The sequence below is a fragment of the Callithrix jacchus genome, chromosome 7, assembly GCF_049354715.1.
Source record: "Callithrix jacchus isolate 240 chromosome 7, calJac240_pri, whole genome shotgun sequence".
NCBI lineage: Eukaryota > Metazoa > Chordata > Mammalia > Primates > Cebidae > Callithrix > Callithrix jacchus.
In genome coordinates, this window is record NC_133508.1 from 27,802,266 (window position 1) to 27,946,444 (window position 144,179).

Here is a 144,179-nt window from a genome sequence, read left to right on the forward strand (position 1 = left end):
TCCACCTCCTGGGTTCAGGCAATTCTCCTGCCTCAGCCTCCTGAGTTGCTGGGATTACAGGCACGTGCCACCATGCCCAGCTAATTTTTTGTATTTTTTTAGTAGAGACGGGGTTTCACCATGTTGACCAGGAGGGTCTCGATCTCTTGACCTCGTGATCCACCCACCTTGGCCTCCCAAAGTGCTGGGATTACAGGTGTGAGCCACCGCACCCGGCCCCAATGATAGCTTATTATATGTAGCAGTTTAGTTTCAGAGTTATTTACCTTATCTACGTTGAAGATATTTTCCCTGAACTTTTAGCATTCATTTTTGCTTATTTTTGTATGTGCTCTGCTACCCATGTGATAGCCATTTCTTTATAGTTAATCTGTCATTTTAATATTTTAATTTATTTTTTTGAGACAGAGTCTCTGTCATTCAGGCTGGAGTGCAGTGGCATGATCTCAGCTCACTGCAACCTCTATCTCCCAGGTTCAAGCAATTCTCTTGCCTCAGCCTCCTGAGTAGCTAGGCTTACAGGCATGTGTCACCACGCCTGGCCAATTTTTGAATTTTAGTAGAAACAGGGTTTCACCATGTTGGCCAGGCTGGCCCCAAATCCCTGACCTCAGGTGATCTGCCCGTCTTGGCTTCTCAAAAATGCTGGGATTACAGGTGTAAGCCACCACACCTGGTCTTAATATTTTAATTTTTGTAGATACATTGTATGTATACGTATTTATGGAGTACACGAGATTTTTTTTTACAGGCATACAATGTGCAATAGTCATATTAGGGTAAATGTGGTATCCATCACCTCAAGCATTTATCCTTTCTTGCTATTACAAACAATACAATTGTACTCTTTTAGGTATTTTTAAATGTACAATAAATTATTGTTGACTGTAGGCACCCTGCTTTGCTGTCAGATAGTAGATATTTTTTATTCTACCTAACATACTTTTGAACCTGTGAACCATCCCCACTCCCAGCCTGCCACACTACCCTTTCTAGCCTCAGATAATTATTATTTTACCCTCTCTCTCCATGAGTTCAGCTGTTTTAACTTTGAGCTCTCACAAATAAGTGAGAACATGTGAAGTTTGTCTTTCTGTATCTGGCTTATTTCACTTAATGTAATGTCCTACAGTTCCGTCCATGTTGTTGCAAGTGACAGGAGCTCATTCTTTTTTATGGCTGAATAGTACTCCATTTTGTGTATGTACCGTGTTTATCCATTTACCTGTTGATGGACACTTAGGCTAATTCCAAATCTTGGCTATTGTGAATAGTGCTTTAATAAACATGAGAGTGCAGATATCTCTTTGAAATACTGATTTCCTTTCTTTTGGGTGTATACCCAGCAGTGGGATTACTTAATCATACGGTAGCTCTATTTTTAGTTTTTTGAGGAACTTCCAATCTAGTGATTGCACTAATTTACATTCCTGTCAACAGTGTACATAGGTCTCCCTACCCCGCATCCTTCCAGCATTTGTTACTGCCTGTCTTTTGGATATAAGCCGTTTTATTTTATTTTATTTCATTTTTTTTTTAGATGAAGTCTCACTCTGTTGCCCAGGCTGGAGTGCAGTGGCATGATCTTGGCTCACTGCAACCTCTGCTTCCCAGGTTCAAGCAATTCTCTTACCTCAGTCTCCTGAGTAGCTGGGACTACAGACACACACCACTACACCCAGCTAAATTTTTTGTAATTTAGTATAGATGCGGTTTCGCCATGTTGGCCAGGCTGGTCTTGAACTCCTGACCTCAAGTGATCTGACCACCTCAATCTTCCAAAGTGCTGGGATTACAGGCGTGAACCACCACACCTGGCCTTGGATATGAGCCATTTTAACTGAGGCGGGATGATATCTCATTGTAGTTTTAATTTGCATTTCTCTGATGATTGACGATACTGAGCACTTTTTCATCTACCTGTTTGCCATTTATTCGTATGTCTTCTTTTAAGAAATATCTATTGAGATCTTTTGCACATTTTCTAATTGGATTATTAAATTTTTTTTTCTACTGAGTTGAGCTCCTTATCTATTCTTGTAATTAATCCCTCGTCAGATGGGTAGTTTGCAAATATTTTCTCCTATTTTTTGGGTTGTGTCTTCACTTCATTGATTGGTTCCTTTGCTGTGCAGAAGGTTTTTAACTTGATGTGATCCCATTTGTTAGTTTTTTTCTTTAGTTGCTTATGATTTCAGGGCATTACTCAAGAAATTTTTGCTGAGTCCAATGTCCTGGAGTTTCCTCAAAGATTTTTTTTTTAGTGGTTTCATAGTTTGAGGACTTAGTTTTTTTTTTTTTAATTTTTTATTGGATTATAGGTTTTGGGGTACATGAGCAGAGCATGCAAGACAGTTGCGTAGGTACACACATGGCAGTGTGCTTTGCTTTTCTTCTCCCCTTCACCCACATTTGGCATTTCTCCCCAGGCTATCCCTCCCCACCTCCCCCTCCCACTGGCCCTCCCCTTTTCCCCCCAATAGACCCCAGTGTTTAGTACTCCCCTTTCTGTGTCCATGTGTTCTCATTTTTCATCACCCACCTATGAGTGAGAATATGCGGTGTTTCATTTTCTGTTCTTGTGTCAGTTTGCTGAGGATGATGTTTTCCAGATTCATCCATGTCCCTACAAACGACACAAACTCATCATTTCTGATTGCTGCATAATATTCCATGGTGTATATGTGCCACATTTTTCCAATCCAGTCTATTATCAATGGGCATTTGGGTTGATTCCAGGTCTTTGCTATTGTAAACAGTGCTGCAATGAACATTCGTGTACATGTGTCCTTATAGTAGAACGATTTATAGTCTTTTGGATATATACCCAGTAATGGGATTGCTGGGTCAAATGGAATTTCTATTTCTAAGGCCTTGAGGAATCGCCACACTGTCTTCCACAATGGTTGAACTAATTTACACTCCCACCAACAGTGTAAAAGTGTTCCTTTTTCTCCACATCCTCTCCAGCATCTGTTGTCTCCAGATTTTTTAATGATCGCCATTCTAACTGGCGTGAGATGGTATCTCAATGTGGTTTTGATTTGCATCTCTCTGATGACCAGTGACGATGAGCATTTTTTCATATGATTGTTGGCCTCATATATGTCTTCTTTCGTAAAGTGTCTGTTCATATCCTTTGCCCACTTTTGAATGGGCTTGTTTGTTTTTTTCCTGTAAATCTGTTTGAGTTCTTTGTAAATTCTGGATATCAGCCCTTTGTCAGACGGGTAGACTGCAAAAATTTTTTCCCATTCTGTTGGTTGCCGATCCACTCTAGTGACTGTTTCTTTTGCCATGCAGAAGCTGTGGAGTTTCATTAGGTCCCATTTGTCTATTTTGGCTTTTGTTGCCAATGCTTTTGGTGTTTTGTTCATGAAGTCCTTGCCTACTCCTATGTCCTGGATGGTTTTGCCTAGATTTCCTTCTAGGGTTTTTATGGTGCCAGGTCTTATGTTTAAATCTTTAATCCATCTGGAGTTAATTTTAGTGTAAGATGTCAGGAAGGGGTCCAGTTTCTGCTTTCTGCACATGGCTAGCCAGTTTTCCCAACACCATTTGTTAAACATGGAATCCTTTCCCCATTGCTTGTTTTTGTCGGGTTTATCAAAGATTGTATAGTTGTAGATATGTTGTGTTGCCTCCGGTGCCTCTGTTTTGTTCCATTGGTCTATATCTCTGTTTTGGTACCAGTACCATGCTGTTTTGATTACTGTAGCCTTGTAGTATAGTTTGAAATCCGGTAGTGTGATGCCCCCTGCTGTGTTCTTTTTGCTTAGAATTGACTTGGCTATGCGGGCTCTCTTTTGGTTCCATATGAAGTTCATGGTGGTTTTTTCCAGTTCTGTGAAGAAAGTCAATGGTAGTTTGATGGGGATAGCGTTGATTCTGTAAATTACTTTGGGCAGTATAGCCATTTTCACGATGTTAATTCTTCCTAACCATGAACATGGAATGTTTCTCCATCTGTTTGTGTCCTCTCTGATTTCGTTGAGCAGTGGTTTGTAGTTCTCCTTGAAGAGGTCCCTTACGTTCCTTGTGAGTTGTATTCCAAGGTATTTTATTCTTTTTGTAGCAATTGCGAATGGCAGTTCGCTCTTGATTTGGCTTTCTTTAAGTCTGTTATTGGTGTAGATGAATGCTTGTGATTTTTGCACATTGATTTTATATCCTGAGACTTTGCTGAAGTTGCTTATCAGTTTCAGGAGTTTTTGGGCTGAGGCAATGGGGTCTTCTAGGTATACTATCATGTCATCTGCAAATAGAGACAATTTGGCTTCCACCTTTCCTATTTGAATACCCTTTATTTCTTTTTCTTGCCTGATTGCTCTGGCTAGAACTTCCAGTACTATATTGAATAGGAGTGGTGAGAAAGGGCATCCTTGTCTAGTGCCAGATTTTAAAGGGAATGCTTCCAGTTTTTGCCCATTCAGTATGATATTGGCTGTTGGTTTGTCATAAATAGCTTTTATTACTTTGAGATACGTTCCATCGATACCGAGTTTATTGAGGGTTTTTAGCATAAAGGGCTGTTGAATTTTGTCAAATGCCTTCTCTGCGTCAATTGAGATAATCATGTGGTTTTTGTTTTTGGTTCTGTTTATGTGGTGAATTACGTTGATAGACTTGCGTATGTTGAACCAGCCTTGCATCCCCGGGATGAATCCTACTTGATCATGATGAATAAGTTTTTTGATTTGCTGTTGCAATCGGCTTGCCAATATTTTATTGAAGATTTTTGCATCTATGTTCATCATGGATATTGGCCTGAAGTTTTCTTTTCTCGTTGGGTCTCTGCCGGGTTTTGGTATCAGGATGATGTTGGTCTCATAAAATGATTTGGGAAGGATTCCCTCTTTTTGGATTGTTTGAAATAGTTTTAGAAGGAATGGTACCAGCTCCTCCTTGTGTGTCTGGTAGAATTCGGCTGTGAACCCGTCTGGACCTGGGCTTTTTTTGTGTGGTAGGCTCTTAATTGCTGCCTCAACTTCAGACCTTGTTATTGGTCTATTCATAGTTTCAGCTTCCTCCTGGTTTAGGCTTGGGAGGACACAGGAGTCCAGGAATTTATCCATTTCTTCCAGGTTTACTAGTTTATGCGCATAGAGTTGTTTGTAATATTCTCTGATGATGGTTTGAATTTCTGTGGAATCTGTGGTGATTTCCCCTTTATCATTTTTTATTGCATCTATTTGGTTGTTCTCTCTTTTCTTTTTAATCAATCTGGCTAGTGGTCTGTCTATTTTGTTGATCTTTTCCAAAAACCAGCTCTTGGATTTATTGATTTTTTGAAGGGTTTTTCGTGTCTCAATCTCCTTCAGTTCAGCTCTGATCTTAGTTATTTCTTGTCTTCTGCTGGGTTTTGAGTTTTGTTGATCTTGCTCCTCTAGCTCTTTCAATTTTGACGATAGGGTGTCAGTTTTGGATTTCTCCATTCTCCTTATATGGGCACTTATTGCTATATACTTTCCTCTAGAGACTGCTTTAAATGTGTCCCAGAGGTTCTGGCACGTTGTGTCTTCGTTCTCGTTGGTTTCGAGGAACTTCTTTATTTCTGCCTTCATTTCGTTGTTTACCCAGTCAACATTCAAGAGCCAGTTGTTCAGTTTCCATGAAACTGTGCGGTTCTGGGTCGGTTTCTGAATTCTGAGTTCTAGCTTGATTGCACTATGGTCTGAGAGGCTGTTTGTTATGATTTCAGTTGTTTTGCATTTGTTGAGCAGTGCTTTACTTCCAATTATGTGGTCAATTTTAGAGTAGGTGTGATGTGGTGCTGAGAAGAATGTGTATTCTGTGGATTTGGGGTGGAGAGTTCTGTAAATGTCTATCAGGTTTGCTTGCTCCAGGTCTGAGTTCAAGCCCTGGATATCCTTGTTGATTTTCTGTCTGGTTGATCTGTCTAGTATTGACAGTGGAGTGTTAAAGTCTCCCACTATTATTGTGTGGGAGTCTAAGTCCTTTTGTAAGTCATTAAGAGCTTGCCTTATGTATCTGGGTGCTCCTGCATTGGGTCCATATATGTTTAGGATTGTTAGCTCTTCTTGTTGTATCAATCCTTTTACCATTATGTAATGGCCTTCTTTGTCTCTTTTGATCTTTGTTGCTTTAAAGTCTATTTTATCAGAGATGAGAATTGCAACTCCTGCTTTTTTTTGCTTTCCATTAGCTTGGTATATCTTCCTCCATCCCTTTATTTTGAGCCTTTGTGTATCCTTGCATGTGAGATGGGTTTCCTGGATACAGCACACTGATGGGTTTTGGATTTTTATCCAATTTGCCAGTCTGTGTCTTTTGATTGGTGCATTTAGTCCATTTACATTTAGGGTTAATATTGTTATGTGTGAATTTGATACTGCCATTTTGATGCTAAGTGGCTGTTTTGCCTGTTAGTTGTTGTAGATTCTTCATTATGTTGAAGCTCTTTAGCATTCAGTGTGATTTTGGAATGGCTGGTACTGGTTGATCCTTTCTATGTGTAGTGCCTCTTTTAGGAGCTCTTGTAAAGCAGGCCTGGTGGTGACAAAATCTCTGAGTACTTGCTTGTTCGCAAAGGATTTTATTCTTCCTTCACTTCTGAAGCTCAGTTTGGCTGGATATGAAATTCTGGGTTGAAAGTTATTTTCTTTAAGAATGTTGAATATCGGCCCCCACTCTCTTCTGGCTTGTAGTGTTTCTGCCGAGAGATCTGCTGTGAGTCTGATGGGCTTCCCTTTGTGGGTGACCCGAACTTTCTCTCTGGCTGCCCTTAGTATTCTCTCCTTTATTTCAACCCTGTTGAATCTGACGATTATGTGCCTTGGGGTTGCTCTTCTTGCGGAATATCTTTGTGGTGTTCTCTGTATTTCCTGCAATTGAGTGTTGGCCTGTCTTGCTAGGTGGGGGAAATTTTCCTCGATGATGTCCTGAAGAGTATTTTCCAGCTTGGATTCATTCTCTTCGTCCCCTTCTGGTACACCTATCAAACGTAGGTTAGGTCTTTTCACATAGTCCCACATTTCTTAGAGACTTTGTTCATTCCTTTTTGCGCTTTTTTCTCTGATCTTGGTTTCTCGTTTTGTTTCATTGAGTTGGTCTTTGACTTCAGATATTCTTTCTTCTGCTTGGTCCATTCGGCTATTGAAACTTGTGTTTGCTTCACGAAGTTCTCGTATTGTGTTTTTCAGCTCCTTTAATTCATTCATATTCCTCTCTAAGTTATCCATTCTTGTTATCATTTCCTTGAATTTTTTTTCAAATCTTTTTTCAAGGTTCTTAGTTTCTTTGCATTGATTTAATACATGATCTTTTAGCTCACAAAAGTTTCTCATTATCCATCTTCTGAAGTCTAATTCCGTCATTTCTTCACAGTCATTCTCTGTCCAGCTTTGTTCCCTTGCTGGTGAGGAGTTTTGGTCCTTTCTAGGAGGCGAGGTGTTCCGGTTTCGGGTGTTTTCCTCCTTTTTGCGCTGGTTTCTTCCCATCTTTGTGGATTTGTCTGCTGGTCGTTTGCGTAGTTGCTGACTTTTCAATTGGGTCTCTGAGTGGACACCCGGAGTGTTGATGATGAAATATTTCTGTTGCTTGGTTTTCCTTTTACCAGTCTAGCCCCTTCGCTGTACGACTGCTGAGGTCCGCTCCATACCCTGCTTGTCTGGGGTGCACCTCTAGCAGCTGTGGCACAGCGAGGGATGCTACCAGTTTCTTTTTCTTCTATCTTTGTCCCAGGATGATGCCTGCCTAATGTCAGTCTTTTGGATATAGAGGGGTCAGGGAGCAGCTTGAGGAGACAGTTTGTACTTTATACGGGCTTAATTGCTGAGCTGTGCGCTCTGTTGTTCATTCAGGGCTGTTAGGCTGCTATGTTTGATTCTGCTGCAACAGAGCTCATTAAAAAAACCTGTTTTTTTTTTCTCAAATGCTCTGTGTTGAGGGGTTTGGGCTTTATTTTTGGATGTTCGATGAGGTGTCCTGCCCAGCTAGAAGGCAGACTAGCCACTGTTTGGCTGCCAAGGCTCCGCCCTACTGTTGTGTGATTCACCCTGTTCCTGCAGGCTTTGCTGTGGTCTCCGCCACGCCCTGCGGCGGAGTCTCTTCGTTGTAGCGTGTTGCCTCAGCAACGGCAGGCTGCGTCAGCAGTGGGCGTGTATCTCAGTTGGGGCGGGTTGCCTTGGCAACGGCTGGCTGCGTCAGTAGTGGGCGTGTATCTCAGTTGGGGCAGGTTGCCTCGGTAGTGGTGGACGCCCCTCCCCCACAGAGCATCTCGGACCGTCTGCTTGGGATAGTTTGAAATCGCAGTTTTGTTCGTCCCACTGGGTATCCCAAACGATCTGTCCCTGCAATCCCCTGGGCTGGGCTACTGTCTAAGTCTCATTCAGTCTCAAGTCCAGCGCTCTCAAGTCTCAGGTTGCCGGTTCAACAGGGCACCTGGACACGCGCGCCCTGTGGGGATTGCTGGGTAGGGCCGGCCGCCGCCACCCCGGTTGCTGGCTTCGCCAGGCAGACCTATTGCCTGGCGTCCCATGTCTTTTTATACTTGGGAGTTTCCCCGTTCTGTGGGCAACAAAGATCAGTCTGTAAATGCAGCTCAGACTCACCGTTTGCGGATTCAACGCGAGCTCCAATCCTGGGTTGTTCTCACAGCGCCATCTTGAGTCCTCCCGAGGACTTAGTTTTATGCCTTTAATTCATTTTGATTTGATTTTTGTATATGGCGAGAGATAGGGGTCTAGTTTCATTCTTCTGCTTATGGATATCCAGTTTTTCCAGCACCATTTATTGAAGAGACTGTCCCTTTAATGTATGTTCTTGGTACCTTTGTCAAAAATGAGTTCCTTGTAGATGTATGGGTTTGTTTCTGGGTTCTCTATTCTGTTCCATTGGTTTTTGTGTTTGTTTTTTGCCAGTACTGTGCTGTTTCAGCTATTGTAGCTCTGTAATACAATTTGAAGTCAGGTAATATGATTCCACCAGTTTCATTTTTTCCCCCTCAGAATAGCCTTGGCTATTCTGGGTCTTTTCTGGTTCCATATAAATTTTAGGACTGTTCTTCCTATTTCTGTGAAGAATGTCATTGGTATTTTAATAGGGATTGCATTGTATCTGTAGATTATTTTGGGTAATATGGATATTTTAATATTATTGATTCTTCCAATCAGTGAACATGGACTATCTTTCCATTTTTTGTGTCCTCTTCGATTTTTCTCATTAATATTTTACAGTTTTTATTGTAGAGCTCTATCTGGTTTTTGGTTAATTCCTAGGCATTTTATTTTATTTATATCTATTATAAATAAAATTAATTTTTAATTTTTTTTGATTGTTATTGGCATGTAGAAATGCTACTGATTTTTGTCTGGGCATGGTGGCTCTTGCCTGTTATACCAGCACTTTGGGAGGCTGAGGCAGGTGGATCACCAGAGGCCAGGAGTTCAAGACCAGCCTGGCCAACACGCTGAAAGCTTGTCTATACTAAAAATACAAAAATTAGCCAGGTGTGGTGGTGGGCGCCTGTGATCCCAGCTACTCAGGAGGCTGAGGCAGGAGAATCACACGAACCTGGCAGGTGGGGGTTGCAGTGAGCAGGGATCGCACCATTGCACTCCAGCCTGGGCAACAGAGTGAGACTCTGTCTCAAATAACAATAATAATAATAATAATAATAAATATAAAAGAGAAATAAATGAAGTCTGAATAAGCTCTATTTTGATGTTTCTATCTATGCACTGATTCATTTCTACTGTTTTCTTAGCCTCCTCCTGCCTTGCTTTTGTTTGACACTCTAAGCACAAAGGGTACACTTGGAGAAGCATTTGGATGAAAACTGTTAAGCAACCAGTTGAAATATATCGAGCAGCCCAATCCCAGGCCACCCATATAAATCTAGAATATAACCTTCAGAAAACTCTGCCCTTGTAAATTAACCAGAAACATCCAAGAAGGAGATTATATTGTGTACATTCAGAATGCAAAAGAAAGAGCCATCTTTTGTTTTGAAACAATGACCTTTGTTCATCAGCGTCTGTGTTATGGTGAATTCTTGGGTCTGATGACATGAGACTCTGTAGTTCTGAGTACAGCGTGTTGGGTCCTAATGAACTGGGTTTCCCATATTGCCTAATTCATTTTGTCCATAGCTAGGTGCTTAGAGATACCACTAGAAGTTTATTAGATTGGAATGCTAAAAAAAAACAGGTCTCCTGTGACCTAAGACAGATAATATATCTCACTTGTAAGGGTACAACTAGGTTCCTGGCTTGGTGGAAAAAAAAGATACTTACTATTTATGTTTTTATTTAATTTTGAAATTGAACTTTAGGTGTCTTTATTAAAACTGAAAATGATATCCATATAAATAAAATGACAGCTCTGTAAAAAAAAAATCAGATGGCATTGAAATTGGTGGATTACACTCATTCTTTACCTACAGACATATTACTAATATTTTTATCTCATTGTAAATGACCTACAGGCATGTTACTAATGTTTTTATCTCATTATAAACTGCTTGTTGGCAAGAGGTATACATACATTTTTATAGATGCTAAAAATATAGGGTTGGGCACAGAGGTGCATCCCTGTAATCCAAGTATTTTGGGAAGTCAAGGCTGGAGGATCACTTGAGGCCAGCAGTTACAGACCAGCCTGAGCAATATAGCAAGAACTTGTCTCCACTAAAAAAATTTAAAAAGTTTAACTGGGTATTGTGGTGTGTGTCTTTAATCCTAGGTACTTGGGAAGCTGAGGCTGGAGTTAGAGGCTGCAGTGAGCTATGATTGTGCCACTGTACTCCAGCCTAGGTGTGATCCTCTCTGTTAAAAAAATAGACCCCCACACACACACACACAATTCATTATATGATCTGGTGGTAAAAAGGTTTAAAAATCGGAACTATAAAGAGCAGAAAATGAGTCTTCTCGTTGCCCTAAACCATTTCTCTTTTCAATTTCCACAGTGTCTCTGAACTTTCCTTTCCAGTTTCACTCTGTTTCTGAATAGTAACCATTGTCAGCTATTTTGTGTGAATCTTTCCTAAAGTCTATCTACACACATACACATACAGTGCATCTGGATCATGATCAGTGCATCTGGATCTCATATATATATATATACATACGAGACTGAGTTTGTCAGTTTATGTGTCAACTTGGCTAAGGTATAGTTTCCACTTATTTATTCAACAATCAACCCTAACCTAGGTGTGTTGCTGTAAAAGCATTTGTGTAGATGTGATTAAATCCATATTCTGTTGATTCTGAGTAAGGGAGATTATCCTAGATAATCTGGATGGGCCTGATTTAGTCATTTGAAAGTTCTTAAGAGCAGAGTTGAGTCTTCCCTGAAGAAAAAGGAATTCTGCCTGTGGATAGCAGCTTCAGTTCACGCCTGACAGCTCCAGACTTCTCCTTCTGATGGCCTGCCATATGGTTCTCAGACTGCTTCGCCAGTCTGACAATTGCATACCCATATTCCTTGCAGTAAATCTTTTAATATGTATTTCCTACTGATTTCGTTTCTTTAGTTGAACCATGATGGATATATATGTTTCTATAACTTGTTTTTTCACTAGCAATGTATCTTAGAGATGGCTTGAACCATGTCTGGCATATTATTTCTGTAGCTTGCTTTTTCACTAACAATGTGTCTCAGAAATGGCATATTTAACTGCTGCATAATGTCACAAAAAATGTCACACAATAAGAATACAGCATAGCCCATCTAATTATTCTGTTACAGTGGATATTTGAGTTGTTTACATTCAAATTTAAATTAAATTTAAATTTATTTTCACTTGCTACTTTGAAAATTTGCTCTCTTTTTGCATCCAGCATTGCTATGATAAAATCTATTATCAATCTGATTCTTCCTCTTTTGCAGATAATTATTTTCCTTCTTTGAAGGATTTGAAGATGTTTTTCTTACCCTTTAATGTTTCACTAGAACATAATTATGATTGTTTTCATCTGGATCAACTTCTAGTAGATTTTACAGAAGGAGTAGCATTGAAAAAAATAAAAACATTTCAGTAGTCCCTTCCAATCTGAAGACTCATGTCTTTTGATATTCTGGGAAATATTCTTCTGTCATTACTTCTATTATTATTTTTTCGAACTTTGTGTTCTCTCTTGGAACTCCAGTTAGATGGATGCAAGGCCTTCTGGAACTCTCGCTCAAGCCTTAGTTTTCATTTTGTATTTACCAACCATTCATTCCATTGTACTGCATTTAGGGCAAGGTAATCAGTTTGGTCTTTCAGCTTTGTGAACATGCTCTTCAGTCATGTTCATCCTATCATTCAGCCCATGTATTGAATTTCATTTTAATAATGGTATTTTCATATTTTTGGGATCTCAAATTGTTTTTATAGTTGTATTTTTATCGTTATGACATCCTCCTGAGGATATTAATTTTACTTCTGTTAAAGGCTCATTTTGTTTGCGCTAGTAACCTTTTTCCCTAGGGAGTTACTTCTGTTGATTCAGTTGAGTATGTCTCTTTTATGAGACTGGTTTTCCTTACATATGTAGTAGTTGTTGGCTTGGGTCTTGTGTTTGTGTGAGGTCCGCCTCCAACGATGTGGAGGAGGAACCGGACGTGTTAATGGATGACGAATGCCAGGTCCACACCCTTAGGGGGTGCTCTTTGCACTGCTTCGATGCCGTTCACAAAGGCTCTGTCCTGCCTCTCCAGCTTAAAAGCCCACGCTTTCCTCCAACCTGGAGCAGATGCCTCAGCTACCTGCTACTGACAAGAGAAAAGATCTGTGGGGCAGGAGGAAGGGGATCAATCCATCTAGCTAATCATTATAGATAACAGCTTTGTCTTGGGGTTTCTCTTTTCTTTTTAATTTAATTTTTTTCCCAATTGAAAAAATGGTGGTAAAATACATGTAACATAAAATGTACATGTGTACTGTATCTCTAAGTGTACTGTCCAGTGGCATAATGTGCAGCCATCACCACCATCCATCTCAGGACCACTCATCTTGCAAAATGGAAACCTTGTATCTCTTAAACCACTCCCTATTCCTCCCTGCCCGCAGCCCCCATCTAACCATCATCATTCTCCTGTCTCTTTCTATGGTTTTGACTACTCTAAATAAATACCTCAGACAAGTGGAATCATACGGTGGTTGTCTTTTTGTGATTGGCATATTTCACTTAGCATGATATCCTCAAGGTTCATCGTGTGTTAGCCTGTGTGAGCATTTCCTTCCTATTAAAGGCGGAATAATATTCTACTGTGTGTATATACCACATTTTGCATACCCCTCAAACATTGACAGACACTTGAGTTGCTTCCATATTTTAGTGGTTGTGATTAATCCTGTTGTAAACTTGAGCGTACAAAACTCATGGCTCTTGAGTCCCTGTTGCCCATTCTTGATTTGAGGGTTTGGTCAGGGGAAGGCGAGGAGATTCTTTGGTGCCTATTTTGCTGGTGCTATAAAAGGGAGAGTTACATGACATAAGCCCTGTTTTTTCTTAAAATTTTCATAATGTGGAATCTGCATATACAATAATAATTGGAGGGTGTGTAAACTTTAATAAAACTAAAAGAATCTCAGGCCAAAAAGGGTGCTTACTTACATCCTGATAATGTAGCCTGGGACAAGAACACAGGGAATTCTGTTTATGTCATTTGTATCTAGCACTTTCGATCATTTCAGGAGTAGCATTGTGCACTGTCAGGGCCACAGGCTCCATAGTCAGGCACCTGTGTTCACATCTCAGGTTGGCAACACCTTAGGTGTGTAATCTTGGGGTAATTAGAGTATCTGCTCCTGAGAAGCTTAGGTAGTGCTGGTACTTTGTAAGAAGTCAATAAATTCTAAGTATTGTTTTCTAAACAATATTATTATTAAAAATTATAATAATTGTAATAAATATAATTATAATATTAATATTTTTTAATTAAAAATATTATAATGTTTGGAACAATTGTTTTAGTTGTAGGAAGGCTTTCTGATCTTTACTTTTATGCCATGCCAGTGAAATGGACTCATCTAGAAAGAATTTCTGAGGTTTTTGTGCTTTGTCCTGGCTGAGCTCTCTCCTCCCAGCACAATCCCTGGGAAAGCTGGGATGGGGTAGAACAGATGGCTTATGCTATGGCAGCCTCCTAGAATATGGACCATCTGCAATACTTTCTGAGCTTGAAGATTCAAGTTGTGAAGCATTCTGTATTTCCTTTCAGCAATGTGTAGTCTGAATTTGAGGTCATTAGATATATTTCTCTGTTTTGACTCTTTAGCATACATGTCTACCAAAGGAACAAAATACTCATAAAAGAAAGGGACTTCAGAACTTTAAATTTAATTTTAAAAGTTAGATATCTAGAAATAGTCTTTTAGGCAAGGCAGTAGTTATATTTTTCTTCCCCAATGATGGTACATTGCACACAGATACATTGAAATAATTAGAATTTTTAAAACTTTTCAGAGTGAAGCTCTGACAGTGACAACTTTGGGCACTAACTTTGATAATGGGCAATTTAAACAACATATGGCAGCATTTACAAAACTCTGTAAGTCAATGATCAAAATTAACTCAATAGATATTTAGATTTCTGTCATGTACTTGCATAGGTGTTGCCTTATTCTGTGGGGCCAGTGGTTCTTTTGGTGACATACCATGTAGCAGCTGGAAAACATTACTATTTTCTGTACTTGTCAAAAATATTTTGTAATTATTACCCTAGTTATATGCATGTGTGTGTGTGCATGTATATATGTGTGTATATGTATACATATATATATATATATTACTGAATCACAGTAAAGAAAACATTCATAATGAAGTGAACTAGTATGTAAAATGAACTGGATTTTAAAACAGAAATAAATATGAGTCGGATCTTGAGCTGAGTAGCAATTTTACATGAAAAGCCATACAGAAACAAATGACAGCAATTTGATTTTGCTTTCTTGAATTGTCACACAACAGTTTTATATATTTTTAGTATCTAAAAAGCATAGGTTATATCTTAGACTTCACAGGTCACTTCTAAGAGCTGGTAATAATTTATCATCAACATAAACTAATTAACCAATAAAAGTATTCTGAAGTGTTCAGTCTAATTATATTATTGTAGCTAAGTCAGTTGTAAGACCTCCATTTTTGGCAGTTGTGTTTAGTGTGAAAAATACTTTCAGGACTTAAAAATCGTTGTGAGTAACTGTTGACATTTTTTAACATCAGACCTAAAGAATTTTACAGATAGTAGGGAGCTAGGCAGTTATCTGGGCTACCTCCTTTATTTTACATAAAACTTTGGAGGTTTCAGAAAAGAGCGTAAATGGTTTATTCCTGGTGATTGGGATCTGTTATTCCTACTTTACTTCTCTATATTTTTCCCTCTTTATTTTTAGCAATGAAAGTTCTGCAACACTAGTGGCTTTATTTTTGTCTATTTTTATGCCATGGCTAATAGCGTATGCTTCTTGGTTTGCTAAATGTACTTTCTTTTGGCTATTCAGTAGAAATACTTGTCTTGAGTCTGTAACTTGTAGATGGAAATAAACTTCAAACTCTGCAAAGTATTTTAAAGAGGTTTATTCTAAGCCAATATGAGTGACTGTGGCCCAGGGAACAGTCTTGTTAGCTTCTGAGAAAGAATGCCCTAGGCAATTGGGTTACAGTTTGGTTTTATACATTTTAGGGAAACGGGAATTGCAGGTAAAATGCTAAATTAATATATGAGGGTAAACATTGCTTGGCCTAAAGAGGTGGGATATCTTGAAGCTGGCAGTGAGATGAGGGGTGGAGTGGGGAGGATTACAAGTCATAGTCAGATTCAGAGATTTTCTGGTTGGCAATTGGTTGAAAGAGTTAAGCTTTGTCTAAAGACTTGAAGTCAGTAGGAAAAAATGTTTGAGTTAAGATAAGGGGGCTTATGGAAACCAAAGTTGTTGTTATGTAGAAGAAGTCTCACAGGTAGTAGCCTTCAGTGAGAATTTGGTAAACGTACCTTTTGTATCTTTAAAGGTATCAGATGCTTGGTTAACCTCTCCTAGATCCAGGAAAGGACTGGAAAGGGAAGCCTTCTCTGCACTAACTGAAATTCTCTACAGGTGTCAATTTCCTCCACAAAGACAACTTTGTGGGGAAATTTCATAATATGTCAAATAAATATATTTAGGGTTAAAATATCTTGATTTCTCTCAGGATCTGCTATGTGTCACACAGTCCTATACCAGAGTCAGGTTGGAATTTGTAGCTTATTGCCACAAAGAGTCTGTATTTTCAGTCTTGTAATCTCTGTTTTAATTTAATTTTAAATTTATTTTAATTGAATTTTATTAATAAAAGTTATTACTTTTATTTTATTAATTTTATTTTACTTAATTTTAAATGTATTTTAATGCTTGTCAGCTGTGTCTGAACTCCAAAAGGGGGAGGTACATGAGGCATGTCCAACCTTCCTTCATGTCATGGCTGGGAATGCAGTTTTTCAGATTTCTCTGGGGTCCCCTTGGCCAAGAAGAGATCCATTTAGTCGGTTGGGGGGCTTAGAAAGTTATTTTAATAGGTCTACAAACCTATTAAACTTTCAGTGGCCGTCAGAGAAACAGTACTTATCCTGATGGCTATCTTCTTATAATGTTGACAGTACCACCGGCTGATTAATTTACTTAAAGTAATTAGAGCTCTCTCACGTAGAGTGAAGAAAAATCTTTTTAAAATAAAATCACTTTAAATAATTGTATTAGTAACTGTATTAGTCAATTATCATGTTGCTGTAATGAACTGCTCAAGACTGGGTAATTTATAAAGGAGAGAGTTTTAGGGACTCACAGTTCTGCATTGCTAGGGAGGCCTCAAGAAACTTACAATTACTGCAGAAGGCAAAGGAGAAACAGGTACCCCCTTCTCAGGATGGCAGGACTGGTTGAGTGGAAGCAGGGGAAATGCTAGAAGCTTCTAAAACCATCAGCTCTTGTGAGACGCATTGTCATGAGAGCAGCGTGGGGAAACCACCCCCATGATCCAATTATCTCCACCTGGTCCTGCCATTGATGTGTGGGGATTATGAAGATCACAATTCAAGGAGAGATTTGGGTGGAGACACAGAGTCAAACCATATTAGTAATTTATTAAATATATGCTGTGGACTCTGATTAAACAACTTAACTTCTGGAAGATCTAGGGGATAGCTGGGCCTCAAGGACACCTGGAACCAAGCCTTGTTTGCCCACAAGATCTTCATGGTTTATCCATTTTTTTTCTGCCTGGCTTGGCTTCCTTCTTTTTGAAAACAGGTGAATTTTTCTCCAAATGCCTGCTAATAGACTGGAGTTTGAATTGTAACAGTTTCACAAGTCCAGTTCTAAAATTCTAGGAAAAAGACACTGTTTGGCTTAGCATGGGCTACTTGCCTGCTTATAGACCAGTCAGCTGGTACAAGGAAATGAATTACTACAGCAACAACATCTTGGCTCGTGTGACCACTCTTGGAGGTCAGTAAGTTGTATCCAGGAAGTGGGGTCATAGCAGCTTCCATCACAACCATGTGTGAGATTAACCAAATTATTTAAACATTTATGTGCTTCCATTCCTTCATCTGTAAAATGGGATTGAATTGTTTCCCTGTCATAGAGTTCTCTGAGAACATGCAGCATTCTTTGTAATAGTGCAAAACTGGAACCTAGAGACAACATAATATAGACATTCATTAATATATTAGGCTGGTTTGTACATTGCTTTAAAGAAATACCTGAGACTGGATAATTTATAAAGAAAAGAGGTTTAATTGGCTCATGATTCTACAGGCTGTACAGGAAGCATCTGGAGGGGCCTCAGGAAGCTTACAATCATGGTAGAAGGTGAAGAGGTGGCATCCCACATGGTGGTAACAGGAGGGAGAGAGAGAGAGAGAGAGAGAGAGACAGAGAGAGAGAGAGAGAGACAGAGGTGCAGGAAAGCACCAAGAGAATGATGCTAAGCCATTCATGAGAAATCCATCCCACCATGATCCAATCATCTGTTACCAGACCCCACCTCCAATACTGGGGATTACAATTCAACATGAGGTTTGATTACAATTCAAATCTCATGTTGAATTGTAATCCCCTGTATTGGAGGTGGGGTCTGGTAAGAAAGAGGTGGAGGCAGGGACATACAGTCAGACCACATCAATTACCAAGGGACAAGTTAAAGCAGTTGGTGTACTCAAGCAGTTAACTGCTATGCAGCCAAAATATATATCCCCAACAGAAGATGGGCTTCCTCCTACAACACATGTGACCATTTTCCCTGGTCATAGTTTGCAAAGGTGAGGGCAGAGCTCAACCTAGAGTGTAAAGCCTGAGACAGAGAGGGACCATGAACCCTGTGTCCTAATGGGAAAGGGTTCTTCTTGAGTAGAAAGGTTAGTGCATAGCTCAACCTGCAGTGTGGAGGCTGAGACAGAGAGACCATGCTACCTGTGTCCTAACGGGAAAGCATTCTCCTTGAGTTGAAAGGTGGTTATTGAGTTTTGTTTTCTCCTATAGAGGAAAGATGAGCAAACAGAAAGATAGGGACCTGGAAAAGAGAGGGTGCAGAAGTGGCCAGGTGGGGACACTGTGTGATGGTGGCCTACAACCTGTAGGCCAAATCCAGCCCACCACCTGATTTTGCATGGCTCAGGAGAAAAGAATGGTTTTTTTACATAAAATGGTTGAGAAAGTTTTTAAAAAGAGTATTGTGTGACTTGCGAACATTATATAAAATTCAAATGTCAGTGTGCATAAATAAAACTTTATTGGAACATGCCAGACCCATGCACTTATGTATTGTCTAGGGCTGCTTCCCCCTGTGGCCGTATGGTTCCCAAAGCCTAAAATATTTACTATGTGATCCTTTACTGAAAAAGTTTGCTGGCCCCTGCTTTATAGTATAATGCATGGATTTTTGGAAGAGTAAAACAAATTTAACATTTGCTGAGCTCTCATTCTTGCCCAGCATGGCTATAAGTTCTTCTCGTGTATGTAATATAATTCTGTGGACAATCCTATAAGGCAGGTATTATTATTATCTTCATTTCACAAATGAGAAAATTGAGACAGCTTGGTAATTTTCTCAAAGTCAGGCCATTAGTGAGCAGAAAAGCTGGGATACGAGCATAGGCTGTCCAATTCCAGGGAAATAATCTAGTTTCATTTTCTGTCCTGTTATGTGGTGTAATTCCTGCCAGTTATCCCTGAAAAATATCAGTATCATTATGCAAACCATCACTTACTTGATCAGTCTTGCTGTGGAGAAGAGGACTGGCCAGTGAATATACTTGGGGTGCAATGGGAAGGGACAAAATGGGAGGGGACAGCAGCCTGGAGGAGTGACACCAATTCACTCCCAGGCTTTACATTGGATGTCATAGAATGGAGGAAATCACTGCACACACATGTATGTGTGGGGGGGTGTATACATAGAAAATGTCTAGAAAGTTTTACCCCAAACTGCAAATAGTATTTGCCCTTGAGGAGTAAAATGAATAATGCAGAATTGGGAGATGTCTACATTTTAATTCTATGCTGTTTGAAATTTTAAATGACGTTGTAGTCTTTGTAATACTATTTTCAGAAACTCATATAATCTGGTGAAAAGAACTCTGTGGCCTGTTTTTCCCTTTTGTGAGGTAAAGTGGCTTAACCCTCTTTTAAGTGTCTTAGGCATTGAGAAGAGATAGATTATTTAATAATACATTTTCCCAAGATGGTGCCTAGAGGGAAAGAAGATTATCCAGCCACCAAAAAAAAAAAAATGCCCAGCTCCTCTGTTTAGAATGAACCCGACTTAATCAGGAGTGGAAAGCACATTTCTTCTTTTCAGAGTTACACAAGGGCTCTGGGTTTCCCTTTGACAGAAAGATATTCATCCCCTTCAGAGGGTAAAACCCTTCACAAACAGCTTATTATCTGTTCCACTTTCTGCTCTTAGAGATGAAATAGGAAGTTTCTCCTCTGATGAAAAGATTAAGGAAACCAGCATTTCCCTTTTGAGATGGGGAAACACATGCTGTCCTGCCATCTTTATGCCCTCAGAAGGATTATATCCATTTTCTCTCGTCTTCCCTGCAAGTGATTGAGGCAAAGAACAGCCCCAGGGGTTTGGCTACTGAAAGCTGGAAAGGGATGGCAGGGCCCATTCACACTCAGCCATCACTCATGCATGAGGGCAGCTCCCAGACCTCAGCTCTGGAGGGGTGGGGAGGGCTGGTCTTCCTGGTTTCTGCTAGGAATCTACTTGGTACTTTGGGGGTCTACCTCAAGCTGATTAGAAGAGCAGTGAGTGTTGCTTCCATTTTTGGTATAGTATTAAAAATTGAGTACTTGAATGAACAAGCTGGACATTTGAGTTCCATTTCTCTTGCAATGTTGAATAAAGACTTCTAATTTAGAAACATAGATCTATGGGACAAATGATCACACAACTCACAACATAATAGCATACAATAGTTTTTTGCCCAGCAATCACAATTAAAATAAAATCAGTATACATTTGCTAATTTTTCTTTCTTAGAAAAAACTGTCACTTTTATTCTTACATCATATTCTTTCTCTTTTGTGGGGAGGAATGTCCTTCTTATGAAATTAATTTCATAAGAAACATGAAATTTGCAAGAACTGTTCTGGTCCTAAGGAGTTGGCAGTGAACAAAACACAGAACATCTCTAAACATGTAGAGCAAATTCTTTTTTTTTTCTCCAGAATAAGATGTAGCTTTATTATGACATAGTTTCAGAAAACTACAACCCATTAGGGGAGGAGAAGGAGGAGTCAAATACCTTCTCAAAATGACAGGGAAAAGGAAGATGTTAACACCTTGGTAGTAAAGTCTGCAACCAGAGTATAGTCATTGGAATATTTTCTCACAATTTTTTGTTTTCAAAGGTATAGTTAATGAAATAGTTACTCAAATTGTCAAAAGAACAGACATTTTATGCAATAAAAAGCATAGGCACCAAGCCAAAATACAATAGACTTGTTTATATAGTTCAGGGATCCTTCTAGTGCCAGATGGGGGAACATAGGCCCTCAGTGAGGGGTTGGAGGGGCTGAGGCTGGAGGGAGGCTGCCCATGCTTCTAGCATATGACTTAGCTCAAAGCACAAGAGCAAATTCCAGAATACAAAAAAAAGGCAAATATATAATGCCATACCAATAGTAGTAAGTGCTATGCAGAGACATGAAGCAGAACCAGGAGCTTAAGCAGACTCAACCTTGGCCCAATGCTGTCAACGCTCAAGAGCTTTAACACATCCTGACACCTTGTTTCTACTTGGAGGGATTCTATTCCAGTTGGTTTTGAAAACAACTTGGGAATGTGGATTCTTAAGAACTTTGGGTCATTTGAATGTACAGCCAGCACTGAGAACCACTAGGTTATAGAATACAAAACATGCTATTTTAGGTGGGAAGGTAGAGAATGCCTCTTTGACTGACTAAATGAAGAGAGGCATGAATGAAGATAGAGAATGAGCCAAGAGCATATCTGAAGTGCATTCAGCTAGGTGCACCACACAGACAAGTCCTGGAGTGAGTGGATGCTTGGCTTGCCCTGGAAAGAGGAGGGAGGTAAGTTTGGGTGGTACAGAATGAGTGAGGGTAAGAATGACTTAGCATTAGATTGGAGAGGGAGACAAGAGCCAGGTCATTTGGAACCCCATAAGGCATGGAAAGAACTCAGGTTTATTCTCATGTGATAAGAAACCATAGGGAGATTTTGAGCTGGGAGGTGAAATAATCTAATCTATATTTTCAAGGATTACTCTAAATACTCAGATGTATGGAATATAGACCAAATATGAGGTGCAAGAGACGTAGGGGATTTTAGGAGATTAGCCAGGGTGGTGGGGAAAATTATAAGAAAGATGCAAACCTTCTTGGAAGGCTGAGAGGTTTTGCAAAGCTTTGGGAGGTTTTGCAAAGCTTCAGAAAGGAATGAGCTGAAGGTGGCTGTCCTTACTCAGGGGCAATTAGGTGAGGAGTAGGTCCAAAGGAATATAACGTAGTTTATCTAAATAGCTTGTTTACTCATGTTGTCCTAAGATGGACCTTTGATGATCTGTACACAGAACTGCTCTCTACTGGGGGGGCGGGGGAGGGGTCGGCAATGTTAATTACCCATTAATGGTGTTTATTCGAGACTTTTTCATTTAATCTGTCCTAAATAAATGTAGAGTGTCTCTGGCATATTGGGGATCCCCAGCCAGACTCCAGTTTCTTTGGGGCCTGTGAGCTGTGGGGTCCCCTAGCTGCACTCACATAGACAGAACATCTGTGTCTGCATAATTCTGTCATCCATTGCTCAGACAGAGTCTGCCAGTCAGATTTGGCAAGGGATCAGTTAGAAACCTACTGCTCTAAACAGGCTAGAAAGAATGGTGGTTTAGACTAAAAGTATTAGCAGATCCAGGTGGTGGGAAGTAGTTGCATTGTAGCTAATTAGAGGAAGCAAAGCCAAAGGAATTTGCTTTTAAATTGGATGGTGGATTAGGGAGAAATAAAGGAGTAGGGCTGTCTCCTAAGGATTTGTCTTAAGCAAATATTTCTGGGTAAATGGTGGGTGCCATTAAGTTGAATGACATCAGAGAAAAGGTTTGTGTTGGCAGGAGGGGATCGAGTATTTAGTTCTTGGACATGTTGATGTTTGAGGTGAAATGATGTTGGGGTAGTAAATAGTAGATTTTTGTTGTTATTTTAAATATCCTCAATTAACAAACAGTTGGTAAGGTTGGTCCCTTAATTTTAAAAGTTTTAGTATTCTGTAAATATTTTAAGAGTACATTTGTGCTGTAGAGCATGATTAGGAAACGTATTCATGTTTATAGACATCTCCTGGTAAAACTTGTCTAAAATATATTGGAGCATTTCCAGCTTTAAGAAATAAATGATCTTTCTTTGACTAGACTGTTGAAGTCAAGTGTTCCTGGTTTTATTATTTCCCTGAAGTATCTACATTACAGCAGAATCAAAACATTACTCTAATATTAGATTTGGGGGATTTACATAGAAATAAATTTATGAGAGTAGCTGGACCCAAATCCTTTTAGTTTCATGCCACTGTCTGACTATGACATTATAAGACATCTGTGTCCACTGCAAGGTCTCAGAAGATGAAAATCAAGAATTTATGTAAACTAGAAAAGAAACCCTTCTCTTTCAGCATCTTAAGTGATACCAGAATATAATACATTATAAATACTCAGAGATGTTGTTAATATTTAGTAAAGTCATATTGAATGTCTGAGATTTCTCCTATTATTTGGCCAAAGGAACAATAAAATAATTGCCTATGATGTCAGCGGGCACGTTGTGAATTTGAAAGTTTGTGAGCTGGGTTCCCCTGTGGCTCAGAATGTCTGCACAAATATCAGAATCCAAAGTGTGGATTACATCATCTTCCAAATGGCAGTGAAATGAAGACTTCTTCCATGTTTCTCTGGTGACAGAAGCAAGGAACTAATTACATTCTTTTTCAGAAAAAAAAACCCAGAAAAAGCAAAAATTAAAATTTCCAAGGATCTTGATATCCTTCACTGAACCTAATTTCCTAATGTCAAATTATCTTGTTTACTGTCACTGGGTACACAGGTCTCTATCTTGCAAATGTACTTGGCAAAATTGTAAAAGCAATAAAAACCACCACTTGGGTACAGAAACCACATTTTGTAATTTCATTTATTGCTAATTTATTTGAAATGAAATTGCAGCTCGGTATCATATGGACAACAGTGAGATTACAAGCATCTTTAAGTTGTGCCTATTTGAGTCAATATTTTGGGTAATTTCAAGGGTCTTTTCATAAACATAAATACTGTGTAAGTAGCTGTGCATTAGTGAAGTCCCTACAATGTTTTTTATGTCCATGATACAGTTTTTGACAGATTCCTTTTTCTGGATTTATGGCATGTGTTACCAAAGCAGAGCCTGGTATATTTGTTGAGGAATGTTAGTAAAACACACAAAGCCTGCTTCATAGAGGCCTCCCAAAAGTGCTTTCTCCTCCTCTGATAAAGCCACTGGTGATGGGATCTGAAAAAGACATTGGGAGTGGCAATTCCCAGGGATTCCTGTTCTTCCTCTGCCTTAGTTAACAGTTTGCTGCTTCTTTTGTTGTTGGTTTTTGAGATGAGGTCTCACTTTGTCACCCAGGCTGGAGTGCAGTGATGTGATCTTGACTCACTGCAACTTCCACCTCCTGGGTTCAAGCAGTTCTCCTGCCTCAGTTTCCAGAGCAGCTGAGACTACAGGTGCCCGCCATCTGCCTGGCTTAGTTTTGTATTTTTAGTAGAGACAGAGTTTCACCTTGTTGCCCAGGCTGGTCTCGAACTCCTGACCTCAAGTGATCTGCCTGTCTCAGTCTCACACAGTGCTAGGATTACAGACGTGAACCACCAAGCCTGGCCAGTTTGCTGCTTCTTTTTTGTGATCTTTTCACAATCATGAGAGAAGTTTAAAAACATAATATTCCTGACTCAAGCAGACAATGAAATCCTGCTGGCAAAAAGAAAAATGAGTCTTAATGGAGTTACTTGAGTCATACACAGACACACAGACGTGCACACACACACATCTGATAAAAATGGCTAACATATGTTTAGCATTTACTTTGCACTCTGTATTTTTAACACTTAATCCTAAAAATGGTTCAATGATGTAGGCACTACTATGAGCCCCATTTTACAGATGAGGAAATGGGCCTTAGAGATTAGGTAACTTGTCCCAATCTACCCAGCCACTAAGTGCAGCAGATGGAAACTCTATCATGGTTCTGCAAACAGTCACATCTATAAAACCCCCAAGAGCGGCCAATATAGTCTCCCAGGCTTCTGGGTTCATGAGTCAACCCAGAAGGTGTACAACACCAGCAACTTCTCTTCACCAACTTTAGGAGACCCACCACATTGCTAGGTCTGTGGGTGGAGAATAATTAATACCTGCTCTTAATGAATAGTATCCTAGAGACTTGAGAGTTCAAGATATTTAAAGCTAGAAAGACTCAGCCAACTAACACCATTTACTTACCTGGCAAAATCTGGTTGATGGGAAAAATGAAAGAACAATAATTGTCTAATAAAACTAACGTTGCTTTTACTGAAAATTAATTTGGAAAAGGATAGTATATAAAAACTAGATTTGAAAGGGATCTCTGGCATCAACAACAGATCAATTCTGGTTTCTTTTTGTTTTAAGCAAATTTTTGAACCTGAGTCTATGTTTTAACATTCTACATATTGTGAAGTTTCATCATAGCAAAATATGGCTCGCTTTCAGGTCTTAAGCTTCTCCAGTAGGAAAAGGCTTGTCTTGAAAGCATTTCTAGCTAAAAAGGCTTCAGCAAGTTCTGGCAACAGTTTGGAGTCATGAACAACCTTGTTCTTTCTCAAACTGTTCCACTCAAAAGTCATTTCTGCTTACTCCTTGCCAAATGGCTGGGCTACTCTAAATGCTGCTGCCTCCCAGAATTCATCTCCAGTCAAATTTGCCTTGTCACCTCTCCTGATTAATTTTGGTTCTCTACACCTGTGAAGGGGACAGACCAGAGGCTGGTAATACACTTAGGCAATATTTTCCCTTTGGACTGCCAGCCTGAGGCAGGCCCAGGTGGGTGGTGATTCAAATTGAAACTCACTTTGGCTCAGTCCAAACTTTTGGCTTTGATTTGCAGGAAAACTTTTGTAAAGTGTGCCAGGGACATGCATTTTTGTTTTTTATATAACAATATGTGGGGAATTGTCATATAGGAGTAAGATTGCTTTGTGGTCCCTTGGCTGGGATGTTTCAAATGCTATATTACAAGGGAAATCATGTAAAGTATAGGAACATTACATCCAAGGTTTTGCTAACACATACCCTTCTTAAGAAAATTGGGATTTAAGCACTCCTTTTAAAGAATTTTGAAGCCATCCTTGGGCTTCACAAGAAGTAAATCCACTTGCTGCTGCTACTGTTGTTTTCTCTCAAGTCATAAAGGACTGGAAAATGATGAATCACAAACCAAGAAGAATCTTCTCATTGTTGTCTTCATCATCTGCCATGAGACTATGTGACTATATAATATCCTTAAAAATTATTGGCTGGGTGCAGTGGCTCATGCCTGTAATTCTAGCACTTTGGGAGGCTGAGGCAGGCAGGTGGATTGTCTGAGCTCAGGAGTTCGAGATCAGCCTGGGCAACACTGTGAAACCCCATCTGTAATAAAATACCAAAAAAAAAAAAAAAAAAGCAGAGCATGGCGGCATGTGCCTGTAATCCCAGCTACTTGGGAGGCTGAGACAGGAGAATAGCTTTAACCTGGAAGACAGAAGTTGCAGTGAGCTGAGATTGTACCTTTGCACTCCAGTCTGGGTGACAGAGCGAGACTCCATCTGAAAAAAAAATCTACCAAAGGAGATCCCATGAATTTCAAGATTGATTTATATTTTATTTGTTTATTTTTTTGAGACAGGGTCTTATTCTGTCACCCAGGCTGGAGTGCACCGGCATGATCATAGCTCACTGCAGCCTTGACCTCCTGGGGTCAATCAATCCTTTCACCTAAGACTACTGAGAAGCTGGGATCACAGGTGCACGCCACTATGGCCAACTATTTGTATTTTTTGTAGAGACAAGGTTTTGCCATGTTGCCGAGGCTGGTCTCGTCTCAAACTCTTGGGCTCAAACAGTCCTCCCACCTTGGCCTCCCAAAGTGCTGGGATTACAGGTATGAGCCACTATAGCTGGCTGATTTTTTTTTTTGAGACGGAGTTTCACTCTTGTTACCCAGGCTGGAGTGCAATGTCGCGATCTCGGCTCACCGCAATCTCCGCCTCCTGGGTTCAGGCAATTCTCCTCCCTCAGCCTCCTGAGTAGCTGGGATTACAGGCACGCACTACCGTGCCCAGCTAATTTTTTGTATTTTTAGTAGAGACGGGGTTTCACCATGTTGACCAGGATGGTCTCGATCTCTTGACCTCGTGATCCACCTGCCTCGGCCTCCCAAAGTGCTGGGATTATAGGCATGAGCCACCGTGCCTGGCCTGATTTTTAGGTAAATTTTTACATGGAAAAATATGGGCCCAAACTGATGTCAGGATCACTTTATTTCTCTTTTCAACTCGTATCACCAGTTTTTAATCTATGGAATGAAGTGGACAGTTGTAAAAAATTATTAAGCAAACCATCAGAAAAAATTTTAAAACAGGAGTTATTAAAATGATTGCTTCAATTCTCTATATATTAATATAAAGCAGACATATCATTTATAGTCCAATGACCTATAGTCCAGTTCTGTTTCTCTAGTTAATTTTTTTATGATTAATATTTTAAAGTCTATCTAAGGCTTATAGGTCCTGAGAATGTGCATGATAAGAATCTGCTTGAATTAAACTAAAATTTATTATAAAGCATGTATACAAGTTAAAATTTATTGTTAATAAGTTAAAATAATACTTCAGGTAGAATTATTTGGTGGGTATATGAATGTTCCCTGTAAAATTCTTCCCACATCCCTGTCTAAATGAAAATTTAAATAATAAAAAGTTGTGAAGAAAAGCAGGCTAGATGTGCCTGATGGGACCTCTCCAACTTTCCCATTAGATTACCCAAGAAGATATACAAAAGGACAAAAACTGGAAACAAAACTGGAAACTAAGGGGGAGAAACGTCTGCAAAATTGAAGACAGTTCCCACAATTTCCACTATGCTATCATTGGAAGGGGGCAAAGGGAATGTTCTGGGACTATATGTGCTGTGAATTATAAACGAGAGCAGCAAGAATAACAGGGATAAAGAAAGAAAAAGGCTTTGACTCACCTAGCCTGGCTGCAGAACAGAACAAGGAGCTCTCTTGACCTACAGCCTCAAAGAGGCATTCAGCCTTCTTTTTGCTATATACAGCTCCCTTATAAGCTGGCCAAAGTCAAGCCCTTCTCCACTGACCCAACGCTGGCCCCTCTGTAACTGCTCTTCTCTGTGTCTATTCTGATTCTAAAACTCCTGATACGGCTGGGTGCAGTGGCTCATGCCTGTAATCCCAGTACTTAGGAAGGCTTAGGCGGGCAGATCACTTGAGGTCAGAAGTTTGAGACCAGTCTGGCCACATGTGAAACCCTATCTCTACTAAAAATACAAAAATAGGCTGGATGTCGTGGCACATGCCTATAATCCCTGCTACTTGGGAGGCTGAGGCAGGAGAATTGCTTGAACCCAGGAGGCGGAGGTTGCAGTGAGCTGAGATCACATTACTGCACTTTAGCCTGGCCAATGGAGTGAGACTCTGTCTCAAAAAAAAAAAAAAAAAAAAAGAAAAGAAAAAAGAAAAGAAATTTCTTAATCATTACTGCTTCCAATTTTTCCCATGTTCCACTCTCTCACTTTTCCTTCTGAAGCTCTAAAGACATGTACAATGTTAGGCCACTATTGTTATTGTCCCACAGAATACAGACTGTTTTTCTTTTACCTTCTTCCCCACCCCCACCTCTGTTTAGGTTAATTTAGATAATTTCAGTTGACTTGTCTATAAGCTCACCAACTGTTTTTACTTCTGTTATGGCCAGTCTGCTAAGTCCACTGAATGATTCTCATGGCTATTACTGTACTTATTATTTCTACATTTCAATTTTTTGAAATCATTTCCAACTCTCTGTGGATATTGCCCACCTGTTTTATTCTGGGTGTCCATTTTTACCAACTAGATCCTTTGACTTATTTATTATAGTTATTATTTATTCATTTTTATTTTTATTTTTATGGAGATGGGGTTTCACCAACTTGGCCAGGTTGGTCTTGAACTCCTGATCTTGTGATCTGCCCACCTTGGCCTCCCAAAGTGCTGGGATTACAGGTGTGAGCCATTGTGCCTGGCCTAGTACAGTAATTTTAAAGTCCCTGTCTGATAAATTCAATATCTGAGCCATCTCTGGGTTTGCTTTTATAGACCGTTTCTTTGTTCAATCATAGGCCACATTTCATTACTTTTTACATTGAAATGAAAAATTTCTAAATACATCATAAAATAGGTGAAAATATGGGAAAAGTATTGGAGAAGACATCTTTGACTGTATAACTGACAAGAGGAGTGGTATTTCAAACATTTAGAGAACATCTATGATGGAAAAAACATAGAGAATGCTAAAAATGGGCAAAAGACCCTTGAACAGACACTTCACAAAAGGGGAAACCTAAATGGCCACTAGGCAGGAAAGGGGCTCAATAGTGATCTCATTAGTGATCAGAGAAACACAAATTAAAATCGCAGTGAGATACTCTTACAATATCATCATATAGGTGACTTTTGAATTTCCCTGTTTATTGGCTTGGAATACCTTTTAAATATCTAAACATTTGGTATGTGGAGCTTACTTGTTGAAAATGGTAGTCGAGACTGACCATCAAAGACATTTTGGTAAATAATTTTGTATTGACAGAAAAGTTGCATGGCACCTTTCTTTAAACCATTTGATTGAAAAAAAATGTGAGACCTCACCATACCAAGAGTTGGCCAGAATGTGGGACTGCAAGAACTCAAATGTACAATGGTAAGAGTTTAAACTGGTATCACTGCTTTGGGAGATGGTTTAATGCTATATGGGTAATGTTTAAAGTATGCCCACCCTATGGCTCAGAAGCTTTTCTTCAAGGAATACCCTAGATACATGTACAAGCATGTTCACAGTAGTGCTGATAAAATTGCCCCAAACTGCAAACAATGCACGTGGTTATTATCAGCAGAAAGGACAAATTGTGGTATTTTTATAAAGTAGAATCTAATACAGCAATGAATTTGGATGCATTAAAGTTGCACAAAATATGGATGTATCTTATTAAAATTTTTAGAAAACAAAGTATGTATGGTAAAACTATATATTAAAAAAAGCAGGAAATGATTCGTATAAGTTGGGATAGCAACTTGACCTTAAATGGGTAGATGGGTTGGGAGTAGGGAAGGACTGCACTGGTCAGTTGCTGCAGTGCTAGAAAATGTCCATTATGTGACCTACATGATGGTTGCACCAAATTTATGTTTCTTCAACTAATTGTTAAACTATACATGTACATTTTATATGTGAATAATATTTCACAATAAAAAATGTATGTTTGCACGTGATCCAGAGAGACTGATTTTTGGTTTGGCATGTGTGGTCCCAGTAAACTTGCTCACTGAAGCAGGAATTACCAGTAACAATAAAGTTTTTACTGCTTAAAGAAAAGGAATTGAAGATGAGAAACTCAACATTTAGTTACAAGAAGAGAAGTCAGGATGGTATAGTTCAAAGTAGACCTGGATGGACATACAAAAGGGCTAGTGAGCTCAAGCACTACCTGTCTTTTCCGGTGACATCCTCACCCTTCTTTATCTGTGCTGAATTTTCCTACATTCATAATGACTTCAAAATAATTTTAAAGTTTTCGCCTAGAGATGGAAGATACCAGAACAGAATATTTCTGTTTTCCCAGCTGAAGCCTCCCTTGTTATGGAGAAGTGAATGAGTCACATCTGCTCACTCAGAGTTTTACTATGCCTTTGAAGTTATGAATTTTCAAAGTACAGTAGCAAAAAGGAATAACAATATAATTTTGGGTTTTGTTTACAGAAGTTACAAGGTACATATTCTGAACTCAGGGCCCATCCTCTGCTATATGAATACTTCATTCTTGGTTTTGTCCTTCACAGTTCTAGAGACAAGCTACAATTTTGTAGCTATATATGTATGTTTGTGTGTGATTGACAGAGACTGATTTTTAAAAAGATGTCTAAGTTTTAGTAATACTAAGAGTTGGCTGTCAAATTTTAACTCCTCTAAGAATAAAAAATAAAAATAAAATTAACTCTCTACATACACACACTAAAACCCTCATTAAAACTTCTTATAACTGGAAAAAGGATGGTGCTACCTTCTCAGAAAGGGAAAAAAGGTCCTTATGTTCTGTATGAACACAATTACGGTGAATATTCAAATAAGAGGAAGTTGAGGGAACTGAAAGATCCTTTCAAGGAAGAATGAATAGCTAAGAGGAAATAAGTACATTCATTCAGGTCATGACATTGCTAATTTGGAACAGGCTGACTTCAAATGTTTAAAATAATAATCTTGAAGAAAAGCACATTAAATCACAGTAATATGATTTAAATTAGAGTAATAGGTGAAATTAGGCAAGAACAAATAATGACTAATTTTGAAAAATCTGTCCAGGATGATTAATTATGTTATGAAAATGCATTTTTAGGAAATGAATGATTTCCCATAGGCATTTCTGTAGGGCAGATACTCTTTGATTTGGAGAATACCAGCAGGATAAGTCAAGGATTTCTGCACCTTTTCTGGAGTCTGCAGGTCGGGTTATAACAGGGCAGTATCTCCAGTTTTCTTTTGCATTCCTGCAACAGAGAAAAGGGAAGCAAATGGAGAGAACTGGAAGGAAAGGACCACAAACTATATTTTCATGTACTCTAAGTGTAAAGAACTCTTAGGATTTGGAAGGTGTATTAGTGTTCTCTAGAGGGAGAGAACTAATAGGATATACATATGAAAGGGAGTTTATTCAGATTTGACTCACATGATCGCATGGTAAAGTCCTACGATAGGCCATCTGCAAGTTGAAAAGCAAGGAGGCCAGTGGTGGATCAGTCTGAGTGCAAAAACCTCAAAAGTAGGGACACTAACAGTGCAGCCTTCAGTCTGTGGCCAAAGGCCCAAGAGTCCCTGGTAAACCACTGGTGTAGGTCCAAGAGTCGAAAAGCTGAAGAACTTGGAGTTGGTGTTTGAGAGCAGGAAATATTCAGCATGGGAAAAAGATGAAGGCCGTAAGACTTACAAAGTCTGCTCTTCCATCTTCTCCTGCCTGCTTTATTCTAGCCATGCTGGCAGCTGATTAGATGGTGCCCACTAAGACTGAGGGTGGGTCTGCCTCTCCCAGTCCACTGACTCAAATGTTAATTTCCTTTGGCAACACCCTCAAAGATACACTGAGGAACAATACTTTTTATCCTTCAATATAATCAAGTTGACACTCGGTATTTACCATCACAGAAGGCTTGGGTGCTAGATACTTTTTTTTTTTTTTGCGGGGGGGACAGGGTCTTGTTCTATTGCCCAAGCTGGAGAGCAGAGGTGTAATCATATAGCTCATGGCAGTCTCAAACTCCAGGGTTCAAGCGATATTTCTATCTCAGCCTCTTGAGTAGCTGGAACCAGGCTCACCTAATTAAAGTTTTTTTTTTTTTTTTGGAAAGACAGGATCTTCCTATGCTGCTCAGGCTGGCTTTGAACTCCTGGGCTCAAGTGATCCTCCCACCTCAGCCTCCCAAAAAGTTGGGATTACAGGTATGAGCCACCGCATCTGGCTCTCTAGATACTTAATAGTTGTAGGATTTAATGTAAGACATTTAACCTTTATAGGGTTTGTTTTCTTTTAATTTGTAAACTAGGGATAAAGATATGTATTTTATTTACATTGTTGGGTTGTTGGAAAGACCAAATAAGTTATGTGTTGGGCTGAGTGCATTGGCTCAAGCCTGTAATCCCAGCAATTTGGGAGACCAAGGCAGGCGGATCACCTGAGGTCAAGAGTTTGAGACCAGCCTGGTCAACATGGTGAAACTTTGTCTCTATGAAAAATACAAAAATCAGCCAGATGTGGTGGTGCATCTCTGTAGTCCCAGCTACTAGGGAGGCTGAGGCAGGAGAATTGCTTGAACCCAGGAGGCAGAGGTTGCCCTGCACCTAGATCATGTCATTACACTCATGCCTGGGCCATGAAGTGAGACTTTTTCTCCAAAACACACACACACACACACACACACACACACACACACACACTCCAAAAGAAATGTGTTGTGAAAATAAATTATAGAATAATTATCACCTCATTCTAGAACAACTCTGCTGCTTGTTACACACAGCTTTCCCAGCATCCTTTGCCCTTGACCCAGCACTGACTTTGTTGTAGGACCTCTGGGTTCTATCACGGAGCCAAGGATAAGACGGCAGCAGGAGTAGCCTGGATGGTGGGAGACGAAGAAGCTGAACAGCACAATACCAATAGTTTCATTGCCCCAGGTTCCTAGCTCCACCCTCTGTTAGATTCATAGCCGGGAAGAACATTTACTAAGCAATAACAGAAATGATTCTGAACAATCTTTTCACTAGCTCTGAATCATCTCATTCTGATTTCTAAAATTAAGATTCAGGACTGCTGTGAAGGCAGGTTCTTATTCTGAAGCAATTACCTTCTCTACCGGAAAGAGCTCCATCCACATTGTTGAATCATAAAATGAGCTTAGTACTGTGGAATTTGGTTTACTGCTTAAGACAGGCAGGACTGTACAGGTTTTAAAGGTGCTAACACTGTACAAAATATAATGCACCTTTTAATGGGGTGTGGAGGAGAGTTCTAGTGAGAGAGATCTCTCAACTTTCCTGGGGAAGTACACAAGCTTTGCATTGATATTACAGGCTCATGGTTGATATTCCTGAACATCTAAGAACAGGGTCACCTTAGAAGTGAATTTTCTCATTCTTTTTGAGGGTTCACAGGCTAAGGAAGGGAACTTTAAGGTTAAGAGATGTTGATGTGTGTGTAAGCACTCAACAATATTGATAATCAAGACTAACTGGATTATCTTGTCTTGTCACCAAAACTGTTTCTCAACAGTGGGGCCATTCACATTTTGAGCTGGATAATTCTTTGTTGTGGGAGCCTGTCCTGTGTATTGTACGATATTTAACAGCGTCTCTCTCCTGTCCTTATTAGAGGACAGAAGAATTCCCCAAGCTGTGATTACTGGAATGTCCCCAGACATTGCTAAATGACCCCTGGGAGGCCAAATTGCTCCCAGTTAAAAATCACTGCACTAAAACCATTAATTTAACTTATGGTACGAAAATACTTTCTACTTCTTGAAATTAATTGTTAGGAAGGAATCTGCTTTGCAAATAATTAGTCAACAAATTTTAGTTATCACTAATTTTTTAAAACAATCATTTGTATGCCACTTTGTAATTTATAAAAGATTTCTATATACCTTAATATGGATGAGAAAAAAGAAAAAGAGTTAATATTTGTTGAGTATTTACTATATACTGTCTGATAAAGGACTGGCTTCAAATACATCCTTTCATTTAGGTCTCACAGAATCTCCGTGTGAAAGTTATTTTCCCAAATTTTACACAAGAGAAAACAAACTTAGAAATGTTAAGTAGTTGAGCACGGTGGCTCATGCCTGTCATCCCAACATATTGGGAGGCCAAGGTGGGCTGATCACTTGAGGTCAGGAGTTCAAGACCAGCCTGGCAAACACGGTGAAATCCTGTCTCTACTAAAAATATATTTTTTAAATTAGCCAGATGTGGTGATGGGCACCTGTAATCGCAGCTCCTTGGAAGGCTGAGGCAAGAGAATCACTTCAACCTGGGAGGTGGAGGTTGTAATAAGCTAAGATAGAGCCACTGCACTCCAACCTGGGCAACAGAGTAAGACTCTGTCTCAAAAAAAAAAAAAAAAAAAAAAAGTTAAGTAGCTTTCCCAAGAATACAGCCTATCATCTGACTTCAAGTTTTACTACTCTTTAACCCACATCACAGCTGGGACAAGTAGCAATTATGAACTATGTGTCAGAATTAGCCATATCAGGAGAGCCATGGTCATTTTTTACAAGGGTGTCACATTTTTCCATTTTACAGTTTCAGTGTCTGGCCCAGATCAGCACAGCATGTATCATCATTAAAAGAAAATTGAAGCTAAAATAACCGAATCAACTTAGTTTTCTCTGGCTAACTAAGCTATGGTATCCTTCCATCTCTGTCTGGTTTGTACCTAGGCATATTGTAAAGCAGGTGGGGGCCAGGTGCAGTGGCTCACGCCTATATTCCCAGCACTTTGGGAGGCCAGGGTAGGTGGATCACCTGCGGTGAGAAGTCCAAGACCAGCCTGAGCAACATGGTGAAGCCCCATCTCTACTAAAAATTCAAAAATTAGTTGGGCATGGTGGTGCCTGCCTGTAATCCCAGCTACTTAGGAGGCTAAGGCAGAAGTGTTGCTTGAACCCAGGAGGCAGAGGCTTCAGTGAGCCGAGATCACACCACTGCATTCCAGCTTGGGTGACAGAGTGAGACCCTGTCTCAAAATAAATCAATAAGATAAATAAATAAATAAATAAATAAAACAGGTGGGTAGCAGGGTAGCTAAGATAGTAGATGTTACCAAGGGTCTGAATCAATGAATGGGGTTTTCATTGCAGCCACGTAAACAAATTTGAAATTACATATTAGATTCCTCTTTTCTTAAAAGTTCTCTAGCTATCACATCTTCAGAACGTGTTTCCAATCTGTATGGCCATCTTTTCCCAAGCTGCAATCTGCCATCACATAGCCTAAGCAATCCTTTCTCTCAGTATCCCCTCTTATTCCCTGATTGTCCAGGCCCCTTACCTTTAGCTCTCTCCTAAATTAGAATCTATTTAATTATAGGGTAGAGTTGTCTGCTCCTTCCTCATGCTGAGGTCTGTCCACCTGCATGTTTGAAAACACATTCATCACTTTGCCAGACCACCTGTTTACCCCTGGGTAGTACTGAAGAACTGGCAAACACTTTGCAATTTCCTTCTTTCTTCTGTAATCCTTTCCTTGTGTAACTCCTCCCAAGCTCTGTAAGTAAAAGAATTTAATATGGACATTTATTTTTCCCATTGATAAGAATCATCTAGCCGTCCTCCATATACATACTGAAAGGAAGCAGTGGTTACTCAGTTTTTAATGTTTGTCATACTCTGTACTAAAGTGTAAAATACATATTGAAAAGTACACAATCCATAAGTATACACACGTATTTTAATAAACTGAACATACCCGTGTCACCAGCATCCAGAACAAGGAATTCTCTACCCATTGGATCTCATCTTTGGCAGCATATTAGAATTATCTAAATATTTTTTTTAAAACTCATGCTTTAAAAAAGGCATGGGACTTTCTTGAGGGATGGCATCCAACATCAACAGCTTTAAGTTCCAGGTGTTACTAAAGTGTGACTCAGGTTGAAAAACATTAAAACTTCTCACCCTCTCCTTGAAGCTCCCTTCCATCTCAGTTTTAGACATGTCAGCAACTCTGAGAGAACTACATTTTCAAGAAGATCAAATTTATTTCGAGCTTGATTCTCTACCTCTTAAACATTGGATAGGGCACCATTTTTTTTTCACAATAAGACTATCCTTTAGTTGTTAGAAACTGGCAGAACACTTCTATTATATCCCAATTTACTTCTGTTCAGCACTGGGCAAGAATGATCAGATCACCTTGGATGGAGATCTGATCATTAGCATCCACTCCCAGGATAAGCTTAGTCTTCTCTAGCACTAAATTGTGCCTTCTTTGGGTCACCTTTGCTAGAAGAAAAACTAAACTTTCTGATAAACTTCTTACCTTTTAGCACCGGCTTTGAACCCAGGTTCTCAAGTCAGCCCTTCATAGTGCAACCCTGTCATTGAATCCCTGTAATTGATTTAACTATCTTTGATGGGACTGGCTAAATTAATGATAATGATAATAATCATTATCTATTGAAGAGGTGCTAGTTTCTAGAAATTATATATTAATTGTGTTAAATAATGCAATCAACCCTTAAATGTAGGTATAATTCATTCCATTTTACAAATAAATAAATTGAGGCTCAAAAACTTGAATGACTTGCCTCATCATTCAGATAGTAAATGACTGAATGAAGATTTGAAATTGTCCAATTAGATGCTGCTACCTTTAATAAGCAATGCTGATACTTCATGTCTCCTTTCTAAGGTAAAGACATTAACTCTTCTTAAATGCTTGGTGCTCTTATCCCAACCTTGGATTCCCCAAGTCTTCCCCAGTTATCATGCAGCTCAGGCCTGTCCTCCTCCTTCAAAGTCTCATATGAAAGTAGTTATCTATTGTTCTCCATCCAGAGCCCTGTCTTCTTTTTGGAGATAGCTGCCTATCTCCTAATTAGCAACAGTTCTATGCTCTGTGTAAAATATGATGAGTTCATCTTTGGTTCTTCCTGGATAATACCTTCAATTTGTGAGAGTTTTACAAATACAATGCCATAGCTAGGACTGACGGTAATGTCAAGGATTTTAGGCTCCTTGAAGGGCGAGTAATATTGGGAGTTTTTAGAGATTTTCTGAATGGACCAATAAGGACTCTTTGGTTGGCAAGTAAGGGGAACCCAAATTTAATCTGGCTTAAAGGAAAAGAGAGTATACTGGCAAAATATTGGAAATGTAGGAGAGGAAGAAACTCTTAATTTTCTTTACCTTCCTACATTCTCTAACTGGGGACCTGTGAATTAGACTGATAAAATACAGATTAACGAGAAGAAAACATAGTTTATTAACATGTACAGCATGCATACATGCAAGAGAAACCCAGTGATAAGTAACTCAAAGGGGTGGTTAGAATCTGGGCTTATATAACATCTTAACAAAGGACAATAAATTTATGGAGAAAAGAAAGGAAGAGGCTTTAGGCTTTCAAGGTCTGAAAATTATGGGAAGGTAAATATATGGGGAAGCAAATGGAACAGGATTTGTTTGTGAAGGTTCATCTTGACACCCATTTTTCATCTTCTTCAAGGCCATAAAACTTCTCCAGGAAAGGGGACTTACAGCAATCTTCATTTCTGGGAAGCTTCTGGTTTTAGCTATGGGAAGGATTCTTTGTGCAGCTGTTAGATCTCAAATGTTTTTGGCTCAAAATAATCCATATGCCAAAGTGGTATATTTTGGGGTTGCATATTTTGATCACCTACAGAAATACCAGAGAGTGAAAGAACTGATGAACACACAGCTTTGTGGAATATAGAAAGCTTTGTTATTTTTAGTTTTATTTTTAATTTTTTTATGTCCATTGGTAATTGGGGATCAGGTGGTGTTTGGTTACATAAGTTCTTTAGGGGTGATTTGTGAGATTTTGGTGCACCCCTCACCCAGGCAGTATATATTGCGCACTCTTTGTAGTCTTTTATTCCTTACCCCCTTCCCACTCTTCCTCCCTGAGTCCCCAAAGTCATTCTTATGCCTTTGCATCCTCATAGCTTATGAGAACATACGATGTTTGATTATCATACAAGTTACTTTACTTAGAATAATAGTTTCCAATCTCATCTAGGTTGCTGCAAATGCCATTAATTCATTCCTTTTTATGACTGAGTAGTATTTCATCACATATATACACCACAGTTTCTTTATCCACTCATTGATTGATGGGCACCTGGGTTGGTTCCACGTTTTTACAATTGCAAATTGTCCTGCTATAAACATGTGCATGCAAGTATCTTTTTTGTATGATGATTTCTTTTCCTCTGGGTGGAAACCCAGTAATGGGATTGCTGGATCAAATGGTAGTTCTACTTTTAGTTTTTAAAGGAATCTCCACACTGTTTTCCATAGTGGTCGTACTAGTTTACATTCCCACCAGCAGTGTAGAAATGTTCCCTGTTCACTGCATCCATGCCAACATCTACCATTTTTTGATTATGGCCATAGAATACAGCACTTTAAATTAACTACAGCACATATCTCAACATAGTTAAACATCCAAAACATAGTTAAACCCCCTGGATGAAAAAGGCAAGTTGTAGAAGTAATTGTATGTTTGGATAAAATAATAAAGTTTAAAATTATGTAAGTTTGAGGATGCATAAATAGGCAGGTAAAAATATAACATCATGTATGGGCATGGCAAGTACTGAATTTATGACAATAATTATTGTATTAGTCCATTTCACACTGCTGGTAAAGACATACCTGAGACTGAGAAGAAATCAAGGTTTAATTGTACTTACAGTTCCACATGGCTGGGAGTCCTCAGAATCATGGTGGGAGGTGAAAGGCACTTCTTATATCATGGCAGCAAGAGAAAATGAGGGAGAAGCAAAAGCAGAAACCCCTGATAAACCCATCAGATCTCGTGAGACTTATTCACTATCATTAGAATAAAATGGGAAAGACTTGCCCACATGATTCAGTTACCTCCCACTGAGTCCCTCCATATAACATGTGGGAATCCTGGGAAATACAATTCAAGTTGAGGTTTGAATGGGGACAAAGCCAAACCACACCAACTGTGTCTGGGTGAGAGGAAAATAATAGATTGGATCAGGGAGAAGCACACAGGGGGGGTCTTGATCCTGTCTTTAATGTTTAGTGCTTCACATTAACAACACATAATATTTGATGCTTAATAAATTTGATAAAACTCGTTATTCACATTATTCTCCACAGATGTATATGTTTAAAATATTTCATAATTTTCTTTAAAAAGGGAATCCACTGGCTCATCTCACAGAAAGATCTATGTGTATCTGGCTGTGAGTCTGACTCAATCCAGGGAATCCAGTGGTGGTATCAGGAGCTGTCTCCAGCTTTTGGAGCTACTTTTTTCTTTCTAGATGTGATTCTTATTTAGGTTCTTTGTTCTCAATAGCTAGAGGTCTCCTAATACCTCCAGGGCCCTATCTTAACCTGTTGGCATCTCTTGCAAACTGGGTTTCTCTCTTCTCAAAGTTTCTGTAAGAGTCCTAGAATTTCACCCCATTGAATAATGTACCCATCCTTGAATTACATCATTTTTATGCAGGGAGTGAGCTGATTAGCTGGACCTTTTTGATGGGCACCCTCTGGAATTGGTGAGATAGGAGATTAGCTTCTTTCAACAGACATTAAGAGAGATGTCTCCCAAGGAAAACGGGAGTGTGTTAACTGAACCAGGATAAATAGATTTGGGGTAATAGGAAACAATAGCTATTTAGCCTTCCATAAAGAATTGTGTGTACACTATATCAATGATTATCTTAAAACAATGCCTGCTGTGCTCTCCTGTATCTAAGTGACAGTGACTTAAAGGGAAATATAAATTGGTATCACCTTGGGAATATGTCTACATATGAAAACTCATAAGTAAAATGTCAGAAAATATAATTTAACAGTATATAAAGGAAAGAATTACCAAGATGCATCAAGATGAATCTTAGGATAGAATAGGATAATATAACAAATCCATTTCAAAATCCAACACAATACATTGGATTAATAACTTATCAGAAATGACAAACCATAGGTGAAGCTCTACAGATATTCTCATTAAAATTAGGGGGAAAAAGTGATGCATGTTATTGTCACTGTTATTTTATTTTTTCTAATATGCTAGTCAATGCATTAAGGAAAAGGGCAGATACAAAAGTATCATAAACAGAAAGTGGGAGAATTGTCCTATCAACAAAAGACCAAAACTAACAGACGTGAACAGATTCAGTTCAGTTTATCAGCAAGGAGAACCTAATCTAAAAGACAAGGATACAAGCATGCTTTGAAACAGGAGCAGTGAGAATGTTAGAAACAGAGCCAGGTTGTTCTAAGAATTATCCCAAAACTAGAGAAAAAGAACAGGACACAGCCCCTAGGCAATGGGGCTGGCAGGAGTGAAGCTGGAAGCAGATTCTAGCCAACTGGCCTGATCTATAATTCACTGAGAAACCCTGGCACTGTGAGTAGAGAAGCCCTGACTCTCCAAGTGCTGTAAATAAGAGAGTTAGGTAGGGGCCTAGACTTCCCATGGTATGTATTTGCCAACACCTCCTTGTGCACTGGAGTTATAGGCATGCTTGCCATGAGTACCCTTACATGAGAACAGCAGGGCAAGAGATTTTGATATGGTGCTGGGTTGGCTCATTGTTGGTTTGGGGGAGGGAGAGGTAGCCTATTCCTAAATAGATACTCCTTTGAAAATATAATTGAGTTGATGGTGGAGGGCAGAGGGCCACAGTATTATAGCCTTCTTTGTACCTCTATTTGTTGGGTCCTGAGTTCTTTTCCCACATCCAAGAAGAATGAGGTTACTCTGACAATTGAAGGGTGAGAAGGGTGGAGAATAATTTTACTGAGCAATGAAACAGCTCTCAGCAGATAGGGAATGTAAGAGTGATCCTTCATCCAAAGTTGGGTGGTATTTCTCTCAGTGTTGCTGGGTCTGGGGCTTTTATGGGCTCAGAATGGGGAGGTTTGTGAGTATGCAAAAAAAAAAAAACTAAAACAAAGGCACCACTCAAAGGTGGGCACAGCAGTGTAGAAAACCAATTAGGAAAGGGTAGGTTTATCTAAAACAGGTGAAGGATGGAAATCAATCAGAGGAAAGTATGCCAAATGGGAAGAGAGGTTCTCAATATGGTCTGAGGATTTACCCGAGACTGTCTTTGGCTTGAAGGTTGGGTTTCCACTGGGAACTGCCCCTGTCTGTCTTGGATTTGTCTGCCTCCTGACTCTATCATGACTGAACCCATGGACATGGGCTCAGTTATAAACATTCATGGCAGAGCAGGGGTAACTATCAAGGATTAATTACCAAGATCACACAATTGGGTCTGATCCTATTCAGCATACCAAAGATGACTGCTCTTATGCCAAATTGGCCACTGGGTAGTGTACACATTGGATAGATCCAATAGCCCTGCAAAACTGTTGGAAATTGAAAAGGTAGGTTGAAATTTGTTTCCTGAACCCAGTCAGGTATGCTCCATGCTTAAACAAAATGTCAACATTCTGCATAGGGTTTAAATAAGATTCAAAGTCTCATAACACAATATGTAAACTGTTCAGAATATAATCCAAAATTATTCAGTTTACTCAGGGACAACTTAAAAAGACAATAAGCAGATTCCAGTGCTGAGATGATGCAGATTTTGAAATATCAAAGATTAAAATTACGACAACTTTAAAGATTTCAATTAGCTTCACTGCAATTCTAGATTAGGGTAATACTTCCTTCCATAAAACAGAATAAATGTTCTGATGAGCTGAGAAGAAGAGGTTGGCTTTACAGACAGAGAAGAGCTACAGAAAACAGAAGCAAAGAACAAAGAGCACATTAGTCATTTCAGAGCTATTTTTTTGTTGTTGTTAGCCTGGGACAGGGAGAGAGAACAACAGAGAAATAACTGATTAGTTAATATCAGGATACTTCAGGCTACTTTGAATATGTTTTAAATTTTTTTAATTATATATAACATTTGTATGTATTTATTGGGTATACGTGATATTTTGTTACATGCACAGAATGTGTAATAATTAAGTCAAGACATTTCAGGTCTTCATTATTTTGAGTAGTTATTTCCATATTTTGAGAACATTTCAAATTGTCTCTTCTAGCTATTTTGCAATATATGATACATAGCTGTTAACTATAGTCACCCTACTCCATTATCGATCATTAGACCTTATTCCTTTTATCTAAATATATGTTTGTTCCATTAACTAATCTCTAGTTATTCCCTTACTCCTAGCACATAGCCTTCCTTGCCTCTGGTATCTATCATTATACTCTACATCCTTGGGATCAACTGTTTTAGCTCCCATATATGAGTGAGAACATTTGATACTTGTCTTTTTGAGCCTGGTGTATTTCACTTAACGTAATTAGCTCCAGTTCCATCCATGTTGCTGCAAATGACAGAATTTCATTATTTTTTATGGCTGGTAATAGTCTATTGTGTACATGTAACATGTTTTCTTTATCCATTTATCTGTTGATAGACATGTAGGTTGATTCTGTGTCTTTGCTATTGTGAATAGTACTGCAATAAATACAAAAGCAAAGGCATCCCTTTGATATATTGACTTCTTTTCCTTTGAATAAATACCCAGTAGTGGGATTGCAGGAGCATAAAGAAGTTCAAGTTTCAGTTTTTCCACCCCAAAAACTCTGAGATCTGATAAAAAAAAAATTCACTAAAATTACAGGTTAAAAAATCAACATATACAAATCAGTAGTATTTTTACACACTAATTATGAACTAGCTAAGAAAGCAATCAAGAAAACAATCTCATTTCCAGTAACTACAGAATAAAATAAATACCTAGGAATAAATTTAACCAAGGAAGTGAAAGAGTTCTATAAGAAAACCTGCTAAATACTGATGAAAGAAATTGAAAAGGACACAAACAAGACATCTGATGCACATGGATTGGAAGAATTAATATTGTTTAAATCATCATACTGACCAAAGCAATCTATAGATTCAATGCATTTCCTATCAAAATACCAGTATTATTTTTTCACAGAAATAAAAATCTTAACGTTTATGTGCAATCAAAAAAGTACCTGAATAGCCAAAGCTATCCTGAGAAAAAGAATAAAGCTAGAAGCACACTACCAGACTTCAAAACATATTACAAGATTATAGTAACCAAAATAGCATGGTATTGGTATAAAAACAGACACTTACGTCAATGGAACAAAATAGAGAACCCAGAAATAAATCCATGTATTTAGAACCAACTGAATTTTAACCAAAGTGCCAAGAACATATATTATGGAAAAGACACCCTCTTCAATAAATGGTGCTAGGGAAATTGTATATCCATGTGCAGAGGAATGAAACTGGAACCGTCTCTCACCATATATAAATATCAACTCAAGATGGATTACAGATTAATTCAAGACCTGAAACTATGAAACTACTATAAGAAAACATGGGAGAAATACTGCAGGACATTGGTGTAGGGAAAGATTTTATGGTTAAGACCCTGAAAGCACAGGCATAAAACCAAAAATAAATAAATAGGATAATATTAAATAAAAATGTTTCTGCACAGCAAAGGAAACAATCAAGAGAACCTGTTGAATGAAAGAAAATATTTACAAACTATTTATCCAACAAGGGACTAATATCCAGAATGTACAAGGAACTCAAACAACTCAGTAGTAAAAAAACCAAATAATCTCCTTAAGAAGTGCGAAAAAGACATGAATGATATTTCTCAAAAGAAGGCATACAAATGACTAACAGGTACATGGAAAAATGCTAAACATCACAAATCATCAGGGAAATGCAAATCAAAACCACAAGGAGATATTATCTTACCCCACTTAAATGGCTATTAAGACATAAACAAAACAAAACAAAACCCAGACACTTGCAAGGATGTGGAGAAAAGGGAAACTGGCAAGGATGTGGAGAAAAGGGAACTCTTATTGCTGGTGGACACATAAATTAGCACAACCACTATGGAAAACAGTGTAAGATATCTTAGGCTACTTGTTTTGTGTAAGGATTTAAGCAGAGGAACTTCATTATTATATGGATTGAAGGTTGCTGTTATGTCTCTTGTGATTTCCCTGAAGGTCAAATAACAATTTAGTTTGGGTTTGGTGACATGGAACTGTAGCACGGATGACTCCATTTTGATTTTTAGTCTGGTCTTTTGGGTCCTAGAGCAAGAGCTTAGTTCAAAAAAGTGACCTCCTATCATTTTTATTTAACAGAAATTATTGCCAGGTATGGTGGCAGATGCCTGTAGTCTCAGCTACCCTGGAGGCTGAGACAGTAGGATTGCTTGGACTCAGGAGCAGCCAGCTCTGCATGAATGACTCTTTCTGCATTGCAATTCCCCTGTCTTGGTAAACTGGCTCTGTCTAGGCAGCAGGCAAGGTGAATCCATTGGATGATTACAATGTCTGGTGGGGATTTCAATGAATGTAGATGTAATGTATAAAACAGCCATAATGGAAGAGGGAGAAGTTACAGGAATCTATGAAATAAATAAAAATATATCATATTTAAATTTGTAGGATGCAGCTAAATCAGTGCTTAGTGGAAATTTTGTCATTAAATACTTTTATTTGAAGAAAGATGCCAAATCAACCGAACTTCCTTATGTAAAACTGGAAGAACAAAAAGCAAGCAGTGAGAAGGAAATAAAAAACATAAGAATAGATATCAATAAAATTGAAATAGAAAAATGAGAAAAGTAAGTAAAACTAAAAGTTGGTTCTTTGAAAAGATCGATAAATTTGATAAATCGCTGTCTAGCAAGAGTGACACACAAAAAAAGTGTGAAGTCCAAATTATCAACATCAGGGAAGAAATAGGGGAAATCACTACATACTCTGCATACATTAAAAGGGTAATAAACAACTTCACTCACATAAACTTGACAGCTTAGTTGAACAAGAATAATTTCTAAAAAACACAAACTACCAAAACTGACCAAGTTAAAATAGATAATCCAATAGTCCTGCGACTATTGTAAATTATTAATTCTCAGTTGAAAATTTTCTGAGAAAGAAATCTCCAGGCTCAAATAGTTTTGGCAGTAAACTCTACCAAACATACAAAGAAGGAATAAGGCCAATTCCATGCAACTTCTAAAGAAATTAAATCAATAACAAGTTTCCAAAAAATAAAGCACCAGATCCAGAAGCTTTCACTGGTAAATTTTACAAACATTTAAGGAAGAGTTAAGTTTGAGTTTAGGTCAATTCTCCAAAATCTCTTTTAGAAAATAGAAAAGAAAAGACTCTCTGACTAACTTTATGAGGTCAGCATTGCAATGATACCAAAACTAGACAAAGACAATGGACAGTAGGCTGGGTGTGGTGACTTATGCCTGTAATCCCAGCACTTTGGGAGGTGAGAGGATCACTTCCGGCCAGGAGCAAGAGACCAGTCTGGGCAACATAATGAGACCCTGTCTCTACAAAAACAAACAAACAAACAAATTAGCTAGGTGTGGTGGTGCATGCCTGTGGTCTTAGCTACTAGAAAGGCTGAAGTGGGAGGATCGCTTGAGCTCAGGAGTTCAAGACTGCAGTGAACTGAGACTGCGCCACCGCACTCTAGCGTGGGCAGCAGAGCCAGACCCTATCTAAAAAAAAAGAAAAAGAAAATACAGACAAAGAAAAGTACAGATCAATAACTCCTATAAACATAGACATAAAAATCTTTTTTTTGTTGTTGTTGAGATGGAGTTTCGCTCTTGTTACCCAGGCTAGAGTGCAATAGCACGATCTCGGCTCACCGCAACCTCGGCCTCCTGGGTTCAGGTAATTCTCCTGCTTCAGCCTCCTGAGTAGCTGGGATTACAGGCACGTGCCACCATGCCCAGCTAATTTTTTGTATTTTTAGTAGAGACGGGGTTTCACCATGTTCACCAGGATGGTCTCGATCTCTTGACCTTGTGATCCAGCCGCCTTGGCCTCCCAAAGTGCTGGGATTACAGAGACATAAAAATCTTTAAGAAAATATTAGCAAGTTGAATCCTATAATATGTATAAAGAATAGTACACAAAACTAACTAGGGTTTATCTAGGAATGTAATGCTGGTTCAATAGTCAAAAATCAATACAGTAAAATTCACCATATTAACAGGCCACATGTTCATATCAATCGATACAGAAAAAGCCTTTGAACAAATTCAACAACTACTCATAATAAGCCTCAGAAACATGGAATATAGAGAAATTTCCAAAACCTGATAAAAAACACATCACTTTGACTTATGTGCTATCAATGAGGTACAACACATTGACCATGTTAAGTTTTGTAAATGCAGGTTGCAGGTTTTTACTACATCTTATAGAGCAACAGTGCAACCTTACAGAGTATTATCTCCCTGCTGGAACCTTAACTGAGTGGGCATTGGGCCACCCCACACTGTCTATCAGACAGCTACTTCCTGTGCTGTGGTCTGGTGATAACACCAGTGAAGTCCAAAAGCATGCATGAACCCACGGCCACACTTCTGCGGTAAAATAAGTTCCTTGGTAGAAGGTGATATTGTGTGGATTATAATAGAGAAGGTGAGAAAATGGGTCTGAAATCAAATGGAAATAACAGAACAATGACCTTCTTCAAAGCCCGGCTATACCGTCCCATGGGACCTCAGACAGCACTGCTTGTGTCAAGCTGCAAAGCCTAAAGTGGCTACTCCAGCTCTTGACCCTGAGCCCTCTAATCGTAGGGCTAAAACCCCACCCAAGTGGTCAAAATGACATTTCAGCTACCTCTCCCACAGACTTTACTTCTAACCCTTCTCTCTCAAATCCCTAAGTTTTCACCCAAATAAATAATGAAATGAACTCCTCTCTAAACCAGGCATGGTGGAATGTGACTGTAGTCCCAGCCACTTGGGAAGCTAAGGCAAGAGGATCCCTTGAGCCCAGGAGTTTGAGTCCAGTCTGGGAAACATAGCAATATCCCAACTCTTTAAAAAAAAAAAAAAAAAAAAAAAAAAAAAAGAGAGGAAATGGCCGAGAGATGGAAGATATCCAAGAGAAAATGATATTGCTAAAGTTCATCAACAGTGTCACAGGTTGCAAGAGATAGCCCTGGATTTATTGATGAAGTTTTTGTTTTTGTATTTATCTTGGTGTGACTAGTACAGGGTGATGGTTCTCAAACTTTTTGGTTGTACAAATTATTGTATACTCTTACAAATTATTGAGGACCAGGAAGAGCTTTTGATTATAAGAACCCCAAAGAGATAAAGGTTATATCTCTTATTTATCCTATGAGAAATTAAAACTGAGAAAATTTTAAACATGTTAGTTTGCTTAAAAACACTAGTAAACCTATTACCAGTTAATAGAAATGTTTATGAAAATAACTAGTTTTTAAAAATTGAGAACAGTGGCAATGTTTTACATTTTAGGAAATCCCTTTAATATCTGGCTTAATATAATAGAAAACCAATAAATTCACATAACTCATTCTTCCATCAATCTGTTTTGCTAGTACATGTTATTAATGTATATCCTCTGGAAAACTCCATTATATTATCATGAGAGAAGTGCATGAAAAAAATAACATATTATGAAAATAGTTTGATCTTGCAACCCCCTGAAAGGTTTTCAGGGATTTCTAGGGATCTGGGAACCCCACAGCAGGAGAGCTTGACGGTACTGTAAACCTAATAAATAAGGTCTTGCTGTCATAATGAAAAGTAAGCTAGATAGACTTGACTGAAGTTTCTAGCGCTATTTGATGAGAAGTGGAGGTTGTTTCATTGACTTTACTCTCTAAGGTTAGGAATGAACTCTACAACATTCATTCAATTAATTCATTCAGCATATCTTTTCTTAGCACATATTATGTTCCAGGAAGTACTCTAGATACTGAGGGCACACCAGTAGACAAAACAAAAATTCCTTGCATTCGTGAGACTTCTAACAAAGTAGTAAAATATATAGTGTATCAGAGGGTGGTTAAGTCCTATGCTGGGAGGCCGAGGCGGGTGGATCACGAGGTCAGCAGATCGAGACCATCCTGGTCAACATGGTGAAACCCCGTCTCTACTAAAAATTACAAAAAATTAGCTGGGCACGGTGGCGTGTGCCTGTAATCCCAGCTACTCAGGAGGCTGAGGCAGGAGAATTGCCTGAACCCAGGGGGCAGAGGTTGCGGTGAGCCGAGATCGTGCCATTGCACTCCAGCCTGGGTAACAAGAGCGAAACTCCGTCTCAAAAAAAAAAAAAGAAAGAAAAACAATGTAAAGACATCTAGAGATGCTGGAGGGATTTGCATATTTCAGTAGAATGGACAGGGAAGACCTCGTTAAGAGTGCAACATTTGAACAAAGACCTGAAGGAAGTGAGGCCATTTGGATAACTTTTGAAAGAGCTTTTCCAGCTATTTAACAAATTAATTTCCTAACATTCAAAATTTAATTTATATGTATTATTTAATCAAATATCTATTGTATATGACATTAGCTGCAGGTATAAGGAAATAAGAGAACTGATGTTTATTGAGTGCCTGGCATGTACCAGGTACTGTGCTAAGTACTGTGAATGAGGTTTGGGACCTTCACTAAGATTTACAAGTTAATGTAGAAGGCAAGGTGTAGACATACACTTCCTGCACTCTGGGTGTAGCAGTTCCTACGAGGAGGAAGAGTCGGCTTGAAGTTGTACTACCAGAAGTTTATACGCACCTGACCTACCTGAAGTCTACACCTTCCTTTCAAGATAATTAGTATGTGGAAGGTGCTCTCCACTCTAACAGAGGGGAAGCCAGCAAATTAATACCTGATCACACCTTTTATAGAGCACTTTGGTTAACAATCTGTCTTCACAAATTAACTCATTTAATCTTCGTAACAATAAGAAGCAGATGTTCTAAGAAGCGTTACTGCGTCTTTCTGAGATTAAGAAAGGCTCAGACGGCTGGATAGTATGACAAGGCAGTTATAAGGTAGAGTTGGACCTAAATGTAGGATAATCTGCTTCAAGCACACTGCTTTCCCCACCGCAGTGCAGCTGTTATGAGCAGCTGCTGAAATAAAACAGCTTGATACTTTCCTGACAGTCCTACTACTGACTCGACAGGAGGGTTGGGTTGAGGTTGGGGCGGAGCTAGATCCCATGAAGAAGTCAACGAAGTCACACGCGGCTTTCCACACCAGAGCTTGCGCAGGGGAGGAACACGCAGTCCGGAAAAACGCCGGAAATTCTGGGTTGCGCAGCCGTGGAGCTACCTCAAGGCGGAACTGGGGCGTCCAGGGCTTCGGCAGCTTGAACACCCGGTGTGAAAGGAAGGTGGCAGCCGTGGAGCGGCGCGCATGCGCAGCAGCTCCCCCTGCTGAAGGGCTGAGAGGCGCACCGGGGTCGCCAGCTGGGCTAGGAGCGGAGTGGGGTCAGGATGGACGAGGACGTGTTGACCACTCTGAAAATCCTCATCATCGGCGAGAGTGGGGTGGGCAAATCCAGGTGAGGCGGGCGTGCGGGCCGTGACGAGGGTGGCTGGGCTCTTTCTGCCTCGGTGGCCGCTGTCTTTTGGGCCGCGACGGGAACTATAAACAGCGGTGGCAGGCGCCGGCTGGGCTCGGGCCGGCTCAGCTCGCGCCCTCCTGGGCCTCTGGGCCGCGCTCTCCTGCGGCGTCTACGCCCCTCGCCCCACCCGCGCCTGCCTGGTTCCCGGCCTCTGCCAGGCCTAAGTTCTCAGCGTCGCTCTCCCTCCTGTGGCGCCGAGAAAACACGATTCCAAGGGCCGCTCTCGGCCGGCGGGTTTGCTGCGCGGAGCTCAGGGCGTGGTGGGCAGGTTTGGTCCCGAATTCGGCCGGGGGGCACCTCACCTCGAGCCCCTCGGGGTTCAGGATGCCTGTCACCCCGAGACCCGGGACACATAACTTTCCCACTTGAGGGTTTCAGTGGGGCCTTCTCTAAATCCATAATGTCCTCGGGAAGTTTCGTGACGCCTTAGGTCCCATTCCTGGCCTGTTTGGGTGCAGCTTCATGTCGCTTTTGATTAGTTGGCTGTGAAAGAACGCCTGGATCTTGTGACTGCTGGAAAATTTCACTTTAGTGTAAGGTCCGAGTGTTTCCGCTATGGACCACCTTTGAAAATGAAGTGTAATTGATATTTCTCATTTTGCCACGTCCTATGAAGACAAAAAATTAGTATTTTTTTTTCATTTTTGACTTTTTCCTTGGGGAAAATAATGTTGACAGTGGAGTTGAGTATAAGGTAAGATATGGATCTAGGTGGATGTTTCTAGAGGGTTGTGATTTCCTCTAGGTCTTGGAACAAAGTTCTCCAGGTGAAGTCATTCTTGCCATCTGATTATGAGTAGGTTATGTTCAAGGCCGTCCTAATCCTTAAACCACATAAACAGTCCAAGAGCTGTAGTCCGTTTCATATTTTAGCTATACCTTCTGATACACAGATCTTTCAAATAATATTTTATATTTTATAAGCTGAAGTTATTTTGTAGAATGAAGGCTCTCCTCAAATAACTTTTAAAAATTACTTCATAAAGCCTTAATTTTTAAAAAGTTACTTCAGAATTTGAAAGCTTATGTAATATATTCTGAAATTTTGTGTATTTTTGAAGTTTGACAATACATTTTCATAGTGTTCCTCATTTAATGTACTATGTGTCTACTGGAATGAAGGATTTGCACATAACAAGGAATAGAATAGTGAAATACTATGGGTTAGCAAACAAGTATAATTTGTGTGCAAGTGTGTGTGTGTGTAAAAGGGATGAATAAAATTATTTACAATGATCATCTATTATTGCACATACATATTTAAGGGTTAAAAAGTAATCTAGTAGACATTGTCTTCATAGGAATTTCATAGCCTTGTGATCTTTCTTTTTCTTTTCTCCTTTTTTCCTTGAGATATGGTTCTCATTTAAGTTCACACTTATGAAATTAGTGTCTTTGAAGTCTGAATGGCTGTCATTTCGTGTAGTTCAACCCAATACATGGTCCGTTAGCCCTTTTTCTAAATGTATTGCATGAGTGACAAGTTAGGGTGTGTTAAAATTTTCTGGAAGGTTAACTGGAGTATATAAACAAAATTCCTCTGCTTTTTTTTTTTTTTTTTGAGACAGGGTCTTGTTCTGTCACCCATACTGGAGTGCAGTGGCATGATCATATAGTTCATTGCAGTCTCAATCTCCTGGGTTCAAGCAATCCTCCCACTTCAGCCTTATGAGTAGCTGGGACTATAGGCACGAGTCACCATGCTTGGCTAGTGTTTTTTATTTTTTATAGAGAGGAGGTCTCACTGTTTTGCCCAGGCTGGTCTCAAACTTCTGAGTTCATCAGCTCCTCCTGCCTTAACCTCCCAAAGTGCTAGGAACATAGGCATGAGCCACCATGACTAGCCCTACTTCTAAAATTTTTTTCCTAGATGGGATTTTCTTATGTTGCCCAGGCTGGTCTCAAACTCATGGGCTCAAGCCAACCTCCTGCCTCATCCTCCTAAAGTCGGGATTACAGACACGAGCCATGATACCGAACGGAGATTCTCCTTGAAGAGTGAGGTCTGTTAAGTGGATTTATCAGTCTCCCTAGTTCATGCCCCCAAAACAAATTTATGTGGGCCTAATCTGTTTTAAACTTTTTCCTCGATACATAGCGATGGATTATCAACTGCTTCTGCAAAATTTTGATACTTTACCTCTTTCTGGAAAGGACTGCATTTAGTGAGAAAGTTGTCTTATTTGTCTAGCTAGATATACATTATTGGCCTATGTGATATGCTGTGGAAAACAACCTTAAACACTTAACGTTTCTGGATAAGATGAGAATAAATGACTCTACTAAAATAGAAATCTATGCCTTTAAAATTGAATTAGTACAAAAATATTTGTCATTGTTATGATCTTAAAGTCTTGTTTTAACCAAGTTTCTTTCTATTTCATTACAGAGCTGAAGCTAGTGGAAGTGAGATAGCACTTGTGTTGTTGGGGGAAAACAAAGGATATCTTTAATCCGAATTAGTGGATTACTTTCTAGTGTATTTCATAGTGTTAAAGTCTAAAGGGTATGTGATAGTAGTCAGGAGATCAGGATTATGAAACTGGGGCTGCCATTTGTGTGACCTTGTGTGTGATACTTGAATGCTGTAGGCCTTCATTTCAAAAGTGAGGGAGTTGGAGTAGAAACCTCTCAGACCCTAAATGTATAAGACTCCGATTCTATGGCTAGGCCTGGTGAGCTAAAGAGTAGCTGAGAGTATCAGGAACTGGAAGGGATTAGAGAGACCTATTATCTAAATTGCTGTCCCTCTTATGCCCCTTGGCTTCCCGTTCTTTTTGGTGATTTTCATTTGTAAATTAAAAAAATGCAGATTAGTCATAATCACACTCTGTTTATTATAAATTTGGTGTATCTAAGTGCCATGGTGGTAGTTACTCCTTCCATCTCTACTTCTGCATGGAAAACATTTTGCTCCTTTAATTTTGATATGAGGGTGTAAATATACAATACTATAAGAATGGTGCTTGGCTAATGCCCTTTTTGTCCTTAGCCCACCTGCACCCAGGTGAAAAAAAAAAAACGTTGCTTTTACCAAGTGCAATGCCTCATCCTGTAATACTAGCTACTCAGGAGGTTGAGACAGGAGGATCACTTGAAGCCAGGAGTTCCAGACCAGCTTGGGCAACATAACAAGACCATGCTTCTAAAAAAAAATAAAAGTAAAAAAATTAGCCGGCCGTGGTGATGCACACCTGTCATGCCAGTTACTTGGGAGGCTAAGGTGGGAGGATTAATGAGCTATGATTGTGCCACTGCATTCAGTGGGTATGCATTCAGTGGCACAATCATAGCTCATTAATCCTCCCACCTTAGCCTCCCAAGTAACTGGCATGACAGGTATTAGACCCTGTCTCTTGAAAAGAAAAGTGTACTGCTTAATTATTTTGACACTGTCAGTTCCCTTCAAAATCTAATAGAGAAATGGACTCTCTGCCCCTTTCAAAGTCTAATAGAGAAGTGGATTCTCTGCTTAGAAAAATGCATGCATAGAATTTAGAATAACATTTTGGGATACCAGAGTACCCCTGGTTAAGATCTGATGTGTACCCAGAGCTTGCATTAAAATTTGTTGCTTCACACCATCCCACCAATTCCTTGCCTCTCCTGACAAGTACTATTAATAACAAGGGCCATTTAAGGATGAGCAATTATGGAAGAAAAACTTCTGGCTTTGTGTCTGCACATTGTCATATGTTCAATAAATAATACCCAATATCATCATTGTTATATTATTATTATATTATTACAACTAGTCTACAAGGTTATGTTAACTTATGTTTTTGTAATAATATTTTCTGTGGTGACCACATATAGATATGTATCTTTTCTATTCTCAAATTATGGGTAACTGAGTATGTTGGGAGAGAAGAACATTTTTATAGATAGTCTTTAAAAGTCTTATGTGTATCGTTACCTATATTCGAAGTAAGTAAATATAGTCAAGATGTTAACTAGTGAAATGTAGAATTGGCTGTTTTACTTTGATTCTGTGGTTCTGGTTTTATGGTAAACACAAAAAAACAAAACCAAGTAAGGGAGAGTTAATCCTTCAAATATAATTAATGACACTGGGGTTGAAAACTACCAGGAGACCATTATGTTTTGCAGAAACTCTGTGGACAAAACATACTTCGACCAGCAATAATCACAATCTATAAAAACAGTCCTAAGATTTTTCTATAATTTAGACATTTGATGCTGTTTCTTTGATTTTATTTATGCAAACAAGTCAATTAGGACAGTCTTATACTTGAGAAGTTAATATGAGGGAAGATTGAATGACTTTAAAACCAAGGGGTCTAACAAAAGCTTAGAGTTTACTTTTGAAGAGCTTCTAATAAATGACACTTCTCCTTCATAGTAAGTAAAATAATTCTGGAAGATGCAAAATCTTAGAGTACCCTTCTAATCTGGTGTCTTTTGCTTTTCTCCTTCCTTTATAGTTTCTTACCATTTCCTAGGTTCAGTCCTTTGTTCTCTCTCGCCAACTGTGGCAGTTGTCTTCCATTGATTTTCTTCCATTTTTTTGTTGGCATTAACTTTTCCAAACAAAGAGCAGTTCTTGTCATAACTTTCTTTAAAAGCCTTCAATAGCTCCAGTTGCCTACTTGGTTTTATACACCCTACCTAGCATTTGCCCAGTCTTCCTACTCTGTCCTGTGATCTTTCTTTTTACCTCTCTTTTTACTGCATCTTTTCTTCTCACTTATGTAGTAGCCATACTGCATGTTACAGAATGCTAGGCTTTGATGTATTTCTGTTTTTGCTTGAATTCAGAGTGGGTTACACAATCAGATTTCTTAAAGTTAGTTTCTTGCATTCTAAGAGACTATATTTTCCCTTTTTATCTATGTCAGTTAAAGCATGACATGCTGCTAATATCATTTTCTCAAAAGGACATACCAGAACAGTTAAAAAAAACCAACAACCCCCACCTTTTGTACTTGGAGGATTGTGTAGGAGAGCATGGGGAATATATTTAATCGTAAACTACTCTTGGGATTTTTAAATTGCCTTTCTAGTAATTTAATTCTTCTGTGTGTACCTGCTCTGAGGTAGTATTTCTAGGAGCAGGCCTATTTTTATCTGCATCTAATAATTTGTGACCAAATATTCGTGAACACATTTATCATATGATTAGAAAATTCAGAATCCTAACCTGTCTTTTTAATATTTCTTTCAGCCTGCTCTTGAGATTCACAGATGATACGTTTGATCCAGAACTTGCAGCAACAATAGGTAAGTGTATATTTAAAAATCCTATAAAAATGGCCAGTATTTTCTTGCCTTCGGCCTTTTAAATCTAAACCCTTCCACCTTCCTCTCACCACCCCACTGCCTCCTTGTCTGTTGAAATCATACTTGTCCTTCAAAACTTAATTTTGGTATCATTAAATCTCTGAAGCTTTTCCAGATTTTACCAAGATAAAATAACTTCATCTGTTGTCTCATGGCACTTTATTAAAACTACTGATAATGTGATTACCTATACACACATTTCTTTCCTGTACTATGGATTGTCTTTTATTTTGCACTATACAACAGTTATTTGAGTACTATTGTGTGCCAGGCACTGCTACTAAGAGATGGGGTTATAATATTGAATAACAAACTTGGTCTCTGTCATCATAAACCTAAAAAAGTGTGTGAATTTTGTATATTCAGCATTTGCTACAGTGTTTGACATGTATTCTTATCTTAATATTTGTATTGATATTAGTTATTAAGGATCGTTAGGAGCAATGATACTTAAATGCCTTTTAAGATAAAATTTAGATTGCCTGAAAGTGGTTAGTTACACTAATTTATGAAAATATCTGAGAAGATAGAGGTAAGTATTTTGATATCACGTGTTTACACTGTAGACAACAATGCACAGGTATGAAGAGACTAATTGGAATAGTTGAAAGGTAGCTGAGCTGAGTCAGAGCTAGTCTTAGCTTTGCCTTGAATTAGGTGTAATCTTGATGAAGGCACTTGACTTAGTAACTTCATCTCTAAATTGGGAGGTTTTGGGGAGAGAGAATGCTTTTTTTTTCAGCTTTAAAATTTCATAATATGAGGAGAATATAATAAAGATGATTCTAGCATTATTGTTAGGGAAAATAAAGAGTTTCTCTTAACGGCCTTTATTTGTTTTCATTTATTGTATTTCTATTTTTAACTTTTTATTGTGAAAAGATTTCAGACTCACAGATTTATAAAAATAGCACAAATAATTCTTGTGTACCCTACTAAATTACTCCAAATGTTAATGTTTGTCACATTTGCTTTGTCATTCTCTCTCTACATACACACAGTATTCTTTTTTAAAAAAATGAATAGTTTGAGAGTAGACTGTAGACATGATGTCTTCAATGTCTACATACTTTAATGTGTATTTTTTAAATGAACATAGATACAATTTTATTGTCTATACACAGATTTTATCAATTGTCCCATTAATGTCCCATAAAGCAAAAGACAGATAATTGTTTTGGGTCCAGGATCATACATTGAATTTAGTTATTTATCTTTAGCCTCTTTTATTTCATTTAATTAACTAATTTATTTATTTTTGAGACAGACTTCGCTCTTTCACCCAGGCTGGAGTATAGTGGCGCCATCTCAGCCCGGTGTCACCTCCACCTCCCAGGTTCAAGTGATCCTTCTGCCTCAGCCACCTGAGTAACTGGGACTGCTGGCTTATGCCATCATGCCTGGCTAACTTTTTTGTATTTTTGATGGATACTGGATTTACCATGTTGGGCAGGCTGGTCTTGAGCTCCTGACCTCAAGTGATCAACCCTCCTTGGCCTTCCAAAGTGCTGACATTACAGGTGTGAGCCACCACATCGAGCCTCTTCAGTCTCTTTTAATCAGTGATTCTTCAGTCTTTCTTCTAAAATAAAGTAAATAATTATTTTATAGAATGTCCCTCGATTTGTATATGTCCAGTGTGTCCTTACAGTTAGATTCAGGTTATGCACTTTTGGCAAGAATTCCACAGAAGTATTTTTCAAAGCACAGTGTCAGGAGGCACATGGTGTCTGTTTATCCCATTTACTTGTGGTGGCACTTTGGTTACTTAAAGTGATATATGCCAACTTACTGCTCTGAGAAGTTACTGTTTTTCCCTTCATAACTAATACATTTCTGGTGGAGAGATACATTGAGACTGTATAGGTATCCTCCTTATACTTTTGGCCCCCTTGTTGTAGCACCCATTGATAATTTTTGCCTGCGACAAGTGATAAGGACAGTATATGATCTTGTCACTCCAACTGTGATGGTTATCAGATGTTGATGTTTTTCAAATGCTATCACTCTGTCTGCGTATCTTGTTCGGAATTCCGTAAGTAAGAGCCCTTTTTGTTTCATTTTTCTTTCTTTTTTTTTTTTAATTGTGTTTTAGGTTTTGGGGTACATGTGCAGAACATGTAAGATAGTTGCATAGGTACATACATGGCAGTGTGTTTTGCTGCCTTCCGCCCCCTCACCCACATTGGCATTTCTCCCCATGCTATACCTCCCCAGCTCTGCCCCCCCGCTGTCCCTCCCCTATTCCCCCCAGTAGACCCCAGTGTGTAGTACTCCCTTCCCTGTGTCCATGTGTTCTCATTGTTCATCACCCGCCTATGAGTGAGAACATGTGGTGTTTCATTTTCTGTTCTTGTGTCAGTTTGCTGAGAATGATGTTCTCCAGATTCATCCATGTCCCTACAGAGGACACGAACTCATCGTTTTTGATGGCTGCATAATATTCCATGGTGTATATGTGCCACATTTTCCCAGTCCAGTCTATCATCGATGGGCATTTGGGTTGGTTCCAGGTCTTTGCTATTGTAAACAGTGCTGCAATGAGCATTCGTGTGTCTGTGTCCTTATAGTAGAACGATTTATAGTCCTTTGGATATATACCCAGTAATGGGATTGCTGGGTCAAATGGAATTTTTCTTTCTAGGTCCTTGAGGAATCGCCACAGGTTCTTCCACAATGGTTGAACTAATTTACACTCCCACCAGCAGTGTAAAAGTGTTCCTATTTCTCCACATCCTCTCCAGCATCTGTTGTCTCCAGATTTTTTAATGATTGCCATTCTAACTGGCATGAGATGGTATCTCAATGTAGTTTTGATTTGCATTTCTCTAATGACCAGTGATGATGAACATTTTTTCATATGTTTGTTGGCCTCATGTATGTCTTCTTTCGTAAAGTGTCTGTTCATATCCTTTGCCCATTTTTGGATGGGCTTGTTTGTTTTTTTCCTGTAAATCTGTTTGAGTTCTTTGTAAATTCTGGATATCAGCCCTTTGTCAGATGGGTAAACTGCAAAAATTTTTTCCCATTCTGTTGGTTGCGATTCACTCTGGTGACTGTTTCTTTTGCCGTGCAGAAGCTGTGGAGTTTGATTAGGTCCCGTTTGTCTATTTTAGCTTTTGTTGCCAATGCTTTTGGTGTTTTGGTCATGAAGTCCTTGCCTACTCCTATGTCCTGAATGGTTTTGCCTAGATTTTCTTCTAGGGTTTTATGGTGCCAGGTCTTATGTTTAAGTCTTTAATCCATCTGGAGTTAATTTTAGTGTCAGGTGTCAGGAAGGGGTCCAGTTTCTGCTTTCTGCATATAGCTAGCCAGTTTTCCCAACACCATTTATTAAACAGGGAGTCCTTTCCCCATTGCTTATTTTTGTCAGGTTTATCAAAGATTGTATGGTTGTAGATATACTGTGTTGCCTCCGATGCCTCCGTTCTGTTCCATTGGTCTATATCTGTTTTGGTACCAGTACCATGCTGTTTTGATTACTGTAGCCTTGTAGTATAGTTTGAAGTCTGGTAGTGTGATGCCTCCCGCTGTGTTCTTTTTGCTTGGAATTGACTTGGCTATGCGGGCTCTCTTTTGGTTCCATATAAAGTTCAAGGTGGTTTTTTCCAGTTCTGTGAAGAAAGTCAATGGTAGCTTGATGCGGATAGCGTTGATTCTGTAAATTACTTTGGGCAGTATAGCCATTTTCACGATGTTAGTTCTTCCTAACCATGAACATGGAATGTTTCTCCATCTGTTTGTGTCCTCTCTGATTTCGTTGAGTAGTGGTTTGTAGTTCTCCTTGAAGAGGTCCCTTACGTTCCTTGTGAGTTGTATTCCTAGGTATTTTATTCTCTTTGTAGCAATTGTGAATGGCAGTTCGTTCTTGATTTGGCTTTCTTTAAGTCTGTTATTGGTGTAGGGGAATGCTTGTGATTTTTGCACATTGATTTTGTATCCTGAAACTTTGCTGAAGTTGCTTATCAGTTTCAGGAGTTTTTGGGCTGAGACGATGGGGTCTTCTAGATACACTATCATGTCGTCTGCAAATAGAGACAATTTGGCCTCTTTCTTTCCTGTTTGAATACCCTTTATTTCTTTTTCTTGCCTGATTGCTCTGGCTGGGGAACTTCCAGTACTATATTGAATAGGAGTGGTGAGAAAGGGCATCCTTGTCTAGTGCCAGATTTCAAAGGGAATGCTTCCAGTTTTTGCCCATTCAGTATGATATTGGCTGTTGGTTTGTCGTAAATAGCTTTTATTATTTTGAGATATGTTCCATCAATACCGAGTTTATTGAGGGTTTCTGTTCTTCCTACTTTTCTTTTGGCATATTTTGTTGGTTAAGATAAGTATTAAGTTCCCTTATTTTTAATTTTTATTCTTTGTTAAAGATGTTCTCACTGGGCACGGTGGCTCACGCCTAAAATCCCAGCACTTTGGGAGGCCAAGGTGGGTGGATCACGAGGTTGAGAGATCGAGACCATCCTGGTCAACAAAGTGATACGCTGTCTCTACTAAAAATACAAAAATTAGCTGGGCATGGTGGTGCACGCCTGTAGTCCTAGCTACTCGGGAGGTTGAGGCAGGAGAATTGCTTGAACCCAGGAGGTGGAGGTTGTGGTGAGCCGAGATTGTGCCATTGCACTCCAGTTTGGGTAACAACAGCAAAACTCCATCTCAAAAAAAAGAAAAAAAAAAAAAGAAAAGAAAAGATGTTCTGCAGGTTTTGGTATGGAGTATTTCTTTGTCATTGCTCTGGATACTTTGAATTTTCAGTTTTGCTTTCCCTTTTGAACATTTGAAATCATTGGGCCAGGTGCAGTGGCTCATGCCCGTAATCTCAGCACTTTGGGAGGCCAAGGCAGGTGGATCAGTTAAAGTCAGGAGTTCAACACCAGCCTGGTCAACATGGTGAAACCACCATCTCCACTAAAAATTCAAAAATTAGCCGGATGTGGTGGCAGGTGCATGTAATTCCAGGTATGCGGGAGGCTGAGGCAAAAGAATCACTTGAACCCAGGATATGGGGGTTGCAGTGAGGGAACACTGTACCACTGTATTCCAGCCTAGGTGACAGAGAGAGACTTCATCTCAAAAAAAAAAAAGGAAAGAAAGAAAAAGAGAAATCTTTTATTTATCAATATATTTCTATACCTTCATCTATATACCTTAGGCTATACCTTCGTCACAAGGCTGGGGCTACATCTGACCTCCCAACTTAATTTGGAGTTCTTCTAATTATTTCACAGTGTATCAACCACAGATTTGACCTGAATGTCAGAGAATGCTAAGTATAATTAAGAGAGAAGCAGTAAAATTTGTTAATTAATTAAATGTGTCTGGGTCCACTTCTCTTAATAATTCAAACTATCAGTTAGCGTTGAAAAAGTACTTAAGATTGAAAATAGAAGAATCAGGCAAATGTAAAAATGCAAAGTTAGTGTAGTAAAATATAGCTTAAGGTAGAATTTAAAGTTAATGCATTGAACAGAATAAAGTAGGATAGTATGTGATGATGAAAGGCCCAGTTAATTAAGCAGCTATAACAGTCATAAACAAGTAGCACCAAACATAGACGCTATATATAAAAGCTTCAGAACACAGAAAACAATTTGATGAGGGCCGAGTGCGGTGACTCACACTTGTAATCACAGCACTTTGGGAGGCCAAAGAGGGCGGATCACCTGATGTCAGGAGTTCAAGACCAGCCTGGCCAACATGGTGAAACCCTGTCTCTACTAAAAGTACAACAATTTGCCAGGGGTGGTGGCTCACACCTGTAGTCCCAGCTACTTGGGTAGCTGAGGCAGGAGAATTGCTTGAATCCGGGAGGCATAGGTTGCAGTGAGCCAAGATTGTGCCACTGCACTCTAGCCTGGGTGACAGAGTGAGACTCCATCTCACACACACAAAAAAGAATTTCATAAAAATACAGTTATATTAGATTTGTTGCACTTCTTTTGTAGATAGATCCAAAAGACACAGATAAGGGTATAGAGAGTTGGTCTAACACAATCAACAAATCTTTTGAAAAAAGACCTCATTACTTTAAAAGCCCATGGAACAATTATGCAGAATCAATCTCAGACTTGACAATAACAAAGCAAATTCTAAATGGAAAAGAAGTAGAGGTTTTACAGTATACATTATTGATAATTTATTCTTTTAGAAAATATTTTTGATCTATTGGTTTACTTACATATGCATTTGTAGCAGTATTTTAAAACAAATTATACATTCAAGTTGATTTTTTGGGTATACCGTGTGATTTTTAGCATATGTATTAAATGTATATGGCCATATAGTTACCTTCACAGTTGGCATACCAAATAGTTCTATCATCCCCAAAACTACCTGCTTCTATCCCTTTCTGGTCTATTCTAGTTTAGTCATCCTGCCTCTAACCCCAGTAGCCACCTATCTGGTCTCTAGTTTTTTATCTTTTTGAGAATGTCATATAAGTGGAATCATTAGATATGTTACCTTTGAGACTGCTTTCACTTAGCTTAATGCCTTTGAGCTTCATCCAAGTTCCTGTGAATTGTTTGTTCCTTTTTTATTGCTGAGCTATATTCCATTGTGTAGATGCACCACAATTTTAGTTGGTTTATCTGTTCATCTATTATTAAGACATTTGTGTTGTTTCTAGTTTTTAGTGATTATGAATAGTCCTATTGTAAACATTCAGGTACAGGGTTTTGTATGAATACTAAGTTTCGGCCGGGCGAGGTGGCTCAAGCCTGTAATCCCAGCACTTTGGGAGGCCGAGGTGGGTGAATCACGAGGTCAAGAGATCGAGACCATCCTGGTCAATTTGGTGAAACACCGTCTCTACTAAAAATACAAAAAATTAGCTGGGCACGGTGATGCGTGCCTGTAATCCTAGCTACTCAGGAGGCTGAGGGAGGAGAATTGCCTGAACCCAGGAGGCAGAGGTTGCGGTGAGCCAAGATCGCGCCATTGCACTCCAGCCTGGGTAACAAGAGTGAAACTCCGTCTCAAGAAAAAAAAAAAGAATGCTAACTTTTATTTCTTTAGAAGACAAACCCAGTAATGGAATTGCTGGGTCATGTGGTATATGCATATTTAACTTTGGAAAACTGTTTGGCCATATTTTTATAAAGTGGTTGTATCACTTTTACATTCCTTCTAGCATCATGTGAGAATTCTTGTTCTTCTATACCTCTCACCTATTATATTCCTACGAGCAGCCTTTTAAATTTTAACCTCAAATGGGTAAGTAGGTATGTGTATGGATCTCATTGTCATTTAATTTGCATATCTCTAATGACTGATGAGGTTGAGCATCTTTTTAATGTCTATACACACATTTATATATATACTGAATATATATTCAGTATATATATATATTCAGTATATCTATGTATATTCAGTATATATATATATTCGGTATATATATATATACTCAGTATATATAAATTTGTGTATAGACATTAAAAAGATGCTCAACCTCATCAGTCATTATATATATATATATATATATATATATATATATATATATATATATATTGCAGTGTCTTCAAGTCTTTTATTAATTTTTTAGTGGGTTTTTTGCTTTCTTTTGTTAAGTCTTGAGAGTTTTAAAAATATATTCTGCATTTAAGTCCCTTATTAGATGATATATGCTTTGCAAATGTTTTCCTCCCAGTTTCTGGCTCATCTTTTCATTCTGGTAAAAGTATATTCTAAGAGCATATGTTGTTTAATTTTGATGAAATCTAATTTATTAATTTTTTCATTTATGGATGATGATTTCAGTGTTGTATCTTTCACCCGACAGAAAGTTGCAGTGATTTTCTCCTATATTTTCTTCCAGAAGTTTTAGAGTTTTAAATGTTACATTAAATAGAATTTTTTGAATTAATTTTTGAATACAGTGTGAGGTATGAAGTTCTTTTTTTTTTTTTGTGCATGGATATCCAGTTGTTCTAACACTATGAGTTGAAAAGATTGTCCTGTCTACACCAAGTAGCTTTTGCAGTTTTGAAAAAGTATCAGTTGATATGAAACATATCAAAGAACAGCACATAATAAATCAATAAAAACAAGTGGGGTTTATCCTACAACGGACAAGTTGGTTTAACATTAGTGCATACTTCACTACTAAACTAAAAAATAAATATCATAATCCTCTCAATAGTTGCAGAAAATGCATTTGAAAATAATCCAACATGTATTGTTTTTTTGAGTTAGAGTTTCATTCTTGTTGCCCAGACTGGAGTGTAATGGCATGATCTTGGCTCACCACAACCTCCTCCTGGGTTCAAACCTGCCTCAGCCTCCCGAGTAGCTGGGATTACAGGCATGCACCACCACGCCTGGCTAATTTTGTATTTTTAGTAAAGATGGGGGTTCTCCATGTTGTTCAGGCTGGTCTTGAAATCCTGGACCTCAGGTGATCTACCCACCTCTTGGCCTCCCAGAGTGCTGGGATTATAGGCGTGAGCACCTGGCTCAACATGTATTCTTGGTAACACCGCTCAGTAAATTATAATTAGAAACCTGATAAAGGATATCTGTGAAAAACATACAGCTAACATCATACTTAATGGTAAAAGAATGTTTTCCGCTTAATATAAGGAACAAAATAGGAATATAAACTCACACCATTTCTATTGTACTAGAAATTTTTAGCCAGGGCAGTAATACAAGAAGTAAACGTCATCCAGATTGGAAAAGAAGAATGCAAAACACCATGGGAATATAAAAATCCATATTTAAAATATCAGAGGTATTTCTTTTATTTTTTTTGAGATGGAGTTTCTCTCTTGTTACCCAGGCTGGAGTGCAATAATGGCATGATCTTGGCTCATGGCAACCTCCGCCTCCTGGGTTCAGGCAATTCTGCCTCAGCCTCCCGAGTAGCTGGGATTACAGGCACGCGCCACCATGCCCAGCTAACTTTTTTTGTATTTTTAGTAGAGACGGGGTTTCACCATGTTGACCAGGATGGTCTTGATCTCTTGACCTTGTGACCTGCCTCGGCCTCCCAGAGTTCTGGGATTACAGGCGTGAGCCACTGCACCCGGCCCTGTATTTCTATATATTAGTAATTTTAAAAAGGAAGATGAAAAATAAAATACAATTTTAAATAAAAATCTATGGAATACCTAGGACTAAATTTGACAAAATTTGTCAAAGACCTGTAACACTGAAAATTACAAAATATTGCAGATAAATTTTTAAAGACCTAAGTGAATGGAAAGATACAGCTTTTTCAATAGCCATAAGATTTAATATTGCTAAGAGGTCAGTTCTCCCCAAAATGATCTGTAGATTCAGTGTAACAACTGTCAAAATCCCAGCAGCCTTTTATTTGTAAAACAAGCTGATTTTAAGATTCACTTGGAAATGCAAAGGAACTAGACTAGCCAAAACAACTTGGAATAAAATCAGAACTTTATCACCATTGAATATGACATTAGCTATGGGTTTTTTATATATGATGTTAATAAATATGTTGAGAAAATTCCCTTCTATTCCTAGTTTGTGGAGTGTTTTTATCATGAAAAGGAATTGAATTTTATCAAATGCATTTTCTGCATCAAGATGATCATCATGTTTAAAAACACTTCATTTTCTTAATGCGATGTATTTCATTTTTCTTGTCCACCTCTTCTTGCATTTAGTAAGATTCATTGTCCTTACAGATTTACTCATGTATAGAAAACTTAAAACTATTCATGTTTGTAAATTTTGGCAGATTGCATATTTGCAAGAATTTGCCCATTTCATTTAGGTTATCCAATTCATTGACATACAGTTGTTCATAGTATTTCCTTATGATCCTTTTCTTTCTGTAAAATTGGTAGTATTGACCCTATTTTCATAATTGATTTTTGTAATTTGAGTCTTTCACTCTTCTTTTTAAAGTCAATCTAGTTTGAAAGTTTGTCTATTTTGTTGATCTTAAAAAAAAAACAACTTTGGTTATTGATTTTCCTTATTGTGTTTTATTCTCTATTTAATTATCTTTGCTCATATTATTTATTACTTGTGTCCTGCTAGCTTTGCACATAGTTTACTCTTCTTTTTTAATACCTTAAGGTATAAAGTTACATTATTGATTTGAAGTTTTGTTTTCTTTATAATATATTCATTTACAGCTATAAATTTCTGGGCTGAGCATGGTGGCTCACGTCTATAATCCCAGCTCTTTGGGAGGCTGAGGCAGGCAGATCACCTGAGGTCAGGAGGTAGAGACCTGCTGGGCCAACATGGTGAAACCCCATCTCTACTAAAAATACAAAAATTAGCCAGGTGTGGTGGTGGGCACCTGTAATTTCAGCTACTAGGGAGGCTGGGATGGGAAAATCACTTCAGGAGATTGCAGTGCGCCGAGATTGCACCACTGCACTCCAGCCTAGGTGACAGAGCAAGACTCTATCTCAAAAAAAAAAAAATTCTCTCTTAATATTGTTTCACTGCATTCCCTAAGTTTTAATATATTTTATTTTTGTTTGTCTCAAGGCATTCTCTAATTTTTTCCTGTGATTTCTTCTTTGACTTAGTGGTTGTTTAAAAGGGTGTTGTTTTATTTTCATGTATTTATGAATTTGCCAGTATTCCTTCTGTTATTAATTTCTAGGTTTAGTCCATTGTAATCAGAAAAATGGTTTGCATGATTTCGGTGTCTTTTTTTTGTTGTTGTTGAGACAGAATTTTGCTCTGTCACTAGGCTGGAGTGCAGTGGGACGATCTTGGCTTCCTGCAACCGCCGCCTCCCAGGTTCAAACGATTCTCTTGCCTCAGCCTCCCAAGTAGCTGGGACTATAGGCATGCACCATCATATCTGGCTAATTTTAGTATTTTCAGTAGAGATGGAGTTTCACCATGTTGGCCAGGATGGTCTCAACCTCTTGACCTTGTGATCCACCCACCTCAGCCTCCCAAAGTGCTGGGATTACAGACATGAGTGACTGTGCCTGGCCCAATTTTGGTTTTTTGAAATGTATTAAGACTTGTTTTGTGGCCAGCATATAGTCTGTCCTGGAGAGTGTTTCATGTACACTTGAGAAAAATTCATTGTTGTATGGAGTGTTCTGTTGGCTCTCACTGGCCTTCAAACCCTTTATTTTTTGTTGTTAATGTATCTTATTACACTATTCATAATTGGAAGTGGTGTATTAAAACTCCGACTGTTCATCATATGAAAAAGACACTTGCACATGCATGTTTATAGCAGCACAATTCACAACTGCAAAAATATAGAACCAGCCCATATGCCCATCAGTTAACGAGTAGATAAAATATGTAATATGTATACCATGGAATACTGCTCAGTCATAAAAAGGAGCAAAATAATGAGATTTGCAGCAAACTGGCTGGAATTGGAGAATATTATTCTAAGTGAAGTAACTCAGTAATGGAAAACCAAACATCATAAGTTCTCATTCACAAGTGGGAGCTAAGCTATGAAGACACAAAGGCATTAAGAATGATACAGTGGACTTTGGAGACTTGGGGGAAGGGTGGGAGAGGGGTGAGGGATAAAAAAACTGCACATTGGGCACAGTGCACACTGTTCGGGTGATGGGTGCACCAAAATCTCGGAAATTACCACTAAAGAACTTATCCATGTAATACATACCACCTGTTCCTAAAAACCTATTTGCAATAAAAAAAAAAAAATAAGATAAAGTATATGGGAGGATTTAAAAAGAAAAGTGGGTGATATGCTCTGGTTCTGTGGGGAGAGGCATGGAAACTCAGTGTTTGGGACCCTCCCAGACCTCATCCTTAGGTGTCTCTCTTTTTGGCTGGTCCTGATATTGTATCCTTTGTAATAAAACTGTAATTGTAAAAATCTAAATAAAGGGTAATTTGTAAAATAGATGTTTTGGAATTCAGTTAGGCAAAAAAAGTAATCAGTATTTTCAGTGGAGGGCTTGTGTTTAGGAAAATAAATAAGTAGAATCTTCAACTGTTAACACTATTTTTCCCTTTAATTCTATCAGTGTTTGCTTCATATATATTGGACTTCTGTTCTATGGAATATATTTTTATAATTGTATCTTCTTGAGAATTGGCCTTCTTATCAAAATATTTTGTCCTTAATCTCCTAACAGTTTTTGACTTAAAGTCTATTTTGTCTGATTTTAGCATAATCACCCTAGTTCTCTTTTGGTTACTATTTGCATGGAATATCTTTTCCTGTCCTTTCACTCTCAACGTATATTTATTTCCAGACCTAAAGCAAGTCTCTGATAGACAGCATGTAGTTGAGTTTTTAAAAAGTATTCTGCCAGTCTACTTTTGACAGGAGAGTTTATTCTGTTTGCATTTAATATACCAATAAGGAAGGACTTCTGCCATTTTGCTATTTATTTGCTTAGAGTTTTTGTTCCTGAATTCTTCCTTTACTGCCTTTTTATGTGTTTAGGGAATGATATGCTTTGACTCCCTTCACATTTCCTTTTTTATCTATAGTCTATAGATATTTTCTTTGTTATCTATTTCTTTTTCAGTAAATTCTGGTAGCTTTTAATCTTTCGAGGAAATTATCCCTTTTATCTTAGTTGTCAAATTTATTGGCATAAACTTGTTCATAACATTCTCTCATTCCTTTTACCTTTGTACAAGCTATGAATGGTGTGATATTTTTCATTCTTTATAATGATAATTTTTGTCTTCTTTTTCCTGATCAGTTTGACTAGAAGTTTATCAGTTTTATTGGTTTTCTTATTGATCCAACTTCTGGATTCATTGATTTTTTTTTTTTAAGTTGTTTTTCTGTTTTTAGTTTCTGGTTTGAACTTTATTTTCTTCTTCTACTTCTTTAGGTTTAATTTGCTGCTTTTTCTATTGCCTTAGTTTAGAAGCCTGGGTCATTGATTTTAGATCACTTTTCTAATATGGGCATTTAGTGCTATAAATGTTCCTGTAAGTATTGCTTTAATGGCATCCTACAAGTTTTGGTGTGTTTTTCTTTTCATTTAAAATATTTACTTTAAATACTTAGAACAATTTCATTATGATGTCTCTGAGTTTTTCTTTTCTTTTTCTTTTTTGCTAGGGGCTTACTGAGCTTTCATGATCTGTGGATTTATATTTTTCATCAAATTTGAAAATTTTCAGCCATTATTTCTTCAGATATATTTCCCGGCCTTTCTTCTCTCTTCTTTTTCATCAACTCCATTGTTTGCATATTAGGCTGCTTGAAGTTGTCCCATAGATGATTGATGCTCTCTCATTTTTTTTGAATCTTTTATTTCTGCTTTCTCTTGGGTAGTTTCTTTTGCTGTGTTATCACATTCACTAATGGTTTCTTCTGCAGCATCTACTTTGCTGTTAATCCTATTCAGTGTATTTTTCATCTCAGACATTGCCATTTTCACCCCCCTCCCTTTTGTTTTTTTTGAGACAGTCTTGCTGAGTGCAGTAGCACAACTATGGCTCATTGCAGCCTTGATCTTTCAGGCTTACGCCATCCTCATACCTCAGCCTCCTGAGAATCTGGGACCAAGGGACAAGCCACCATGCCTGGCTAATTTTTAAATTTCGTTTTTGTCAAGGTGAAGTCTCACTATTTTGCCAGGGCTGGTCTCGAACTCCTGGCCTCAAGCGATCCTCCCACCTCAGCCTCCCAAAGTGTTGGGATTACAGGCGTGAGCCACTGTGCCCAGCCTCTTCATCTTAAGAAAGTTCTATTTGATCTTTTTTTATGTCACTCATGTCTGCTTAACTTTCTGAACATGTGGTGTGCAGTTGTCACATCTGTGTCAGTTCTGAGTCAGTTTCTATTGATTAATTTTTTTTCCTCTTCAACAAGACATAAGCTTCTGCTTCCATTGATATTTTCTGGTCTCCCATTCACATATATGTATTGTTGAGTTCATATTTTCTTTGACCTATTTCATGAAGGTTATTTTAGTTAAAACTAGATAATATAATTAATAGAGCTTTTGAAATAAGCAGTAAGTGCAACATGAAAATTTACAAGTGTGCCTAAAAAAGATTCTTGCAAAGAAACTGAATTAAAGATCATATTAAAAATGCAAACACAAATGAACAAGGAAACACTGAGATGGCAGTTCTTCTATTTCTGTTGTGAGCTCCTTGTCACTCACAGGAAAAGATGGTTTAATCAAATTTTGTAAGAAACTGGCAAAATGAAATCTCACAGAAAGACTCCCACTGCTGCTACCAATTAAGACAAATTATTAGCCACTTAAAAAAAGAGAAGAACCAAGCGGGGTGAAGAAGCAGTTTTAGCATGTGAGATCTGAAGAGCTCAATTGCTGCTGCATGTGAGATTCACCAGAGGAACCAAGAGAAGATGACTGGGGACTCTAGGGGTCTGGACTTAGATGAGGTGCCCCTTCAGGCTACATGTGTCTGTTGGCTTTGATGGTAGGACTGTAGTGGTGAGTGTGTCTTGTGGATGTTATTGTTAAGTTTCAGATATGTTATAAGCATAACTTAGAAACATTGTTAGTTATTCACATGCAAATTATTTTTATGTCAGAGACAGTTATTAGACTGTTGTCAACAAACATGCAAAACCAGGAAATAATAAAAGAGAAGGAGGAGATGGGGTATGGGAGGAATTCTCGAAGTGGTGACTTTCTTTTCTTGGGTAAACAAATTAGCTGATAGTTAGGAAAGATGCTTGTCTGTTCTTTAACATATATCTGGGATTATTAAGAAGAAAAACTAATTCTTTATATACTCCCTGAAAAACCTTGAGAATTTAACTGTGGAGTGTGCATGACAGAGGCCATCTCTGTGTAATGTGTACTAGCCGCTGTCATTTAGTACCTGCACCAAGTTGCAACCATTTTCTTCTATGAATTTTCCCAGGGTTTGTGCCTTTTATTTTAATTTTTATTTTTTTGCAATAGGAAGAAAATATAGATAATTTCATGTTGTTTATGTAGATGGTTCCACTTTTAAAATGGCATGGTAACTTCTTTATGTTGACCTGGTAAATACAAGATTATTTAGTGGGATTATATATGTGGGATTTTTTGTCTGTTTGGCTGTGAAGAAATTTTATGCTTAGGTTTTTCTTGGGCTGTGTAATTAGCACTGTCCTTTTACTAATGGTTGCCCAGCATTCTAGGCTTTATCAACTCCTTTTTCACCCCAGCTCAAAACACCAAACTTAAAAGATATTTGACATACAGAAAGACCTGGCATTGTGCACATTTTGAATATGCATTTTTATTACCGAATTTGTAAAGGTAATGGATCACCACAAGTCTTCCAAGAATTACGAATATATTTCCATATTGGTGACAGGTGTTCTATTAAGCATTTAGTATGTAAGGGTGCTGTTCATCTTAGTTGGGGCTGTTCTGAATTAATTGTGACAAGCTAATAAGATCTTTTGAAAGTTTCTTTCCAAGCTTCTTGAGCTAATGTTTTCCTTCTGGCCAGTGGGGTAGACTGCACATTATGTTTTTGATACTCTTTAAAGACATGTGGGCAGTTGCTGTTCATTTAAGCCAGATGGCATGTGTCAACTCTTTTTCCTGGAAAGGGAGAGGTTTCTTTTTTGGCTGCTGTAATAAAGCCTCGTGTGACTTCTTATGAAACTTTTTTCTTTACATAAATTAGTACTTACAGAAGCTTTTCATAGAACTTTGGGCACTCCTTTCTCTCACTTATGAAAATTCTTAGATGATTGTATATACATGTCTTTATGTATAAATTCTTTTATTAAAATTGTGCTGTAGCAAGTTATCATTGATTAGGTTATTATATAAAAATATTTTTTTAGGATAAAAACAAAATAAAGAGATTATAAGACAAAGAGTGAGTGACTCTTATATTTTTACCAGTTCTCCAAGCTGCTTACACTCAAGATCTCGGCATGTGGATGCTTAGGTAGCCCCTGGAATCTGCCATGACCCACAGTCAGCCATGGATAGTCTTCTTTATGTGAGCACTGTAATTGCAGCTCTTGACTTGTAACATGTATAATGAGTTATCACCTTAAATTGAATTTTATTTTTCCTTTTTGGAAGAATGGAAGGTAGGTGAGTGAGTGAATTCTGCAAGCATTCGATTTTTATTTATCCTGATTAAATCTTAAAATCCTGGATTTTAATGATACTTTTTATCTCCACATCCAGAATTCTAAGAATTTGGGGTGTTAATTGGGCATTTGTTAAAGGTGACTTTTCTGTTTACTGTTTTTTGTTTTGATAATGGGTTTAAAAGTCTGTTTTGCTGGGAGACTTACCCAAATTTTTGTTTCTTTAAGGTGTTGACTTTAAGGTGAAAACAATTTCAGTGGATGGAAATAAGGCTAAACTTGCAATATGGGTAAGAGTTTTTAAAATGTATTTTAAAATATTAAACTTTACTTTTTAGGGACACAAATTGATATGTATAGTATTCTAGAGGTGGTTGATGAACAATTTATATTAAATAATTTTGGGGAGATTTGATACTGATTAAAGGATAAACAAAGAGGTATATCTTATTGAGTAATTAAGCAGCTATGTTTTGTTTAAATTTTAAAATGCGTAATTCTTTACGAATATTTCAAAACAGAACAGAATATTAAAAAAATCATCTGCCAAAGGGAATCATAATTGGATATGTTAAAAAGACCATTTAGACTGAACTAACATTAAAGACAGTTGTTAAGTGGAGGAGGAATGATGTGATATTTAGGAAAAAATTTATTTTTGTTTGTTAGTATAAATATTTATAAAATTTGAGGTTTCAAACTTTGGGTTTATTTTAATGTCTCATTTTTCCTTACTGGCTTCTTTTCTTTTTCCTGTGAATCCAGCTATTCTGATCCCCGTTGCTCTACTAGCTAGTGCAAAATAAGGTAGCATTAACTGTCAAAAATATCCAAGATGCTCAGTGTCTATGTATGTCTCTCTGTGTCTCCCTTTCCTCAATCTATTTACCCACCTACACACCGATCTATCTTATCTATATCTACCTAAATGTGATTGGTAATATATATATGTATATTCTAAATATATACTGTTTTATATATCTAATTTCCACATTTACTTTGATTAAAGAGATATGTTTATAACATAAGAAATCAAATTGGAACTGATCAGCAGTCATCAAATCGAGGCATACTTCCACATGCTGGTGAAGTGGTAAATGCTGTTTGTACATCTGTCACAGATTGAAAACAACAAGTGTTCATGCATTGTATGATGTCATTCATTTTCTTGGCATTCTCTGAATTCTAATACACATTTATCCCCTGATAACAAATAACTATGTAAGTGTGTTTAATGTTTTTGTCAGTTTTTCCTAATGTACAGTACTTTAAATTTGTTAGCCTGTTTGCCTCTTTCCCCCAGATATATTTAATATCAATCAGAACAGTAATGTCTAACAAAACTATTTGGAAAACATTGGACTAGACTATGGTAAAATATGTTGAACGATGTAAGAATGCTGGCTTTTTCTGTGCTAAAGCGGGGGACTGATTTCCATATGCTTTTCATGGTTAATTTATTATCCCTTTCCCCCCTTAATGCTGTTTTGTGAAATATATAGATAAGAGTAGGTTCTTAGGGTTGCTGGTTGCATTAAGATTTTTCTCTTATAGTTTTGTTTTAAATTTACTTTCTAGTTTTTGCCTAACAAAAAGGTTGGTGGGTATTATTGAAGAGACATCTTTACCTTAGACCTATGAATATTTTTTAAAGAAGAGAGGTTTGTAAGAGTAATACAGGGTAAGAATAAGGTCGATAACTGAGACAATAAGACATTAGTAGAGAAGACTGTCCATAAATGTACATTTATTAATACATTTCAGTGAGCATTCTTTAAAATATCTAGGGATGTGTATACATACCACTACACATACGGGTATGTGCAGTTTTCTAAAAGAAAGGGATTATATCTTACGTTTGTAAACCTGTTTGTCCTTCCTGCCTTCCTCCTGGCCCCCACACACAGTATGTGCTGTATCCATTTATATGGCCACCTAGTATTCCATTTCATAGCTGTACTTTAATTTAGTCAAACTTCAGTGAGAAATACTTAGATTTTTTTCCAGCTTTTCACGAAGATTAGAGCTCCTCGAGCATCCTGATTTATTCTTCTGTGTGTACTTGTCCACTTACTTTAGAATGTAGCTAGAAGTAGAAATGAATATGAAATATTAACATTAATGTAAACCAAAAAGCCTTTTTTTAGTTTATACTACCACCAATTATATTTTCATATTCATTCTTCCACATGCTAATCTGTACTGTTATCATTCTTTCTGTTTTTGCCTCTGAGTGATGCTGTTTTACTTAAATTTGCATTTCTTTTGATAAGAGATTTTTGCCTGTTCAATTGATCATTTTAAAAAATAAATTTTCTTTTTACATATTTTACCCATTTTATATATTAGCGTTCATCTTTTTCATCATTAAAGTCTTTATATAATAAAAGTATTAGGTCTTCATGCTGTTGGCAAGTGAAAAAAAAAGTATTAGGTCTTTGTCATGTGGTACAATTTTCTAATCTGTCATTTGCCTTTAAAATTGTGTTTCAGTTGAATATGTGTTTGTGTTCTGGTTTGTGTGTAATACTACCTCTGCCGTATGCTACAGATTTTTTTTCCAGTTTGTCATGTACCTTCAAATATTTTTAAGAATGAATAATGGGGGTGGGGAGGTAAAGAGGAGGTAAAGGGTGTTCTTGTCATACCAAGGTTTTAATGTTTATATGGTAGGATCAGCTGTTTTTATCATTATATTTGGGTGTCATGTTGTATTTAGGAAGGCCTTTCTACTCTATTAGAAATATATGAATCCATAGTTGCCTAATTCTTCTATAGTTTTATTTATAAAATGAGTTTCTCTCCTATTTGGAAGCTTCTTTTAGGATGAAATAGAATAATTAAGCATAGCCCTGCCCCTCTTTCTTCCTGAAAGTGCATACCCATCATGACCTAAATGGCATCTGAGAGGTTGTTTCCTTCTACTGCCTTTTGCTATGTCCTTGCTTCACTTTCACTTTATTCTACTTACATTCTATTATGAAGCCTTTCTAGATCTTTCCTAGCCCTGAATTTTTCTATATATCTTTGGTAATTTATTCTTTTCTTCACCCATCAGAAAATAAAACCAGAGACAAAAAGCTGTGCTTCTTTTATCTTACAAATATGTTATTATACCTATCACATATTATTGTTTTGAAAACAAACACAAGCAAAAATCTAACTTCTATTTAAGCATATACACTATATAGTTATTATAAATCTTGATCCAATGCTATTGCACAGGGTTTCCTCCACCTCCTAAATTATAACACCTATTTAAACATTTTATAATTGAATCCAAAAATGGCAAGGCTCTAAACATCTGGCCTAGTTACTAATATTCACAAGTTAAGTGTCAAAGTCAAGTGTAATATTTCAACATTAAAACTTTCTTGCTATGGTCTTTACTTTTAAAACATTGGGATTTATGGATATTTTAACTGGAATTGCGGTTCTGATTTTTATGTTGTGTTTCATTAAGGCAGTTTTTGAAGTTGATCTTAGTGAAGACCAGAGAGAACAAAGTTCATGTTCACTTGTTTTCTGCCAGCTTTGGAAGTTATGGATACAGTTTCCTTATGCAAATAGAATAAACTTTTTTCCTGCTATCACAAAGTCTTGGGGCTAAAATGCTTGCCCCAAGCTATTTGTTATGAAAATGGAACAGTATTGCATGTATGGAAAAATAGATACTTCTTAAATTTCCAAATTCACTGTTCCAAAACTGAGTTTTGTCTTTTAAATAAGGACTTTTCCTTCTTTTTTTTTTTTTTCTCTCAAAAACAGATAGTCTGTACTACTAAAAGTTAAATGCTTAACCTGGTGTAATTCTAAAAGTTACAATGTATCTGGATACTGAATAATTTGAATGTTGCTAATTTGTCATTTTTTGCATGTAAGCAAATATCTAGGACACAGTCTTATAATGATTTGTCATTTTAAAATATACATTTTTATTGAGTCTTTATGAATTAAGATTTTCTGAAATAGGTACTAGTGCAAGGCTATGAAGAGCATTTCTAGTTTCTTGTATATATTATCAATTGCTTCCTAAAAGTGGTGGTAGTAAAAGTGGTGACACTTTCACTGATATACATAGTAATAATTTTACTGTGGTTTACATAGCAGTTATATCATTTGGCTTCTAGTTGATTCTTTTTTTTCCTGCAAATTTGGGTTTTGATTACTTGAGCATAGTGATCAAAAAAGATCACTGGTCATCTGTGTGCTGTTTCATTAATGATTATCAAACTACCATATTGACTTGTCTCACGTTATCAAAATTATAATCTGCTTTAGGTAGATAGCAAGTTCACTTTGCTTGAAGCAGCTTTTAATTTATATTATTGTCTTTGAAAAGTTGAGTAAATATGCAAGTTGAATAGTTTTAAGATCCAAGGCAGGTTTTGTAAGAAACTTTAAGGCAGAGAGAATTTTGTAAAGAGAAAAATCATTTATTTTATACATTTATTTGTTTAGAACCTTTACTTTAAATCTGTTACTTCTTCACTTAAACATGGCAGGGTGGGGATTAGTTTCTGTGGTGGTGAGAATCTGGAAGGAAAGGCATTCAGATTTATGTAAGTATGTCTGTGGAAGAGTGGTGAATGTTCAAAGTGATTTACATTGAAAAGTTACTTTCCTCTTAAGTTTCTCTTTTGGGGTTATAAATGACCACAGATACTCCCTAGCAACTTGCTAAAGCCCCTCAAGCCCCTCATCGCCGGTTTAAATTCCTCTCCAATCTTATAAACCTCTTAGAGATTATTCTAACGCTTTTTATATCATCTAGAGGAGCTTCTGCTTGTCCCATAGCAAACTCTCACTTCCAGCAGTGGGATTGGTAGCTAAGTTGAGGGTTGATACATTTTTTACTTTTACTTTTCTTCAGGTTAGTTTACATCAGCATACTAAAAACTTTTTCTTAAAGGGCCAAATAGGATTTAGGCCAACCCTGAAGTGGCCCATATGGCAATACGTAAGCAAATAGGCCTACTGTATTTCAATAAAACTTTATTTAATAAAACAGGTGGTGGGCTGACCTGCTTTGTATAATCTTAGGTACCTTAAAGCCATATTCTAGGAATGGTAGAAAGACAATAAATAGAGAGAAGGAATTGGGCCTGGAAGTAAAGGCTTGTTAAATAGGTTCATTATTGTTATTATTATTATTATTTTTTTACTCAACAAATTCTGAGCAACTGTCTTTTTTCAAGAATTGCTCTCGGCCTGGTGGTTAAACTGGTGATTAAACAGATGAGTCCCTGCTTTATGAAATTTACATTTTCTACCTACTGTACATTGTTCACTTACCCTAATTTGAGTCGAAGACAACATGTAATAGAGTGGCTTGGTTATATGCATTTTCTCAAAAGGAGATACATAGAAAACACTTAAAAGAGCCCAACCTAAAAATCCGTTACCTAAAATAAGACATTCCCATAGATCTTTTCAAATCAGGGTTTTTAGCCTTGATTCTACATGAAAAGCACCTGGAAAGTTTTTTTTTTTTTTTTTTTTTTAATAACTGTCATTATCTTAGACCAATTGAACAGGAATTTTCTGGAGGTTAGACTCAAGATTCCCAGAAAATGTCATTATGCAGCTGAAGTTTAGAACCATGGTTTTTATTCCAGGTATGATAAAAATCTTAAATTCAAAATGGCAGAAAACCTTCACATTGTTGCATTTCTCTAGAGATCAGTATTTATAAATAATTTTATTTTGTGACACTTGTCAGTAAGTGAACACATCTTATTTAAATTCCCATTTTTTAATGAGCTCATGCATTAATATTATTTTTAGTAATGCTGTTTTACTTTCTGCTCTTAAACTAGTTTATTGAAGGTCTATTATTTATACTTTAGTTAATAATAATGATCATTTTTAGGATACTGCTGGTCAAGAGAGGTTTAGAACATTAACTCCCAGCTATTACAGAGGTGCACAGGGTGTTATATTAGGTAAGTGTTTGCTTTAATTAATGTACTATTTAAAAATATTTATTGGAGTTTCTGATTGTCCTAGTAAAACATTTTTGTTTTACTTCTTGTTAGAGCTACTTTTATGTACCTTGCAGTTGTATTAACTTCATGTAATATTAATCAATATTAAAACTTTTAATTTTAGTGTTTCGTTTAGCACTTAAAAAAGAAAGACAAGACTGATTTATTTGGTTTGAAAGCACATGTCAATGAGAACATTATTGAAGATTAATTAGCATATGTTGGACTGTCTAGGAGTATTACAGAACCTGGGCTTCAGTCATCAGCATATTAATATTTGCTACAGTTTATAAAGGGGGAAAAGTTTTTGTTGCTTAGTAGAATCTGCTTTATTAGTCCTAAAAATATCACTAAGCACTTAACAGTATTGATTTATAATCAAACAAAATTTAGAAACCAAATGTGGATTCCCAGTGTAATTTGTTGAAAAGTGCTTGTTCTTGGATATTCCTGGAAAACTGTTTAAAATGAGTATTGATCAATTGTATTAATAGATAGAATTCTCTTAATATTGTGGCTCGATAGTGACACTTAGCCTTTAGGTTCAGCATCTCTTGAGTTTAGAAAACACTTTAATAAGCTCTTTATTATAATGCACAATGACATAAGATGAAAGTGGTAACAGGAAGAGTATCAGGAACCCATCCACTAAATTGTAATTTTTTCAAAGCTGTAAATTCTGGTTCTTGTAAGAAACAAATTAATGGGGTCATAGATGTTTACATTCATAATTTTTTTTATATTTTGCCACAAAGTTGAATCTAAACACTGGTTTTTGGATAGACCTCATTCATCACTCATCATTATGAATGGGAACAGCTGGTGTTTGCTTTAATGGGTATTAAATGGGTTTTCACTTATTACACAGGATATAATTTCATTTCTGTGACAGTATGTATTAATAGGATTGAAATGTGTGTGTATGCTTTAAAAAAAACACTGTTTCTTCCATTTGGGTCAGTAGACACTGTTAATTGTTGAAGACAATAAAAAACAGACTTGCCTATATTGCTTACTAATGCTAACTCCTAGTTACATATCAGAAATATGCCACTGATTCTTTAATGCTTATTATGACTCCTTTTATTTCAGTTTATGATGTTACAAGAAGAGACACATTTGTTAAACTGGATAATTGGTTAAATGAATTGGAAACATACTGTACAAGAAATGACATAGTAAACATGTTAGTTGGAAATAAAATTGATAAGGTAAGAAGGCAGACACTTGGCCTTTTGGTTCTGTATTTTGGTAGCCTTTCTTAATCACTGCATTTATCTTTTAGGAAAATCGTGAAGTCGATAGAAATGAAGGCCTGAAATTTGCACGAAAGCATTCCATGTTGTTTATAGGTAGGTGTGTGAATGAATGTCTATACTTTCATTATTAATGAGGAATTTTTAAATGGAGTTTTTGCCAAGTTTATTTCTTTATGAACCATAAAATGTATTTATAGTATTGTTCATAGTTGCCTTGTGTAACAAGGTTCTTTATTCTTCTTTCTGTAAAATGTATGATCATATTATGTGAAATCATATAAAAAACAGATCATTTCTGTCAGGATATAATGGGATTCAGTAAAGTTTGGCACTCAGTGCTAAAGTTGCGCCTTGCTGGTCCATATGCTGATAGCGTCAGCGCCACCTGGGAGCTTGTTAGCAGTGCTTCAGCTCAGGCCCTAACCCAGATTTTCTGAATTAGAATCTGCATTTTAACAAGCTCTTCATATGGTTTGTATGCACAGTAATTTTTGAGAAACATGGTCCAGCAGGGGTTGCCAAACTACAGCCTGGTCCAAATCTGGCCCCACCATTTGTATTGGTACACAGCCATGTCCATGCATTTACATGTTGTTTGTGGCTGCTTTTGTGCCATATGGCAAAGTTTAGTAGTTACAACAGAGGCCATATGGCCCACAAAGCCTAAATATTTACTATCTAGCCCTTTACGGAAAGAGTTTGCCAACCCCTGATCTAGAAAATTGGATGAGCTATATCAGACTAACAAGGGGAGGCCGGGCGCAGTGGCTCACACCTGTAATTCTAGCACTTTGGAAGGCCGAGGCGGGCAGATCACGAGGTCAAGAGATCAAGACCAACCTGGTCAACATGGTGAAACCCCATCTCTACTAAAAATATGGGCCGGGCACAGTGGCTCATGCGTATAATACCAACACTTTGGGAGGCCGAGGCGGGTGGATCACGAGGTCAAGAGATTGAGACCATCCCAACCCCATATCTACTAAAAATACAAAAATTAGCTGGGTGTGGTGGCATGCACCTGTAGTTCCAGCTACTAGGGAGGCTGAGGCAGGAGAATTGCTTGAACCCAGGAGGCGGAGATTGCAGTCAGCCGAGATTGTGCCACTGTACTACAGCCTAGCACCTGGCAACAGAGCAAGACTGTCTCAAAAAAAACACAACAAAAAACAAAAAAACAAAAACCAAAAAACAAAAACAAAATAACCTGGGGAGGTTTTCTTCTTCCACTGTGGCCCAGAGAAGCCAAAAGACTGGACACGCCTAGTCTAGAGGGAGATCTCAGGCTGAGAGAAGAGTGAATATTTCCTGAGGTAGGAACCAGGCTAGTGTGTCAAAGGAGCAGGAAGAAAGCATGTGTACTGGAGCATAGTGCGTGTTGAGGAGAAGGCTGATGGAAAGCTACCATTCAAATGGCGAGGAGGTGGATTACATTCTAATTGTGGTGGAAAGCAGGGAAGCAGTGGCGTGACCTGATACTCTGTAAAAAGATCCTGTTGTAAAGAAAATGGACTAGGGGAAACAAGCAAGAGACTATTTCTTCTCTTGCAGTGGCCCAGATGAAGGAAGCAGTGGTTCGACTGTGTAGTAGTAGAGGGTGGTGGAAAATGGGCAGTTCTGGGAGGTACAGTGAAGGTACAGCTGACAGGATTTGTAGGTAGATTTGACATGGAGGACAAGAAAAGAAAGCAATCAGAGGTAACTACGGGTTTTTGGCATGAACAGTGAGGTAAATTGTGCTGCCAATAATTGGGATGTGAAAGATTGAGATAAGAGTAGGTTTAGTGTAGGGAAATGAGGAATCAAGAATTTCATTTTGACATAAGAAGGAGACATTTTTCAGATAACCGGTATAAGTGCTGGTCATTGGTGTTTAGGGGGCATTTAAGAAGAAAGAATGTGAGGTCATATTATTAGAATGGTGACTTCAGGAAAGAATATGGATAGAAATGGGCTGAAGAAACTGGGCAATATAATGAAACCTCATCTCCAAATAAAATTAGTTGTGTGTGGTGGCAAGTGCCTGTGATTCCAGCTGCTCTGGAGGTTCAGGTAGGAGGATCACTTGAGCCTGGGAGGCCAGGGCTGCAGTGGAGCTATGATCATGCCACTGCACTCCAGTCTAGGTGACAGAGTGAGACCCTGTCTCAAAAACAAACAAACAAAAAGATTGAATCCTGGGGTATTCCAGCAACTAGAAGTCAGCAGAAAGAGGAAGTGCCAGCAAATAAGGGTGTGTATGACATGCCAGTGAGATAAGAGGATTTCCAGGCATGTTCAGAGTCCTGGAAGTCAAGGGAACAGCTTATTTAAAAGAAGAGGAAATGATTAGCAGTATCAAATACCAAAGATGTCAAATATAATTAGGATGTTGAATTTGACAGGATAAAGATTGTTGGTAGTCTTGGAAAAGAATGATTTTAGTGGAGTGGTGGGAACAAAAGCCTAATTAGAGTAGTTTGAAGAAAGAATGTGAGATAAGGTGGAAGAAGCTTATGTGGATAACTCTTTAGAAGAGCTTTCGAAGAGAGTAGAGAAATGGGTGGCTACAAGAAGGATATATGGCCTAGAGAGCAAGTTTGTTTTTTAATAAGATGGAAGATAATTTGGCAGACTTTTAGGCTGATTGGTATGATCCAACAGAGAGAGAGTGTGTGATTCTTCAATAAATGAGAAGGGATGGGACTCCAGGAACAAGAGAAGGTGATGGCTTGGAGGCAGCAGGGATAGTTCATTCATTCTCACAGGAGGTAAGGCAGAGCGTGAGGACACATACATAGGTAGCTTGGTAAATTTATTAGTGGGACGATGAGGTAGTTCTTGCCATATTACTTCAGATTTTCTCAGCATAATGCTAACTAGATTATTAGCTGCAAAAGAGTGTTGAGAGGAAGGAATAAAGTAGTCATCTGAGACAGTGAGAAAGGTCATCACTAAGGAAATATAGGGGTGGAAGCAATGCTGAGTATCCAGTTGAGTTTCATGAGTAAACATTTAGAGTGGGACCCGTGTTCATGGTAGTTTGTCATTTTATCCAGCTACCTGGAGCTGCTTGGTTGAAGGCACAGAATAATCAAGTTAATATTTTAATTTGCATGAATTTCCGCATTTCTGCCTTGGGAGCTAGTTTTAAGAATTAACTGAAAGCTTAAGGAAAAAACTTTCCCATACTATTTAAGTAGTAGAGCTTTACAAGTTATAATTCTGTCACAGTTTTAATATTATAAACCAGCATTTTTTGGCATAAATTTATATACTAATATTCTTATGGATAGAATTTAAGTAGCTCAATTTTGAGAGTTGGAAATTCACTAATTATTGACCTGTGGGGAAAAATTGCTGATTTGGATCTTAATATATTGCAGGGTGATATTTATGCTCTGATAGTTTACCAGAAAAACATGAGGATATGGCCAGAAAGGGATATACTATGAATGACATTTTTCCTTGAATTTCAGAGGCAAGTGCAAAAACCTGTGATGGTGTACAATGTGCCTTTGAAGAACTTGTTGAAAAGATCATTCAGACCCCTGGACTGTGGGAAAGTGAGAACCAGAATAAAGGAGTCAAACTGTCACACAGGGAAGAAGGCCAAGGAGGAGGAGCCTGCGGTGGTTATTGCTCTGTGTTATAAACTCTGGGAAATTCCGTCTCTTGCATATTTGATGAGATAGTTACATCTTTCTGTATATAAACTCTTTAACTGCTATTTTAGGGACCTTGCAGTTTGCACATAGTTATTTTATATCATAGCAGTAAATATTTGCAAGAAATCCCACTCATCGGCCCCAGGTAAAATGTTATGGTAAGCATGCACAGTTTGCAGTCTGCGGTTTTTTATGTAGCACAAAATAGGTGTACCTTTATAAGTATGTTCAATTTTATAATTTACATTTATCATGTAATTTAAAAAAATCCATCTATCTAGTATATGTTGATACAAAGTCTGCTTTTTGTATTCTTTTTGCTTAAATACTCCTGCTAATTTCTGAATTACTTGGTATGTAGAACTCCTAGAATCATAGGGAAGAATAGAGGTATCATCAAACATGGCAAATTTTCTTTCAGGAATAATAAAGAGCATGATTCCACAACTTTTCTAGGATGTTTGAGATTCTTTTTTAGTACTAAGTAAAATTTTCATTACAGAATGTAGCTCAGGCCAATTTATAACTAAATCTCTATTTGTTCTGATGATGCTTCTTAACAGCATTGATAGCTTAAAGAAACTTGGTATTTTTAACTTACTTCAATGATTAGCTCAGTTGCTTAACTGGAGTTTTAATCCTATTATATGTACATTGGATTCATGACTCAATTTTTAGTTATATGGTGTTTGGCAGAATGGCAATAAGGTTTTCGCCCATTTTGGTTTCAGGAGGACATTAATAGTGTGTTTATTGTAACTCCTAATACTAACCACTTTGAAAACCAACCTTTTTTTTTTTTTTTCCCCGTAAATGTTGGTAGTGTTTGTCCAGGTACCTCAACTGTAGCTTGTGTAATGTTGAGGAATATCTGTATCTATGGCTTCCATAATGGCTAGTTGGTATTCTAAAACCTATTTCTGTGTTTTGAGGGGTGGGGGAAAAAAAGGTATATTGCTTCTAGGTTCTGATGTGTGAGGGAAAATACTGTCACAATGAAAATCTTGACAGTTTACTGTAACAAGTAACCAATAGTTTATCAAAACCAACTGGTACAGATTAATAAATCTGTTTCACAGCATTCAGTTTTCTCACCTCTTGCTATTGTATATTGTAGATTTTCTCACTCATGTGTTATTTAATTTACATCGATCTCCACTATTTTAACTCCCCAAATAAGTTATTTGTCCTTTAAGATTGGTTACTCTAATACTTACTTTCTGGGCAGTTTGTTCTCTGTATACGATTGCAAATGATAAGCATTTTTGTGAGTCACCACCTTTGCTACATGTTTGTTAATAAATTTACTTCGTGTTGGGTTCTTTCTGAAATGTACATCTTCACATATAAAAACCTCACATTCTACTTGATTTTACACTTCTTAGTCTATATTACATGTGGTTGAAGGTTTTATACATTCTGTATGCTTTTGCTAAATGTATAATATTTACTACTAGAAATTTGGAGAAAGAACACTAACACATGTACTTGTGATTTGCTCATGTTACATTAAAACTTGAGATTTGTGTATTTATGTAGTCTGTATTGACAAGACTTTTATGTTTATGGTTTTTTGCTCCTTGAGCTATATAATTGTGTATTAGATTGTTGTCTTGATTTGGTCTAAATTTGAATACATACGAATTACTTGAATATAACAAAAATGAATTTTGTTTGATAGATTTATATTGTAACCTTTTTCTAGTTCTTGAATAAATATAGCCTGCTTTCCCTAGATGCATTTGTGCAGGAAGTATATACATTTTCCATTACTCTAATCAGCTGAGGGATATTTAATACTGTGTTATTCAAATTATATTATGTGGCTTTCATTTTACTGTTTTGTTGCAAGCTTAGTGTTTTGTAGTGGAGGTTTTGTAAGTCAAACAATTGTAGTATCCAAAGTCAGGCACCTGTGTAACAGGGTTTTGTTAATTCTTTTCAGAATCATTGAAGCAGTCTTAAAGGGTCTTTTGCAGTTGGTACAAATTAAGAACAATTAGAATATAGTATTTTGAGTTCTAGGACTACTGAGATTGACCCACACAAATAAAGAACTATTCAATTTTTGAGTAATAGTTAACATTTATTGAAAGCTTCTTTGGTGCCAGGTACCATTCTAAGTGCTAAATTATCTTATTAAACCTCATAGCAACCTTAAGAGATTAGTACCCCTATTATGCCCATTGTAAAGATGAGGACAATAAAGTGTAGATGTGTTAGGTAACACCCAAAGATCACGTAGCTACTCAGTCATTGAGGTGGATTCCAGTCATGGCATTTTTACTCCTGAGCCCATACTCTTCACCATCATTCTTTTTACAATGGCTAGTTACTAGCTGTTTGTAATGCAGTCGAGTTAAGGCAGTTCCACTATTTCTTTGTCACTCTTTTGTTGTATGTAATAGAAGTATTTCAGACTTTCTGGTTATAGAGTATATCCCATGATGTAAACCTGCTTCATAAGTCATGTGATACAAAAGTTAAGGTAGTGGAGTAGGTGGTTTTAGTTCTTCTACCTGTTCAGAGTGGAATGAAAATCCTGACTTAGAAAAGGTACAAAGTTAGGGGACTTAGGATACCTTCACTTCCTGTGTGAGAATGGAAATTAAGTATGGAAATAGTCACTTGCTCAAAATTGAAATCTAGGGGGAATTTTTGATTTCATGTATTTGAAATCCACAAACTCATACTTGGTGTTGACATTCTAGTTGAACGTTGTGGAGATAGACTTGATTTTGATTCATTGTAGTTTGCATATTCAAGAAATAGACATGATTCTTTACTAACGGTGGGACTAGTGCCATAGCTCATAGAAGAATTATTACACTAGTACTTGTTCTGCCTGTGAGTTGACACAGACTTAACTCATATTCATAGTATCTTTAAGTACGACTTAATATGTGTTTTTTTCTGTGTATTTTTTCCAGATGAACAACAATTCTTCAGGTTTTTTAGATCAGAGATCCTCTCCATAGTCAAGCATTATATATTTCGTGGGAGTACATTTCACCGGTAATACTTAGGAAGTATTTTGTCTTTCCTGTTTCTCTAGTTAGGCATGGGGTAAAGACGTTACTCAGTTTTCAGGAGCCATTGTTCTGACTCCAGTCCTGCCATGTATACTCAACTATATAGACTTCACCCTGGGTTTTGCCTAAAATGTTCAAACAAGAGAATAAAAAGACATAGATAGGCTAAGTCAAGATTAGGAGCTAAGGAATATAGAATCACCCAAGTCTTTTTTTTTTTTCTTCTCCACAAATGGGAACATCTATCATGCTGGAGGACTACTATGATGGGGCTTTACTTTTTACTGTTTGTTGCTAGCTTATTGTTTCCTATTTAGGAATGAATTTTGTTTCTGATTGTGGTATAAAGTTTGCTTAAGTGCCCCTTAGTTAAAGCTGTTCCATGTATGCAAGCACATACACACATACTTTGAACAGTTGTGTGAGTGCCTGTTCTCAGTCTTGCCCCCTTTACACATTTCTCATCACATACAGGTTCTTTCTTTTTCTTTTTTTTTTTAACTGGAGAAGCAACAAATAATGTAGTTTTATTTGTGTTTTTTTGATTACTAGTGAGCTTGAGTACTTTTAATATTTTATTGGATATGTGTGTGACTGTCTGCGCAATCCAGCGCCTACTTCCTTCTCTCACTATACCACCCCCTATCCCCACCCCTGCAAATAATCACGCATGTGGTTTGGATGGTGTTGTCACACCCTCGGCTTTCTAGATTAACTCAGTTACCTTTAAGCAGTGCCCCACTTCCCCAGTAGCAGTGATTCAGAGCTAGGCACCTGATCCAGATCAGACTACTGAGATAAAGATGTTTGCCCAGGCTTTTTGAGGAGCTATTGAAGACAGCTTCTTGGAGATAGTGTGCTGGGAGGAGTCATATTCTGAACTTGCTCCAGCTCATTTTCTAATATAAAGGAACCAACCTGAAGCAGTACCAGGAGAATGAGAGCGAGTCTATTGGAGCCCTTGGGAACCTCTGGATCAAACTGGACATGAAGTGAGTGAGATCTGTTTCTCAACTTTCACTTGTGTGAAAAATAAATTCCTTTTTTTGTTGAAGGCAATTTGACTTTTTTTTTTTTCATGCAAAGTATATGTTATGTGAGAATGTGTGTGTTTTTCTTAGGTGCTTGTACATCAAGATAGTTACATCAATAATAGATTATTTGTATAAGGAAGAAAAAAGTAAACCACTTGAAAAGCCACAACTTTTAAATAACTATTAACATTTTAGATTAGTTTTACTTATTTCTTTATGGATATATACATAGGAAACTATAAATGAGTTAACTTCATACATGCTGTTTTAAGGACCCCTTGATTTATAGGATCTGGTTTCTTTTCATTTCCTCTATCACCTGAGCACCTTTCATGCCCTCATCCCTCCTGCCTGGGGTATCAGTGTTACATCCTAGCACATGTGCTCTTTTGGCATTTCTCGATGTTTATAATCATACGCAAATATGTACACATACATATTTTATATATGGTTATAATTTGCTTTATATTTAAACAGTATATATTATTAATATTATTTTTGAGATGGAGTCTCGCTCTTATTGCCCAGGCTGGAATGCAATGGCGCAATCTCGGCTCATTGCAACCTCCGCCTCCTGGGTTCAAGTAATTCTCCTGCCTCAGCCTCCCAAGTACCTGGGATTACAGGCACCTGCTACCACGCCCAGCTAATTTTTTATATTTTTAGTAGAGACCAAGTTTCGCTATGTTGCTCAGGCTAGTCTCAAACTCCTGACCTCAGGCGATCCACCCACCTCTGCCTCCCAAAGTGCTGGGATTACAGGCGTGAGCCACCATGCCCAGCCGTACAGTATATATTGTCAATTGGAACCATCAGTATATTCATCTCTGCATGTTGCTTTTCTTTGTTCTTTTTTCTTTATTTTTTAGAGACAGGTGTCATCCAGACAGGAGTGCAGTGGCATGATCATAGCTCACTGCAGTTGTAACCTTCTGGATCCAAGTGATCTTACCTCAGCTTCCCAAGTAGCTGGACTGTATTTTCTTAAACATTTTTTTGTAGAGACAAGGTCTCCCTGTGTTGCCCAGGCTGGACTTGAGCTCCTGGGCTCAAGCTCTCCTGCCTTGGCTTCCCAGTGTGCTGGGATTATACGCGTGAGTCACCACGCCTGGCTGCTTTGCTTTCCTAACAGTAGATTGTGAAAATCCCCCTACACCAATTTTTGTACAGTTAAAATCTATTTCAATGATTGTACAATATTAAAATTCTAATGTGTCAGATACCACAATTTATTCAACTGTTTCTCTAATAACGGGCAATTACCTTGTTTGTATTTTTTTGCTACTGTCGATAGAACCATGATGAATATCCTTGTACACATATCATTTTGTTGGATATCTATGAGTTGGATCCATAGGTCAGACAATGCATTTTTTAACTTTTGATATATATCGTCAATAGCTTCCAAAAGTCTATAACCTTTTACACTTCCACTAGTGTAACACATGTGGACATATCACTTTCCCTGCATTCCCCATCAGCCCTGAGGTGTTATCATATTTTAGTTACTTTGATATTTATAAGGTGCAATTTTTTTTCAGCTTTTATTTTAGAGTCGGGAGTACATCTGCATGTTTGCTACAAAGGTATATTGTGTGATGCTGAGGTTTGGAATACAAATGAATCTTGCCCAGATAGTATGTATATATATGTGTGTGTGTGTGTGTGTGTGTATGTGTATATATATGTATATGTGTGTATACACACACACACACACACACACACACACACACACATATATATATATATATATATATATATAGAGAGAGAGAGAGAGAGAGAGAGAGAGAGTCTCACTCTGTCACCCCAGTGGTGCAATCTCAGCTCACTGCAACCTCTGCATCCCAGGTTCAAGCTATTCTTCTGCCCCAGCCTCCTGTGTAGTTGGGAGGCCACCATGCTCAACTAATTTTTGTATTTTTAATAGAGACAGTGTTTCGCCTTGTTGGCCAGGCTGGTCTCGAACTCCTGACCTCAAGTGATCCACCTGCCTTGGCCTCCCAAAGTGCTGGGATTAATAGGCATGAGCCACCATGCCTGGCCAGATGTAACTTTTGAGATGTAACTTAGTTTGCATTTTCTGCAGTCGTTTTCATGTTTGTAGGCTTTTTTTTGAAATGATTATTTATATCCTTTGCCGATTTTTCTGTTCAGTTTTTTGTGGTTTTATTATATGAGCTCTTTGTATGCTACAGACATTTATATATGTATGCTATAAGCATTTTTTCTTTTCTAACCATTTTTAAATTTTATGTATTCTTTACAATTTTTAAAAAAGCATTTTATCTCTTCTGGGCTCTTCAACTCTTAGATTTACATATAGGCTCCTTAACCTCTTATGAGATTTCTGTTTCATTTTTTTCTTTTAAAATCTTGAATAACTTGGAATTCACTTGTTTATGGCACAAGATAAGGAGCCATCTCATTCTTCTTTATACAGGTAGCCTATTGTTCTGCACAAAACATGAAATAAGCCTGCTTTTTCCTACTGAGCCAAAGTAATGCTATTGCCCTAGATGAAATTCCCATAAGTACTGTAATCCACTTTGACCTCCTATTTTAGGGGCTTTTAACCTTGGAAAGTAATGTATTTCAGTATAATTGTTTTTTCTTTAATCCTGTATATTTTGTGTTTTAAAAAACATTCTTAAAATAGCTCTGCATGTTTCATCAGAGTGCCATGGGGGCTTGGTAAAGCAAAAGTCCTGATAATGGTGGCTTTAGATAACAGAAGACATAGTGTATGTCTTGTAAGGCAAATCCTTCCATGTGCATCATTTTGTTTTTTTCACAATAAGAATTTTTTCTTTTTAAACAGAGTCTGTTGCCCAGGCTGGAGTGCAATGGCACAATCTCTGCTCACTGCAACCTCTGCCTCCTGGGTTCAAGCAATTATCCTGCCTCAGCCTCAAGAGTAGTTGGGACTACAGGCACATGCCACCACGCCCAGCTAATTTTTTGTATTTTTAGTAGAGATGGGACTTCACCATATTAGAATGGTCTTGATCTCCTGACTTCGTGATCCCCTCGGGCTCCCAAAGTGCTGGGATTACAGGTGTGTGCCACTGTGCCCAGCCAGGTATGAATCTTAAAGATGATCCCTCACCCATTTTTCCTTTTGGTGGGTCCTTTAAAAAAATATTCATATGAAGGGGGTTTATTTCTTTTAATGGAATATGGTTACTAATCTTTTGCCATTAATATGTATTGCTGACATCTTCACCCAGTGACTTGTCTTTTGAATTTGTTTGAAATTTTGCATCTTTAAAAGTTCTAAAAACCAAAATTTCACTTTTAATTAGTTTTTAAAAATTCTAATTGGAATCACATGATGTTCCTGCATTAATTTTGAGAAAACTGATAGTTTAGTGATAAGACTTGCCATGAGGATCCATGAGTATCTTTCTGTATTCATATTCTGTACTTTTAGTAGTTTATAGTTTTCTTCACATAGGACCTATACCTTCTTTATTAAATTTACCCCTATGAATTTCATTTGTCAGTGTGAATAGAACATAGGTTTTCTTCATTTCAGAATTCTATGTAGTTGTCACTAATAAAGAAAAGCTATAGACTTTGCTGAGTTTATTGAGACATCAAATTAATTTCTTTAATTTGGTACTTTGGTTTAACTAGGGTTTCTTTCATTTTCTAGGCAAAATAGCAAAAACATAATTTGTAATTTTTTAGTATTGCCTTAGATGAACTTCCCATTAGTACTGTAATCTATTTTGATTAGATAAGGCTATGTCTTATGCACTCCTATAAATACTATCATAGTCAAGGCCAGGGATGGTGGCTCATGGCTGTAATCCCAGCACTTTGGGAGGCTAAGGCAGGAAGATTGCTTGAGCACAAGTGTTCCAGAGAAGCTAGGGCAACATAGTGAGACCTCGTTTTTACCAAAAAACTATAGCCAAGTCTAATGTGGTGCTGCTATGGTCCCCACTATTCCAGCGGCTGAGGTGGGAGGATCATTTGAGCAGTCCAGGTCAAGGCTGCAGTGAGTCATGATTGTGCCTAGGCACTCCAGCCTAGGCCACAGAGTGAGACCCTTCTTGCCTCCTCATCACCCCTAAACTGCTGTCAGTTAAGATACAGAATATTCGTATTCCAGAAAGTTTCCTTGTGTCTATTCCCTCCCACCTCTACTATACCTGACACTGATCAGGGCTTTCCTGGCCACCCCTAGGCAAGCTGGCTCTCATCACTTTGAAGTCGCCACCTGCATGTTCTAGACTTCCTTTTTCTCTTCCTTTATGTATTAGAGGCCTCCATCTTGCATAAATATGTAGAAATATCTCATAGAATGATATTCTTCACTGCCTTCACTATTTTGTTTTATTTTTAGGATCTCGCCCTGTTGCCCAGCCTGGAATGCAGTGCTGCCATCATAGCTCACTGCAGCCTCCTGGGCTCATGCAGTCATCTCATCTCAGCCTCCCAGTAGTGGTGACTACAGGTGGACACTACCATGCCCTGTAAATGTTTCTACTTTTTGGAGAGATAGGGTCTCCATGTTGCCCAAACTGGTCTTGACCTCCTGGGCTCAGGCAATCCTTCTTCCTTAGTCCTTTACTATTAAGATTTGTTCTTGTCAGGTGTGGTGGTTCACGCCTGTCATCCCAGCACTTTGGGAGGCCAAGGCAGCAGTTCACTTGAGGTCAGAAGCCTGACCAACATGGTGAAGCCCCATCTCTACTGAAAATGCAAACATTGGCCAAGCATGGTGGTGGTTGCTTGTAGTCCCAGCCACTCAGGAGGTGGGAGAATTGCTTGAACTCTGAAGGCAGAGGTTGCAGTGAGCCGAGATCACACCACTGCGCTACAGCCTGGGTGACAGAGCAAGAGTCTGTCTCAAAAACAACAGAGATTTTTTTTTTCTTTAATCTTCAAAATATATTTTTAACGTGTTCTCGGGGAGGGCATAAGAACCAACTCATGTCCTTGGGTGTACTCTCAAGTTAGAGCAGTCATTTGGTTTTTTTGTAGAGATGACGTTTACACTGTGTTGCCCAGGCTGGTCTTGGGCTGAGCTTGAGTGATCCCCTGTTTTGGCCTCCCAAAGTGCTAGGATTACAGGTGTGAGCCACTGCACCTGGCCAATCATTTGTTTTTTAACTCTTAAAGGTAATTATTTCACTTTTGTGCTGACGACGTTATTAATCCTTTATGGCTTGCATATTTTCCTTTTGGTTAAGTAAGGCAACCCCATCCCAAGGTTATACAGCCATTCTCAAACATGTTTTCCTGCTATTTTCATAGTTTTGTTGTTTGCTTATTTGTCTTTATATTTTATTACATAATCCATCTGGAATTTATTTGGGTTTATGGTGTTTTTATGATGTTTATTTTCTTCCAGGCAGATAGCAAACTATGACAACACAATTTAATAAATCTTTTCTCCCTGAATAGAAATTCCATAACTTGTTGATTTATTCAGAAAAGATTTATTTGAGACCTCCTATTTGCCAGACACTTTTGTAGGTCCTAGGGATAGAGTAGTGAATAAATCAGAGTCGATGTCCTCATGTTAGTTTATGTAGTAGGGTGGAAAACAGAGTAAACAAATAAATTACATGATTTTGAAATAAGAGCGGGAAGAAAATAGGCTAACTGGATAAAAAGTGTATCAGGCTCAAGCAAGTCCTCTCTGGGCAAGTGACATTTGAGCAGAAACTCTAGTCAACCAGAAAACATGTTGCTATACATATGCATATGTGTGGAGAAGAGAATTTACTGGAGAGGGACTGGCAAGTGTGACGGGGCCTGAGCAGATGCTGCTTGGTGAGTTCAGGGAATAACAAGGCCAATGTTTGTGTAGCACAGAAAGTGAGCAGGAAGGTGTTAGAAGAAGGAAGCAGGAGTCAGACCATGTAAGACTTTGTAGATCCTGGTGGAGTTTGGATGTTATGCTGACTATGATGGGAAGCCAGTGGAGAGCTTTAAGTACAGAAGTTTCAACAGCAAAACAAATCCTATTAAAAAGTGAGCAAAAGCGCTGAATAAACTTCTCAAAAGAAGACATATAAATGGCCAATAGGTATATGAAAAAGAAATGCTCCATAGCACTAATCATCAGGGAAATCCAAACCAAAACCACAATGAGATATTATTTCACACCTTTTAGAATGGCAATTATCAAAAAGACATAAATGCTGGTGAGGATGCAGAGAAAAGGGAACTCTTCTACACTGTTGGTGAGGATGTAAATTAGCACAGCCACCATGGAATGGAGATTTCTCAAAAAAACTAAAAATAGAACCACCATTTGATTCAGCAGTTCTACTGGGTATTCATTCAAGAGAAAAATCAGTCTATGAAAGGGATATCTGCATTCCCATGTTTATTTCAGCACTAATCACAATAGCCAAAATGTGGAATCAACCCAAGTGTCTATCAGTGGATGAATGGATAAAGAAAGAGGAATACTATTAGGCCATAAAAAAGAATGAAACAATCCTGCATGATCTGTACATGTGCCCCAGAACTTAAAGCATAATAATAAATAAATACATAAATCATTTGGAAACGGAGGTTATCATGTTAAGTGAAATAAGCCAAGCACAGAAAGACAAATACTGAATGTTCTCACTCATATGTGGGAGCTAAAAATCCACAGATGAATGGGAACATTCAGTATTTGGAAGGAAGTAGAGAGTAGAATGATAGCTACCAGAGGCTGGAAAGGGAGGGCAGGCAGGAGGATGAAGAGAAGTTGGTTAAGGGCTACAAAAATACAAATAGAAGAAGTAATTTCTAACGTTCAATTGCACAATAGGGTGACTATAGTTAACACTATATTGTGTATTTCAAGATAGCTAGAAGAGGGGATTTTGAATATTCTCATGTCAAAGAAATGATAAATGCTTGAGGTGATGGGCAGCCTGAATAATCAAATAACTTTATTATTGCACATTTTATACATGTGTGAAAATATCACTTGTATTCCATAAGTACATACAGAAATTTTGTACCAATAAAAAAGTTCTCACCACAGAAAAATAAGTACTGAAATGATGCATATGTTAACTGACTTGACTAAGAAAAAGTAGGAGTGGTATTATTTAGGATTAGGTTTGGATGTATATTAACCGATAATTCAAAATAATTGTTTAAATGTGCAAGTGTTTATTATACTAGAGAAATCCAAAAATGATCATTCAGGACTGCTAAGGGTGACTCTATTGGCCATTTCTATCCATCCTCAAGACTACCTCATGGTCCAAAGTGGCTGCAGGGTAGGAGAGCTCTGTGTATCACATCCATATTCCAAGCAGCAGGAAAGAGAGGAGAGGAAGACGAAAGGGCATACTCCCTACCGAATCAGTTGTCTTTTGGGGGAACTTCCTGAAGATTTACATAATACTGTTCTCATTTATTTCACTGGCTGGAATGTAACTTCCTAGCCACACCTAACTAAAGAAAGCTAGAAAATGTAGTCTAGGTTAGGGACATTGCTGTCTCCAACGGCAGTAAGGAAGTAAGAAAGAAGTGTTGGGTGGTTATTGGGAAGATAATTAACTTTGCCATAGAAGTAATGTGATCTGATACTTGTTCCAAAAAATTTGCTAAACTGATATTTGGGAGCAAGAGTGAAAGCAGATCTATGAGGAGGGTGTTGCCTAAATCTAATGAAGGGATGATGGTGGATTGGACTAAGGGTGGTAATGAGAGGTAGTGAGAAGCAATCAGATCCAAGGTGTATTCTGAAGGTAAATACAGTAAGACCTGCTAATACATTGGATGAGGAAAAGAGAGAAATCAAAGGATGATTCCTGGTGTTTAGCATTAGCAACTGCATAATGGTGCTTCATTATAAGTTGGGAATTATGGAGGGAGAAACAGATTTGGGGAAAAATTATTTTGGACATATTAAATTTAAGTTGCCTGTTGAATTTCTAAGTGGAAATTCTGAGTAGAGATTTGACTATAAGAATCTGGGGCTCAGGCGAGAGTGGAGATCTGGAAATATGTATTTGAGGATTATTAGCACAGAGATGAAATTGAAAGCCACAGACACAAGACATATGGGAGATCACCAAGGGGAGAATATATCTATAAATGGAGTGATAATAAGAAAGGGCTAAGTAATCCTAGAACCTTCTGCTGTTTAGACAGTAGAAGGAAGAGCCAGCAAGGGAGACTGAGAAGTTGCCAGAAAAATCCGGGGTATATGACATCCTAGAAGTCAGTCTAAAAAAAGATTTCAAGAAGCGAATAATCAATACTAATCATAGCCAACATTTATTGAATTGTTATGGTGTGCCAGACAATGCCAGAGTGCTTTATACGTATTAAATCACAGAATCCTTCCACAACCCTGTAATGTAGTGTTTGAGTAGTATGATCATCATCCTTTTACAAATGAGGAAACCTTGGCACAGGGAGGTAAGTAACTTGCCCATATTTTCACAATTAATTCAAGGTCAGATTCTTGTCTGGTGTACAGTGCTTTGAGACACTATCCCGTGCTGCTGAGAGCTGAGACATATAGGAACAGGGGATTCATATTTGGATTTGGTAATATGGAGGTCATGGTGACTTTGACAGATTTCAGAGGTGGGTGGGATGAATACCTACAGAGAGTGGGTTAAAGGAAGATTGGGAAAGAAGCAGGTGGAGGCAGAGAGAATAGACATCTTGCTGGAATAGAGTCCTAGCTGGAAGTGAGGAGAGGGAAAGTGGGCCTAGGAAGAGAGAAAATGGGAGATGTTAGAGAATGTTTTTGTGTTGATGGGAACGAGGCAGTGAGGTAGGAGGCAAGACTTTATTCTCGACTAGGTTGAAGACTGGCTGAAATGGAAGAGGTGAAAGCACCTCTCCATAAGATGCGTCCACCAGTGCCATGTCAGTTCACCATTGCCATGGCAACACTCAGAAGTAACCACACTTTTTCTAGAAATTTCTAAATAACCTATTAATTTGCATGTGATTTAAAGTTGGTATAAATATGACTGCAGAACTGCTCCTGGGCTCTGGGTGCACTGCTGACGGGTAGCCCCTCTCCACAAGGGGCAGTCCCTCTGCTGCTGCTGTGTACTGCTGCTTCAGAAAGAGTTACTGTCCAACACCCCTGGCTTACTGTTAAAGTCTTTCCTAGGTGAAGTCAAGAACTCCCCTGGGCTAACCCCCAATTTGGTGGTTCACCTGCCCTGCATCAGAAATGATCTACTAGAGAGAAGGAAAGTAATAGTCATGAGAAGGAAAACTGGCAGGAATAGAACACTTGAGGTGAGAAGGGATGGAATTTACTTCTTGAGTGGAGATCATGACCTCAGATAGGAGTGGAGATAGTGCAGTCTGGGAAGATCACAGGGCAGCACAGATATGGACAGACTTGTAGGTAGGTCTGGGGTGGGAGGATGTGAGAGTTCTCTTCTGATTGCTTCTGTGTTATTCATGTAAAAAGCAAGATCATCACTAAGGTAAATAGAAGAGACGATTTGAGAAAAGAGAAAATGGGAAATAATTATCCAGGACAGTAGGAAAGAAACTCTATTAGGGGAATATAATAGAACTGATCAGCACTGCAAAGTGATTATTTAAAATGTGTGCTCAAAAATAGAGGCCAGTCAGTTTAATTCTTTATGTTTTTCTAGGCATGTTCAGCTAGGGACACAGTTGAATTTAAGCAGGGCTGGGATCTTCCTAAGGGAGCAAAATGGGGGATAGGTTCACAAGTTATCTAAAAGTAAACACAAGGGACAAATATTATAATGATGTGTTATGGAATCTGAACTGGATAAAGAGGGAAGCGAGGTCAATGAGAAGTTGCTGATGGAAGGGAGAAAAAGTAAAACCAAAGGATGGGTGTTCCTAATGTGGCCAAATATTTCGGCCTGGGTATACTCAGGCAAGGGACCTAAAAAGAAATGGCAGAGAGATGCTTGACATTCAGACACTGGGGTAGGTCCAGGTTATAACCTAGCATATTATATGCCCGAGGTGGTGTGGGAGAAAGCTGAAAGGGAGGAGGCCCTGGTGCTAAATGAATCGTGCTGTTTCTTCAAAGAATAAATTCCCATATACAGTTGAACCTGTTTCTAAACTCTGCTCTGTTCCCCTGACATAGTCCTATGCCAAAATCACAATTATTTTGATTTACAGTATATTTATAAACTAAGTTCTCCCCTCACTTTTTTTTTTTTTTTTTTTTAGTAACTACTATTTTGGCAAGCATTTTACCCAGTTACAAAATAAAGTCCTTTGGAATTCTGACAGGAGCTGTGTTAAATTTATATATTAATTTGTAAAAGTGACATTTAAAAATGTTTTCCCATCCAGAAACATGACATACCTTTCCATTTATTCAGTTCTTGTTTTATGTCTGTTAATAAAATTTTAGGGTTTCCTTCATATAGATTGTCTAGCTACATTTGTTAATGTATCCCTAGGTATTTTATTGTGTTATTACTATCATGTGTCCAGGTTTTTTTTTCCATTTTAATTTCTCATTTATTTTTTTCCATAAAAAGAAAATATTACTGTTTATGTATTTCTTATACACAGTGTCTTACCAAATTTGCTACTAATGCTAATCTCTTTTTAGCATTTCTTGTTTTTTAGGATCATCACAATATGTGTGAGTAAAGATAATTTTGTCTGTTCCTGTTTTATAACAATAGTTTTAGTACTTTTAAGGTACTATTTGCTTTTTTCTTTTATTTCAACAAATAGTTCTTACTATTTTAGAATATTGAGTTAATTGTATTCTTTCAATATTTTACTTTAATCTTTTTTCAAATGGCAGCTAAATTTTTTCAGATTCTTTCTTTTTTTGCCACCTATTGATATAATCAAATGGCTTTGTTGATAGTTTATCTAATGAATTATGTTGAAGATTTCCTACTTCAAAACCTTCTTTACGTTCTTGGAATATATCTTGTCTGTGTTGTATTTTTTCAATACACTTCTGGATTCGACTTACTCATATGTGTATTTATAGCTTTTGCATCTATATGCTGCAGAAAGGCATGTGTGGGGTCTTGTAAATTGGTCTATGTTAAGCCCCTATTATGAGGGCAGTTCATAGACACAGTTGTAATCCCCCTGTAGATTTCTAGGGGGTTCCATTGTGTTCTATGGGAATGGGGCCTCTTGGAGGTTCTGTGAGCAAAAATTATGTGGTTATCCAGGGAGACCCCACCTGAAAAAGTGTTTGGCCCAGAGTAGATCAGTTTACCCTAAATTTCCAAATGTATTGCCACTGAATTCTGTGTATCATGTCTCTTACTTTTAATGTCACCTCTAGTTGGAGTTATATCTTACTTCTTCTTCCCAATTGTATATTTTCATCATCTCTCTTTTTCCCCCTTGTTCAGCCTTGTTGGAGGTTCAATCTGTTTCATGTGTGTTTTCAAAAACCAAGATTTTATTTAAAAACTTTAAATTTTAAATACTTTTATTTTAAAATTTTATCTTTTTTGAAATAAAACCTTTATTTGAGGTAATTATAGATCCATGAGAAGTTATAAAGATAGTATAGAGCATTCTCGTGTACCCTTGATCCAATTTCCCCAATGCTTGTGGCTTACATATCAAAACTAGGAGATCAACCTTGTTAAAATGTGTGTGTACTTCTAGGTCATTTGCTCACATGTGAGTATTAGTGTAGTCACCACCACAATCAAGATACAGAACAGGTCCATCCCCATAAACGTCTCTCTTGTTCTGTCCCTTTACATTCATGCTTCCTCCTTCTCCTACTTTCCCTAACCTTTGGAAACTACTAATTTGTTCTCCATCTAGATAATTTTGTCATTTCAAAAGTATCATGTAAATGGAATCATATAGTATGTAATTCTTAAAATTACTTTTTTCTTTTTAGAGATAAGGTCCTGCTCTGTCACCCAGGCTGGAGTGCAGTGGTGTGATTTTAGCTCACTGCAGCCTTGAACTCCTAGGCTCAAGCGATCCTCCCTCCTTAGTTCTCAAGTAGCTGTGACTACAGGTGCATGCCACCATGCCCAATTAATTAAAAAATTTTTTTAGTGATAGGGTCTTGCTGTTTTGCCTAGGCTGGTCTCGAACTCCTGGCCTCAAGTGATTGGCCTCTCAAAGTGCTGGGATTACAAATGTGAGCCAGTGAGCCCAGCCAGCATGTGATCTTTAAGGCATGTGAGCTTTTCCCACTTGGCATAATGCCCGTGATGTTCAGCCAAGTTGTTGAGCATATCAACTACTTGTTTTTATTGCTCAGTAGTATTTCAAGGCATGGATGTTCCACAGATAGGTTTAATCATTCACCTGTTGTAGGACATTTTGATTGTTTTCTCTTCTTGGTTATTACAAATAAAGATGCTATGAACAATTGTTTACAGATACTGTGTGGCCAGAAGTGTCAACGAAGTGTGATTGATTGGTCAATATATTCTTGATTTTTCATTCTCTATGACTTTCTTTTGATTTATCATAATTTTTAGAAATTTTGTTAGTTGGTTTACTTAGTTTATTTATTGTTAGCTTTTTTTTAGTAATGGAAGCATTTAAGATATTTCCTACTGTAGTATATAGTTTATGCCTAGATATATATATTTTTTGAGACAGAGTCTCACCCTGTCACTTACACTGAATGCAGTGGCACAATCATGGCTCACTACAGTCTCTCCCCGCTGGGCTCAAGTGATCTCCCACCTCAGCCTCCTGAATAGCTGGGATTACAGGCTTGTGCTACCATACCTCGCTAATTTTTAATTTTTTGTAGAGATGAGGTTTCATTATGTTGTCCAGGCTGGTTTCAAACTCCTGATCCTAAGCAATCCTCCTGCCTTGCCCTCCCAAAGTACTGGGATTACAAATGTGAGCCACCTTACCCAGACTGTACTATCAGTTTTAAGTACCTCTTTGGGTAGGAACTATTTTGAAGGGTGTGCCTTAATTTCATATTGTTCTGCCTTTAGGCTATATTATTTCCTTCTTGTTGTAAACTTCTAGTTTATAATTTAATTATTTTTAGAGAACGTGGGACATAAAATCTCTCATTATTTGGAATTCATTAAGGTTTTCTTCATAGCCAAGAATTTTCTTTTCTGGCTGGTTTGTTAATATTTTATGATTACTTACCTACAGTTGGATAATACAGGGCAGCTAAGGGCAAGACCAGTTCATTGGGCTTGCTGGTCTACAAAACTGCCTGACTGATTAAAACATGCAATGATGTTGATGTTGGAGACCTCAGTTTGTGGCATCTAAAATTTTTCCAAGTAATAGAGAGGTGTGATATGAAGATAGACTGAAAAGTATTTAGCATTCAAGTTGGAGAAGAGGAAGACCAGGAAGAAACATGATAACAGAAAGAGAAAACACTATTGTTTACTGTTTCATAAGTGCTAGGTTCCATGCTTGTCTTTTACTCCTATTGGTCATTTAAACATTTGAAACAATTAAGTGAGTAAGTGTGACAATTTTTATTTTACAGAGAAGGAAACAGGAATTTAGAAATATTAAATAACTTTTTCAAGGTCACAGAGCTAACAAATAAGAGTTGGAATTTTAACTGATTTTTTTTTTTTTTTTTTTTTTAAGATGGAGTCTCGCTCTGTCACTCAGGCTGGAGTGCAGTGGTGCCATCTTGGCTTACTGGACCCTCTGCCTCCTGGGTTCAAGCAATTCTCCTCCCTCAGTCTCCCCAGTAGCTGGGACTACAGGTGCCCAGCACCACACCTGGCTAATTTTTGTAATTTTAGTAGAGACGAGGTTTCACCATGTTGGCCAGGCTGGTCTTGGACACCTGACCTCAGGTGATCACCTGCCTCGGCCTCCCAAAGTGCTGGGATTACAGGCTTGAGCCACCCCACACCTGGTCTTGACTGATTTTTGAAGCTGCTTCATACACATAAGAAGTTTAATGTGTAAGATTTGTGGAGTGCAATGTTTTATACAGATATGCCTGTTAAGTAAAACACATATCATTCACATCTATAACATTGTAACTTCGTGTACTTTGTCAGATTCTGAAAGAGCTATATTAAGGATATTATCATGACAGAAGATTTTATCACATTTACCTATAGTTTTGGAATTTTTAGCTTTATGTTATTTAGTTCATGAAGAAATACAATGTGTATATTCTTTATCATTTAATCTTTTACCATAATATTCCCTCTTTTTCTTGTTTAATTAGTTTCAGCCTTGAATTTTGTCTAATTGATAATATTACAATCATGTGTCCTTTTTTGTGGTTTCATTTTAAATAAAATTTTCATCTTTATAAAAATATAGATAATGCAGATACATTGTAAAGAGTAATATGATAAACACACATTGAAGTCCTACTGTGTGTGTGTCTGTGTGCACATCTATACACATTTATGTGGTATAACTTATTTTTGGAAGTTTCTTAAGTTTCTATATAAACTCGCTGTGGTGAAGAGATTGAAAGCAGACGTTTTACTTTTAGATTTTCTCTCCCAATTTTCTAAAACTTTGAAGGACATGTGAAATGCAAATATGGAAGTTCAGATTTGTTTTTAAACTTTACTAAGATTTTTCAAAGGGTGAGCCCAGAGTACAGAACTGGAGTGGTAGCAAAGGTAGGTGAACAAATTTGTAAACAACTCGTTTTTATCTACAAATTTCATGGGGAGAGTACCCGCTTAAAGCATTAGAAGGGAAGGACATGGAAATGCCAAAACTCACCGAGTTTCAAATGATTAAGATACGGTTATTAAAAATCCCATTCTGTTTCCAGTGAAGAATATTATTCATAAAAATTATATCTTACACTTTGAGGTAATTTGTTCTAGGTCAAAATTCACATGATAGAACTGCTACATAAAACACCAATGTTGTTTTTCTCTGCCAGTAAGATAAAAAAATCTCCTTGGAAATAAATTTATAACTGTGTTTTAGTTCTTGGGCTTGCCCATTTCATTTTTTTAAATAATCAAGACGGGGTCTCACTTCGCCACCCACGCTGGAGTGCAGTGACACAATCATAGCTCACTGCAGCCTTGACCTCCGGAACACTTTTTTTTTTTTTTTTTTTGTAGAGCTGGAGTTGTGCTATGGTGCCCAGAATGATCTTGAACTCTCAGCCTTAACGGATTCTCCCACATTGGACTTCTCTAAGTGTTGGGATTACTGGCATGAAACACTGCACCAAGCTAGAAAGACTTGGCCCATTTCTATTGCTTGGCTCATGTGGCTTAAGACAGAACTTGAAAGTTGAGAGACGGCCGGGGGTGGTGTAATCCCAGCACTTTGGAGTGCCGAGGTGGGCAGATCACTTGAGGTCAGGAGATTAAGACCAGCCTGGCCAACATGGCAAAACCCCGTCTCTACTAAAAATAGAAAAATTAGTTGGGAGTGGTGGTGCACGCCTGTAGTCCCAGCTACTCTGGAGGCTGAGGCAGGAGAATTGGTTGAACCCAGGAGGGGGAGGTTGCAGTGAGCCGAGATCATGCCACTGCACCCGTCTGGTGACAGAGCAAGACTCTGTCTAAAAAAAAAAAAAAAAAAAAAAAAAGTTGAGAGACAATAATACAAAAACAAGAAGGAAAGATCTTTTGATTTTCAGTGAGGATGTTGCAGGGAAAGTGGAAAAGGAGCATCAAGACCCATTTAAATTTTGTTATTATCTAAATTTTGCAATTTAGCTATTAGCTTTGTAAAGTGTATATTCAGGGCAGAATTGTGGCCTGTCCATGTTAGGCTATTTCTCTGCAGTTTGGGGAACAGAATTTGACTAATGATATATCTAAATCCACATAATAATCACTCAAAATGAGATGATGTGTTATTCATTTTATATGAATGTGCTGTATAATACTATCGTTATCAAAAATTGAATTAGGAGAATTACACCCAACAAGAATAGGCTTTTCTATGAGAAATACGTGTGCTCATTACGCTTTCTTTTTAACAGTCCAACAAAGGCGTGATATAAATGGGTGATTGCAGAATCCATGCATCTAGAAAATGATTGTTATGTCTATCTAGATTGATTTTCTTTTGCATATGGATTTCCAATTGTTCCAGCAACATTTATTGAAAAGACTTTGTTTGCTTTATTTTATTGCCTTTTTTTTTGGTCAAAGATCATTTGGCTATTAGAAACCCATGCCTTTGGAAAATGAGATCTCTCAGTTCTCCATGAGGTGGCAGCAGCTCCTCGGTAACATGCAAGACCCTGCGGTGAAGGTCAAGTTCAAAGAAGCCTTAGCCACTGTCGAGCTGCTAATTTTCACAGGCTGCACTTTCTTTAGCCAGGTTTCTTATGTGACTTAGTTCCTTTTCTTTTCTTTTTTGAGAAAATTCAGCAACAAATCACCTTTTTATTATATCTGGGCCCTCCTGCTGTAAGATGGACTGTTTATGATGGTCAACAGACATTTCACAGCAGTCCTGGGGCCAAATTATAGTTCAGCATCCACAGAGATTGACTTAGTTGGAGGTGGAGGAAATGGAGGCATAACCAATCTTGCATTTTGGAGGGGAGAATTGCTTCTTTTCTAATGCATACGTTTATCTTTTTAAAGAGAAGTTTTAGAGGGTTAAATAGAGGCATTACAGATAAAGTGAGGATGTTACCAGTAGTTTGTAAAATGGAGTCAATTTAGAGCTTTAAAATCACTTATTTATATATTTATGTATTTTTCATTTAAAACTGTTTTAGAGATTATACTAGGCTTTTTTTGTGTGTGTGAGAGAAAACTATTTTCTGGATACACTCAGTTAAAATAAAGAATTTAAAATTGAGCTTCATTTTCCACCAAACTTTTGGAACTAAATTGTTGGATGATTTTGACTCTAGTATATTGAATATATTTAATTCTAATAGGCTTCCTTCTCCAAATGTTTCAAATTATAAGACAATCCTTTCATTGTATTCTTCATCAGAACCTGGCAGTGTCCCTCCTTCTCTGCCTTTCTTTGCTTAAATGACGCTATTTCTGGATGAGTAATGATAGAAAAGCTTGATCTAAGTATATGTTTATAATGTTAAAGCCATTTTTAGAATGTTCAGAAGCCCCTTTTCTGCTAACATTCTTGATCACACCGCTTCAAAAATCTTTTTTCTAGTGATAGTCTACATTTTTATTGTTGTCGTTTCTATTTTCTTAATTTTTCTTCTAGATTTATTAATTCCATCCTGTACTTTTTCACAAATAGACTTTGTTTTTAGAGTAGTTTTTGGTTTACAGCAAAATTAAGCAGAAAGAACAGAATTCCCAAATATCCTCTGCCATCACACATGCACAGCCTCTCCATTATCAGCAACCTGCACCAGAGAAGTGCCTTTGTTACCATCAGTGAACCTATAGAGACACGTAATTATCACCAAAGTCTGTAGTTTACATTAGAGTTCATTCTTGGTGTTGTAGATTCTGAGTTTTGACAAGTATTTAATGACATGTATCTACCATTGTGGTATCATACAGAATAGTTTTACTGCCCTAAAATTCTCTGTGGGCTGGGCGTGGTGGCTAACGCCTGTAATCCCAGAACTTTGGGAGGCCAGGTGGGCAGATCACTTGAGGTCAGGAGTTTGAGACCAGCCTGACCAACAAGGTGAAAACCCCATCTCTACTAAAAATACAAAATTAGCTGGGCATGGTGGCAGGCGCCTATAATCCCAGCTACTTGGGAGGCTGAGGCAGGAGAATCACTTGAACCCAGGAGGCAGAGATTGCAGTGAGCTGAGATTACACCATTGCACTCCAGCCTGGACAAAAATAGGAAAACTCCATCTAAAAAAAAAAAATTATCTGTGCCTATTAATCCCATCCTCTCCCTTAACACTGGCAATCACTGATATTTTTTATTGTATCTATAGTTTTGCCTTTTTCAGAATGTTGTATAATTGAAATCATTACAATATGTAGGATTTTCAGATTGGCTTATTTCACTTAGTAATATCACTAAGTTTCTCCTATGCCTTTTAGTGACTTAAATAACTAATTTCTATTTTAGCACTGAATAATATTTTATTCTTTGGCTATACTCATTTATATTTCTGCTCACCTACTGGAAGACATCTTGTTTGCTTCCAATTTTTGATAATCATGAATAGAACTGCCATGAACTTGTGTGTGCATGTTTTTGCATGGATGTAAGTTCTCAATTCATTTGGGAGAATACTGGAAACTGCCAAGCTTTTACAAAGTGGCTTTTTGCATGCCCACTAGCAATGAATGCTAGTTCTGGTTGCTCCGCATCCTCACCAGCATATGATGCTGTCAGTGTTTTGGGTTTTGGCATTTTGAATAGGTATGTAGTGTCATCTTGTTATTTTAATTTGCAATTCTCTAATGACATATGTTGTTGAGGGTCTTTTTATATACTTAATTACCATTCTTATGTCTTTTTTTTTTGAGTCGTCTGCTTAAAATCCTTTTTAGTTGGGTGGTTTGCCTTCTTATTGTTGAATTTTAAGAGCTCTTTGTGTGTCTTGAATAACAGTTCTTTATCAGTTATGTCTTTTGCAAATATTTTTTTCCCCAATCTGTAGCTTGTCTTTTTATTCTATTGACATATCTTTTGCAGAGCAGAAAATTTAATTTTAATTAAGTCCAGCTTCTCAATTCTCTCTTTCATGGATTTGGTGTTTTATCTATAAAGTCACTGCCGTACCCAAGGTCATCTAGATTTTCTCCTGTATTATCTTCTAGAAGTTTTATAGTTTTGTATTTTACATGAAGGCTTGTAATCCATTTTCAGTTAATTTAGTTAAGGGTGTTATGTCTATCTAGATTGATTTCCTTTTACGTGTGGATTTCCAATTGTTCTAGCAACATTTTTTGAAAATACTGTCTTTGCTTCATTGTATTGCCTTTATTCTTTTGTCAAAGATCATTTGATTATATTTATTTAGGTTTATTTCTGGGCTCTCTATTCTGTTCCACTGATTTATTTGTCTATTTTTAAGCCAATACCACACATTTTGATAAAGTTTAATAGTAAGTCTTCAAGTCAGATAGTGGCCATCCTCTGACTCTGTCCTTCAATATTGAGTAGGCTTTTCTGTGTCTATTGCCTTTGGGATTTTGGGATTGTATTAGCTCTACAAATCAAGTTAGAAAAACGGACATTTTGAAACTATTGATTTTTTGTATCCATGAACCTGGAATATCTCTCCATTTATTTAGTTCTTTGATTTCTTTCATCAGAGCTTTGTAGTTTCTCTCATATAGATATTGTACAGATTTTATTAGATTTACACCCAAGTATTTCATTTTTGGTGGTGCTAATGTGAATAATAATGTGTTTTTAATTTCAAATTCTACGTGTTCATTGCTGTTATATAGGAAAGTGATTTCTATTTAAAAGACAGCTCTGCTTACCACTATGTCACTAAGACACAATTGACATTTGTATGTTAACCTGTATCCTACAGCCTTGTTATAATTTCTTATTAGTTCTAGGAGGTTTATCTTTTTTGTTAATTCATTCAGATTTTCTACATATATAATCATGTCATCTGAAAACAAACACAGTTCTATTTCTTCTTCTCAATCTGTATACATTTTTTTCCCTTTTCTGGTCTCATTGTATTAACTAGGGCTATCAGTATGATGTTGAAAAGGAGTGGTGAGAGGAGAGCCTTACCTTGTTCATGATTTTAGTGGGAAAACTTCTAGTTTCTTACCATCAGCTATGATGTTAGCTGTAGGTTTTTAGAGATTTATTTTTATCAAGTTGAGAAGTTTCCCTCTAATCCTAGTTTTCTGAGAGGTTTATCATGAATACATGTTAGATTTCATTAAATGCTTTTTCTGCATCTATTGGTATAATCATGTAATTTTTCTTCAGTCTATTGATGTGATGGAATTACACTGATTAGTTTTTGAATGTTGAAACTACCTTGCACACATGAGATAAATCTCACTTTGTCCTGGTTTGTAATCTTTTTATACATTGTTGCACTTGTTTGTTAATATTTTATTGAGGATTTTTTGAGAGATATTGATCTGTAGTCTTCTTCCTTAATAATGTCTTCATCTAGTTTCTATATTAAGGTAATGTTGGCCTCAGAGAATGAGTTAGGAAATACTCCCTCTGCTTCTGTCTTTTGGAAGAGATTGTAGAAAGTTACCACAATTTCTTCTTAAATATTTGGTAGAATTCACCAGTGAACCCATTTGGGCCTGGTGCTTTCTGTTTTGGAAGGTTATTAAGTACTAATTCACTTTCTTTAATATATACAGGCCTATTCAAAGTATCTATGTCTTCTTTTGTGAGTATTGTTAGATTGTAAAATCTAGATGATGTATTAGCATGTATTAGCCCACCATGTATTAGCTATTTTTTCTGGTTCTCTCTATGGCCCTGTACCCCCTGGCAGGCCCCACTATGTGTTGTTCCCCTCCCTGTGTCCATGTGTTCTCATTGCTCAGCTCCCACTTATAAGTGAGAACATGCAGTAGAAATGTCTTTATTCTCATGAAAAATTTCAGTAAGATATATCAGCTATGCGTTTCTCCCCACGACTTCTGCCAGGCTTTCAATGGACTCGTGCATCTGTTCTCTTTGTTTATTAACCACTTCCCCATCACTTTATTACTTCTTATTTGCACGGTAGAATAAGATTATTACTTCTTATTTAATTATTACTTCTTATTTGCACTGGAGAATCCCTCAGCTTGAATTTCCAGGTTGGCACTTTAATCTTCACATATTTCCTTTCTGTAATTCAGCCCACAGATTGAGATTTATTTGTGAAGTTGGGGGATGACAATTATTTCTATTTTCCAACCACTCTGATCACTTTTTTTTAAAGCAACTTTTTCTTGTAATATCTTCTCCTCTCTCTGAGGATACTAATGATTATTTTGCAGTCTTCTTTGTTTCCTTCATAAATTTTGTTTCCTAATGTGTTAGCTCTTTTTCACATTGTTATTTTCTCAGATACCTGGTGATTCTTGGATATGTGTTACTATTGATGAGGGGAGATGACCATTCCAGTACTTTTAAGTGAAAGGTATTCCCTCAGTAGTTTGAAAGTGCTTGGATTCCTGGAAGTGAATATGGATTTCAAGGTTATATAGGGAGGGACATGGAGGATGTGCATGAAGCTGAGCTTCCCTCTAGGGAAGTAGTACCTTGTCTTGGGGGTACAGGTCTGCTATTTTTTTTTTTATCAGCTGCAATTCATGTGTGAAGTTGCTGCATTTCTATGGCCCTGGCATTTTTGTCTCTGAGTCTTTCACATCAGGACTCATAATTTGTTTAGAGGAATGTACTGTCAACATATTAAAAGAAAAAAAGAACAAGGTTTCCACATAGTCCCTAGTTAGTAATCACAGAAACATGAACTTTGAGAACTTGAAGGGCTTTCAAGATTTGCTGGAATGGAGTCATAAGTCAGTAACTTTTGACCAGGGTTGGAGAGATGTATTAGTTTCCTATTGTTGCCAAACAAGTTACCACAGACTTAGTGGCTCGAAACAACACAGATGTATTGTCTTATGGTTCAACAAGTTAGAAGTTCTGAAATCAAGGTGTTGACAGGGCTACATTCCTTTTGGAAGCTCTGGGGGAAGATCTACCTCCTCACTGTTTCAGGCTTCTAGAGGCTGACCACATTCCTTGGCTAGGGCCTCTTCCTCCAGCTTCAAAGCCGGCAGTGCAGTCTTCAGATCTCTTTCTTCCTCTGACCTCTGTGTCTGTCATCATATCTCCTTCTCTGAGTAAGATCCTCCTGCCTGTCTCTTGTAAGGACCCTTGTGAATTCATTGGCCCTATCTAGATTATCCAGGGTAATATCTCCATCTCAAGATCCTTAACTGTATTAGTCTGTTCTCACACTGCTGATGAACTTTAGGGGACACATTCAAACCATGGCATAGGTTAGTCTTTTTATACAATTGAAATTCACTAGAAAGGTGAACAAGCAAGAACATGGAATCCATAGTCAAGAGAAACCAACCCTGAGATAACCCAGATATAACTGAGGCTGGGTAATGTATAAAGAAAAAGAGGTTTAATGGACTCACAGTTCCACATGGCTGGGGAGGCCTCACAATGATGGTGTCAGGTGAAAAGCAGGTCTTACAGGGCAGCAGACAGGAGAAAATGAGAGAGAGCCAAGTGAAAAAGGAAACCCCTTATAAAATCATCAGATCTTATGAGACTTAGTCATTACCATGAGAACACTATGGGGGAAACCGCCCCATGATTCAAATATCTCCCACTGGGTCCCTCCCACAACACGTGGGAATTTTGGAAGTACAATTCAACATGAGATTTGGGTGGGGACAAAGTCAAACAATATCCTTAACTAAATCAATTTTGCAAAGTCCCTTTGACCACGTGAGATTCACTGATTCTGGGGATATGGATGTGGTCATTTGGAGGAGGTCATTATTCTGAAGTGTGTGTCTTTTTTTGGGCTGGTGGGGCACAGCAGTGGGTGGTCTCAGGAGCACTGAGGTTTGGGGTAGAGTCTCTAGTTATTCCTCTACCCTTTCCCTGTTGGTCTTCTTACTTTCCCCTATCTCCATACTCGCATGATGATAAGCATCCCTACTGAGCCCGTACATTCTCTTTTCCAGTTGGTCTTGGCTCATTCCTGCTCCTCGCTGCTAGTATCTCAAAGCCATTTTACAGGAATGTGGCAGCCACACCTCCCAGTTCCACAACTCAAAGGATAAATGTCAACATCTATACAAAGTATTGTCAGAAAAAGTATGAAAAAAAGGTAAGGTTCTTTACGGAATCTGTACAGGCCTGTAAAAATCCAATTTATGTACCAGAAATGACTACATGTGTTATTCAATAGAAATACTTCTACCAAATCCTGACATGTATATGTGCTGGGCCTGCATTTAATCGAGGATCATCTCTTTAGATTATGATGTGAAATGCCCATTTGAGGTCTTTGATGGGAACCACATGGCAGAGCTTTGCTGCTCAGCTGTAGAGTGGGGCAGCCCCTCTGCTGCACAATGTATCCTGTGTAACTTTCATGTTCCACAGATGGCCTGCTTTTCTGTGTATATTATCAGATGCCTCCTTCTCAAGCTGTAAAATCTGATGATAGAGCCCAAATTTAATATATTCATCTTGAGCTGTTGATAGAATTAAAAACTTACCAGGCAAGGATGTCATGTTTACTCAACATCAGAAACAGAGTACTTTTTAATGTTGTTTTTGTTGATCTGGCCAATGTACTCTCCAAAACATTGTGCTCTGAAGAAAAGGTAGAGAAGCAAAATAACAGATGGAGGAGCAGTGGGAAGTGGTGTCAAGACCTGGAACAGTCATTCCATTGTGGAAGGAGGCCAGCTGACGTTTCATTTTGCAATACTTAACACCATGGGCCTGGTGGCTCATACCTGTAATACCAGCATTCTGGGAGGCTGAGGAGGGAGGATTGCCTGAGCCCAGGAGTTCGAGATCAGCCTGAACAATATAGGGAGATCCTATCTCTCCAAAAACACAAAAATTAGCCAGTGTGATGGTGTGCTCCTATAGTCCCAGCTACCTGGGAGGCCGAGGAGGGAGGGTCACTTGAGTCCAGAGGTTCAAGACCAGCTTGGGTAACAGAGCAAAACCCAATCTCTACAAAAAATTACAAAAATTAGCCAGCTGCAGTGGAGTGCACCTGTGGTTCCAGCTACTTGGGAGGCTGAGGTGGGAGAATCACTTGAGCCTGGGAGGTTGAGGTTGCAGTGTGATCATGCCACTACACTCTAGCCCCAGTGATGGAGTGAGACCCTGACTCAGAGGAGGAAATGAAGAAGAAGAAGGAAAAGAAGAAGAAAAGAAGGAGGAGGAGATGAAAGTATATGATAAATAATTTCCCAGAATAAACATTATTTCATGTATGGTCCTGATTGAAACCCAAATTTTCTTTTATAATTTTTTAAAAAATTATGGAATAATTCAACATACAGAAAATAGCAAAACATGTATGTGCTTAAGATCCAGATTTAACACATCTCAACATTTGCCTTGTTTACTTTAGACCTTATTAAAAACAGGACAAATATAAAGTCTCCTTTGTATCCTTCCCTGGCAGGAACATCCTCTTCCCATTTTATGAGTCTGGCCATTCTTCTCAAGTTGATGTCTTTCTCATCTGGACTTTTGCCTCTTAGGAAGTTTCTGTGCAGTCATAAGAGTAAACATTATTGGCTGGCCATGGTGGCTCACGCCTGTAATTCCAGCACTTTGAGAGGCTGAGGCAGTGGCTCACTTGAGGTCAGGAGTTCAAGACCAGCCTGGCCAACATGGTGAAACCCTGTCTTTACTAAAAATACAAAAAATAGCCGGGCATGGTGATGGGTGCCTGTGATTTCAGCTGCTTGGGAGACTGAGGCAGGAAAATCATTTGAACTTTGGAGGGGGAGGTTGCAGAGAGCCAAGATTGAGCCACTGCACTCCAGCCTGGGCAAGAGAGTGAGAATCCATCTAGGAAAAAAAAGTAAACATTATTGTTTGGTGTGTTTGAAACTTTACATACATGGTATTATACTGCACCTATCATTTTGCCACTTGATTTTGTTGCTTAATTTTGCTTTTGAGATTTATTAATAAGGATACATGAAGCTTTAGTTTATTCATTTAAATGGCATCATTCTGTTTCATTGTAGTAACATGCATATTTTATTTATCTATTCTTGTACTGATAGGTACTGAAATTGTTTCCAGTATTTTGCTATTTTTTAAAAAAAGCTGCAGAGTCTAGTTATTTCTTTTCTTGTTTTCATTTGTGTATGTATTTGCTTTCTAGTTTATTAATTTCTGTGAAGGTTTTCACTTTGTGCTTTTTTTAAAGAATGTTTACTCCATTAATTTTTTTCTAACCCCTCCTCCCCTTTTTTTTAGAACAGGCTGTTGTTCCAGGCTGGAGTGCAGTAGTGTGATCACAGCTTGCTGCAGCCTGGAACTCCTGGGCTTAATTGATCCTTCAGTCCCAGCCTCCCAAATAGCTGGGACCACAGGTGTGCACCACCATGCCTGGCTGATTTTTAATTTTTTTTTGTTTTCGTAAAGATGGAGTCTCTCTGTGTTTCCCAGCCTGTCCTTGAATTCCTAGCCTCAAGCTATCCTCCTGCCCCAGCCTCCTAAAGTGCTTAGATTATAGGCATGAACCACTGTGCTCAGCCTCTTAGCCCTTTGAATTAAATTGCTAATTCTTCAGGCAAAAAGTTTTATCATAAATAAAACCTTAGTACATTTTCATAGGTTTTAATGTGTTCTATATTCCCTGCTATTTAATTCCAAAATTTCAAAATTTCCATTGTGAGTTTATCTTACAATAATCAGGTTTGTCACTTTAAGTTTTGAAACTTGTGTGGTTAATTTTTTTGGATGGGAAGATTCTATTTCTTTTCATTGTTAATTTCTAACGTTGTAGAAATGTGGGGTGTGTGCATTGCAACTCTTTGTCCCAGTTTATACCTGCTGCCTCATCATAATTATTATGTCCCATTTCACCTCAAATATGTCCCAGTGTGCGCAATATATTATAAGGTTATGATTTATGTGCATGTGTGTGTGTCTGTGTGCATGTCAGTGTCTCATTAAAATCTCCTCTATCAAGAATAATTGTGTCTACTTGACCTATCAGTTTAAGAGGGAAGTGTGTTAAACGCTCCCGCTCTGATTTTAATTCAATTTCATATCTCCAGGCTTGCTGTCTTACTTTGAACTCCAGACTCTTGTACCCTTCTTGGAGCCTCTTGTACCTCTACATCACACCTTCCAGGGCCTGTCTGAGAAATCTAAAATATAACGTATGCAAACAGAGTTCTTCATTTTCTTTGGAAATAGATCTTTGCTCAGGGATCCGGCTCTCAGGAAATAACACCTTCTTTTGTCCAGTCATTCACACCCCAAATCTTGTAACCATCTTGTTTTTCTCTTGATTTGTTCATCAAATCAACAAACATGTCTTTGGGGACTGGGGGCTTTGAAGAGAGGTTGATTAAGGGGTATGGATAAACAGTTTGATAGAAGAAATAAGACCTTGTGTTTGATAGAACCATAGGGTGACTAGTTTACAACCATCAATTGTGTATTTCAGATATCTCCAATACACTGATTTGATCTTACAAATTATAGGAATGTATTAAGTGATCACATGTACATGGAAAATATGTACATCCATTATGTAACAATAAAAAATAAAATTATATAAATAAAATAAAAAATAAGGCCAGGCATGGTGGCTCACACCTGTAATCCCAGCACTTTGGGAGGCTGAGGTGGGCAGATCACTTGAGGTCAGTTAGGAGTTTGAGACTAGTCTGCCTAACATGGTGAAAACCCGTCTCTATTAAAAATACAAAAACTTAGCTGGCTGTGGTGGTGTGCACCTGTAGTCCTAGCTACTCGGGAGGCTGAGACAAGAGAATCTCTTGAACCCAAGAGGTAGAGGTTGCAGTTAGCTGAGATTGTATCATCATTGCACTCCAGCCTGGGTGACAGAGTGAGACTTCATCTTTCTCTCTCTCTCTCTTTATCTATCTATCTATCTATCTATATCTGTATATATATACACACACACACATTATCTATACACTATATATATACACATATATATTATGTATAGATGTATATATACATGTATGCATATTGTATATAATGTGTATATATTCATATGTATGTATATACAGTGTATGTAAATATATACATATATATGTGTATATATGTTGTGTGTATATATAATGTATAACGTATATATAATATACATTATATGGGATGTGTGCATTGCAACTCTTTGTCCCAGTTTATACCTGCTGCCTCATCATAATTATGTCCCATTATATATATAAATAATATATACATTATATATATTGATATATTGTATATATAATGTATTGTGTATGTAGATACACACAATACATTATATATACAATATGTATTGTGTGTATGAGTTAGAATAACCTTCCGACTTGCTTGGTGTCTCCCCCTTTGCCCTAATTCCTACCATGTATTCATTTTTTCTTGATAATGCAGATAGTCTGTGATAATTTTGCTCTGAGGCTAGACAAGTTAGCTCACACCTGCAATTCCCGCCCTGAGGCCAAGGCAGGAGGATCGTTTGAGCTCAGGAGTTTGAGGCTGCAGTGAGCTATGATGGCATCATTGCATTACAGCCTGGGCAACAGAGTGAGGTCCTATCTCTTAAAATAAACTTTTTTTTATTTTGGCCGGGCGCGGTGGCTCACGCCTGAAATCCCAGTACTTTGGGAGGCCGAGGCAGGTGGATCACGAGGTCAAGAAATCGAGACCATCCTGGTCAACATTGTGAAACCCCGTCTCTACTAAAAACACAGAAAAATTAGCTGGGCATGGTGGTGCGTGCCTGTAATCCCAGCTACTCGGGAGGCTGAGGCAGGAGAATTGCCTGAACCCAGGAGGCGGAGGTTGCGGTGAGCCGAGATCGCGCCGTTGCACTCCAGCCTGGGTAACAAGAGCAAAACTCCGCCTCAAAAAACAAAAACAAAAACTTTTTTTTAGCTCGAAGTCAAAATTCTCCATGGCCTTCCATCATGTTTATCATAAAATATGAAATCATTTCCATACCTCTGCTATTTAGAGTATACAATAAACGTGATAGCAAAAATCACAAAGAATTGACTTCTCTCTTACATCATAGCCTTCTCAAATTCCATGCTGTTTTAGCCCACTATTTTTATATTTATTTTGTGTGTGGATGTGTGTGTGTGTTGAGGAGGGCTGGTCCCTGAAACAGATATTATTATTGTTTTATAGAGTCAATGTTAGATAGCCATGTAAACTATTTCTTTGTTCTACATTCTTTTTTGTATGTCAAACTTTTCATTTGGAATCGGTCTAAATTGTTTCTTTAGAAGATCTTTTAGCGAGGATCTGTTGAGGGTAACTCTTGGTTTCATTTTTGTCCAGAAAAAGTCTTGAATTCATATGTATTCTTAATAGGATTTTTAGGGTATGACACAGATTTTCTATTGTCTGGAATAATATATGAATATATGATTTCACAGCATTCTAGCATCTAATTCTTACTGCTGAGAAGGCAGCTTCCAATGCAATTGTTGTTCCTTTGATGCTATTTTCTTTCTAGCTGCATTTAACATCTTCTCTTTGTCTTCTACAGATTTATTACAATGCCTCTAAGTATAAATTTGTATTTATTTCACTTGAAGTTTATTATAGGACACTACCAAGATTACCTTAATATTAGTTGTTGGTTCTAGATTTTTGGGGTGATTTAGATAGCATGTCATAACTGACACAAGTACCAGCTAGTGGTTAACTTTTCTTTCTTTCTTTCTTTTTTTTTTTTTTTGATACAGCAATCTCGGCTCACTATAACCTCCACCTCCCGGGTTCAAGTGATTCTTCTGTCTCAGCCACCCGAGTAGCTGGGATTACAGGTATGTGCCAGTATGCCCAGCTAAGTTTTGTATTTTTAGTAGAGACAAGGTTTCACCATGTTGCCCAGGCTCTGCGTGAACTCCTGGCAGCAGGTGATCCACCTGCTTTGGCCTCCCAAAGTTCTGGGACTACAGGCATGAGCCACTGCGCCTGACCCCCAGCTAGTGGTTAATTTTTAAAGACTTTTTTCATTCTCTGCTTAGTGTCAAATTTAAGACAGGCAAGTTTCCTTGCTGTCTGCCTCTGCAGTGTGAGATTTTTCTGAACTCATTCTTTTATGTAGGGTCCCAAGTCTGTGGAATGTCATTTAGAATCCCCATCACTAGAAGACCCTAAGTTTTGTCTCTTTTCTCCTGATCACTATATGGCCATTAGAGTAAAAATGTTAGGTTATTAGCAGATGCCTTCAGGAGAGCTTTTAATTTTTTTTTTTTTTTTTGCAGGAACTGAATTATTTTCCTTTCCAGAGTTCTATATGTACTTAACAAACTAAGCAACTCAGAAAAACATAATTTTTAATCAAGAAATGCCTGTGGATACTTGTAAGATGTTCTTGAAGGTACCTACTACATTCTTTTCTTTGCCTTCTTTCTTTTCTCTCTCTCTCTCTCTTTTTTTTTTGAGACAGTGTTTTGCTCTTGTTGCCCAGGCTGGAGTGCAATGGTGCGATCTCTGCTCATTGCAACCTCCGCCTCCTAGGTTCAGGCGATTCTATTGCCTCGGCCTCCCAATTAGCTGGGATTACAGGCATGTGCTACCATGCCCAGCTAGTTTTGTACTTTTTTTAGTAGAGACCGGGTTTCACCATGTTGCTCAGCCTGGTCTCAAACTCCTGACCTCAGGTGATCTGCCTGCCTTGACCTCCCAAAGTGCTGGGATTACAGGCGTGAACCACCATGCCCGGCCTTACTCTTCTCTTTATTGGAACTTTATATGCCATATTTATGTCTTCAACAATTTTTTTATTTGCACTTACCAGGAAAATTTAGGCAGCTCATAAATTCTTAACTCGAGAGTATTTCAGATATCTATATATGTCTGATATATATCTGATATCTCTCTCTATATATACACTAGGTAACGTGAATGCATTATACATCATAGGGGAAATCAGTAATGTCAATGATTTAACTACAAGGAAATGCCAGTTTCTTATTTTTCAAAAACACATTTACTTTCAAGATTATCGGAGGCTTGAAAGGCAATTACATGGTATCCTAATGTAGCTTCCAAAAACAATTAAATACTAAGTACAGTAGTACTGATTTTCATAGGAAAGGACAACCTTCCAACTTAACTAACAGGTCAAGGAAACAAAAAGTTATTCATGATTGAGGAGATAGAGGGGTGAGCTGGCTTGAGAACTTACCCTACCCACCTCTCAGCTGTGAATGAACAGGGCTTTGGTTCTTCCCCCACCTGTGGAGTTTGCACACTGGATTCGCACCCTTCCCTGAGTTCTGGCCAGGAGGCTTCTTGGCTGGTTCTACTTGTTACAGAGTTCAGCTGAAGACTTCCTTCTTACTGTGGCATTTTCCCCTTCACCTCTGGTCACCCTCCTGAAGGGTCCCTGTGGTGTCAGGCAGGAATGGCCTGCTTGACGCTCTAGTGAGCTCCCAAGGCCTTTCCTGCTGCTTCCTACACCCCTGTATTTTGCTCAGCTCTCTAAATTAACCCAGCTCCAAGTAAGGTTGGAAACTTCTGTCACAAACTAGAACTTCATTTTCCCCAGTGGGGTGTGTGTTCGGGAGTGGCGGGTCTCCCTTTCCCACTTCTGCAGTTTGGGCACTCATAGTGTTTAAGGTGTCTCTAGGGTACTGCAGGAGCAGTCTGATGCTAAATGGGTGGTGCTGTGCTGACATCGAAATTGGTCTCTGTTGAGAGGGTAAAGCTCCACCTTGGCTCCCTGAGAGCTATTGCTATGCTGGTTCTAACTGAGCTTTGTCTCCAGTCTCTCAAAATGCAGGATTGTGTGAAAAAGCAGAATCCTGAGTTCATGTATCTTGTATGCTGCTAAGGTCTTTCTAAGTTTCAGGAGGAAGTAAACTCCCTAGGCTTATTTACTTGCTTTTTGTGACATATCCTCAAGATTTATTAGGCTTCTTCCAATTTTGGCAACTTCTATTTCTACATGATTTGGTGAGATTTGATATATTTTTCAAGACCTATCTTGAAAGAGAATTATTGCTTGGGTGCAAAATTTCAAAGAGCAAAGTAAGAAGACAAGCTTTCCAGAGCAATTGCCACCATATTTTTCAGCTCTGTAATCCAGAAACACAAGATTGTCATATAAGAAACACAAGTAAGAGATTTTCTCCAATAACAATAACATCAAAAATCCCTTCAACTGCAAAAAATTAAATAGATTATAATTAAGAAAATATTTAAAACAAAATCCAGCTGTTAATCTACATGCTGATGTTTTTCCTGTTTATGATACTCTGGATTGAAAAGACTCAAGGAGAATACCTCAGGGTAGAATAAAAACTTATTAAGTTTATCATTTTCATCTAAATTTTCCTGAGCACACGTACATTCTGGTTGGCTAATATAATCATTATACTAAAAGGAACAAAGGAAGCTCTGTTTAAACAGATAATTAGAACCTAGCTAATGTCATCTGGAATATTTTATGAGTTCAAATATTTATGTAAGAATTAATTGATTGGAAAGTACTATTAAATGAAATGTAACAATATGTACTTTTAAGTAAATTTAAGTGAAATTTATTTTAAAATTATACAAATAATATAGATTTATTTAAGAAAAGTTAAGAAGTTTGGATAACCAAGAAATATGAAAGTATAAGAACAAGCTTACATATTATGGCTTCTCAGTTCATCACTCAAAATGCCCTCAAAAGAAAAATCAAATAAGTACTATCTGGGGGACAAAATAAGACAAGTCTTAAAATTAGGAACAATGCCAACTATATTGTACAAATGTCACAGAATTCTGCTTCATACACAACAGTTTGGACCAAGTGAAGGAAGATGGGAGAGTCATGGGTCTTTTCTTTTTCTAAGAAAGCAGTGAGGTATTTTTGGAAGTAAGAAAAAGACATTGTGATGATGAGGGAGGGAAGAACACTGCAAAGGATGCATCTGGAAGCAGCCATGGATCTCTGGGAGTCTGACATACTGTGGTGCCATCTTCCTGCTGGAGATCATGGAGAAGCTGAAGTCTATAAGAGGCAGTGAAAGAAGGAAAAGCAAATGCTTCTTTTCTACAGTTTCCTATTATCTGGTGACTCCTTTGAAGTACTTGAGATGTCCCCAGTCTTCAGGGACTGAGTAATGAAGATAAGAAATAGACCAGAAAATAAACTAGATCAGATTTACTTGGGGCTATTTCTACAGCTTTGAACTAGCAGTAGCAAAGGAGACCTAGGGGGAAAGCTATAAATACTCTTATCAAACGAAAGCCTATGTTCACTACAATTTGATTTTTAATTTTTTTAATCTGAAACTTTTTATTATTTTTATTTTTTATGAACAAGATCTTGCTCTATGGCTCAGGCTGGAGTGTAGTGGTGCAATCATAACTCACTGTAGCCTGGAACTCCTGGGCTTAAGCAATCTTCCCATCTCAGCCTCCTGAAGAGCTGAGACTATAGGTATGCACCCCCATGCCCAGCTAATTTAAAACTAAAAAGATGAGGGTCTTGCTAAGTTGCCCAGGGTGGTCTTAAACTCCTGGCCTCAACTGATCCTCCTGCATCAGCCTCTCAAAGTGCTGGAATTATAGGCATGAGCCACCATGCCTGGCCTTGGTTTCAAAAAGTCATTGAAATTCTTGGTGACTGGTTAATGCAGAGAAACAGATAGAAATCATAGTCCTTTCTTCTTGGTAGACCATCATACGCCACAGGTATGCTATAATGGCACCAGGGACATCATTATAGGAAACTAAACAAATGAAAAGCTCACAAGAACATCAAAAACAAAAATACAGTTGCCAAAGGCAAAATTTGAGGGCTGGTTGGCCCCCATGATACGCACATCCCCTGTACAATTCAGACTATGGAATGATCAAGAGACAACAACGTAAATCTGTATCTTCCAGGTCATTTTAAAATTATTTTTGACCATGTGATACATATGTTTAAAAAACTCACAAGGTAAAAAATCATTTTAATAACAAGAAATAATTTTTTCTCTTTATTTTTAATTACAAAAATAATATACACTTGTTATATAAAGAGTCAAATGTTAGGAGAGATCAAGGTAAAAAGTTAAATTACATTGGTTCCCTATTGCTGATGTAACAAAATACCACAAATCTGGTGCCTACAGCAACTTAGAGACGTTCTTTTATAATTCTGAAGGCCATTAGTCATAAATGAATTTCCTTGGGCCAAAATCAAAGAGTCAATAGGGCAACACTCACTGGGGGCTTTGGGGAAAATAATTTCCTGGGCTTTTCCATGTTTTGGGAGATGTCCTCACTCCTGGCTTGTGTTCACATCACATCACATCTCTTACCTCTGATCCCACTATCACCTCACTTTCACTTCCATGTGAAATCTCCTTCTGCCTAAGGATCCTTATGATTACATGTAGGGCCCACCCAAAGAGTCTCCCCAGCTCAAGACCCTTAATCACATCTATAAAGTCACTTTTGCCACATAAGATAATATATTCACAGGTTGTGGGGATTGGAATGTGGACATTCTTGTGAGGGCATTATTTAGCCTTCCACATGAAACCTCCTCCACTTACTTCAATTCCACCCTATCCCTCTACTCAGAGCAAACCACTATCAACTTTGAGGGTTGTATTTAATTACCTTTTATGTTACACATTTATATCCCCACATGCCTGTATGGCTCCTCTGCAGGTGCACAGAGCAATCAAGAATCAAGTGTGCAGGAATTTGTGATTATGTCACCTGGAGAGCCATGAATGTAACATGTGTCTAAAATGCATTCAAATTATAAGCACTATAAAAAATGAAGAAGAAACTCTTGCTCAATCACTGCTAAGTGGACCGCAAAAGCATTTCAGTTCATAATATTATTTTATTTGGCTTCTCAAAATAGGTTCTAGTCCTATTCTCTGTAGGTCTCAGAATAACCAATGAGAAGTAAATCCTTATTTCTAATTAAAACACAATGGAGGGAGAGACTTGGAAAGGTCAGGTCCCAAATCTGAAGCCAAAAGGATGTGGGAAAACCCAAACCGTTAAACTGCGATCAGCACCGTGGCACACATTTTGCTTTTTCCTTTGATCCGCTTGTCCAATAAATGAATGCCTTTAAAATTTTTATTTTAAAATAAAATATTTTATTTTGTTATTAAAAAAACTTCATTTTAGGGAGCACAATTTGATTGGGCCATATAGTAGTTCTGGGGATAAAGGAAACTTTAGCTAACTGAGGGGAAAACTGAGAGAAAAATAAATCCTAAGTGGAGTTATGATTCACATAAGGGCTGGGTGTGGTGGCCCACACCTGTAATCCCAGCACTTTGGGAGGCCAACACCTGCAGATCACATGAGGTCAGGAGTTCGAGGCAAGCCTGGCCAACATGGTAAAACTCCGTTTCTACTAAAAATACAAAATTAGCCATGTGTGGTGGCACATGGCTGTAATCCCAGCTACTTGGGTGCTTGAGGTAAGAGAATCACTTGAACCTGGGAGGCAGAGGTTGCAGTGAGCTGAGATCGTGCCATTGCATGCCAACCTGGGTGACACTAGGGAAACTCCATCTCGACAACAACCATCACCACAAAAAAGATTCACATTAAGCCAAATGTGGTGGCTCCCACCTGCAATCCCAGCACTTTGAGAGGCCAAGGCAGAAAGATCACTTGAGGCCAGGAGTTCAAGACCAGCCTGGGCATCAGTGAGAACCCATCTCTACAAAAAAAAAAAAAAAAAAAAAGTCACTTTAGTGGAGTTTACTAATGTAGGTTGTCTTCTGGTTTCTAGTTCTCCTGATGTATTTTCCTTTGGTGAAAGAATATCTTTTGGCCACAGAAATGACTACTCAGAATAAAGTCTACATGGTTTAGTCTCCCTTGGTAGGTACTTTCACGTAAGTGATTTTTGTCAAAAAGATTCAAGGGAAAGTAGTGCACAAAATTTTCAATATGTGTGTTTCTCCCTTCCTGTATCCTACTAAAATATGAACGTGATAGCAAGCCATCTTGGACCACATCATGAGGACACTACTCCATGGATCTAACAAGATAGACACAGCCAGCATTCCCAGTAACTCCGAGGAATAGAGCCCCCGAACAGCTTAATTCTGGACTCTTCCGTGAGAAAAGAATAAAACTCGGTTTGGTTTAAGTCACTTTATTTCAAGTCTCTGTTACATGCATCCAAACTCAAATCCTAATAATCCTTGGACATTTAATTTTTGGTACATCATAATTAAATCAAAGTAGAAAGGAATTGTTCCTTGTCAGTTACCGAATGAAAATCCCCAGATGTTTCTAGCCTGCTATTTTCTACCAAACATCAGGAGGTCCAGGAGGCAGGTCCATTGGCTTGGGAGAGATGAAATTTTATGGGATTGACGTAGTAGTGGTGTGGCAGATAAACTTTAAGGTGGTCCCAAGACCCCTTCCTCTTGGTATTCAGGCCTTTGTGTAATTTTTTCTTCTTAGGTGCAGACAGACCCATTACTTGCTCCTAAACAACAGAATATGCAAAGGCAATGGCACGTCGGTCCCATGATTATGTGACGTTATATGACTGTGTCTTGCTAGCTGACTGGCTCCACAGACGTTCTCTCTCCCTTGCTGGCTGTGAAGAAGCAAGCTGCCAGAACTCCTAAAGCCACATGGAACTCATTGCTGCCAAAAGGAATTGGGAAGCAAATCCTTCCCTAGCTGAGCCTCCAGTGGAGAGCCAGTCCTGGCCAACATCTTGAATGTAGCCTTGTAAGACCTTCTTCGGAGGACCAAGCTATGCTGTGCCCAGACGTGTGACCTGCAGAAACGCTGAGGTAATACATGTGTGCTGATTCAAGCTCCCATGTTTGTAGTAATTTCTTATGCAGTACAAGTGGCTGGAAAAGAACAGTAGGTGGCTTTTTAGCCAAACTGTGTATGATTTCAAGAAAGCAGGAGATTTTAGAGGCAATTAGTCTTATAAGGGGTATATGAGTCCATTTTGCACTGCTATGAAGAAATAGTGAAGGCCGGGCGCAGTGGCTCAAGCCTGTAATCCCAGCACTTTGGGAGGCCGAGGCAGGTGGATCACAAGGTCAAGAAATCGAGACCATCCTGATCAACATGGTGAAACCCCGTCTCTACTAAAAAATATACAAAAAATTAGCTGGGCATGGTGGCGCGTGCCTGTAATCCCAGCTACTCAGGAGGCTGAGGCAGGAGAATTGCCTGAACCCAGGAGGTGGAGGTTGCCGTGAGCTGATATCGCGCCATTGCACTCCAGCCTGGGTAACAAGCGTGAAACTCCGTCTCAAAAGAAAAAGAAATAGTGGAGACTGGGTAATTTATAAGGAAAATAGGCTTATTTGGCTCATGGTTCTGCAGGCTGTGCAAAAAGCAAGGTGCCAGCCTCAGTTTCTGATGAGGGCCTCAGGATGCTCACAGTCATGGGGGAAGTCAGGAGGTGCTGGGCGTGCCATACCATGAGAGAGGAGGCAAGACAAAGGGTGTAAGAGGTTCCAGAGTCTTTTTTTTTTTTTTTTGAGACAGAGTCTCACTCTTGTTGCCCAGGCTGGACTGCAATGGTGAGATCTTGGCTCACTGCAACCTCCGCCTCCTGAGTTCAAGAGATTCTCTTGCTTCACCCTCCCTAGTAGCTGGGACTATAGGCTCGTGCCACCAAGCCCAGCTCATTTTTGTATTTTCACTAGAGCATTTTTCTCCGTATTGGTCAGGCTGGTCTTGAAACCCCAACCTCAGGTGATCTGCCCACCGTGTCCCCACAAAGTGCTGGAATTATGGGTATGAGCCACCTTGCCCTGCTTCCAGAGTCTTTAACAACTAGATCTTACATGAATTTATGACTGTGGGGAGGACACCAGGCCATTCATGAGGGATCTGCCCCCATGATCTCCCACTAAGCCCCACCTCCAACATTTGGGATCACATTTCAACATAAGATTTGCAGGAAAAACATATTAATATTATAAATATCTAAACTCTATTAGAGAGGAAAGGGAAATTTTTCCACATGCTGAACATTCTAAGTTGACTAGAAAAAAACAAAGACACATATAGAGTAAATTTCTAAGACCTGTGCTGGTTTTAAAAGCTGGTGGGATTTGGGATGATGGTGAAGAATGAAGCACATCAATGACAAACACATCCTCTTTCCACTTCTATCAAAAAGGATGATAATGAGAGATATTGGTACCCAGAGTAGGATAGAAATATACTTGATAAGAGTAAAAAATTTCATAGAGATGCCAAGAATGAGAGATATTTGTCAGTTTGAATTTTATTTAACTACACATATTTTGACTATGAAGCTAGCTAATCTTTTCCTTTCCCAAAATAAAAGCATACCTTATGAAAGGGAACTTGTTACATATATGTGCATACATGTGGATTCATCAGGAGCTAATTATTTAATTATAAATGCTTGGAGTTTTCAAAAATTTTTTTTATTGGGAATGTAAACTTCTAGGCTTAAAATTGATGAGAGATCGTTCCTCCTGATTTGGACAGGCTCCTTTCTCAAAATTAACTGGATAAATCATATTATAGAGGAAACATAACATAGATGTTAGAGAATACAAACACCACCCACAAAGGAGAAACTCCTGTGGCAATGGAAGAAAGTTTTGAAATTAGGTGGTAGTTATGGTTTGTGACTGGGTGCCTGGTGGCTAGAGTCTGAGGCAGAGGGATCTGGTGCTGCTATGAGAGGTTTCATGAAAAGTCTGTACAATTCAGCTCTTGCCAATCATTCTCTGCTGTTGTAGGTATTATTGATAACTGCTTCCTACAGAAACCAGTGACAAAGACCCAAAGGCAGTACACATACCTGTCAGGTGAGAAGTTGGGAAAAAAATCTGGAGATTATGTAGCCCTGTAAGTCACACTCTCCCACTTCCCACCATTATACTGTGATCATTCTTACCTGGGTCCCACCCCCAGAGATTCTGATGTAACTGACCTGTTCTGATGACCTCAGCATCATCCTTCTCAGAGCTTGCCAAGTGATTCTAACATCAAGTCTTTATCTGAAGGTGTTGCTTGGTGACAAAGGAGGATGATTAATTTTTGTTTTATGATGCCTGAGGCTTTCCAGACTAAGACTCATGCCCACTCACTCCTTGTACTCACTTGGAATGATAGATCCAGGTGTGGGCTTCTGGAGGCGTCTGAGCCATTTCTCAGCATACCCTATATGATATCCCTGGGAGAGAATGATTTCATTAGCCAAAATAATGAAATATTTATGGAATTTAATTATCTCAAAAGAAAAACAACAAAGATCCCTGGAAGTATTAGAACACAAGAATCAAAATATTTAAACAAACATATTACATATATTAAAGGACATAATGAACAATACATGGACATACTGGACAGTATTTGGGGTAACATTTCAACATAAGATTTGGAGGGGAAAAATATCTAAATTACTTCAGAGGGGAAAGGGAAATTTTCAGTATGAAACAGAAACAAAAACATAAAAGTAACCTAGTATGAATATTAGGTATGAAAAATTAGATAATAAAATAAGAAACTAAGAAGATGGTATAAATAGTAGCATCGATACACAGGTGAAGACCCAACTGATGAGCGAGAACAGACTGAAAAACAATCCCAAGAAGAAAATAGAATACAAAGAAATAGAAAATACAAAAGAAAAGTTAAGAGATATGGAGAATAGGAGTAGAGGTGCTAACTTTTACGGAAAAATGATCCCAGAAGGAGAATAAAATAATGATGGAGAAAATAAAATATTTAAAAATACAATGTAGAACTTTCTCTAGAATTAAAGAAATAGGAAAGACTTCAGATTGAAAAGACTCCTAATGTACAAAACAACAGACAAAAGGAAAAACCTGTTTGATAGACTTTGCTTCTCGAAGTACTGATTACAGGATTACAAGTGTGAGTCACCATGCCGGGCTGAATGCATGCATTAAAAAAATTGCTGAAAATTAATGAGTCAGGCAAAATAAACCAAAGAAAGTAGAAAAGAGAAAATTAGTATTTTACAGCTGTGATAATAAATGAACTACAGACACATATAATAATGTGAATAATAATTTAGTAATGTTCAGTGAAAAAAGACTGTATCTAGCATGGTTCCTTTTTTGCTTTGCTTGTTTATTTGTTTTTCATTATGGTAAAAACCATGTAACATAAATATTTACTATCTTAATCATTTTTTCTTCATGCATGTTCTGCTTATGCATTCTATCTCGACCATTGTAAGTGTCCAATTCAGTAGTAAGTATAGTCCATTGTTGTGAAACAGCTCTTGGGAACTTTCTCATGTTGCCAGTCTGAAACTCTAAACCTGTTAAACAAAAACTCCCACTTTTCCTTTACCCTTTAGTTCCTTGTAACCATTTTATTCCATTTCACTGAATTTGATTTTAGATACCTTATATAAATAGAATCATGTAGTATTTGTCTTTTTGGACAGGCTGATTTCACTTAGCAGAATGTTCTCAAGGTTTATTCACGCCATAACATGTTAGAAAATCCTTCTTTTAAAAGTTATTTAAAATTATTTTTAATTATTTTTATTTTTGGTAGAGATGAGGTTTCTCCATGTTGCCCAGGCTAGACTTGAACTCCTGAGCTGAAACAATCCTCCCGCCTCAGCCTCCCAAAGTGCTGTGAATTAAAAAACTATGATTACAGGTGTGAGCCACTGGACCTGGCCCCATTCTTTTTAAAGGCTGAATAGAATCATATTGCACATAGGTACCACATTTTTAAAATCCATTCTGTTGGTGGACATTTGTGTTGCCTCCCCCTCTTGGTTATCATGAGCAATACTGTTATGGGAATGAAATACATATTTTTTAGGTTCAAAGGACATACAAAACTATTTATTCTAGTCATCAGATAAAAACATTCGAAGATATCAAGGGAATGCTAAAGAGAAAATTTAGGGTGATGGGTCATTTGGGAGCAGGGTTTGAAGGCTGGGGAATGAAATAAAGAGATGTGATGATCAGAGTTACAGTTCTCCAATTGGCCAGCCACTCATGACTATTTACAATATTATAATAAATACATATGCAAGCAAATGAAATAAATTAAAAAGGACTATACATGAACCAATGAAGACAGTGTACCATAAACCAAAGTTTTAATTTATTCAGTTGTGTTCACATGAGGTTCATTAGAAAAACAAACACGGATGTCCTCTGTGATGTGTATCTATTTGCAGGTGCTAAGTAAGTGGCAAATAATTTGTTCCATTTATTTTTTAATTCATGAAATTCAGAGTATTTTTTTGGTTGTATTTTCAATGGATTTACTCAGGTATAATTGTCATACAATAAACTGCACATATGTAAAGTGAACAATTTCATCAGTTTTAACATTTTTATACACTCATGGAACCATCATTACAATCAAGACAATGAACATATCCACAATCCCCAAAAGGTTTTTCCTGCCCATTCTAATCCCTCTTTTCTGATCCTCCCTATCACCCCAGGCAACCACTGACATGGTTCTTGTTCTATAGATTAGTTTACATTTGTCTAGAATTTTATATAAATGAAATAATATATACTTTTTGTTGTCTGGCTTCTTTCACTCAGAATAGTTATTTTGGGATTTAACAAAATAATTATTGTAGCATGTAACAGTTGGCCATTTCTTTTTATTGGTGGGTGGTATCCCATTGTGTGAACATAGCAAGTTTCTTTACCCATTCACCTTTTTAATTTAGTCATTTTAGTAGGTGAGTAGTAACTAATGATGGTAAGCATCTTTTCATGTGGGTATTTGCCATCAGTTTATTATGTTTTGTGATATATGTTGAAATCTTATGAGTTTTTTAATCGAGATTTTTTATTTTTGAGGTTTAACAGTTCCTTTTTTTAAACTTTTTTAAAAAAATCATGCTTTACGTTCTGGGATTCATGTGCAGAACGTGCAGGTTTGTTATACAGGCATACACGTGCTATGGTGGTTTGCTGCACCCATCAACCCATCATCTACATTAGGTGTTTCTCCTAATGCTATCCCTCCCCAGCCCCATACCCCCTGACAGGCCCTGGTGTGTGATGTTCCCCTCCCTGTGTCCCTGGGTTCTCATTGTTCAACTACCACTTTTGAATGAACATGTGGTGTTGGTTTTCTGTTCCTGTGTTAGTATACTGAGAATGATGGTGTCCAGCTTCATCCAGGTCCCTATAAAGGACATGAACTCATCCTTTTTTATGGCTATGTAATATTCCATGGTGTATATGTGCCACATTTTCTTTATCCAGTCTATCATTGGATAGACTGGACATTTGGGTTGGTTCCAAGTCTTTGCTATTGCAAATAGTGCTGAAATAAACAGGTGTGCATGTATCTTTATAGTAGAATAATTTATGATCATTTGGGTATATAACCAGTAATGACATTGCTGGTTCAAATGGTATTTCTGGTTCTAGATTCTTGAGGAATTGCCACACTGTTTTCCATAATGGTTGAACTAATTTACACGCCCACCAACGGTGTAAAGCCTTCCTATTTCTCCACATCCTCTCCAGCATTTGTTGTTTCCTGACTTTTTAATGATAGCCATTCTAACTGGTGTGAGATTATGTATTTTAGGTATAAGTCCTTCATCAGATATAATTTGCAAGTCTGTACCTTTTTTAAACTCTTTTTTTTTCTTATTTTGTGTCGCATGTTAACACCCATTTTTATGCCCTCAAGACTCTATTTTGAAGAGAAGAAGTTTTAAATTTTGTTGAAGCCCAATTTATCAGTCTATACTAATATGGATTGTGCTTTTGGCATCTTATTTAAGAAATTATTGTCTAACTTAAGGTCACATACATTTTATCCTATGCTTTCTTTCAAAGGTTTTATAATTTTAAGTATTCATTAAGATCTCTGTCCCTTTTGAGTTAATTTTTGTATATTGTAAAAGGTGTGGGTAAAAGTTGGTTTATTTTTTGCATGTGAATATCCAGTTGTGCTAGCACCATTTGTGCAAAAGACCATCTTTATCCCACTAAATTGCCTCTGCATATATGTTGAAAAACAGTTGTCTATATTTGTATAGATTTATTTCTAGACTTGAATCTGTTCCCCTGGTTTGTCTATTTTTATTCCAGTGCCACTGTTTCAATAACTGTAAATTTATAATATAACTTGAAGGCAGGTACTTTTAATCCTTAAACTGTTTCAAAGTTGCTTTGACTCTTCTAGGCTCTCTGTTTCCATGTGAATTTTGGAATCTGCTTGCCGATTTTTACAAACAGGCTTCTGAGATTTTGATTGTGATTGCATTGAATCTATGTATTGATTGGGGAGCACAGACATATTAGAAATATTGAGTCTCTGGTCCATGGACATGGTATATTTCAACCATTTAGGTGGTCTTTAATTTCTCTCATCGATTTTTAAATAGTTTTTAGAACACATGTCTGGCACTTTTTTTGATGTATTTTCCCCTAGGTATGAAATATTTTTGGTGGTATTGTAAATGGTATTTTTTAGAATTTCAATTTTGTAAATTGCTTTTTATTGATTATATTTTCTCTCTTCATATAAACTGGACTGTTTAAGTGTTGATTATGCTTCTAAAATGATCTCAAATTCAGGTAGTATGACTTTCAATTATGAGAAGATTCTTTGCTTTTCTGAAGGTACATTATGCTATTAATTAGAATTTATGTGAATTCTTTGCTCTCCTTTCAAGGAATATGCTGAGGCGATTTACTGGGGTAAAGATGGTCTTTTCAACATATGGTGTTAGTACAACTGGATATCCACACCCCAAACCACCTTTGATGCCTATGTTGTATGATGTACAAAAATTAACTCAAAATGGACAGAAATCTTAATGAATACTTAAAATTGTAAGATTTTATGTGTATCTCCTCCTGCTATCTTCACTATATCAAGATTAACAGATGCCTTTTTTTAAAATTGCATTTTAGGTTTTGGGGTACATGTGAAGAACTGCAAGATTGTTGCATAGGTGCACACATGGCATTGTGATTTGCTGCCTTCCTCCCCATCACCTATATCTGGCATTTCTCCCCATGCACTCTCTCCCCAACTCCCCTCCCCCCCACCATCCCTCCCTTATTTCCCCCCAACAGACCCCAATGTGTGATGCTCCCCTCCTTGTGTCCATGTGTGCCTTCTTTTTTAAAAACAGTTACCCAGAATTTGGCCAGACTCCTCAAGATTGTAGAGGAGAGAAAATAATTGAGATGCTCTTTTTAAATGCACAGCTGAGCTTTCAAGAAAATAAGAAATGTAGAGCCCCCAAATAAAGTGACGATGGGAATTCTGGAAGTAAAGGAGCCCTGAAGCCAACTTTGGCCCTGCACTTGGTGATTTTGGCTTTCCTATTAGTGGCTGGGAGGAGAGTATTGGGAACAAGATAAATGAAGCCCTCCCTGATCCTGCCACCTACTGAGTACATATTAGCACTTGCTTATAAGAGTGACTCATACTAACATACTGCATTGATAAAAAGCAGGAAAACTTTATCTGTCTTGAATTTTGCCCTGAAGCGGAAGAAGAAAAATCTCTGAGAATTCTTATTACCCATAGCCAGGCTTTACCTGAATTACAGCCAAATCTGCTACCTGTGTAAACAAAAACAAAAACAAAAACAAAAAAAACCTTAGAGAACTTAATTCAAAATGATCCAGGGCTAGTCAAGGCCTTGGGAAATGGGCAGAAGCAAACCTACATCCTTTCTGAAGAAATGCAATGTCAAACCAAACTCCAAAGCATTCTAACAGAATTCCAAAGAGCATTGGTTAAAAAAAAATTATAAAAAACAGACAGACACACACAGCTGGTAGATAAAACCGACAGCGAAGATCTGCAAAAATTCAAGTGTTGGAATGATCAAATTCAAAATAAAAAATGAAGACTGAAAAAAATGAACAAGGATCAAGACTGTCAGAAAAAAAGCAAGCAGTTTGAAAAAAGAACCAAATAGAACTTCTAGAAGTAAAAAGTAGAATAATTGAATTAAAACCCTCAAGAGATATGTTACATATGCATTGCCTAGTAAAAGATGTATTAGGAAATTAGATCTGAAGAGATTATTCAGAATGGAGCACAGAGAGAAATTACAAGATAGACTGGATGGTGGTTAGAGTGAGAAGATTCTCATATGTGTGACTGGAGATCCAGAAAAGGCATGTGGAATAATGTAAGAAGCGTAGCATTCTAATGGAGTTCTAAGAGGAGGTGATAGAATGGGAAAGATAATTTTCAAAGACATAATGGCTACACATTTCTGAGAACTGTTAAAAACCACTAGTCCTGATTCTAGAAACCAACAAATCTCATGGAATATAGATATAAATGTAGATACAAATATATATACATGGCACTGAATTTACATATATAAATAATATGCTAATATTATTTAGTTAGTTTATTATTATTTGCTACTATAGCAAATAATATTTATTTAGTTTATTATTATTTGCTAGCATAGCAAAAATGCAGAATGTCACAATAAGGGAATAAACTAAAAATACGCAGAGAGAAATAGCATATTTACTATAAAGAATGGAATTTAGCTGTCAGTTGATTTTCTAACAGCTGCATAACTACAGAGACAGCAGTAAAACTTATTTAATGTGATAAGAAAAAGAAAACCTGTCAACCAGAAATGTATATACCTAGAGAAATTGTCTTTTAAGAAGAAGGATAAATAAAGCATTTTCAGACAAGCCAACTTAAGGCAGTTGAGTAGCAACAGACGAGCCCTCATTAAAAGAAATTTGAATGGATGTTTATTAGGCAAAAGGAAATGATCCAAGATGGATGACCTGAAATATATACGAATAACTAAAGAGAGAAGTATTGGTGAAAAACACTGACTGCACAAACAGCAATAATGTCTAATTTGGGCTATTGCACGGTGGCTCACGCCTGTAATCCCAGCACTTTGGGAGTCTGAGGCGGGTGGATCATGAGGTCAAGAGATCGAGACCATCCTGGTCAACATGGTGAAACCCCGTCTCTACTAAAAATATAAAAAATTAGCTGGGCATGGTGGCACGTGCCTGTAATCCCAGCTACTCAGGAGGTTGAGACAGGAGAATTGCCTGAACCCAGGAGGCGGAGGTTGCAGTGAGCCGAGATCGCGCCATTGCACTCCAGCCTGGGTAGCAAGAGCAAAACTCTGTCTCAAAAAAAAAAAAAAAAAAAAAACCACAACAAAAAAAGCAATAACATAATATAAAAACTGAGGGAAACATAATCAAAGTAATGTTATAAGCTTCTTTTATTACTGAGGAAGATGGGGAAAGAGATTGACTAATATGGAATTGTTAAACATGGTTATTAAAATATCTAGAGAAAGTGGTAAAATAGAGATATTAAAAAACATTAAATTAGTAGAGAGAAAAACTTGATCAAAAGAGGGCAAGAATAGAGTTGGAGAAATAAGGAAGATGCTGTGGAATAGGATACATAAAATACTACAGGAGAAACAATTTTAAATGTTGCATATTGATATAATAAATGTAAAGATACTACACTTTCTAGGCAAAAGACAAAGGTTGACAGCTGAGATTGAGAAGTCCAGCATACACAATTTAAAAGAGACATATCTAAAGCATAAGGGCACAGAAAGAAGTTTGACAGAAAAAGAAAAAGATATTAAGCAAAATTAATAGCAACTGAAAGGAAGATGTCGTTGCTATGTTCATACTAGACACAAAATACTTAAGGCTAAGTGCATTACTAGTGATAAATAAGGTTCCCGCATAATGATAAAGTATTGAATTCACCAGAAAAACAGAACATTCTATACACTTCTATGCACTTAATACCATAGCCTCAAAATATATAAAGCACATATTGAGAAGTGCAAGGATATGAACAATCCACCGTAATAGAGGAAGATGCTAGCATTCATTTCTCAGTAATTAATGCATTCTTTCAACAAACATGTATTGAGCCTACCTATTATGTACCAGCATTCAGAATAGAGAAGTGAATAAAATAGAAAAAAATCTCTACCTTTAAAGAACTCTGCTTCTGAGGATAAGTCAAACAATCAAAAATATAGGACACTAAAGATTTGAATAGCAAAATAAACAACCTTCATCTGATGTGGAACATTTTTTTATATGCTATGAAAAATATTTATGAAAATTGAGTATATTCTAGGCTAAAAAGTCACACACACACACACACACACACACACATACACACACACACACACACAAAGGATTAAAGTTATATAGATCATGTTTTCTGACCATAATGTTATTAAGTTAGAAATTAAAGCCTGTAGAAAACATTTTTGCATCATTCAGTAAAGCTAAAGATGTTCAAATCCCATGACCCTGTGATTACACTTTAAGATTTTCACTCTTGAGAAAACCTGGCATGGGTGAACTAGGAGAAATGTACAAAAATGTCAAAAACTATTGGAAACAGTTTGTGTGCAAACTGCTGCAGAAAGTAGCAGTAAAAGCAGTGTGGTCTATTCCTACAGTCAGCAAAAAACATAATACAGCAATATACCTGCATGCATCACCAATGTAGAGGCATTGTAGATGGTAAGAGGGAAACAAAAAGCTAGAAACGGCTAGACTTAAAGTTTGAGATAGTAGGAAGGGGATATGGGAAAGTGCTCACCGGGGTTTGACAATGTTTCCATCTTTTTACCTGGGTGTTGGATTCAAAGTGTGGTAAGAAGAATTCTAAGATGGCCCCACTGATTTCTGCTCCCTGGTGTTATATCTGTGATTACATAATGGAATATTGCAGAAGGGATTTTGCAAATGTAATTAAGGCTACTAATCAGTGGATTTTGAGTTAATAAAAAATGAGATTATCTGGGTGGGCCAAACCTGATTACATGAAGTCTTTAAAAACAGAGCATTTTCTCCAGCTAGTTGCAGAATAGGAAGTCAGAGATGTAAAGCGTAAGATGTGCTGTTGCTGGCTTGAAGTTGGAGGGGACCATACATCAAGGAAATGAGGACTTAAATCCTACAACTGCAATGAACCGAAGTCTGTCAACAAGAGGGAACCTGGAAGCTGATTCTTCCCTCCAACAAGATTTCAGCCCAGCTGACACCTTTGTTTCCACCTTATGATACCTTGAGAAGAATCTCTGCCCCACCATGCTGAAATTTGATCTAGAAAATTGTGAGCTAATAAATGGATGTTGTTTTAAGCAGCTAAGTTTGTGGTAATGTGCCACACAGCAATAGAAAACTAACATACATGGTTATTTGTATTATTGTAGCTGTTTCATTTACATATTTTATAAATATTCTTTAGTTTGTTTTGTTATCTAATAAACTTTTTCTTAAAAAAGACAAAGCCAGAAAATAAATCTCTTGACTTCAGTGGGCCTTCTGAACAGTGCAGGTGTAAAAAGGGGAAAGGGAGGGAGTGTAAAAAGAATGTAAAGATTTGTCCTGTTCAAACACGATAATATATATTAAAGATATATCATAAGTTATGGGTCATGCTTAAAGCCTTTTAATAATACGTCTTTTATTAGACAGCATAAAGTTACCAACAATGATTATAACATTGAGCCAAGAATGCATGCTACTATTTATGGAGGCCCAGAATTTGAAAAATGGTTCAGTCCTGTTTATTCGATGTAATGATGTTATTTTTGTACTAAACATAGGGGTTGTAAAATGATTCTGTATGTTAGTTTAAATGTGTAAATATTTCTCTTATGGCATCCTTATGTACACTGACCATGAATATTTTATTTTATGGTGGGCTTGAATTAAATCCACTACAATCAAAGAAGGCATCTGAACCTGGAGTGAGGCTGGCGTGACTGCTAGCATCCTGAATCCATCAGGCACGGAATTGCTATGAGTAATGTGAGTGAAATAAGAATATAAAACCCTGGGGCCTTAAGAAGGCAACTCCATTGACTCCCAAAAAACATTTTAACAGATGTGATATGAATGGCACCAAATAAATAAAACCTGATGAGAGTAATCAGCCACAAGATGGCATTTGAATACAGAGGTATTTAAAGTCTGGGCCACTACTGTAAAACTTAAATACGTGCCTAACATGGGCCACTTCCCTTCTCCATTCACTTTCTCTCATACCACCATGAGATTAAAATCACTGTTTATTTCCTCTAAGCCTGACAGTCATAAAACATCTTCTTTATTTTCAACTTGCTTGTTTTTGATCTCCTGTGAGGGTCAATCTTGTGTTTTAACTTGACTAGGCCATGGGGTGCCCAGACATTTGTCAAAGACTATTTTGGGTGTTGCTGTGAAGGTGCTTATAGATGAGATTAACCTTTATTTATATTTATTTTTGTTTTTGGGACAGGGTCTTGCTTTGTTGTCCAGGCTGGAGTGCAGTGGCACAATCTTGGCTCACTGCAGCTTCCGCCTCCTGGTTCAAGCAATTCTCCTGCCTCAGCCTCCTGAGTAGCTGTGACTACACACATCCCATCTAATTTTTTGTATTTTTGGTAGTGACAGGGTTTCGCCATGTTGGCCAGGCTGGTCTCAACCTCCTGGCCTCAAGTGATCCACCTGCCTTGGCCTCCCAAAGTGCCAGGATTACAGCCATGAGCCATGGTGCCTGGGTGAGATTAACACTTAAATTGGTAGACTGAGTAAAGCAGATGGCCCTCCATAATTTGAGTGGGCCTTTTCAATCAGTTGAAGTCCTGAATACAACAAAAAGCTGACCTCCCTGAGCCAGAGATAATTCTTCTGTGTGGTGGTCTTCTGACTGGTTCTGCAACAGCCTGCTGGCTTTGGGCTCAAACTGGGATGTCAACTCTGCAGATTTTGGACTTTGCCGGCCTCCATAATTGCATAAACCAATTCCTTGTAATAATCTTTACCTCACTGCCCCATTCCACACAATGGGGTTTCTTTTCTCTGAAGAACCTTTACTAATAAATGTCCCAATTTATTTGTCAAGTTTTATACTGACTATCCCCATTATAATGAAGGTTCCATAAAGGCAGAGACTTTGTTTTGTCTGCTATTTATTCCCAATGTCCAGACTTGCTCTTAATAACTGTGCAGAGAATTACTTGGTAAATGAAAGTATCTCTCTGGGGGAAGAAGTGATGCTTTCAGATGATCTGAGTGTGGCACCAAAGGGGACAAATATGTAATATGTCACCTTGAGCAAATGGCATCTACTTGGGTGATTGATGAAATAGTGTCATATATTGAAAATAAAAAGTAAACTTGAAGAAAATGTTGAAGAGAGCTAAGGTATAACTCTAAACTAGAAGGGGAAGTTAATGTAAACTCAGAAGGGATAATCTATTCATGACTTTTAAATTCAGTTTATATATATTTAACAATGATATATGTTGATAAAAAACTTTGAGACTTAAAAGTTTTGGCTAGCACTGAAGTTTGCAGTCATGCATTTCTGTTGCCCTAGAGATGGTCAGGCCCCTGCAAATCATCCAGCTCAAAGCAAGACAAATATAAATCAGTGTCAATTGTGGTTATGAATTCTGGATGCCTATATCAGGAAAATGAAAGGTACAGAAATTAAGGGATAGAAGGAAAGCAAACATTTAACGTGTTGTATTAATGGTTGTTGGGGCTATGAATGTGAGGCAAGGGTATCATGTGTTATGTTTGTGAGCTGCAAACTTTATCGCAAATCACCACATCTCAGTGCACAGTGTACTATGATAAATAGGTGGGTTCTCTATTGTTTGTCTTATGAAGTAAAAACAAAAACAAAAAACTAATGAGAAATATATCCCGTGTAACTGACTTATTTAATGGGTTAAACAGAGTGGGGTACAAACAAGAAACAGTGTAATTTTTTGCTGACCAGTGCCTTTAAGCAAGCTTTTTCTGATCCATCTCCCTGCTCACTGATGACATCTCTGGCAGATTCCATGGTCTTTGGGTCACTTTTGGCCATGAGAAGTGTCACATTTTCAGGTTTTAAAAGTCCAGTCCCTGTTGGTAGGAATGTAAATTCATCCAGCCACTGTGAAGAGCAGTTTGGAGATTTCTCAAAGAACTTAAAACAGAACTACCATTTGACCCTACAATCCCATTACTGGATATATACCCAAAGGAAAAGAAATCTACCAAAAGGACACTGGCACACTATGTTCTTTGCAGCACTAGTCACAAGAGTGAAGACATGGAATCAACCTAGCTGCTATCAATGGTGGATTAGATAAACAAAATGTGGTACAAAGACGCCAAATAGGAACAGCTCTGGTCTGCAGCTCCCAGTGAGATCAACACAGAAGGTGGGTGATTTCTGCATTTCCAGCAGAGATACCCAGCTCATCTCACTGGGACTGGTTAGATAGTGGATGTAGCCCATGGAGGGCTAGCTAAAGTAGAGTGGGGCATCACCTCACCTGGGAAGCACAAGGGGTCAGGGAACTACCTCCCCTAGCCAAGGGAAGCTGTGAGGGACTGTGCTGTGCGGAACTGTGCATACCGGCCCATATACTATGCTTTTCCCACAGTTTTTGCAATCACAAATCTGGAGATTCCCTTGGGTATCTACACCACCAGGGCCCTGGGTTTCAAGCATAAAAACTAGGTGGCCATTTGGGCAGACACTGAGCTAGCAGCAGGTGTTCATACCCCAGTGACACCTGGAACACCAGTGAGACAGAATAATTCACTCCCTGGAAAAGGGGCTGAAGCCAGAAAGCCAAGTGGTGTAGCTCAGCAGATCCCACCCCCACAGAGCCGAGCAAGCTAAGATCCACTGGCTTGAAATTCTTGCTGCCAGCAGAGCAATCTGAAGTCAACCTGGGATGCTTCAGTTTGGTGGGTGATGGACATCTGCCATTACTGAGGCTTGATAGGTGGTTTTCCCTTCACAGTATAAACAAAATCTCCAGGGAAGTTTGAACTGGGTGGAGCCCACTGCAGTTTGGCAAAGCTGCTGTAGCCAGATGGCCTCTCTAGATTACTCACCTCTGGGCAGGACCTCTCTAAAAGAAAGGCAGCAACCCCAGTCAGGGGCTTATAGATCAAACTCCCATCTCATTGGGACAGAGCACCTGGGGAACGGGCACGCTGTGGATGCAGCTTTATCAGCCTTAAATGTTCCTGTCTTCCAGCTCTGAAGAGAGCAACGGATCTCCCAGCTCAGCACTCAAGCTCTGTTAAGGGACAGACTGCCTCCTCAAGTGGGTCCCTGACCCCTGTGCCCTTGACTGGGAGACACCTCCCAGCAGGTGTCAACATACTCCTCATACAGAAGAGCTCTGGCTGGCATCTGGCAGGTGCCCCTCTGGGACAAAGCTTCCAGAGGAAGGAACAGGCAGCAATCTTTGCTGTTCTGCAGTCTCCACTGGTGATACCCAGGAAAACAAGGTCTGGAGTGGACCTCAAGCAAACTCCAGCAGACCTGCAGAAGAGGGGCCTGACTGTTGGAAGGAAAACTAACAGAAAGGAATAGCACCAACATGAACAAAAAGGACATCCACTCAAAAAATCCCATCTGAATGTCACCACTTCAAAGACCAAAGCTAGATAAATCCATGTTGATGAAGAAAAAAACAGTACAAAGAGCCTGAATATTTAAAACACCAGAATGCCTCTTCTCCAAAGGATCACAACTCTTTTTCAGCAAGGGAACAAAACTGGACAGAGAACGAGTTTGATGAATTGACAGAAGTAGGCTTCAGAAGGTGGGTAATAACAAACTTCTCTGAGTTAAAGGAGCATGTCCTAACCCAATGCAAGGAAGCTAAGAACCTTGATAAAAGGCTAGAGGAATTGCTAACTAGAATAATCAGCTTAGAGAGAGCATAAATGACCTGATGGAGCTGAAAAACACAACACGAGAACTTTGTGAAGCATACAAAAGTGTCAATAGCTGAATCAGTCAAGCAGAAGAAAGGTTATCAGAGATTGAAGATCAACTTACTTAAATAAAGCATCAAGACAAGATTAAAGAAAAAAGAAAATGAGAAGAAATGAAAGCCTCCAAGAAATGTGGGACTATGTGAAAAGACCAAACAAATGGTTGACTGGTGTACCTGAAAGTGATGGGGAGAATGGAACCAAGTTGGACAACAGTCTTCAGGGTATTATCCAGGAGAACTTCCCCAACCTAGCAAGACAGGCCAATATTCAAATTTATAAAATACAGAGAACACCACAAAGATACTCCTTGAGAATGCAATCCCAAGACATAGATCATCAGATTCACCAAGGTTGAAATGAAGGAAAAAATGTTAGGGGCAGCCAGAGAGAAAGATCAGGTTACCCACAAAGGGAAACCCATCAGACGAATAGCGGATCTCTCTGCAGAAACCCTACAAGCCAGAGGAGACTGGAGGCCAATATTCAATACTCTTAAAAATTTTTCAACCCAGAATTTCATATCCAGCCAAACTAAACTTCATAAGTGAAGGAGAAATAAAACCTTTTATAGATAAGCAAATGCTGAGAGATTTTGTCATCACAAGGCCTGCCTTATAAGAGCTCCTGAAAAAAGCACTAAATATGGAAAGGAAAAACCAGAACCAGGCACTGCAAAAACATACCAAATTGTAAAGATCATTGACACTATGAAGAAACTGCATCAACTAATGGGCAAAATAACCAGCTAGCGTCATAATGACAGGATCAGATTTACACATAACAATATTAACCTTAAATGTAAATGGGCTAAATGTCCCAATTAAAAGACACAGACTGGCAAATTGGATAGAGTCAAGACCCATCAGTGTGCTGTATTCAGGAAACCCATCTCATATGCAAAGACACACATAGTCTCAAAATAAGGGGACGGAGGAATATTTACCAAGCAAAGAGAAAGCAAAAAATAAAACAAACAAAACAAAACAAAAACCAGTGGTTGCAATCCTAGTCTCTGATAAAACAGACTTTAAACAAAGATCAAAAAAGACAAAGTAGGACATTACATAATGGTAAAGGGATCAACACAAGAAGAACTAACTATCCTAAATATGCATGCACCCAATACAGGAGCACCTAGATTCATAAGGCAAGTTCTTAGAGACCTATAAAGAAAGACTCCCACACAATAATAGTGGGAGACTTTCACACCCCACTGTCAATATTAGACAGATCAATGAGACAGGATATTCAGGACTTGAACTCAGCTCTGGACCAAGCAGTCCTAATAGACATCTACAGAACTCTCCACCCCAAATCAACAGAACATACATTCTTCTCAGCACCACATCACACTTATTCTAAAATTGACCATATAATTGGAAGTAAAACACTCATCAGCAAATGCAAAATAATGGAAATCATAATAAACAGTCTCTCAGACCACAGTGCAATGAAATTAGAACTCAGGATTAAGAAACTCACTCAAAACCACACAACTTCATGGAAACTGAACAATCTGCCCCTGAATGACTACTGGGTAAGTAACAAAATTAAGGCAGAAATAAATAAGTTCTTTGAAATCAAGGAGAACAAAGACACAACATACCAGAATCTCTGGGACACAGCTAAAGTGGTGTTTGGAGGGAAATTTATAGCACTAAATGCCCACAGGAGAAAGTGGCAAAGATCTAAAATCAACACCTTAACATCTCAATTAAAAGAACTAGAGAAGGAAGAGCAAACAAATTCAAAAGCTAGCAGAAGACAAGATATAACTAAGGTCAGAGCAGGACTAAGGGGATAGAGACATGAAAAACCCTTCAAAAAATTAATGAATTTAGGAGCTGGTTTTTTGAAAAGATTAACAAAATAGACCACTGGCCAGACTAATAGAGAAGAAGAGTGAGAAGAATCAAATAGACACAATAAAAAGTAATAAAGGGGAGATCACCACTGATCCCAGAGTAATACAAACTACCATCAGAGAATACTATAAGCACCTCTATGTAAATAAACTAGAAAATCTGGAAGAAATGGATAAATTCCTGGACACATATACCCTTCCAAGACTAAATCAGAAACAAGTCGAATTCCTGAATAGACCAATAACAAGTTCTAAAATGGAGGGAGTAATTAATAGCCTACCAACCAAAAAAAGCCCAGGACTGGATGGATTCACAGCAAAATTCTACCACAGGTACAAAGAGGAGATTGTACCCTTCCTTCCAAAACTATTCCAAACAATAGAAAAGGAGGAACTCTTCCCTAACTCATTTTATGAGGCCAGCATCATCCTGATACCAAAACCTGGAAGAGAAACAACAAAAAAAGAAAATTCTAGGCCAATATCCCAGATGATCAGCAATGTGAAAATTCTCAATAAAATACTGGCAAACCAAATTTAGCCGCACATCAAAATCTTATCCACCATGATCATATCAGCTTCATCCCTGAGATGCAAGGCTGGTTCAACATACACAAATCAACAAATGTAATCCATCACATAAACAGAACCAATGGTGAAAACCACATAATTAGCCAATAGAGGCAGAAAGGCCTTTGATAAAATCCAACACCCCTTCATGTTAAAAATGCTCAATAAACTAGGTATGGATGGAGTGTACTTCAACATAATAAGAGCTATTTATGACAGACCCACAGCCATTATCATACTGAATGGGCAAAGGCTGGAAGCATTCCCTTTGCAAACTGGTACAAGACAAAGATGTCCTCTCTCATCACTCCTATTCAACATAGTATTGAAAGTTCTGACTGGGGCAATCAGGCAAGATAAAGAAATAAAGCGTATTCAAACAGGAAGAAGGAAGTCAAATTGTCTGTTTGCAGATGACAAAATTGTAATTTAGAAAACCCCATTGTTTCAGCCCCAAATCTCCTTAAGCTGATAAGCAACTTCAGCAAAGTTTCAGGATACAAAATCAATGTGCAAAAATCACAAGCGTTCCTATATGCCAATAATAGAGAGCCAAATCATGAGTAAACTCCTATTCACAATTGCTACAGAGAATAAAATATCTAGGAATACAACTTACAAGAGATGTGAGGGACCTCTTCAAGGAGAACTACAAACCACTGCTCAAGGAAATAAGAGAGGACATGAACAAATGAAAAAACATTCCATGCTCATGGATAGGAAGAATTAATATTGTGAAAATGGCTATACTGGCCAAAGTAATTTATAGACTCAATGCTATTCCCATCAAGCTACCATTGACTTTCTTCACAGAATTAGGAAAAACTACTTTAAATTTCCTATGGGATAAAAAAAGAGCCCATATAGCCAAGATAATCCTAAGCAAAAAGAATAAAGCTGGAGGGCATCATGTTACCTGACTTCAAACTATACTACAAGGTTACAGTAACCAAAACAGCATGGTATGGGTACCAAAACAGTCCAATGGAACAGAACAGAGGCCTCAGAAATAGTGTCACACATCTACAACTATCTGATCTTTGACAAAAGTGGCAAAAACAAGCAATGGGGGAAAGGATTCCCTCACACAATGTTCTATCAAGTGGAGATGGGGCAAGGAGGAGGGAGGAAGGACAACGGCAAAGATTTCTTCACCTACAGGGTGCTGTTGATAGGTCTTGCCACAATCTCAAATTACCTTGTCCTATAGACCTCCAAGTGTGGGTTCTCTTGGGGGAATTTGGTGGGAGCATACATCCTGGAAGCCTCATTGGTGGAGCCCTTTCAACATAGCAGTCTGGGCATGGTGGTTCATGCCTGTTATGCCAGATCTTTGGGAACCTGAGGTAGGATGATTGCTTGAGGCCAAGAGTTCAAGACCAGCCTGGGAAACACAGTGAGACCTCATCTTCTCAAAAAATAAAAAATTAGCTGGGTACAGTGGTGTGCACCTATAGTCCCAAGCTACTTGAGAGGCTGAGGTGGGATTGGTTGGTTCAGGGAAGTTGAGGGTGCAGCGAGCTGTAATTGTGTCACTCAACTCCAGCCTGGGTGACAGAGCAAGACGCTGTCTAAAAACACCTAAAAAAAGAAAAGTGTTATGCTCAGTTGCCTGCCGTAGCATCCATTTGCTTATGGAACTTATACTTTCTTTTCTAAACTATAAATGCAGTCTACTAGACTACTGCTACCTTGCAGCCTCTGTTCCCAACATGCCACGGACACAGCTCCAGGGCACCTTCTGCTTTCAGAATCTTTTTACTGGGAAGCAGACACCCCAGTCCCTTTCAGTGTTTCATCATAGAACCCTCACCTGACTTGGGGCTGGGGAGAAACTTCTCCCTAATGAGGAGCATGGAAGTTGAGTTTGGGCCTTTTGTTGTTCCATAAGAATTTTAGGATTGTTTTTTCTATTTCTATGAAAAATGCCAGTGGAATTTTCATAGGGATTGCATTGAATCTGTTGATTCAATCTAGGCTGCATGGGTATCAGCAATATTAATTCCTTCAATCCATAAAATAGAACATCTTTCCATTTATTTGTGTCTTCTTCAATTTCTTTCATTAATGTTTTATAGTGTTTAGTTACAGATCTTTCACCTCCTTGGTTAAATTTATTCCTAAGTAGTTTATTTTTTGATGCTTTTATATATGTGACTCTTTAGTTAATTTCCTTTTTTTAGGATAGCTCATTGTTAGCGTATAGGAAAACAACTGATTTTTTATTGTGGATTTTGTATCCTGAAACTTTATAAAATTTGTTTATTAGTTCTTTTTTTTATTGCATTTTAGGTTTTGGGGTACATGTGCAGAGCATGCAATACAGTTGCATAGGTACACACATGGCAGTGTGTTTTGTTTGCTTTCTCCCCTTCACCCACATTTGGCATTTCTCCCCAGGCTATCCCTCCCCACCTCCCCCTCCCACTGGCCCTCCCCTTTTCCCCCCAATAGACCCCAGTGTTTAGTACTCCCCTCTCTGTTCTCATCTTTCATCACCCGCCTATGAGTGAGAATATGCGGTGTTTCATTTTCTGTTCTTGTGTCAGTTTGCTGAGAATGATGTTCTCCAGATTCATCCATGTCCCTACAAACGACACGAACTCATCATTTCTGATTGCTGCATAATATTCCATGGTGTATATGTGCCACATTTTCCCAATCCAGTCTATCATCAATGGGCATTTGGGTTGATTCCAGGTCTTTGCTATTGTAAATAGTGCTGCAATAAACATTCGAGAATTTGTTTATTAGTTCTAACAGTTCTTTGGTGAAATCTTAAAGACTAAGTGTCTTGATCACTTAAAGATTTAAAGAGCTTTTTACATATAAGATTATGTTATTTGCAAATAGAGACAATGTAACTTCTTCCTTTCCAATTTGGATGTCATTTCTTTTTCTTGCCTAATTCTTCTGGCTAGGACTTCCAACACTATGTTGGTAGAAGTGGTGAGAGTGGTCACTCTTATCTTTCTCCTGGTTATAGAGAAAAAACTTTCAAACTTTCACTGTTGAACCAACCATATGGTGTTAGGGATAGGCTTGTCCTATATAGCTTACATTATGTTCAGGTACATTTTTTATTATGGCTAATTTATTGAGAATTTTTATTATGAAAAGTTGAATTTTGTTATGTACTTTATCTGCATCTATATTGATGATCATAAGATCTATTTTGTCTGATGTAAGTCTAATGTATCCTGTTTATTGATTTGTCTATATTGAGGCCATCCTTGCATCCCAGGGATAAATTTTACTTGATTATGGTGAATGATTCTATTAATGTATTGTTGAATTTGGTTTGCTAGTACAAGGCGATTAGTCCTTATTCAAAATGCATGTGACCAGTGTTTTGGATTTATGAATATTTACATCATATTTACCTGTTGAGCATCTCTAACCCAAATATCAAAAATTTGAAATTCTACAATAAGCATTTCCTTTGAGCATCATATCAGTGCTCGAAAAGTTTTAAATTTTGGAGCATTTTGGATTTTGGATTAGGAATACTCAACCTGTATTTTGTTTTTTTGTCTTGTTACCCAGGCTGGAGTGCAATGGCGCGATCTCGGCTCATAGCAACCTTCGCCTCCTGGGTTCAGGAAATTCTCCTGCCTCAGCCTCCTGAGTAGCTGGGATTACAGGCATGCGCCACTATGCCCAGCTAATTTTTCTGTGTTTTTAGTAGAGACGGGGTTTCACAATGTTGACCAGGATGGTCTCGATCTCTTGACCTTGTGATCCACCCACCTCAGCCTCCCAAAGTGCTGGGATTACAGGTGTGAGCCACTGCGCCCGGCCTCAACTTGTATTTTGTTGAGGATTTTTGCATCTATCTTCATCAGGGATATTGGCCTGTGATTTTTCTTTCTTGTTGTGCCCTTAACTAGATTTCATATGAGGGTAATGCCGGCTTTGTAAAATAAATTTAGAAATTTTCTCTCTTTTTCAATTTTTTGGAAAAATTTGAGAGGCGCTAGCATTGATTTTTTAAAAAACATTTGGTGAGATTCAGTCTCCTCACTCATTATAAGTAAGTTTAAATTTTCTATTTCTTTGTCATTCAGTCTTGATAGGTTGTATGTTTCTAGGGATTCATCTATTTCACTTAGGTTATTCAGTTTGTTGGTATACGATTGTTCATTGTAATCTCTTATAATTGTATTTCTGTATTTCATGACCCCCCCCTTTCATGTCTAAGTTTTATCTCTCTCTTTTTTCTTTTGTTAGTTTTATTCGAGATATTTCATTTTTCTTTTTTTTGAAAAGTTTACTGTAGTTTTCAGCTACAGAGATATTTCATTTTTCTTAACATAGGCATTTGTCACTGTAAAATTCCCTCTTAGACTGTTTTTGCTGCATCCCATAAGTTTTGGTATGTTGTGCTTCCGTTTTCATTGGTCTCAAGATACTTTTTTGATATCCGTTTGAATTTCTTCTTTGATTCATTGTTTGTTCAGGAGTATGTTGTTTAATTTCCACATACTTGTTAATTTTCCAATCTTCCCTGCATTTCATACCACTGTGGTTGGAAAAGATATTTCATATGATTTCAATCTTCTTAAATTTATTAGGATTGGTTTTGTATCCTAACATATGATCTGTCTGGGAATGTTCTTGAGGAGACTGTGCACTCTGGTGCCATTAGATAGACTTTTCTGTTTGGTCCATTTGGTCTATAGCGTTACGCAAGCCCACTTATTGATTTCCTGTCTGGATGAT

General features: G+C 38.0%; 1 protein-coding gene and 1 long non-coding RNA gene across 5 annotated transcripts; one reads left to right on the forward strand and one right to left on the reverse strand.

The window, feature by feature from the left end:
- Positions 1-24,460: 24,460 nt before the first annotated feature.
- Positions 24,461-49,191, reverse strand: LOC103794150 (uncharacterized). Of its 3 annotated transcripts, XR_013519609.1 has the most exons (4): positions 38,759-49,191; positions 35,371-37,719; positions 32,807-32,941; positions 24,461-31,319 (listed from the first exon to the last, which is right to left on the reverse strand). It is a non-coding gene; the product is annotated as an uncharacterized LOC103794150 (long non-coding RNA). The 3 variants fall into 3 exon arrangements; XR_013519608.1 differs by having other exon boundaries at positions 35,371-49,191; XR_013519610.1 differs by lacking the exons at positions 35,371-37,719; positions 38,759-49,191 and adding an exon at positions 34,304-34,463.
- Positions 49,192-49,329: 138 nt separating this feature from the next.
- Positions 49,330-83,435, forward strand: RAB18 (RAB18, member RAS oncogene family). 2 transcript variants are annotated; one of them, XM_002750173.6, is made up of 7 exons: positions 49,330-49,455; positions 54,704-54,759; positions 71,036-71,097; positions 76,680-76,752; positions 77,887-78,005; positions 78,080-78,146; positions 81,512-83,435. In XM_002750173.6, exons 1-7 carry the CDS (start codon positions 49,388-49,390, stop codon positions 81,685-81,687), a joined length of 621 nt encoding a protein of 206 aa, XP_002750219.2. In that variant the 5' UTR covers positions 49,330-49,387; the 3' UTR covers positions 81,688-83,435. The 2 variants fall into 2 exon arrangements, with proteins under 2 accessions (XP_002750219.2, XP_002750220.2); XM_002750174.7 differs by lacking the exon at positions 78,080-78,146.
- Positions 83,436-144,179: the final 60,744 nt, after the last annotated feature.

Excerpts from the sequence above, each read along its gene's own strand:
- RAB18 (XM_002750173.6), top strand. The coding sequence starts at position 49,388 with ATGGACGAGGACGTGTTGACCACTCTGAAAATCCTCATCATCGGCGAG. Across the intron at positions 78,006-78,079 it reads TTGGAAATAAAATTGATAAG|GAAAATCGTGAAGTCGATAG; the intron begins GTAAGAAGGCAG and ends TTTATCTTTTAG. Across the intron at positions 78,147-81,511 it reads GCATTCCATGTTGTTTATAG|AGGCAAGTGCAAAAACCTGT; the intron begins GTAGGTGTGTGA and ends CTTGAATTTCAG.